Source organism: Akanthomyces muscarius, assembly GCF_028009165.1.
Source record: "Akanthomyces muscarius strain Ve6 chromosome Unknown contig_16, whole genome shotgun sequence".
Taxonomy (NCBI): Eukaryota; Fungi; Ascomycota; class Sordariomycetes; order Hypocreales; family Cordycipitaceae; genus Akanthomyces; species Akanthomyces muscarius.
The window spans coordinates 1,118,291-1,252,303 of record NW_026611617.1 but is presented as its reverse complement, the minus strand read 5'-3'; the positions used below and the strand labels follow the sequence as shown (position 1 = coordinate 1,252,303).

The 134,013-nt window shown below is 50.3% G+C and overlaps 46 protein-coding genes across 46 annotated transcripts; 17 read left to right on the top strand and 29 right to left on the bottom strand.

The window, feature by feature from the left end:
• Positions 1–11,862: 11,862 nt before the first annotated feature.
• LMH87_008466 (uncharacterized protein) lies at positions 11,863–13,359 on the bottom strand (the record flags this gene model as incomplete). Its single annotated transcript, XM_056198719.1, has 1 exon — positions 11,863–13,359. One exon carries the CDS (start codon positions 13,357–13,359, stop codon positions 11,863–11,865), a length of 1,497 nt encoding a protein of 498 aa, XP_056057567.1.
• Positions 13,360–14,562: 1,203 nt separating this feature from the next.
• Positions 14,563–15,931, top strand: LMH87_008465 (uncharacterized protein; the record flags this gene model as incomplete). The annotated part of the gene is made up of 5 exons (XM_056198708.1): positions 14,563–14,725; positions 14,799–15,105; positions 15,177–15,208; positions 15,269–15,467; positions 15,562–15,931. The coding sequence occupies 5 exons, from the start codon at positions 14,563–14,565 to the stop codon at positions 15,929–15,931; spliced, it is 1,071 nt and encodes a 356-aa protein (XP_056057566.1).
• Positions 15,932–17,069: 1,138 nt separating this feature from the next.
• On the top strand, positions 17,070–19,676 carry LMH87_008464 (uncharacterized protein; the record flags this gene model as incomplete). The annotated part of the gene is made up of 5 exons (XM_056198697.1): positions 17,070–17,088; positions 17,493–17,525; positions 17,617–18,494; positions 18,550–19,211; positions 19,283–19,676. The coding sequence occupies 5 exons, from the start codon at positions 17,070–17,072 to the stop codon at positions 19,674–19,676; spliced, it is 1,986 nt and encodes a 661-aa protein (XP_056057565.1).
• A 201-nt stretch (positions 19,677–19,877) lies between these two features.
• LMH87_008463 (uncharacterized protein) lies at positions 19,878–20,717 on the bottom strand (the record flags this gene model as incomplete). Its single annotated transcript, XM_056198685.1, has 2 exons — positions 19,878–20,515; positions 20,582–20,717. 2 exons carry the CDS (start codon positions 20,715–20,717, stop codon positions 19,878–19,880), a joined length of 774 nt encoding a protein of 257 aa, XP_056057564.1.
• Positions 20,718–21,065: 348 nt separating this feature from the next.
• LMH87_008462 (uncharacterized protein) lies at positions 21,066–21,913 on the bottom strand (the record flags this gene model as incomplete). The annotated part of the gene is made up of 2 exons (XM_056198674.1): positions 21,066–21,099; positions 21,174–21,913. 2 exons carry the CDS (start codon positions 21,911–21,913, stop codon positions 21,066–21,068), a joined length of 774 nt encoding a protein of 257 aa, XP_056057563.1.
• Positions 21,914–23,900: 1,987 nt separating this feature from the next.
• On the top strand, positions 23,901–24,901 carry LMH87_008461 (uncharacterized protein; the record flags this gene model as incomplete). Its single annotated transcript, XM_056198660.1, has 4 exons — positions 23,901–24,017; positions 24,066–24,148; positions 24,288–24,464; positions 24,535–24,901. The coding sequence occupies 4 exons, from the start codon at positions 23,901–23,903 to the stop codon at positions 24,899–24,901; spliced, it is 744 nt and encodes a 247-aa protein (XP_056057562.1).
• Positions 24,902–24,996: 95 nt separating this feature from the next.
• On the top strand, positions 24,997–26,034 carry LMH87_008460 (uncharacterized protein; the record flags this gene model as incomplete). The annotated part of the gene is made up of 4 exons (XM_056198649.1): positions 24,997–25,059; positions 25,127–25,195; positions 25,263–25,494; positions 25,664–26,034. The coding sequence occupies 4 exons, from the start codon at positions 24,997–24,999 to the stop codon at positions 26,032–26,034; spliced, it is 735 nt and encodes a 244-aa protein (XP_056057561.1).
• Positions 26,035–27,212: 1,178 nt separating this feature from the next.
• On the bottom strand, positions 27,213–29,048 carry LMH87_008459 (uncharacterized protein; the record flags this gene model as incomplete). Its single annotated transcript, XM_056198637.1, has 3 exons — positions 27,213–27,518; positions 27,635–28,623; positions 28,763–29,048. The coding sequence occupies 3 exons, from the start codon at positions 29,046–29,048 to the stop codon at positions 27,213–27,215; spliced, it is 1,581 nt and encodes a 526-aa protein (XP_056057560.1).
• Positions 29,049–32,331: 3,283 nt separating this feature from the next.
• Positions 32,332–36,123, top strand: LMH87_008458 (uncharacterized protein; the record flags this gene model as incomplete). Its single annotated transcript, XM_056198626.1, has 1 exon — positions 32,332–36,123. One exon carries the CDS (start codon positions 32,332–32,334, stop codon positions 36,121–36,123), a length of 3,792 nt encoding a protein of 1,263 aa, XP_056057559.1.
• A 1,174-nt stretch (positions 36,124–37,297) lies between these two features.
• LMH87_008457 (uncharacterized protein) lies at positions 37,298–37,663 on the top strand (the record flags this gene model as incomplete). Its single annotated transcript, XM_056198615.1, has 1 exon — positions 37,298–37,663. One exon carries the CDS (start codon positions 37,298–37,300, stop codon positions 37,661–37,663), a length of 366 nt encoding a protein of 121 aa, XP_056057558.1.
• A 1,154-nt stretch (positions 37,664–38,817) lies between these two features.
• On the bottom strand, positions 38,818–39,723 carry LMH87_008456 (uncharacterized protein; the record flags this gene model as incomplete). The annotated part of the gene is made up of 1 exon (XM_056198603.1): positions 38,818–39,723. One exon carries the CDS (start codon positions 39,721–39,723, stop codon positions 38,818–38,820), a length of 906 nt encoding a protein of 301 aa, XP_056057557.1.
• Positions 39,724–40,019: 296 nt separating this feature from the next.
• Positions 40,020–40,566, bottom strand: LMH87_008455 (uncharacterized protein; the record flags this gene model as incomplete). The annotated part of the gene is made up of 2 exons (XM_056198588.1): positions 40,020–40,435; positions 40,485–40,566. 2 exons carry the CDS (start codon positions 40,564–40,566, stop codon positions 40,020–40,022), a joined length of 498 nt encoding a protein of 165 aa, XP_056057556.1.
• Positions 40,567–41,471: 905 nt separating this feature from the next.
• LMH87_008454 (uncharacterized protein) lies at positions 41,472–42,574 on the bottom strand (the record flags this gene model as incomplete). The annotated part of the gene is made up of 4 exons (XM_056198576.1): positions 41,472–41,639; positions 41,709–41,950; positions 42,038–42,243; positions 42,312–42,574. 4 exons carry the CDS (start codon positions 42,572–42,574, stop codon positions 41,472–41,474), a joined length of 879 nt encoding a protein of 292 aa, XP_056057555.1.
• Positions 42,575–43,196: 622 nt separating this feature from the next.
• Positions 43,197–44,549, bottom strand: LMH87_008453 (uncharacterized protein; the record flags this gene model as incomplete). Its single annotated transcript, XM_056198565.1, has 3 exons — positions 43,197–43,247; positions 43,304–43,654; positions 43,704–44,549. The coding sequence occupies 3 exons, from the start codon at positions 44,547–44,549 to the stop codon at positions 43,197–43,199; spliced, it is 1,248 nt and encodes a 415-aa protein (XP_056057554.1).
• A 709-nt stretch (positions 44,550–45,258) lies between these two features.
• Positions 45,259–46,261, bottom strand: LMH87_008452 (uncharacterized protein; the record flags this gene model as incomplete). The annotated part of the gene is made up of 2 exons (XM_056198551.1): positions 45,259–45,467; positions 45,538–46,261. The coding sequence occupies 2 exons, from the start codon at positions 46,259–46,261 to the stop codon at positions 45,259–45,261; spliced, it is 933 nt and encodes a 310-aa protein (XP_056057553.1).
• A 517-nt stretch (positions 46,262–46,778) lies between these two features.
• Positions 46,779–49,537, top strand: LMH87_008451 (uncharacterized protein; the record flags this gene model as incomplete). Its single annotated transcript, XM_056198539.1, has 7 exons — positions 46,779–46,839; positions 46,907–47,721; positions 47,770–47,999; positions 48,051–48,302; positions 48,595–48,621; positions 48,678–48,749; positions 48,829–49,537. 7 exons carry the CDS (start codon positions 46,779–46,781, stop codon positions 49,535–49,537), a joined length of 2,166 nt encoding a protein of 721 aa, XP_056057552.1.
• Positions 49,538–51,349: 1,812 nt separating this feature from the next.
• Positions 51,350–51,601, bottom strand: LMH87_008450 (uncharacterized protein; the record flags this gene model as incomplete). Its single annotated transcript, XM_056198526.1, has 2 exons — positions 51,350–51,490; positions 51,539–51,601. The coding sequence occupies 2 exons, from the start codon at positions 51,599–51,601 to the stop codon at positions 51,350–51,352; spliced, it is 204 nt and encodes a 67-aa protein (XP_056057551.1).
• A 351-nt stretch (positions 51,602–51,952) lies between these two features.
• On the bottom strand, positions 51,953–52,754 carry LMH87_008449 (uncharacterized protein; the record flags this gene model as incomplete). Its single annotated transcript, XM_056198514.1, has 4 exons — positions 51,953–52,188; positions 52,240–52,375; positions 52,435–52,630; positions 52,693–52,754. The coding sequence occupies 4 exons, from the start codon at positions 52,752–52,754 to the stop codon at positions 51,953–51,955; spliced, it is 630 nt and encodes a 209-aa protein (XP_056057550.1).
• Positions 52,755–53,919: 1,165 nt separating this feature from the next.
• LMH87_008448 (uncharacterized protein) lies at positions 53,920–54,720 on the bottom strand (the record flags this gene model as incomplete). Its single annotated transcript, XM_056198503.1, has 1 exon — positions 53,920–54,720. One exon carries the CDS (start codon positions 54,718–54,720, stop codon positions 53,920–53,922), a length of 801 nt encoding a protein of 266 aa, XP_056057549.1.
• Positions 54,721–61,131: 6,411 nt separating this feature from the next.
• Positions 61,132–63,645, top strand: LMH87_008447 (uncharacterized protein; the record flags this gene model as incomplete). The annotated part of the gene is made up of 1 exon (XM_056198492.1): positions 61,132–63,645. One exon carries the CDS (start codon positions 61,132–61,134, stop codon positions 63,643–63,645), a length of 2,514 nt encoding a protein of 837 aa, XP_056057548.1.
• Positions 63,646–64,163: 518 nt separating this feature from the next.
• LMH87_008446 (uncharacterized protein) lies at positions 64,164–65,021 on the bottom strand (the record flags this gene model as incomplete). Its single annotated transcript, XM_056198481.1, has 3 exons — positions 64,164–64,745; positions 64,796–64,917; positions 64,973–65,021. The coding sequence occupies 3 exons, from the start codon at positions 65,019–65,021 to the stop codon at positions 64,164–64,166; spliced, it is 753 nt and encodes a 250-aa protein (XP_056057547.1).
• A 690-nt stretch (positions 65,022–65,711) lies between these two features.
• Positions 65,712–66,890, top strand: LMH87_008445 (uncharacterized protein; the record flags this gene model as incomplete). Its single annotated transcript, XM_056198469.1, has 2 exons — positions 65,712–65,910; positions 65,965–66,890. The coding sequence occupies 2 exons, from the start codon at positions 65,712–65,714 to the stop codon at positions 66,888–66,890; spliced, it is 1,125 nt and encodes a 374-aa protein (XP_056057546.1).
• Positions 66,891–67,817: 927 nt separating this feature from the next.
• Positions 67,818–69,590, top strand: LMH87_008444 (uncharacterized protein; the record flags this gene model as incomplete). The annotated part of the gene is made up of 3 exons (XM_056198458.1): positions 67,818–68,170; positions 68,270–69,127; positions 69,182–69,590. 3 exons carry the CDS (start codon positions 67,818–67,820, stop codon positions 69,588–69,590), a joined length of 1,620 nt encoding a protein of 539 aa, XP_056057545.1.
• Positions 69,591–70,173: 583 nt separating this feature from the next.
• On the top strand, positions 70,174–71,867 carry LMH87_008443 (uncharacterized protein; the record flags this gene model as incomplete). Its single annotated transcript, XM_056198446.1, has 5 exons — positions 70,174–70,431; positions 70,502–70,513; positions 70,569–70,623; positions 70,669–71,322; positions 71,380–71,867. The coding sequence occupies 5 exons, from the start codon at positions 70,174–70,176 to the stop codon at positions 71,865–71,867; spliced, it is 1,467 nt and encodes a 488-aa protein (XP_056057544.1).
• Positions 71,868–72,109: 242 nt separating this feature from the next.
• LMH87_008442 (uncharacterized protein) lies at positions 72,110–73,270 on the bottom strand (the record flags this gene model as incomplete). The annotated part of the gene is made up of 1 exon (XM_056198435.1): positions 72,110–73,270. One exon carries the CDS (start codon positions 73,268–73,270, stop codon positions 72,110–72,112), a length of 1,161 nt encoding a protein of 386 aa, XP_056057543.1.
• A 53-nt stretch (positions 73,271–73,323) lies between these two features.
• LMH87_008441 (uncharacterized protein) lies at positions 73,324–74,667 on the bottom strand (the record flags this gene model as incomplete). Its single annotated transcript, XM_056198423.1, has 3 exons — positions 73,324–73,362; positions 73,433–73,499; positions 73,784–74,667. 3 exons carry the CDS (start codon positions 74,665–74,667, stop codon positions 73,324–73,326), a joined length of 990 nt encoding a protein of 329 aa, XP_056057542.1.
• A 1,005-nt stretch (positions 74,668–75,672) lies between these two features.
• LMH87_008440 (uncharacterized protein) lies at positions 75,673–77,348 on the bottom strand (the record flags this gene model as incomplete). Its single annotated transcript, XM_056198412.1, has 2 exons — positions 75,673–76,816; positions 76,870–77,348. 2 exons carry the CDS (start codon positions 77,346–77,348, stop codon positions 75,673–75,675), a joined length of 1,623 nt encoding a protein of 540 aa, XP_056057541.1.
• Positions 77,349–78,324: 976 nt separating this feature from the next.
• On the bottom strand, positions 78,325–80,459 carry LMH87_008439 (uncharacterized protein; the record flags this gene model as incomplete). The annotated part of the gene is made up of 3 exons (XM_056198401.1): positions 78,325–79,217; positions 79,270–79,310; positions 79,363–80,459. The coding sequence occupies 3 exons, from the start codon at positions 80,457–80,459 to the stop codon at positions 78,325–78,327; spliced, it is 2,031 nt and encodes a 676-aa protein (XP_056057540.1).
• Positions 80,460–81,660: 1,201 nt separating this feature from the next.
• LMH87_008438 (uncharacterized protein) lies at positions 81,661–84,070 on the bottom strand (the record flags this gene model as incomplete). The annotated part of the gene is made up of 3 exons (XM_056198390.1): positions 81,661–81,856; positions 82,048–83,597; positions 83,657–84,070. The coding sequence occupies 3 exons, from the start codon at positions 84,068–84,070 to the stop codon at positions 81,661–81,663; spliced, it is 2,160 nt and encodes a 719-aa protein (XP_056057539.1).
• A 1,246-nt stretch (positions 84,071–85,316) lies between these two features.
• Positions 85,317–87,038, bottom strand: LMH87_008437 (uncharacterized protein; the record flags this gene model as incomplete). The annotated part of the gene is made up of 1 exon (XM_056198379.1): positions 85,317–87,038. One exon carries the CDS (start codon positions 87,036–87,038, stop codon positions 85,317–85,319), a length of 1,722 nt encoding a protein of 573 aa, XP_056057538.1.
• Positions 87,039–88,572: 1,534 nt separating this feature from the next.
• LMH87_008436 (uncharacterized protein) lies at positions 88,573–90,131 on the bottom strand (the record flags this gene model as incomplete). Its single annotated transcript, XM_056198368.1, has 7 exons — positions 88,573–88,715; positions 88,775–89,032; positions 89,149–89,259; positions 89,321–89,383; positions 89,685–89,794; positions 89,857–89,873; positions 90,129–90,131. The coding sequence occupies 7 exons, from the start codon at positions 90,129–90,131 to the stop codon at positions 88,573–88,575; spliced, it is 705 nt and encodes a 234-aa protein (XP_056057537.1).
• Positions 90,132–90,337: 206 nt separating this feature from the next.
• On the top strand, positions 90,338–91,544 carry LMH87_008435 (uncharacterized protein; the record flags this gene model as incomplete). Its single annotated transcript, XM_056198356.1, has 2 exons — positions 90,338–91,377; positions 91,445–91,544. 2 exons carry the CDS (start codon positions 90,338–90,340, stop codon positions 91,542–91,544), a joined length of 1,140 nt encoding a protein of 379 aa, XP_056057536.1.
• Positions 91,545–91,986: 442 nt separating this feature from the next.
• On the top strand, positions 91,987–92,431 carry LMH87_008434 (uncharacterized protein; the record flags this gene model as incomplete). The annotated part of the gene is made up of 3 exons (XM_056198345.1): positions 91,987–92,055; positions 92,193–92,292; positions 92,376–92,431. 3 exons carry the CDS (start codon positions 91,987–91,989, stop codon positions 92,429–92,431), a joined length of 225 nt encoding a protein of 74 aa, XP_056057535.1.
• An 803-nt stretch (positions 92,432–93,234) lies between these two features.
• LMH87_008433 (uncharacterized protein) lies at positions 93,235–95,177 on the bottom strand (the record flags this gene model as incomplete). Its single annotated transcript, XM_056198334.1, has 6 exons — positions 93,235–93,528; positions 93,582–93,686; positions 93,737–94,401; positions 94,458–94,735; positions 94,793–94,872; positions 94,932–95,177. 6 exons carry the CDS (start codon positions 95,175–95,177, stop codon positions 93,235–93,237), a joined length of 1,668 nt encoding a protein of 555 aa, XP_056057534.1.
• Positions 95,178–96,536: 1,359 nt separating this feature from the next.
• On the bottom strand, positions 96,537–98,147 carry LMH87_008432 (uncharacterized protein; the record flags this gene model as incomplete). Its single annotated transcript, XM_056198323.1, has 5 exons — positions 96,537–97,239; positions 97,287–97,417; positions 97,466–97,788; positions 97,839–98,023; positions 98,077–98,147. 5 exons carry the CDS (start codon positions 98,145–98,147, stop codon positions 96,537–96,539), a joined length of 1,413 nt encoding a protein of 470 aa, XP_056057533.1.
• A 1,056-nt stretch (positions 98,148–99,203) lies between these two features.
• LMH87_008431 (uncharacterized protein) lies at positions 99,204–100,895 on the top strand (the record flags this gene model as incomplete). Its single annotated transcript, XM_056198310.1, has 1 exon — positions 99,204–100,895. The coding sequence occupies one exon, from the start codon at positions 99,204–99,206 to the stop codon at positions 100,893–100,895; it is 1,692 nt and encodes a 563-aa protein (XP_056057532.1).
• Positions 100,896–101,478: 583 nt separating this feature from the next.
• LMH87_008430 (uncharacterized protein) lies at positions 101,479–104,447 on the bottom strand (the record flags this gene model as incomplete). Its single annotated transcript, XM_056198298.1, has 9 exons — positions 101,479–101,666; positions 101,721–102,298; positions 102,407–102,606; positions 102,730–103,025; positions 103,076–103,462; positions 103,521–103,526; positions 104,170–104,220; positions 104,265–104,381; positions 104,435–104,447. The coding sequence occupies 9 exons, from the start codon at positions 104,445–104,447 to the stop codon at positions 101,479–101,481; spliced, it is 1,836 nt and encodes a 611-aa protein (XP_056057531.1).
• Positions 104,448–106,191: 1,744 nt separating this feature from the next.
• Positions 106,192–106,632, bottom strand: LMH87_008429 (uncharacterized protein; the record flags this gene model as incomplete). The annotated part of the gene is made up of 1 exon (XM_056198282.1): positions 106,192–106,632. The coding sequence occupies one exon, from the start codon at positions 106,630–106,632 to the stop codon at positions 106,192–106,194; it is 441 nt and encodes a 146-aa protein (XP_056057530.1).
• A 628-nt stretch (positions 106,633–107,260) lies between these two features.
• Positions 107,261–108,811, top strand: LMH87_008428 (uncharacterized protein; the record flags this gene model as incomplete). The annotated part of the gene is made up of 1 exon (XM_056198271.1): positions 107,261–108,811. One exon carries the CDS (start codon positions 107,261–107,263, stop codon positions 108,809–108,811), a length of 1,551 nt encoding a protein of 516 aa, XP_056057529.1.
• Positions 108,812–109,180: 369 nt separating this feature from the next.
• LMH87_008427 (uncharacterized protein) lies at positions 109,181–110,486 on the top strand (the record flags this gene model as incomplete). Its single annotated transcript, XM_056198259.1, has 6 exons — positions 109,181–109,241; positions 109,296–109,417; positions 109,467–109,637; positions 109,711–110,206; positions 110,266–110,356; positions 110,408–110,486. 6 exons carry the CDS (start codon positions 109,181–109,183, stop codon positions 110,484–110,486), a joined length of 1,020 nt encoding a protein of 339 aa, XP_056057528.1.
• A 286-nt stretch (positions 110,487–110,772) lies between these two features.
• LMH87_008426 (uncharacterized protein) lies at positions 110,773–111,856 on the bottom strand (the record flags this gene model as incomplete). Its single annotated transcript, XM_056198248.1, has 3 exons — positions 110,773–111,120; positions 111,172–111,761; positions 111,814–111,856. 3 exons carry the CDS (start codon positions 111,854–111,856, stop codon positions 110,773–110,775), a joined length of 981 nt encoding a protein of 326 aa, XP_056057527.1.
• A 1,295-nt stretch (positions 111,857–113,151) lies between these two features.
• LMH87_008425 (uncharacterized protein) lies at positions 113,152–114,984 on the top strand (the record flags this gene model as incomplete). Its single annotated transcript, XM_056198237.1, has 1 exon — positions 113,152–114,984. One exon carries the CDS (start codon positions 113,152–113,154, stop codon positions 114,982–114,984), a length of 1,833 nt encoding a protein of 610 aa, XP_056057526.1.
• A 262-nt stretch (positions 114,985–115,246) lies between these two features.
• On the bottom strand, positions 115,247–116,173 carry LMH87_008424 (uncharacterized protein; the record flags this gene model as incomplete). Its single annotated transcript, XM_056198225.1, has 1 exon — positions 115,247–116,173. One exon carries the CDS (start codon positions 116,171–116,173, stop codon positions 115,247–115,249), a length of 927 nt encoding a protein of 308 aa, XP_056057525.1.
• A 1,167-nt stretch (positions 116,174–117,340) lies between these two features.
• On the bottom strand, positions 117,341–119,368 carry LMH87_008423 (uncharacterized protein; the record flags this gene model as incomplete). Its single annotated transcript, XM_056198214.1, has 1 exon — positions 117,341–119,368. The coding sequence occupies one exon, from the start codon at positions 119,366–119,368 to the stop codon at positions 117,341–117,343; it is 2,028 nt and encodes a 675-aa protein (XP_056057524.1).
• A 148-nt stretch (positions 119,369–119,516) lies between these two features.
• LMH87_008422 (uncharacterized protein) lies at positions 119,517–120,829 on the bottom strand (the record flags this gene model as incomplete). The annotated part of the gene is made up of 3 exons (XM_056198203.1): positions 119,517–119,553; positions 119,716–120,086; positions 120,821–120,829. 3 exons carry the CDS (start codon positions 120,827–120,829, stop codon positions 119,517–119,519), a joined length of 417 nt encoding a protein of 138 aa, XP_056057523.1.
• Positions 120,830–129,381: 8,552 nt separating this feature from the next.
• LMH87_008421 (uncharacterized protein) lies at positions 129,382–133,813 on the bottom strand (the record flags this gene model as incomplete). Its single annotated transcript, XM_056198191.1, has 15 exons — positions 129,382–129,387; positions 129,453–129,551; positions 129,610–129,646; positions 129,781–130,228; positions 130,296–130,483; positions 130,536–130,644; positions 130,699–131,043; positions 131,146–131,305; positions 131,365–131,679; positions 131,743–132,071; positions 132,123–132,356; positions 132,413–132,692; positions 132,746–133,299; positions 133,367–133,404; positions 133,464–133,813. 15 exons carry the CDS (start codon positions 133,811–133,813, stop codon positions 129,382–129,384), a joined length of 3,492 nt encoding a protein of 1,163 aa, XP_056057522.1.
• Between the last annotated feature and the right edge of the window lie 200 nt (positions 133,814–134,013).

Here is a 134,013-nt window from a genome sequence, read left to right as displayed (position 1 = left end):
ATAAATATAATAATAAATAAAAGCTCTTTAAAGTAAAATAAAAGAACTATAGTAATATAGAAAACTCTTAAGTTAAGTATAATAACTTTATAGATCTAATACTACCTAAAAAGTATAAGCTAAGACTATAGTTTTAACTATAAATTAAGTTTATAAAGTAAAAAAGGTAAAAGAGAAGTATAAAAAAAGTAAAGAAAAATAGTAACTTTTATTAATAAATTTATTACTATAAATATACTATAAAGATAGTTTAAACTTAAATTAAGCTTATAATATTAAAACTCTACTTTTCTTAAAAACACTTTTACTTAAAAGCTAGTAATAATATAATAAGGGTATAATACTTACTCCTCCTCCTCCTTTTTATTATCTTAACTAAAATCTAATAAAACTAGTACTAATAGGACCTTAATATTAAAATCTGCCTATATATAAGTTAGCTTTAAAGACACTATAAGAAAGTAGTAAACTTATAGCTATAATAGTAGTAATAACACTCTAATAGTAGGCTATTTTTATATAGAAAATCTATATATATATAATAGTATTAGTATAAGCGCCCTAGTTTATAGTAGTATTAGTATAGCGTTTTAGACCTTATAAGGTTATAATAACCTTATTAGTATAACCTAGTACCTTCTAAGTTTAAATTAAAAGACTCTTAAAAATAAGGCCCTAATAGTAAGTTAGTAGTAAAGATAAAGGGAGAAAAGAAACTACTTACTAAATTATTATAGTAATAGGTAGCTTAAAATAAGTTAAAAACTTACTACTTACTTATAGTAAGTATAATATAAGGTTTACTACTATCTTAATAGTAAAAACACTTTTATAACTTATCTAACTTATAGTTAAGTTATAAAGAACTAATAGAGAAAAGGGTACTTACTATTAGTTTATAGATATTAATAAGGGGTACCTTTATTAATAAGTTATTTAAAATAATAGTAATACCTAATATCCTAACTTTAATATAAGTTAGTAGTAAAAATAATATAATAAGAAAACACTTATAAGCTAATAATATATAGACTTTTCTTATTCTTACTTATATAAAGCTATATAGTACTAAATAGTAAGTTAGCTATAAACCTACTTTAAACTTATATAGACTTATATAAAAGAGAAGAAGGTTATAGTAGGAATAATAGACCTATAATAAGTTAGTAAGGACCTAATAAGGAAGTAATAAACTTATATAATAATTTCTTTTTAAAAAAAAAAGGTATTTAATTCTATATATAAGTTAACTATAACCTTACTAAACTAAATAATAAATAAATATATAAAAAAAAAAAATAATAAGGTAGCTAAACTTAGTAATCTATAAATTAAGTTCGTAATAAATAAGATAATAATATATAAAGTAAATATAAAAATAATACTAAAATATATAATTTAAAGTTATTAAAAAAAGAAAGAAAAAAGAAGTAAGAAATTAAGTCTTTAATAGCTATTTATTATTATAAAAGTTTATTAAAACTAATAAGGTAACTAAAAAGGTAAGAATAAAGGTAAAAAGTAACTAAACTTAGAAATAAAAAGGAAATAATAATATAAAAGTAAGTTACTATATATATATATAAAGTATATAGTAAAGGTATAAGCTAATACTATAATATAAGATAAATAGTATATAATATAAAAATAAAGTAAAGCTTATTATAAAAAAAGCTAAAAGGTATTAGAACTAAATTAAATAAATAATAGACTTATTATAAAAAAGCTTTAACTTTATAATATATAAGTAGTAATATATAGGTAGTAATAATATTACTAAGAGAAAAGTAAATTATAAAGTAAACCCTAGCCTTATAACTATATAAGAGGTGAACCTTTAAGATAAAAGTAGTATAAAGTAATAATATACTAGTTATATATATATAGGGAAGTAGAAAAAGAGAAGGCTTTACGCTAAAATAACATATAAGAAGGAAGGGCAGCCTATTAGGGTACCTATAAGGTATATTAGTTAGTAGGAGGTTATAAATAACTAGAGGTATTATATATGAAAAAGCTACTATATAGTTATAGACTACTAATAAGGGAGTAGTAAGGAGGTAGCGATAATTCTACTATTATTCTAAAAACCTAAGGATTATCTAGTACCTAAAGCTCTTTACTAATAGTACCTTATATAATAATAAAGTATATTAATATAACTAGTATTATTATTCCTTTATTTATTATTATTATAAGTAAAACTAATCTCTCTTTTTAATATAAAAATAGTCTTTTATTTTATAACTAAACTATTTTTATTACTAAAAATAGATAAACTATAAATAAAAAGTACTTAAAATAATTTAAATATTTTAATCTATTTATAAAAACTAAAAGAATTAGTAAATATAAACTATTAATTCTTAATAAGTATAAAAGTTATTACTTTATAAATTTTAAGTTATATTATAAGGTAAATAATATAATTATATTATATATATCTACTTATTTATTATATATACTCTAACTATTAGATATTATTTATTTTTAGCTATTAAAATATATATATAGTAATATAATTAATAATTTAATATATATTAAAGTTACCTATATAATTAAAAAAGATTTTTATTATAATTTACTTAATATATAATACTTTTATAACTAAATTAAATATTTTTAGTAGTTTTTAAGATACTAAGATTTATCCTTTTAATCTAAAATATATTATTTTATAGCTTAATATAAAGTTATAAACTTTATTACCTTTTAATACTACTAATAGTTAAGAACTTCCCTAACTTCTAAAAACCCTTAATAACCTAATAAAGGCTCTATTTTAAATAGAATATATTAAAAAAAGGATAAAAATCTATTAGAGTAGCTCTTTAAATAAAATTTTTATAAATATCTTTTAGTTATTAAAGTATATAATAAAAGTAATATAATAAATAGTACTAATATAAGAATAAATTAATAAGCTAAAAGTAGTAAATATATAACTTTTTTAATACTAATATATATAAAAAAAACACTTATAAACTAAAAGATCTTTTACTTTAAAAACTAATAAAAATTTAACTATTTAATTATAAAAGAAAAATAAAAAAGGATATAATAAGTCTAAAAGTTTAAGTCTATTAATATAGTCTAAGTTATATTATTAATACTATAATAATTATAGTAAAACTGGCTATAATTCTAAGATATATAAAAAAGTAATAAAAATTACTTTTTTAAATAACTATAATTAATTTTTATTAACTAGATTTTATTTTAGTTTATTAAAGTATATTTTTTATTATAAGGTCCTAAAAGATAGCCTACTATGAAGGATTCGGGCTTTACCCGCTCCCTAGGGACTTAATATAAGAGCTTAGTAAGCTCTCATATTAGGCGTAGATTATACTTACTCTATAGTATAGATTATAAGCTAGATTAGGGGAGAGGGAGAGGGAGAGAGCCTCCCCCTTCCTTCCTCTTTCTTCTCTCCTTAAGAGAATTAATAACTATTATAACGCTTACCTATAACAGCTATAAGGCTAGTCTATAATAATTAATTCTCTTTATAAAATAGAGAATTATAACCCCTATAGTACTATACTAGAGATATTCTTAGGCGTATAAGAATAGTATAACGCCCTTATAGAATAGAATAGGAGATAAGTTAAAGAGATGTGGCTCCTCTATAAATAAATACTACTCTTATAGAATTAGGCCGTACCGCCCCTAAGAGTAACTACCACGCCTTCTTCCGCTAAATTAACTAATACTAGTAATAATCTGATAACCTATAAAAGGAAACCACTCCTATAAGGGGATAAATTTAATAGCGACTAAAAAGCCTTTATAGGCTAGAAATAGGCGATTACCTATAAGCTTAAGATTAATACGGAATTTATTAGGCCCCTAAAGGTATAATTTATATATATTTAGTTAAATCTAAGCTTAGTAGCTTAACTTAAAGTTACTATATACTTTAAGGTAGGCGGGTATAATAGGGAGTCTAACCTTTACACTTTCCTAAGCTACCTAGAGATAGTATTTAATAACCCTTACTAATAGGAACTTATAATAATAAAGCTAAACTACTTTAAGTAAGGAGAGAGAGAACCTTTCTTATAGTTCTATATATAATTTAAATAAGAGCTAGTCTTAGCTAGTAGCTTACTTTAAAATAATAAGGTTAAACTTACTAAGCTCTATCTAGTACTTTTAGATATAATATAAGGACTTATAGTTAGCTAATAAGTATTATAGATAAGCTATAAGTCTATAATATAAGAACTATAAGAGCTCTCTATTAACTTAGAATTATATTAGATTAAAGAAAACTACTAATATAATATTTAGTAGAAGAACCTGCCTTTAAGAAAGGACTTAAAAGGGGACACTTTAATAATAGGTATATAAGGCCTGCGCGTCCTACCCTCCTCTAACCTAAGGCCCTAAAAACAAAACTCTTCGTATTAATAAGTAACCTAGGTAACTAAAGAGGTTCTCTAGGAACAAAAGGATATAGGCGCCTGCCTCTATTATAAAAAAGACAGGCACTATATTAGCAAATACTACCTCCTACTAGCGCGCTAGCTAATAATTAGGATAAATAAGATTAACACCTATACGGAGGAGGACGCTATATTAAACAACTTAGAAAATAAGGACACCTAAGGAAAAGACTCCCTCTAGGCTAATAAAATATAAATATATTACTAAAAGACTAACTAAAAAACGCATACTAGACGGAAAAAGTGTAGAAGGATATAGTAGGTAGAATAAATACGAAACTATTTCTTATACTAGCTATCCTTAAGACCTATACCCTAGTAGACATCCTTATAGATTCGGGGTGTAAGTGTTATAGAGCTATATAAGAGGACACTATAGACTCCCTATAATTAGAGCGCGTATTACTCTCTTTATAGTAGTAAATTAAACTTATTACTAGGAACTCCCTAAGGTTCTTAGTGTCCTATATAGCTAAGGTATAAGTAGATATTAATAGTTAGGTATTTTTAGTACTCCTTTATATTATACCTTCTCTCTCTTAGTTATTAATTTTAAGATTGCCTTAGCTAGCTTACTATAGATTATTAATAGACGTAGAGTGGTGTTATATTTACCTATAGGTAATAGTAGGATAGAAGATATACTCCTTAGACTAACACTAAATTATATAAGGCTCTAACCTACTAGGTAGTAGTTAGTTTTACTAATAATTAAAATAGGATTAAACTATATATAATATAGAGATAAGGGTCTTAGTTATAAGTATCTATAAAATTAATAGTATTATATAATATACCCTAAAGAGCTTAAAGAGCTTATTAAAATAGTACTAGGCCTTCTAGAGCCTATTTATAGAGAAGGACGTAGCTGCCCTCTTATTACACCGCCCTAGCTTTAATCACAAAATTAAAATCTATATAAAGCTAGATAGGAGCCCTAAATAACTTCTATATAGCAGGCTATATTATATACTACAGGACTAACTACTTAAACTACACTACTAACTAACCGCCCTCCTTAATAAAGGCTAGATCTAAGCTAGCTCCTCTCTAACTATAGTACCTATACTCCTAGTTAAAAAGACAAATAGGAGTTAGCGTTTTTATATTAATTACTAGGATCTTAACACTATATTAGAAGATAACCGCTACCTATTACTACTTATTAAGGAGACTATCTATTCCTTATTAACTATAAAGTAACTTACTAAGTTAGACGTCTACTCTGCCTTCTATAAGCTATAAATAAAGCTTAGTTCTAAGAAGTATACTATATTCTATATAAGATTTAGATTATTTAAGTGGCTTATCTATCCCTTTAGCCTCTTAGGTGTACCCGCTATATTCTAATAATATATAAACTAGGTTCTAGGTAACACTCTAGACGACTATACTACGGCCTATCTTAATAATATTCTTATTTATAATAATAGTAACCTTACTAACTATAAGTAAAAGGTTATTATAATATTATTATAGCTTAATAAGGCTAGACTTTATCTTAATCTTAATAAGTGTAAATTCTCTATTAAGATAGTAAAATACCTTAGGTTTATTATAAAGACAGGCGTGTTATTTATACCTAACCTAAAAAAGGTCCGGGCTATCTATAAATAGGAGCCCCTATAGACTATAAAAGGGGTTAGGAGTTTTCTTAGTTTCTCTAACTTCTACTAAGAGTTTATCTTAAAATTCGCTACCTTATTAGAGCTACTTACCTAACTTACTTAAAAGTATATCTAGTTCTACTAGGGGGGTAAGGAGGATACTACCTTTAAAAAGCTAAAGTTACTATTTCTCTTTAAGCCCTGCCTTATACTCTAAGATCTTACTAAAAAGGCTATAGTCGAAACTAACTACTCTAGCGTAGGGCTAAGAGGTTACTTATTATAACTTAATAATAGGAATATTCTACACCTAATTATATACTACTCTTAGAAGCTAATAATAGTAGAGCGGAACTATACTATCTATAATAAGGAACTCCTTACTATAATTAAGTGTATTTAAGTATAAGAAGTAGAACTTTAAGGGTAAGAGTACCCTTTTACTATACTTACTAACTATAAAAACTTAGAGTACTTTATAAAACTATATATTATCTTAGAATAGTAGGCCTATTAGGCTAAATTCCTCTCTATGTTTTAATACCGCCTCTACTACTAGCCTAGCCCTTTTATATAACAGCTAGACGTACTTAGCTATTAGGAGGTATATAAGGATAGACTAGACTGCCTACTAATAGGGATCCTAAGGCTAATTAATATCACTATAATAGAGGACAGTCCTTATATTAGGGTACTAACGCCCCTATTTATAGATAATAACCTTAATATACTATAGGAATTAGCGGTTTAAATAGACCTAAGCTATACGATAAAGATTATAACAGTCTAGGATAGCGCTTATATATTTCCGCCTAGAGCTAACTTAAAGGATTAAGTAGTAGACTATACTATCTCTGCCTATTACTGCCTATAGTTCTAAGGCTGTCTTTAGGTACCTAATTAGGAGCCCCTTACTACTACTCTAATTAAGAAAGTATATACTAACCCCTTTTTAGCGTATTTAGGGAAGAATAATACCTTCCTCCTCCTTATATAGTCGTACTACTAGTCTAGTATGTTATAAGATATCACACAGTATGTCCGAAACTATGCTTATTTCGGAGCCTATAAGTCTAGGAAACTATAATAAGGCCTCCTCTAACTAATACTAGTAGCTGACTACTACTAGTAATAAATATCTATTAACTTTATAACCGATTTACTAGTATAGGATAGTAACGCGCTATAATTTCTTATAGTAATTATAGACTAGCTATTTAAATTTATTTAACTAGAAGTGATAACTATAATAATAGCTAAGGCTTATACTAAATATTTTCTCTTATATTAGTGGCGTTTTTATAGCTTCCCTAGGTAAATTATTAATAATTAAGGCTCTAACTAGGTTAGGGAATTTTAGTATATACTATACTACCTAACAGGCACTAAGTAACTCCTCTCTACTATATATTACCCCTAGATAGACGGCGGTATAAAGAGGGCGAACTAAGAAGTATAAGTAGTACTATATATACTTATTTTATACTTATAGTATAACTAGATATAGTAACTACTAACTATATAATAGGCGTTAAATAATAAAGACTCCTCTATTACTAGCTATAGCCTGAACTTCTTACTTTATAACTATAATAAGGAATTAATTTAGACACTATAAGAGGTAATAATAACACTAAAATCTCTAATAGGACACGCTTAGATATTTCTTAAATAAATTTAGGATAGAGTTAAGCTTATATAGTCTACTATTATATATATATAGTAGTAATAGAAGGACTTTATAGATTAGACATATTAACTAGCTAAATAATTCTATATTAACAATAAAGTATAGTTTTCTCTTTAAAATATTACTATATTATAGCTAAATAAGAAACTTAACTAGGTCTATATAAAATATATAGTAACTAATATATTATCACTATTAACAGTTATATTAGACGTCCCTAGTAATATCTATAAAACCTTTTATATCGACCTTATTAAAAGAGCCGTAACTAATCCCTTACTATCCTAAGCTCGTAACAACTAGACCCTAGTACCTATACTAGTAGAAAACAAACTAGGTTCTAACCTAGCTAAAGAATATTTTATTAAGAAAATCCTACACACTTAGAACGCCTATAGGCGTATAAAGAAAAGAGAAGTACTAGTAAAATAGACTAGCTATCCTACTCTAATATAAAAGCCCTTAATAGTACTAATAAATAGCGTAGCCTTATAGGAATTTAAAGTGAAATAAGGAGACGCCTAGACTAATAATAGCCTATATATAGCTTATTACTATATAACAGGAGCCGCCTAATATTATAGAAAAGATATAGGCTTAAATTATAACTCTTAGAAAATTTTAATTAATAAATAGTATATTACTATAAGAGCCCCCCTAAGAGCTTATAGCTTTTTTAGCACTATACCTAGCCTTTTAGTATATATAACCTAAACCTATATAGGTATTAGGAAAATAAAAAAATAGTAAAGCTATAAGCGTATATTAGCGTAATATAAAAGACTAGGCATAAAAGGCTAGGGGTAAAAGGGAAAATAGGTAGAAGTATAGTAGCGCTATACTAGGTATATAATAAAGACATCTCACTCTTTATTAGTAGACTACTTATAATTAGGGCGGGGGGAATATAAGTAACGATAAGTACATAGTAAAGGCAACTTAAGGGAGTAAGAGCGATAATAATACCTAGAGTGGCGATAACTAGAACTATAGTAATATAAAGAGCGTAAAGAGTAGCGCTTATCTTACTTATTATTAAGATAGGTAAGAGTATAGTATTAAGAAGTAGTGAGTATAGTAATTAATATAAAGGCGGCGATTATTTACTACTATACTATAATATTACGGTTATTACGTTCTATAGTAGTAGTAGTAGTAGTACAGTTCTCTATCTATATAGATAATTAATAGTATACTAATAGAGGAAAAGCGGAGGGTATACCTAGATAGCTTAAAGGCTAGTAGCTAGTCCTTAGAAGGCTTACACAGCCTATACTATCTCCTAAAAGAAGTTATAGCCCTAACTAGAGGTAGGGGCGAAGACTATTTATAACGATATAAGAGGGGGCGGCGTAGATAAGGCCTTAGTTAGGGGGGGAGCGGCGGCGAACACATCCTAAGCGATATAAGGCTATAAGCGTATAGACTCTAAAGTACTATTATACTAATAAAAAGCCTTTCTAAAGGTAGGCGTGGTGATAGGAAACTTATACCCCTTCTAGTAAGGTATACTAGTAGCTATCTTTATAATAGCTCTCTTCTTATTAATAAGAGACTATAGACGTTTAGTAGTATAATAAAGGCACGCATTACTAGTAAAAAGTGCCTAGTTATAGACATAAAGCTTCTTCTTATACTAGTAAACTAAATAAGAGCTAGTACTTATCTAAATATAAGTAAGTGTTAGATTTTTAGCGGCAGTATAGAGGTATATAAGGTAGGGGTATTCCTCCTTATTCTCTAATATAAAAGCCTTATTATCTAAATCGCTAATAATAAGAATACTATTAATAAAGTAGCGGGGGGCTTTATACCCTAAAAGACTAGCACTACTACTACTTTATAGTAAAGGAGGGGGAGGAGGAGCTATTATAGCGGATATAGTATAGAGGTATTAGGGAATAATAAGGGAGTTATTAAGATTTAACAATTAGGAAGTTAATAGTGTATAGGTAGAGACAGAAGGCAGAATATAGTCGTAGAAGTTTGTAGGAGGTTTAGTAGGATAGAGAAAAGAGATAGGACAGGGGCGAAAAGAAATTTAGGAGAAGTAGTAATAACAGTTATAGCTATAAGACTCCTTTTATAGGACATTTACTTTAAAGAGGAGTAGCGTTATAAAAGGGCCTTAAAGGCCACGCCTAGCCTTAATTATAGTATAAAAGTAAAGTATATTATAAAAGCATTATATATAACTAGTTAGGGTAAGCGAATAAAGTAAGGCACAGCCTTTATAGCCTACACCTAGCCCCCTATTTACATATAGAGCACTAGTGTGTAAGTTTCTCCGTACTATAGTATATACGGCGGAGGTATAGCATATAGTGTACCCGCACAGTATGAGCACATAAGAACAGTTAATCCGCGCCAGGACACACCTACACTAGCACAGCGATAAAAAACTTTTTTCCAGCAGCTAACACACACACAGTGTCGACACTACTATTCTATATCCATTTTAGCCTAGCCTAGGAGGAGAGGGGTATATAAAGGATTCAGGCTTTGCCCGCTCCCTAAGGACTTAATGTAAGAGCTTAGTAAGCTCTCGTATTAGGCGTAGATTATACTTACTCTATAGTGTAGATTACGAGCTAGATTAGGGGAGAGGGAGAGGGAGAGAGCCTCCCCCTTCCTTCCTCTTTCTTCTCTCCTTAAGAGAATTAATAACTATTATAACGCTTACCTATAGCAGCTATAAGGCCAGTCCATAACACCTACTTACTTAAATAGCTTACTTATTTATAAACTATATTATAATATAATTATATTATTTACCTTATAATATAACTTAAAATTTATAAAGTAATAACTTTTATATCTATTAAGGATTAATAGCCTATATTTATTAATTCTTTTAGTCTTTATATATAAATTAAAATACTTAAACTATTTTAAATACTTCTTATTTATAGTTTATCTATTTTTAGTAATAAAAATAGCTTAGTTATAAAATAAAGGGCTATTTTTATACTAAAAGGAGAGATAAGTTTTACTTATAATAATAATAAAAAGAGGAATAATAATATTAGTTATATTAATATACTTTATTATTATTATCTAAATATAATTTCTTTATTATATTTTTTAACCTTTTTAATATCTTTTTATATTTATAATAACTATTTTAAATAATATTTAGTCTATTATAAAGTCTATCTTATTAAAGTTATAAATCTCCCTTTTTTATATATTATATTTTATAATAATATTTTTATAAGCTAAAATTAGTCTTAATATTATTTTAAATCTTTATATTAGACTTTTTAATAGTTAATTTAATATAATAAATATATAATAAGTTCTAAATATTACTTAATAAAGTTTATAAACTTATACTTCTTAATTAGAATATTATATTTAAGCTCTAATAGATAGTTAGTTATAACTTTTATATTATATAAGTAAAATAATTAAAATTATATATCTAAATTAAAAATATATTAAATAAAAAGATTTTCCTTTTTATTTATTAATTTTTAAAAGTATACTATTATATTAGCTTAACTTAGTTATTCTTATTAATAATATATTAGTATTATTTATAATATATTATAGATATAAGCTATATTCTAAAATAATAGTATAAAGTTTTTTTTTAAAGCCTTAAAGGTATTAATAATATCTTTTTTATTTAAAGTTAAAACTATTTTATCTTATTAAGTTAATAGAGTTTAAATATAGTTAATTAAAAAATAATATAAAGTGGCCTACTTACTTAGGTGGCCTACTTACTTATAAACTATATTATTTATAATTTTATAACTACTAATTAGTATTAAAATTATAAGAGATTTATATAATAGATATTATAAGGGTCTAGTAGTAGTAGTTAAAAGCTACTTAATTAGGTGAAGTGATCGCTATTTATAGTGGAAGATCTAGGCTAGCTAAAAAGTGGGTCTACTATGGATTTAGGCTAATAGGAGCCCTGTATTTGGTGACTGTAGCTGGTGACTGGAATAGTAACACTTATACCCAATGGCTATAATGTGTCTTTACTGACTCTAGAGCCTTGACAAGCCCTCTTCAAGTGCATACCTAGCGAAGGGGACCACGAAAATACTGAAGCACGTGAGTCAGTGAGTTTTATTGACTTAGCTGCAATTAACGCTAATCAAGAAAATGACCAGCCGCCTGTATACTGGGCGAAGAACCCCTCAGGGTCGTATTTGGCCTTGATGCCCTGTAAACGCTTATATGACGAAAAAGTGCTCAGTGGATTCTGGTCGTAGCTGGCATCATTGATAAACAGCGGAAGCCCTTTTGCACTGGGTACACTCGCCACCATGTCGCGGAAACTGGCCTGCACAGCATCGTAATTGGCCTTGGGCATCCCCCGGGGTGTCGTGATGAGAAAGTTGAGCCAGATCCATGGGCCCGACGGCATCTGCATGGCATTACCCCCCTGCGAGGCCGAGGCGTCGGTCAATGACCTAGGAACCGGCTGAAAGTCAAGCGATGACAGCACATAGGAGCCCTTGTGGGTATCGCACCATTTCGACCAGGCATCGTAGGCAGCCGCGTACGTCTTATCCGTCTCGCTGATGCTGTGGGCGGCCACGCGAAAGATGTTGTCGCCACGCGAAATCTCGGTGGCAATTGGCAGCGGCATGTTGACCACATCGAGGTATGTCTTTTTGCTAATTGTATTCAAGACAGCCGGAATGGATGTAAAGTTCTTGAAGACGTCGCCCGGATCCTCACCGTCGTAGACGAGAAACATGATGATGGCGGAGTCAAGGTTGAGTCCGCCCGACGGAAGAAACAGCCTCTCGTAGGTACCGATGATGCTTGCCTTAGGATCTGTGTTGTATAGTGTAAAATTGCCGATCGCCTGGAGAATAGCGTCGTTTTTCTCAAAGAGATAGACGAGATTTCCGGCCGTGAACGTACCCACAGGGCGGCTCTGTACCGTGTATTTGGTCACGACGCCGTAGGCATTGCCGCCACCGCCGCGGCACGCAAAGAAGAGGTCAGGGTTCTCCGTCGTAGATGCATTAACAATTTCGCCACTAGGCAGCACAACTTCCAGCTGTTTAAATCCATCGCACGCCATGCCATACTGCGGCGACAGGTAGCTGAGACCGCCACCCAGCGCCAGTCCAGTCCCCACGCCGCTAAGTCGAGCGCCGACGACGGTCCGGTTGTATTGGATGAAATACTCGTAAATTTCTCCAAAGTCGCCGCCGGGCTCGTATGTTGCGAGTGTCGTCTCTGCGTCGTACGACTTTGCCGTCATTCGGTTGAGATCAATTAAGACACCGGCATCGACGGATGAGAAGAATGTGTTGGGATTGTGCCCGGCTGCCTTGATAGCGAAGCGCGACCCAGCCGCTCGAACAGCTTGGATAATCTCAGAGACATCCTTCGCTGAACTTGGATAGGCGATGCACGAGGGAGTGTACTTGCTCTGCTGAGCGTTCCAGTAGTCGTATTTCGTGTACAGGTAACTTGGACTGTACTTGTCGCTTTCAACCTTGGAGTCGCCGAGACGCAATGTAAGATTGGCGCATGCTGCCGGGCCTGCTGATGCTGCTCTTGGATCCAACACCAAGGCGGTTGTGGGAGCCCAAAAGACGGCCACAACAGCTAGGATTTTATAGCAATACATCGGCTTTGTCTGGCCTTGTGACCTGGCTGTATCTGCTTGGTGCCGGTCGGGCGGAGTGATGAAGTGTGAAGGAATAACAAAAACGTTTAACTAGGAAGAGGGTCGGCACAGCATATATAATCTCGGGAAGGCTCGTACCTTGAGCCACGATTTACCATTTCACTTGTCTTCGATTATTTACCTAATCCTCGTTCAGCTTAGGGCAATGTGCCAACTCCGGGTTGCACTACGGAGGGAGGTCGCCTTCAAAATGCGTCCACGCTAGAATCTGGTTCTGAACAGGGTAGTCTGTACCTAGAGGATACACAAGGATACTTCTGATTACAGTGAGAGCCACTGGAAGTACAGCGAGGATTTAATTCCGTCAGGAAGCCTTGATCCCTGGCGACATTCAGCTGAGACGCCATCATCTTATTCTCTAGGTACGTATTACAGCGCTTGCTGTGTCCTGATGTACCTGCCCTTGTTGTATCGTTATCGAGTCCTTGTTGAAGCCCGGTTGTTATGGTTCGTGGGACACAGTTATTTTGGAGGCGACCTCGTCACAGGAGCTGGCGTCAATGACAGCTGCTGTGACCCTGGCTAACTTCGATGCGTGCGGGGTAATTGTATATGGGTGGATTGAGGAAACACTCATGATCCCCGTCGCTTAATCTTGCCGAGGCGTGTTTATGGCTTTGGGCTAGCCGCTAGAGTAGTGCCTCGGCACATAATTCGGCAGAGTCAAGCGTTATTGCGCCCTATCAGTATTATTCGCGGGCTTGACACGAGATATGATCAACAAAGCCGAGGCCCGTCTGAGGTAGGGCTACGCTAAAGTCCGTAGTCAATATGAAGTATCTGTGACGGTGCGGCATGTGAGGGGCTAGTAGTGAGTTTACTGGTAATCGCTAAACTAGCGCGGTACAGTCGCGGCTTATCCCGACTTCTAATGCTTGCTTTTCAAAGCAACTCTCTGAAACTAGTTTGATTTAATTTGACTATAGATGTCTATAGTGTGGGTAGAACTTCAGTTTACGTAAAGAGGTGTGCTAGCTGTACTTCTAGAATGGGCGGCCACCGGCGTAGGATATGTCGCCAGTTAGTATGAGGAAATGCCCGAGACAAGTCATGTGACCATTCGTCAAAGCACGTATGCAGAAAATATGAGGCGCAGCCTTATTTTCAGCTTCAGTTCCATAAACCTTAAATAATTCATTAAGTATGGGCGGCGTTGCGTCTGTCCCTGATAACTCGTCCCGGACCCTGCGGGTCGTCGGCGCGGGCTACTCCCGTACCGGCACTCTCTCCATGGCCTTGGCCCTAGAGCAGCTACTTCAAGGGCCAGTCATGCACGGCGGCTCCCAGCTCTTCGGGAGAGAAGACTGTGCGCACACCTGATCTCATCCACGAAATGTTTTGCTCTTTAGTGTAACTGACTGAAGTCTTTATTCTTCTAGCATACGTAAAGCTCTGGACCGAGGCCTTCGCCGCTCGGCACGACAAGCCTCGCCTGCTCAAGATCCTCCGCGAAGCCACCTCGGGCTTCGTCGCCATCTCCGACGCCCCGGGAAATTGCTTCGTTGAGGAGCTCCTCGAATTGTACCCGGACGCCCAGGTTATCTGTGTCTCCCGCGACCGGGAACGTTGGTGGAAGAGCTGGCAGTCCGTCACCCAGACGGCTGGGGCCGGCTTCCTCAATTGGTTTCTCGCACCTGTGCCAGGCAAACGATGGTATCCGAAGCTTGTTGCCCAGTTTTTAGATATGTAAGAACGCTCCCCTGCCGTGCTTAGGATTCTTGGTAAGGTCCACGACTGACGTGGATTTGCGCATGTAGGCAAGAAGAGCAGTTCGGCCCTATGACTGACAGTGAGTTTCCCTTCCCCATCCTGCCTCCCTCTATGACCAACCAGCGCTGAGTATTTGCAGAACGCATGGAAGAGCACAATGAATACGTCAAGCGAGTGACTCCGCCCGACAGGTTCCACATGATGGAGCTCAGCGAAGGCTGGAGTCCCTTGTGCCAAATGCTGGGGAAGCCTGTTCCCGATGAGCCGTTCCCTCGCGCCAACGACGCCGAGGCTGTTGAGGGGTTGGCCGGTCAGATCCTCAAAGAGGCCGGCTTGAGGTGGGTTATGATCTTCGCCGTCGTGGGCTCAATGGGTTATGGTGCCCGTTGGCTTTCTGGAGCAAATCTCTGAGAGAAACATGGCGTCGCATAGCTCGTTTCTCCTCTGTAGCGCGAAAGATAAGAAAGCGCCGTGCACCCACCTCACTATCGTTCCCATCTTTCCCGCGAAGAAGCATCACAGTGACTGCATGGGAATCCTCGTCTTTTCCTGTGGCTGTCTTTCGTCAGTCCCGCCGGTGTCGATCCCAATCGACCTGATCCTCATTTCCGTGACGACGATCAACGAGCACAATAATAGCGAAGTCCTCGCGACAGCACAGCCATTCTATCAAACTTACGTCGAGGCGAAGGTCGAGGCAAAAGCACACTTCTCGTCAGAGGCGTTCAGCGAGGGGATGGGCCACGAGCTTCTGTTCGGTGGAGAGCTCGGGACGACGAAGTATCGGACGAGGCCGCAGTAAAGGCACGACATGGCGAAAGATAGCATGGGATGCTATGCGCAGGTTTTAGAACACGGATCCAGAGGGGACGGCACATGTCAAGAAAGAAGTTGAGGTCATGTTGAAGAAGGAGCGACCCTGGAACGTGGCAGACAGTATATGGTATGTCGTCGTCGGTGAAGGAACCCGGAGCACAATTTGAGAGAGGTTAGATAGAGTAAAGAAGATCGGGATACAGGCGCTTCCGTTTAAGGGACATAACAAACGCTTATACTAGAAAGCTCTAGAATAAGCTATGAACGAGATGGTTAGGCACAGCAAAGGCACGAGAAGTAGGGTGCGAGGCACGTATACAGTGGGTTGAACGTAATTCCAAGCGAACTGCCACCGAATCGCCATACATTAGCGCTCGAAACTACCTGGAGGCATTGTAGGTCTCCTGAAATCCGATTGCAAACTGCCAAGTCCGCAACCTGGAGCTAGTCCATGGCATCATGTGGACAGCCTCATTTAACGCCTACAAACAACAGCCACTCATTAACACTACGCTTCCACTCCCCACTTCCGTTTTAGAGCCCCAGTAAATTTCAATGCGCTTCCATCTGTCCTACGTATGACTGCGCCGGTCCGCGGCAGCCTTCTCGTGAAGTCTTTCGGCTCGGTGCGTTGCAGCGAACGCTCTCATGGCCGCTGAGAAAGGAAGCGAACTAGGCCCGGGGCCGTCCTTGCGGTCGGAATACGTGCCTGCCTGCTGCGTCAAGAAATGCGACGAGAACTGGCAGCGGAGAAAGACATGCCGCCGCATTTACAAAAGGCGTTGTTTGTAGCCAAGCTATGGCGATTGGGCAATATCGTGTGAGAAGCTGAGAAAGAAGCTGTTGGGCCGGTTGAGGCCCTTTGTAAAGTTTCCAGTTGTTAGTTGGCATCAGACTCGTGTGTTTTGGCCGCCCATTGTCGCTCGACTGGTTTAACGTGGCCCCTAGCCTCGGCACTAAATTTGCGCCGCGAGGGTCAAATGCTATTCTGGCTGCTGTTGTACCAGCCGCGCTTTCCCACAACTTCGTGAAGCAGGTGACGCGATAACAGCCCATTCACTACACGTTCAACTCGGTGCACTGCGCATGATCGAGGGTCATGTTTCATCCGGATCAAATTACCCATGTTCCGCCAGGAGCGTAGTACGCCGGCGAGCTTGTGGTGGACCGGTCGAGAAGCCTTTCCTTTCTCCAGAAACACTGCCTAATTGAGAATTATAATAAAGACAAAGTAGAATAAAATGCCTCAATTAACACCTTTTTACTATATGAATGAAATAGTGTTTGCTTTCGCATGCGACCCGTGGCTAAAGCCTTTTGTCGGGCTGCTGTGGATAGTTCCTTGTCGGGTCATGTGACAAATAAATCGATTTCCATGACGCAGTGAGCAAACAGGCTGACACCGGATTTTCTGGCCAAACAACTTCGCTGCTCGATCCCCCACCACGGAGAACAATGGCTTGGATTACTCAAGTTTTCAACGACGAGGGGCGCTCGTGAAACGACATGCGATCTCAACAGCCCAGCAGCAACCAATGACGCGGCAGATCACGTCGTGTCTAACGTGCCGCCGTCGCAAGGTGCGCTGCGACCGGCGGACCCCGATTTGCTCTGTGTGCCAGAGAGGAAACCACGCTTGCACCTACCAATCGCCGAGTCTGACGAGGATAGTTCCGACCACCATATCCGGCGGTATGGTTGCGTGGGGCCAAGAGAATGCCTCGATTCTGCATCGTGGACCGTCCGAGACGAAGCATGGCTCGTCTGGCTCTGTTACCTCCACACCGGCGAGCTGCACCAGCCCTGCAGCCGGCATGAACACCTTGCCCGACAAGGCCAAGACTACCCAGCACAGGGGTACGCTCATCATGGAAAACGAGTGCTCCCGCTTCGTGCCGCCTTCGCATTGGGTATCCGCTGTGGAGCCGACCAGAGCGAATGATGTTGCGACCGTACGAGCCCAGTCCCTCTCGACAAACATGGACGAGGCCACGCGCGACGTTCTGATGAACCCCGAGCGTGTTGCGCAATGGCCAAAAAATGTCCGGCGATGTTGTGCCATTCCTGACCGGCCGCTGCCATACAATACACAGTCATCACGCCCATCACTAATTTACGCCTTGATGGGTTCCCGCCTCGACGAGGAGGACAAAGACATCACCACACAATACTACCCGCAGAGCGCGACTGAATGCCGCTTTCTTCTTGACGTCTTCACTTCCAACGTGGAGGCAGTCATTTCTCTTTTTCACAAGCCCACATTACGACGAGCATTCGACGCTCACTTGGCACAGCAGCAGCTATATGAACCAGCTACAGTAGCGCTTGGTCCAGATTCCGACAGAGAAAGCCACTTTGAGCCACTGCTGTTTAGCATTTTCTTTTCTGCTATATACAGCATGGAGGCCACACAAGTAGACGCCATGTTCGGTGCAAGCAAGACAGACATGCTGAAACGATTCGAAAGTGCTTTAGTGTTAGCCCTCGATAAGGAGTCTTTCATGTCTAGCCCAGCGATTGCCGTTCTTCAAGCCTTTGTGCTTTTCTTGGTATGCTCGTTATTTTGCGCAAGATTGCATGGGGCTAATAATTTGCGACACCCAGACATGCCGCTGTCGCGATGACGAGATGCAGCAAATATGGGCCCCCGTCGGATTGGCAGTACGCATGGCGCAGTCATTGGGTCTACACAAAGAACCAACGGAGTTCTCTCCTGGCACCATGGATGCGGTACAGGTCGAGATTCGCCGAAGACTGTGGTATCAAATCTTCTACCTCGATGTTCGGACGGCAGTCTCACAAGGTCTGCCGCCCATCATTACCACAGCGTCCTTTACCACGCGGCTACCATCCAATGCCGACGACAATGACATTATGCCGGGGCAACCTCCATTACCGAACCACTATGACCCGCGCAAGTTTACCGCCATGACAATTCAGCTCGTTAGGCTCCATGGAGTTACAAGCATGCAGAAGCTGCTGCACGAGCTACCCCGCGACACCCTTACGTCAGAGCCTGAACGAGGCCCCTCTCGAGCGACAAATGGCTTACTAGCGGCTGCAGAAGAACAGGACATGCGTCTGCTCATCGAGACAACGCTCGAGAAGAACCATATGCTCTACCTGCGCCACTGCGACTCGCGCTTCCCTCTGCATAGACTCATCTTGGATCTCTCCAACCACATCAAGTGGAAGTTTTGGATCTATTACTACTACAAGTTCCCCAAAGGCCAGCGCCACTCCCTGGCACCAGCCCAGAAATCATTGTATGCGAAGAGAGCTCCCAAGGGACACTGCTTGTCTCATGCGACAATCATTTACTGACCAAGCCTCAAAGGATCTTTTCGCAGTCGCTCAACTTGCTAGAATCTTATATTCACATGAAAAACGACCCGGGGCTAAACCCTTATCGCTGGATGATTGATGGCCATTCTGGCTTCCATGCGGCGTCGTATGTTATTTCCGTGCTCGAGGACACGCAAAGCATTGCAGATCTCGACCTGGAGCTTCTTGAGCGAGGCAAGCAGATGCTCCAGGGCATTTGCGATTTTAACGCGAACACGGAAAGCAAGGCTGGCTCTTTGCTCCATCACAAGGTCAAGAATCTTATGGCACGCACTCCCGCCGAAGTCGAAGCTGCGGGCGAGTCCGAGATGAACGCCGCATTCTTCAACGACATGAACATTTCCAACATTGACGACTGGGTGAATTATCTGAATGACACTATGTGACTACATAATTTTTTTTCGCAAGTGAGCTGTGGCAGAAACGGTGCTTCCGTTTGCTTTCTTTTCCCTGCTGGTACTTTTCTCAACTTGTTCTGCGCTATGAATCGAATGCAGCAAAGCTTTTGCGAAAAGAAAAAAAGCAGAGGCAAACCCAACAACCCAAAGCAAATAACAAAATAGATTCCACTCTGCTACAGTAAAGGTCTATGCTGACATGGCTCCAAGTCGACTCAGCGGCGCAGAGATAGGCAGCGTGTCCTTGGCGTCGTACACCAGCCTAGCGATGCGACCCTTTGTTTCGGCAAAACAATGCTGCCAGGCAAACATGTGCAGAGATGCACCCGCCGTCCCCACGTCGGCTGCCTCCTCGTGGGATGCAGACCAGGAATCGACCAGTCCCGGGAACGCGCGATCCATGTACCCGGCGACAGTCTTGTTGTCCGCTTCCACGCTGGCGGGCCCCTTGCAATCCTCCTTGCCGCTGCTGTCAAATGTGTAGTGCCTATGGTGGCCAAAGAAGGCGAGCGCTAGGCGGTCTGGGTCATGGGCGAGGAAGCTCTCGACGTGTGCCTCATTCTCGGCGCAGTCGCTGACCTGGTGCCGCTCGCTGGCATGCGCGACACGCATGTAATCGTTGTAGGACCCGTTAATGCTATTGCCCGTTACCACGACATATGGGCGTCCCTGGCCATGCTCGTCGAAAAGCCAGTCCTGGTCGACTTGCTCCATGGTCCAGCCGACTTGATGCCGGAGTGGACGACAGTGCACTGGCCGACCACTCTCGGTCCCGGCATCGGTGCTCTCAAGGCGAAACGTCACGAGGAAAAAGTTCGAGTGGTAGCCTGCATGCGCTGTTAGCAAAATGAATGCCCAATGCTTTGTCACAGGGGCGGGGGTGGAATGCTTACCGTTATCGCAGAAATGTCGGTCCACGTAGATGAGGGAGTAGCCGTCCCTTGCCCACAACTCTCGAATTGCAAGCCAGCCAACGTATGTCGAAACACAGCTCACGTTCTTTGAGGAAGTTTTGAATGTGTCTACCATCAAACTTGGGGTAGTGTCAGCGAGATTTATCCAGGTACTATCTTTTCAGATGCGACTAACCTTTCCATAGTGGGAGAGGCCGCCGAATACTTTGCCGTGCGGCATAACCAGGCGCAACTAAGCTCCGACATCCACGTCTGCAGTGCGGCAAACTCAAGGCTTACCCGCCGTGTCGCCTTGGAGTACTTGTAATCCGGTGTGGCCCGGTTCCACGCATCGGCCACCATGGCATCGCCGGCCCGAATGGCTTCTTCTGGGCACAGGCGCCCGCCCACGCCGGCAGCGAAGCGGCCGAACGTCTTGTACTTGGAGAGGGTGAAACAGAATACGAGGAATCGAGCGGCCATTTTAGCGTCGAGCGCGTCCCATGCGGTGCCGGGGTCTGCTCCTTCCAGCAGCGGCGACATGTACGACTTGGGAACGCTTTTTTCTGGCAAGCTCTCTATGTGCAGGTACTCTTCAAGGTGGACACTGAGAGGCGTTTCTGAGCCGGTGTCTGAAGTCCGAGATGAAGGCGTTGATTCAACATCCGAAGTCTCGGATGAGCATGATGTTTCCGAGAGGTTTTCCAAGCCCGTCCCCTCCAAACCCGAGACAGAGTCCGCTAGAGTCCCTGTTCTGTCTGATCGCGGGTCCTGTAGCGCGAAGGGTAGGCTTTTCTCAGACTCCTTCAACGGCTGCAGCTTGTATGCGTTGGTGAGTGCGGGTATGGCGCGCTGATAAAGAGCATCCACCCGTTGAGCCACGTCAGGCTCTTTCCACCCCAAGTTACTCAGGATCCCCGCTGGCGTGTCTTCTGTCGCGCCAATGCCCAATTTTGCTGGGTGGATGCGACGGATGGTCAAGTCAGCGAGAATGCCTTTAGCCCTTTCACGCACAAGGATGAGTCGCTGGATGTAGTCGTCCAGCCAGATAGCCTTGCTGCTCTCTGATGCCCATTTTCTATGTTGCCTCGTCAAGTCAAGCAGCATAGCGGCACGGACCTGGCATGAGGTATCTCCGACGTGGGCATCAAATGCGGCAAAGCCAACACTGTCTGCGTCGGGACTGCGGGAGAAGAGGAGATCACGATATAGGGACAGGGCGTCGATGGAGTCAGATGACGCCCTGACAATGTCTGTGTATACCAGGCCATAATTGTTGCGCAATCGCAAACCTTGGGATGCCGTTGTTGCTGGAAACAAAAACGAAGTCATCTTCTGGGTATGACCCGTGGGTGAATTGGCGTTATGTGTCACAAGATGAGTAGAGAGGCTTGACTGACGACTGTTGAGACCGAAAGCTGTATGCGTCCTACATGTCTCCTGTATTTATATTATTTAACTTATTTTCTGTCTTGGGTGGCATCCGCAGCTGCCAATTCTCCGATCATGCGAAAAGTCTGTTTTTGGGCGATTTATGCTTATTACCGACACAACATGGGCAACTGGCAAGCCGACACGAGCCGACCTGGTGGCGGATGCCGTAATGTCTCCAGCTGTACGGGGCACGGGGCTTACACTTTGGACCAGAGGATTCGTACCCGCAACAGCTGGAGAGAACGTTATGCGCCAACACCGTAGGCAAGAGGAATATCGTATAATGGTATGGGGCAAAGTCGCCTTGCGTAGCCCAGAATCTGAAAAGTCTTCGCAACTTCGGCCGACAAGCTGGGCTGTGTAGACATTTGATGCCGAGATTGATAAAATAAAAGTGGACCATCTGTCGTCTCCTAACTTTAGTCGACTTGGTAGTTTTCAGCTTGGCGAGATGCAGATCGCGTTAGAATTTTTTTTCAGCCGCACTACTCCGCAGTTACCAATTCGCCTGATGCCATTAGTCTCTGACAACTGGGGGCCCTTGGTGGTGGGTTGGGGTCGGTCCGTTAGCAGCTCGGAGCCGTTCGTCAATTGGCTTCTTTGGGTTAACTTGTCAGCAGTTCTGCGGAGGCCCTCGGATGAATGCGAACCAGATGATGCCGCCGAGATGCGGAAGCAACGTGTCAGAAGCAACGTATTGGAGGAAAGGGGTTGCCGAGGCTCAGGAGATCTAGGGCGTTTTTGGCTCGATGTTTCCTAGCGAAGCTTCCCAAACCTGTTCGACGACTGGTTAAGTCGGTAGACACTTGTACAACAAAAGCCAGCAAAGCGACTGCCGACGTAGGGTTAGGGTTGTGACGTCGGTCACGTTCACTTTGCCTGGGCGGATAAGACACTCTGTATCTTTTCTAGACTTGAGTTGTGTAAAGTGGTACGAATACCGTTCATAATAAAGCAAGTCTATGCTATGTGCGCTTCGAACCCGTTAGGTTTTTCGTTTGCAGTCGGTATTACTAGACACAATCAACGGCTGCTACCCGTGAATCGGAGCCACTGCGCCTTGGCACGCCACGCCGGCGTCGGGCGTTGAAGCCACCAAGCTGCAGATGCTAGGTAAGCCTACCTAGCGAAGTGGGTGGCTGAACGGCCAGAAGTTCTCAGCCGATCTTAGTGCCCATAGTGAGACATGGAGAGCCTCGATGTCTTGTTGTGTGTACGGTGGCGCGAATCATAGCCCTTGCCTAGGGAGCAACCTTCCATAATCGGCTAACGGCACGAAGAGGCTGATGAAGAAGAAGAGGCGGACGGTAAAATGACAGGGCGGCAAGGTGGGTGGCGATTGAGCTGAAGGGAGCATATCTTCCGGTAGATCAAAGGCTCGGGGATCATTAGTACTCAACGTACTCGGCGACTTCACGTGGCGTCTAGCTAGCGCCGCGCGTTGCCGTCCACGTCCTGTTCCCGAGTGAAGCGAAAAAACTTGACGTGAGGCTGAGGTGACCTACACAGCACAGGCCCGACAGTAACTTCCCTCCTGCCTATTACGAATGTGAAGCTAGCAGGGGAAGATCCAGTATTTGTGGAGATGGAAAAGAGTGCATAAAAAAAGCCGTAAGCTTAAACTTGGGGGTCCAAAAGGTTCCAGAATATGCACGTTGCCCTAGGGCTGACCGAGGCAGGGTCGCATCGCAGGCGACTACCAGATCCTGTCTCCGTATAGAAAGACGGAGAATAGGAAAAACAAAAAATTTCTCAATATATTCCATTTTCTGCGGTATGAGAAATCTGCAACTCTCTTTGTAAAAGAACAAGAACGCTCTGAACTGCAGAAGAGGAACAACATTGCCCAAGCTACCACACAAGTCTGTCATTGAGGTTTGACAATATGGATTCCATTAGCATGGATATTACTCCGATGTTGGCTCGAATGCCCTCCAACAGTGTTTTAGCTGTAGCTACAGCTCTTTTACTCGTCATCATTTCCATGCTGACGAACAAAAAGGCAAGTCTACAAACGAAGCCTAATTACTTGTAGCTAACCATAGATTAGACCCGAAAGCCTTTCACAGACACGGAGGGCCGAAAAGCTAAGATGTTAAAGAAAAACACGCGCTTTTTGCGATTCTCCCATGGGTACGTCACACCCCTGGGTGTCTGGCAGCGCAGCACCGAAAAGAAAGCAGAAAGGGATGATAGAACAGGAGAAAGAAGAGCAGAGAATCCAGACGGCGAGGAGAACGAGAAAGATACTTGGCTAACTAACAAAATTTAGACCTCAAGTCTCGTTGGCAGGCCGCGATGTTGCGGGTGACGATCCCTTTCTCGTTTGGAACGGCCCTCACCAAGAGCTGGTCATTACCCAGCCAGAACATCTCAAAGAATTCTGCCGCAAGGATGCCAAAGATCATACCAAGCCAAGCAACATGAATCTTGGGGACGGCTTCGGCCAGTATGCTCCCACCGCCCCTTCCTGTTTCTCCTCCAGTAGAACCAACCACTAACAGTGCACAATCTGATAGGCTCCTTGGCGGCGCGGTGGGCGTCCAAGCAGGTAAGAAATGGACCACCATGCGCGCGCACTTCGACCCCGAGTTCTCCCGCAATGCCAGCATGAGCATGGTGCCGCTGTACAATTGTGAGGCCATCCAGTGGCTCGCGGACCTGGCGAAACCATCTTCATCATCGGTCTCTTCAACGCCACCTGTAGCTGGGGGCTTTGTACGTAACATTGCCGAAGCGTGCCGTCTGCTGCCGTTTCGTCTTATTGGTCTGGTCACCTATGGCGAGACGTTTGATCATGAGGTACGACTGAAGCTGCAGGCTACTCATGGCGCAGTTCCGTTCTTCGCTGACAATAGCAGCTCTACCAGAAATTGGTGGACTTGAACGAAGTTCACGACAAGCTCATGTTGGATGCTTTCTTCGGGAAATGGAATGTCTCTAAGCTGTACAACATGCTGCCAACGGCATCGCGTCGCCGCATGCAGACGTTTCAGAACACTTGGGAGGCACTAAATGACAGCGTGATTGCTCGAGCAAATGCAGTAAGTAGTTGCTCCTCATGGAACTATGAAACAAGGCGAAGTGGATGTGTGCTGATTAGGGGCGTAGGAGGGGCTGCGCTGTCCGGCTGCAGTAATTCACAAAGGTGTCGAATCAGGGGACATGTCTAAACGCGAAGTGAGTCCCAAAGCGCTGAAAGTGTTCGGGAAAGTCGCATGTTCGCTAACCTTGGGAAAAAACACAGTTCTTGCAAACTGTGGATGAACTCCTTTTTACAAACATTGACGTCACTTCCACCGCCGTAGCGTCTCTTTTGCTCAACATTGCGGAAAACCCACGATTCCAGGAGACTTTGCGTCAAGAAATTGTAGAGATGAAGAGCGATCCTGCCTACGATGTGCAGCAGTACATTGCCAAGAGGGATGCTCTTCTCCACTACGCCGTTTTGGAGTCTCTTCGTATGCGCCCTGTGCTTTGTGAGTCTTTCTCTTTATATTCCTTGCCTTTTTCGCTGTTTGTTTTCCTCAATTGTTTGCTTGCTTGAAACGTTTTGCTCCCGATGGGAACGCTTGGAGGAAGAGCAGTATCTACCAACTTTGTCTTGCACTTCATCACCAACACCTCGCTAATGAGCGCACGGCATAGGGTTCTCACTGCCGGAGAAAACTGCCATCGACAAGGAGATCGGAGGCTACTTCGTCCCTTCTGGCAGCGCCGTCGTCATTGACTGGAAGCGGCTCAACACGGCGCCCTCGGTCTGGGGTGACGATAGCGAGGTATTCCGCCCAGAGCGGTTCGTCGGCATGTCGCCTACCTCCTATCGCCACGCCTTTCTTCGGTTCGGTTTCAGTCGCGAGAGGTGCCTGGGTAAGAATATTTCCGAGATCATCCTCAAGACGATCCTGATTGCCACCTTGGAGGGCTACAGCCTCAGGCCGAGCAAGCACAATGCTGTCAGAGAGGATCGCTTCACCGTGACACTGGATGATGAAGTCGAGTTTACCCCCATTAAATAAGGCTTGGACCGTAGAATAGTCATAAAATATTGATTGAAAATACAAAATTGCTGTTTGAAGTTTGAAGAAAACGTACCGCTCTCTACAGTGTGCTCAAGTTGGGAGCAATACCTACATCGTCGTTGAGAGTATGCATGGAATGAGCACTAAGCTCACTGGTGGTGGTGGCGAAGCTATTGGAGGTTGGGGTGGGGCAAAAAGCGGCAGAAAAATGATTCTCTGCTGCAGATGCTCTGCATATGCAAGGTACCCGCCTTTTCACTCAAATTAGTATATGCCTCTTTGTTACTCTGATCTGAAGTTGATCTGAGCAATAGACAATGAAAAAGATCACAATGAATTCACTTCCTTTGAGATACCTCACGTGCCCTGGCCAGTGCTTAGGAACAATTAACTCATATGCCTAGATCCTGCTCCTCGGAATAAGGTTGGTTTTTCGTGCAGCGTTCTGAGTCAAGCCAATAACACGACCCCTCAACCTTGTCCCCTTGCGGACATGGGCTAAGCAGCACACGTTGCATGGATCTAGGTCGTTGGAGGCCAAGTAGGAGTATCCACTCGTTGTTTGGCCGAGTCCATCATCTCTCGGTCGAGAACACGTAATACATATGCACGGTACTGAACCGCCTCTTCAGCCGCAATTGCAAGGCATCACTGCGAGTGTCCCAATTTAGCAACGAGGGTAATGCCCCAATTTGCCACTCATTATGTTACGAGTTGCCAGGTTGGGAAGAGAAAAGTTTATGCGGTCTGGAGTCGAGGCATATCGGCGGCGCATCAGATTACAGAGCCAGGGGTTTTTTTGTATTTACGGAATAAGCAACTGATCTCGCGGCCCATAATAACAAGTCTAGGGAGGTGAGCCCGTGTATAATAAAGCTCCACAACACGTTCTGATTTTGTTCGACCCGTTGTCATTTTTTTCTTGCCGGAACGTTTAGCTTTTGAAAATTGCACGAACAAGCCCGAAACTTCTATCGACAAACTACGCAATATTATGTGCCAGCTCCCCCTCTGTCTGCCGCTGCGGAGACGGTTCCATTTCAACGCCGGTGCCTTTATTGGCAGCATGTTGTGAAGATGCAGTAGCTCTAAAAGTGTAGAAGCCGACGATCAATATGTGCAGTGTTGATTAGCAGCCCCAATATGTCGCACCTGTAAGTGCAGACTACCCTACCCTACTTCAACTGCTCTCGAATGGCCTCCATCTCCTTCCTCCAAAGTTCCCAGTTGCGCTTCATAAAAATCATGAGAGCTCCGCTTAGTATACATATAAAAAAAGCGATGGTAAAGGTCCAACCATTGCCAATAGCTTGGATCAGCGGGTCGGCCACGATGGCGGCGACGCAGCCAAGCGTGTTGCGCACGAGATTGGTGACAGCCACGCCGGTGGTTGTGGAGCCGGGTACAAACTCGGTCATAACGGTCATGGTGACGCTGGAGATAAGCATGAAGCCAAAACCGAAGAAGAAGTTTGCGATGAGCTATAGTTTCTGGTCAATTTTCTCCTGCCGCTTTCTGTTGCATAAAGAAGGGGATCGACTTGATAGGCTTCGACAGCCATAAAGCCGGGCAACGGATGTTGGAATTAGATGCTTACCGGTACGACCCAGAATACATTCCCACGCGCCGTCCAACCGTACCAGAGCAGCGCGGCGGGGTACATGATTGCCGCCACCCAAAAGTTCTCACTTATGCGATCCTGTGGATGAAAGATGGGCTTCCCCGTTGCGACATCGACCCGGCCGGCCTTTCTCGCAGCCCGCTTCATACAGTGATCTGTCCAGCGTCCGCCGAGAATCGCGCCAGCGGCGCCTCCCACGGAGCTGGGAATGTAGGCGAGCCCAACAATCATGACAGACCACTCATACGGCGGTCGCGAGAAAACGCCTTGCACCGAAATGTTGAGCAGATAGTTGCTAGCGAAGGTGATGCTCGTATAGTAGACAACGATGAGGATCGGGACGTAGCGCAGCAGCCGAACCGATAGCATGGGACTGACAAGGACTTTGACGACGGATTTGGCCTTGTCAGCGGAACTGGTTACATGATCCTGCTGATGTTCGCTGTCGGCTGCCGCCACGGGCAGTTTGATGCCAACCTTGTACTTTGTCAACGTCTCGGGCAGCAGCACAAGCATGGCAGTCCAGACGACGAGGCCATATATGACGAGGAACCACTGGGTACTGCGCCAACCCCAGCGACTGTCAAGGGCGGCGCCGATGATGGGCGCTGTTAACGGTCCTAGCATGGGTCCCAAAGAGAATATGCCCATGGCGCGGCCACGGTCCTGCGGCTCCCACAGATCGGCGACGGTGCCTGCCCCGACGGCCTGCACCGAAGCGCACGCGCCGCCGGCCAGCAGCCGCATGGCTATAAACATGCCAATGTTCGAGCTAACGGCACAGAGGATGTTGAAGACAGCGAGCAGCAGAAATGTTACAAGGTAGACCATACGGCGGCCGTATGCCTCGGCCATACTGGACCACCACAGTGGGGTGATGGCGACGGCGAGCGCATAGAGGGCGATGGAGAGATTGACGACGGTGTGAGATGTGTCAAAGTATTCGGATATGGGCTTGAGAACAGCTATGAATAAGAAATTGGTAAATGGATTTTTTTTGGTCGGGATTCTCGTTTTGCTTGGAAGGGCAATCGGTTACTGGCTTTCGCTGCCGCTCGACACGACCCTGGCGCCAATATGAGATGAACGAAAATTTCGACTCACGAAGTATAATGTTGCTCCCTAGAGGTGCAGCAAGAGCAGCCATCGCAGCAAGTGTCGTCAGTGCCCATTTTGTCGAGCGGCCATATTTTGTGGCGTTGCGAATTGTGGGAATCACAACGAGCGAAGAGAGGCAGCCCTTCTGAAAGCCTGTGTGCACTTGTTGCTCTGATTTTTCCTGTGACCTTTGTTCTTCTGTGATGTCCTTGCTTGCACCTTCTGCGTCATGGCCACAACTGCCAAGCGCACTGTTAGGGCGCTTGGCCGTTTCGTCGCGCGACTGTGCCATGGCTCGGACAATTCAGGATCCAATTGAGACGGGTTTGGGACAAAGAGAAGGCCATTTAGCCACAAGGACACAAAAAAAGTACAGAGAATTGGCACTTAACTAGCCTAGCATGATTACATTAAGCAACTTGAATTTTCTGCTCACATTTCCTTTCTAGACTGGACAGGGGCCTCGGAATTCCATCATGTTGCATGTTATTGGACTTGTCGATATGGCCTATAAAGGTCTAGCCTCGTGCGAACCTTCGGCCGAAGTGCCTGTGGGGTCTCGTACGAAGCAATTACCTGATTAGCTGGCAACTGGCTGACAACGGACCTCGCCTTCCCGCCGCCCAACTAAGATGCTCTGACACCAGATTTGGCTTCCACCGGCTTGCTCCATTAAAGTGCATAAGAGTGGAACCAGTCTCGCTTTTCCTTTTTAGTAAAAAAAGCGAGCGGGACAGGTCCACTGCTTCCCGCCAAAAAGATGGATACTGGATCGTCGACGCCCCTGGCGAAGCTGACGAGAACGATCAGGTCTTGCTTCATGGTACATCGCCTTGATCGCCCAGTGAACGGAGCTGAAGACTGACCGGTGAAGGATTCGAACCTACGACTTTATCGGTGTAAACGATACGTGATAGCCACTACACTAACCAGCCATATGTCTTCTCTGTTGAGTAACAAGCGATTCACTTTCACTTATAACAGCTGCATTTGACGTCTAAACCGCGGCGTGGTAGACCATAGCGCTGGCCCCCAACAGGAAAACTACTGCTTTAAACTGCTACCAGAATTTCTATCGCTTTGAGCCAGCCTCTTTCACATAACATCATAGTTTGTGACGCTGCACGCACACCCAAGAGTCTGTTCTGCGACAACAGCCCATGGCAGAGCAACAAATGTGCCTTATGACAGAAAGACAAATTTGTATCGATTTAATAGCTCACAGGTCGATTGCATAGTAAAAAGGAGGTTTTCAAGGCAGTCAGGCGAGCAGCTCTCAGCCACGTAGCATTTCCCAAGTACGGGCGTTGCGGCTTGGTAATACTCAATGTTTTTGAACGTAACAACTCAGGTTTATCATGGTTTCTCGTCTTCCGCCATCATCAACCCCCCAATTCCTCTCCCTCGGCCTAACGGTGTTGACAACGAATCATGAGGGTAAGAAGGCTGCTTTGTGTGTGCTCATGAGTCTATGAGCGCCAGTTCTATGGCGCGTTTTAGTTTCCTTGGGCTCCGGATTCGAGCAGGAAGGAGTCCGCATCTGGTCAGCGGAATGAAGTGTACCCCACAGACAGATTATGAAAAAGGAAACACCGGTATTTGTTGCTATGTGAAAGCAAGAAAAATGATGGAAAGGACGAAGGATAGGAAAATAAAAAATAGCGAATGATAAAAATAGATAACAATTACAAGAGAGTGTGAGAATACGCAGCGGAATAAATGCATAAAAGGAGTAATGAGCCACTGCTTCTATTTAATTGACCGACGTCATCAAATACTTACTTGTATGTTATTAGAGATGACCGACGACGTGGCTCCTCATCCCGAGCTTCCCAAAACTCGTAAAGCCGTTCGTGAAGCCTGTTCCCCCTCGGTGTGGTTTGCAGTCACCCGCCATCACCACCGCCAAGCCTCGTGCTCAGCGATTCACATTGCCAATTTATTTTCATCATGCCAAAGACTTCAGCTTGTTGAAAATAGCGGTCAGGCGAGTTCTACGTGCTGAAATTTCAGATCCTACACTAGCATCTCCCATAGTTTACATCGTCGCCATGGAACGATTGTCATCGTGACCCGCCTCCAATGCTTGAAGCCGGGGGGGGGAGATCAATATTATATTGCTATGCCAGCATCCGTGCAGTCTGTCCTGGTGACAAGTTTAAGATGGCCGATACGGCCGTGTACAAGCTAGGCCTTGGCGCTCTTCCCCCGTCTGACTCGTGCGGGACACGCAGAACGTACGCGCGTCTTTAACTTTTCTGCTTTATTCGTCCTATTCCTTTCTTTAACCAGTAGCAGAACTGATGCGTCTGCGACTTTTGAAATTCCCAAAGCGAATGCAGTGCCATGGGCGGCCTGAGGCGCGAAATGTCGATTCACAACGCACTCCAAGACAGCCGCAATGTCCTTGTCTCAGTCTCTATGGAGAATTCCTCCATGACGGTCCCAAGGGCTGCAATTTATGTATCGTTGCCGACTTTTTGGGATTTTCGCTTCGCCAAGCCATCACAGACTACTACGACGACGGTAATCACCTCGAATCAGGCGACATTCTGAGACTGGGCGGCCGATTGATCGAAGCCTTGAAGCCGCTGCGCTCCTTCACGAGACTGGCTTCTTTGCCGATTGAGGTATGTCTCCCATTATTAAGCCACTAAAATCTTGGAAGATTTCCTCGTTCTCCCAAGACGCTTCTTGCCTGTGACCAGCACGCCTTGTACAGGGATAAAAATTCCGCGCCAGGTCTTGCTCAGTGCCCTCGTCTTGAGGCTCGCATGTTGTTGCCCTGTGTTCAAGTTCTGTCTCGCCTGACGCTAAAGTATCGCCTTGGGGTCATTGTGCCAGGCCGCTAAGAAATGAAGCTGAGACTCTGCCGTCGAGACCCTCGAAAAACATTTATGTCATTGGCCCCAAAAGATACCAGACCAGTTGCCACAGCCAGTGACTCGTCCAACGTCTTCCCACACCGTCAAACCACCCCCAGCAACTCATCCAAGAACGAAAAAAACAAGAAGTAGGACTGTTGCAGCCTGCCCACCCTCTGGTGGCAGTGACTGGCAGAGGGCCTGAACGGAGCCCTCTCATTGGCCAGAACCATGGATTGACCCACTTTTGTACGATGGCCACCACAGAGTTCTGGGTGGCTACAAACAAGTATTGTACAATAGACGAACAACACCACGAATTAACCTATTCTATCACCAACTATCGTATTAATACGTACCTATCTGTACCAACACTGATCAGTGGTTGAATAACCACAGACAGTTAGGAATCAGAGGACAGGGCTCAGCCGGATGGCGTATTGACCTGTGCCAATCAGAGAAGAACCGTTTGTTGAATCCTAAGCCACTCAGTCGCTGTGACAAACATTCATCTTATCGTCCACCCACGAGAAAACATCCCTCACGAAGAACCTTCTTGCCGAATTCTCAGCCACTTTGTCGCTGTGGTAGAAGGAGCTCTGAGTCCAGAGGAATCAGCCATCAAACAGAAAGAGCTCCCGTGAGCTAAAAACAACAACCTAGAAAAAGAAAACCCTGAACGCTTCTCCCCATCACATTCAAAAGTCTACAATGGAAGAAGCAGAAGCAGGCGCAGGCCCTTCCCTGGAGCCGGCAGGAGGTGTTGATCTCAGAGGTGCTGATCTCAGTCAACCAGCGCCGTCTGAAGTATCAGAAAGAACCGAAGATGACAACTATTCGATGACTGAAAGTGCTTGCCTCGCGGGGTATTTCAACCTCCGCAGATACGGGCAAATAATCAACGGAAGATGGTACGTCTGCCAACCAATCAACATTAAGCCGGCAAGATGTACAAGCCAAGAGATCGACAACGCGATCTTCTACATTATGAGAAGATACAATCCAGAGGACTCTGTTGAAGAACCTGAGGATATCTATGACTTCCTGCACGAGCAGTTTAGTCACTGGACGAAGGAAATGTACGAAAAAGCAAGCGCGGATATGCGCCACGACCTACGAACAATCGTGAGACGAAGAGGGATCTATGTTAAGATTGCCCGAGGAAAGAATATGGCAGAAGCCCTATGGGAAGCATTTAAGGACGAAGAAATGCCTCCCTGGGACCCAACCGACAAACGGGACACCCAGAATGTGAAGCAAAAGACAGACAAACCGAAGGTTCGGAACCTACCTGTGGGGGAAGACATCGTGGAAGAGATCCCTTCGGAAGAACAAAGTCTTCAGCCAGGAACAGGAAAAGAAAGAGCCGACATCCCAGCATTGAATAAAGGAATGACGACACCATTATCCGATCTCAACGACCAGAATACTTTTCCACAGAGTGCCCGAAAGCCGAAGACGCCTGGATGGCCCTCCCCTATTAATGATCCCAATTTTGGAAGTCATTACAGAGGCCAGCCACGAGGACTCCCCTACGGTGCACATCTCAGGAAGCATGATGCCACAAAACCCGAAATTCCTGCTGACGCAGAACTGGGGAAGCGGAGTCAGAATAACGGAAGCAGAGATGACGACGACGAAAGATACTATGGTCATGATCCCGGAAGGGAAGACTACAGGCGAGGAACCGATCAAAGAGGGCAACGACAATATCAACCGATAATTGATATCCCGAGAAAGGTGGCGGATCTCACAAAGATGTACACAGACGTTGAGAAGTACGGAGGGATGCCGGAAGAGTTCTTAATGAACAGTCTTCATCTTTTTGAAGATAAATGCAACCGCCTTGAGATACCACAGACAGCATTCATGAAGGCACTGCCAGCGATGCTAAAGGGTCAAGCATCGTTATTTTATGCCAGGAGTCTCGCCAACAGAGGGCTGGACTTTACCCAACTGGTTGGGAAACTCCATCGTCAATTCGAATCGCAGCCTCTGCAGCAGGAACGACAGATGGAATGGCGATCTTTATCCCTGAAGAAGATCATTACGCAAAACCCATCAAAGCCAATGATGGAAAACCTACAATGGCTTATCAATCGGATCCAAGAGCTGCACTCAGGTCTAGACATGGACCAAGAAAGAGGTGAAGAGGAAATGGCGGAAACACTCCTGGTCGCTGTTCGAGGCATCCCAGCTTGTGGCCGGGCCCTCCTCCGCCCAGCTGGAAGTTTTGGCAGCCTGTCAGCAGAGTTGTTGCAAGCTGTTGCTGTTTGGCAAGACGAACAGAACCAACGTGACGATACATTCTTCGTGGATCGTCAATTCCGAGGAGATGTCAAAGGAAACGGAAGCTGGCAAGGCAACGGAGGTTGGAAGGGAAGAAATTCCAATTCCAGAGGAGGTTATCGCGGGACCTCTGATGGCAATCAACGAGGTAACCACCAACAAGGACGACCAAAGAAATGCTATGTATGTGGCAAGATAGGCTGTTTCTCAACCCGCCACAGCGAGAAGGAACAAGCTGATGCAAAAGCTGCCTGGTTCAAAAACAAGCATCACAAACGACCTCCAACCGAGAAAGTCTTCCAGGCATTCCTGATGGAACTGGAAGGCACGGACAATGACATGGACATGATGGTCCAACAATTCTATAACCAGAATATTGAAGACTCTGACGACGAGTATCACGAAGAAGAAGCGGCGGAAGAAGAAGAAAGCCTCCGGAGATCGACCAGGAGAACACGGGGTCGCCCGCGAAAGCGCCTGATGGACGAGATATTCCTTCAGGAGCTATGGATGATGAATGCAGCGACCGGCGAGTCGTTGATGCCGGAAGTGTTCTTCATGGAAGCATGGATCGTCGACCAGGACACTGGCGAGAGCTTTATCTCTGCGAAAGAAAAGAACGACTTCCAACTGGCAGTTGACCTGCGGCAGCAGGGAATAATCACAACTCCAGGAGACCCATTTGAGGCGTCTGACCGAAAGGAAATTGATGATCTGCTCGCGCGAGAAGTCTTCGAGTTCATTCAATATGACGAAGAAAAACACCGAGGCATCCGGATCTTTGATCCCAGGATGGTCAGAGAGATCAAAGGGAAGGATACAGCTGTCCCATATGAGAAATCACGACTGGTTATCCGCGGCTTCAATGACGCAGGAAAGGAGACAATCCTGACAGCTAACCCAACAATCCAACGATCAAGCCAACGCCTTCTTATAGCTCTGGCACCTGTTCTCGCTGAGAGAGGTATCTTCATCTGGATCAGAGATATCAAACAAGCGTACACGCAGTCAACCACAGCGCTCAACAGAACGATTCTGGCGAAGGTTCCGAAGCATTTGAAATCCGCCTACCCTCCAGGAACGATCATGAGAGTGATTAAACCACTGTATGGAATACCAGAAGCTGGAACGCATTGGTGGGTGACATACAGCAAACACCATCGCGAGAAACTGGGAATGACGAACTCAACGTTTGATCCATGCCTTATGATATCGGAAGATGATAAATTTGGCATCGTGGGGATGCAAACAGACGATACAATCGGACTCAGTGACGAAAGATTCTTCATCCACGAACAGGAAGAATTGGAAAAGGCGGGTTTTGCAGCAAAACCAAAGGAGCGACTGACGATGGAAACTCCAATAACCTTCAATGGGTGCCGCCTGGAATTGGAAGAAGGAGGTGTGATCCATCTGATGCAAAAGTCACAAGCGAAGAAGATGAAGATCCCGACTTCAAAACAAGAATATATCGAGGAACGAGCGAGAGGCGCGTACATCGCCAGCATCTGCCAACCGGAAGCAGCCTTCGACCTGTCAGTCGCTGCCCAACAGCAAGAACCGACGGAGGATGACTTCAGAAAGTTGAGCAACCGGTTACAATGGCAGATTGATAACCAGAGACGAGGCCTCCATTATGTGCCATTTGACTTCGCTAAGGCGAAGCTCTTCGTCTTTGTTGACGGTTCCTTCGCAAACAATAAAGATTTAAGCTCCCAGCTGGGATATATAATCGTTTTCGGAACCGAAGAAGCAACAGACGATCAGAACAAGGTCACGATAAAGGGAAACATCATCACATGGGCCTCAATTAAATCGAAGAGAGTCACGAGAAGCGCCCTTGCTTCTGAACTGTACAGCATGGTGCAGGGAGCAGACATTGGATACGCAATCAACTCGACGATGGCAATGATCACGAAACAGCTCCGGACCCGAGAGATACCGATGATCCTGTGTACCGACTCCTTCTCCCTCTATGAGTGCCTCGTCAAATTGGGCACAACAAAAGAGAAGAGATTGATGATCGACATAATGGCTCTTCGACAGTCATACGAGAGACGCGAAGCACAAGAGATCCGATGGATCAACGGCGACGACAACCCGGCCGATGCGATGACGAAGACGACCCCGAACAAGGCGCTGAAAGGCCTCATCGATACGAATAAAATGACAATTCGGATGAAGGGCTGGGTGGAAAGGAAGAAAGAGGCATGACGAGGAGTTATAACAAGAGGCAGAGGCACTGGAGTGCCCTGATTGGTCAGAACAGACCGGAAGCCGGGAGAACAATAACCCGGTGTGTATGCTATCAAGCAGAATGTGTTTTTATTGTGTTTTTGGTGTTTTTGGCAGCCGGCGCGCTGCGAGAAAGAAAATACTGCCAGTGTTGCAGCCTGCCCACCCTCTGGTGGCAGTGACTGGCAGAGGGCCTGAACGGAGCCCTCTCATTGGCCAGAACCATGGATTGACCCACTTTTGTACGATGGCCACCACAGAGTTCTGGGTGGCTACAAACAAGTATTGTACAATAGACGAACAACACCACGAATTAACCTATTCTATCACCAACTATCGTATTAATACGTACCTATCTGTACCAACAAGGACAATACCCTGGTTTCCGACCATACTCCAATACATTACGGGAGAGTCCGGGAATGGGGGAAAACGACTCCCAGCCCTCGTTCTGCCATGACTTGACGTTTGAAGGCGAAGCCTTGATGGTTGAACAGGCTGAGCTCCAACCTTCTGCTACCATGGTCTTTCCCGCGGGCTGGCCTGCTGCGAGCGGTACCGGACGGTGCACATATTCCCAAAGACTACCAGTGTCCATCAGCTGTCTCTTCCAAGCAGTGGTCCGTGTAGAGAGGCCGTAATTGACATTGAGTGTCACTGTTAGTCTCCCAAGTCGACCCTCATCATTAAAGAGGGTTCATTTGAGGAGTCTATCGGCGTGGATATGTCGTCGAAGCTTCTCTGAGGTACTGGCTGCAGCTGTACGTTTAAAGCTCGCCGGCGGACAGATGGAGTCCCGAAGGGCGGAAGAGCCTGCGCCCCATCGATGCCGACCGACATATTTTTGCATATAACTGCTTAAAAGGCATAGAATTGGTAGTAAACGTGTTTTTGATGTGCTTGGTCAGGAACGCAGTGACCGTGACCTTGGGGAATACGTTCATCTTGCAAGCCAATCGACCCTGTCCTGTGCGACCCTGCACCCCCAGCACGCTTAGCCCCACCCGACGCTCCCGGTACCGTACGAGCGCTCGCCTCTCAGCTGGTAAAGAAACCACAAATTGTGTTCAAATATCGTCCTTCCAAGACTCTAGCAGTCATATGCATCATCATCCCCGCTGAGGACGACGAGCAAGTCCGGCGGCGACGCATCATGACATCCTCCCCTACGTGCGCTAGCTGCGCAAAGTCGCCCCCGGAGGTCAAGCTCAAGCACAGCGTCAGGTGCCCTACGATCAAGTACTGCGGCCGAGCCCCGAAGGGCCTGCAACAGGGCATCGCCACCCCGTTTACTCGCCTCGACAAGGGAACATGGCTCCTTAACCGTCCGCAAAAGGACGTATATGCCCTGCTTATCGACGCCTACCGCCTTCGTGTTGTAGACTTATACAACTTGAGGCGACGCCGAGAACGACAGTCTCTACGGTGGTGCCTCAAGCGGCCGTGGTGGCTTCCAACGCTTCCTTGCAAGTGTTGCGGCCCTTCCTGGCCTGTTACCACCGTGGTAGGATTCAAATAAAAAGAAGGAATGTGAAGACATGGGCATGAATATGGGGCAGTGGCATGATTTACGAGCTGCCGTGGAAAAAGGCGACATCATTAAGCACTATGGCGACTCACAATTCCCTATGCAGCTTCGCATGTTAGCCGAGGCCGTCCATGGCAAGGCCCCAGAAGGCTCGAGCGGGTCAGCAATGAGAGGAAATTTGATGGCCATGGAGCAGGGTAATGGCGAGGGTCTTCGTTCGGAATTCATCGATATGTCCAAAGTATTTAGTCGGCAGTAAGTGCCCGAGTAGTTCGGAGAACTGTCCTGTGCTTCTATCGTCGAAGAGCAAGGGTTTATCAGCTTACAAAACTACATTTTGGCGAGCCGGATGCATCAATACCAGTGCGAGGATATATTCGTCACTTACTTGATACATTTTAAGGCTCAATGTGGAATCAACGTTTCTATCTGCTCGCGTGCCTCTTTTCACAGACTTTTTTCGAAGACCCTTTTCGCCGGCCCTAGCCAGGTAAATTCTAAACACCGGAATCATCTTGTACGATGTTGTTGCTTTGCTGGAAAGATGACCAAGCGGCACAGCCCCGGTCCAGCTCATCTTGGCGCACAATTGCAGGTATCTCGTCCGTGCGCTCAACGATTTGCAGCGCGAATCGTGTTTCCACGTGGTATCCAATGTGGCAATGCATAAGCCATACACCCGGATTATCTGTAACAAAACCAATTACAAGATATCCCGAGCTCGGGAGCAAGGCGGTGTCTCGTCTTGGGGGGTTCTCCGTCTTCAGAGGTGACACGCCAGGCAGAAACGGCCCAGCACCTTGGCCTAGCAAGAAGAAATCATGCCCATGCAGATGAATGGGTTGAGCAACGAAGAAAGGATTCTTAATGACCAAATAAAATGTCTGATGCGCGTTGGGTAGCTCTATGACCGAATCGTTCTTCTGAAAGTTAGTTTCATGACGCATCAATTTGCTCAGCGTTGGATCATTCCATTCAATCAGCATGGGGGCGTCCTTCAGCGTCCAGTACCAATATCCGTCTACTTTGTTGAAAACTGCAGTTTCGGAGACCTGTAGGTCTGGTTTTTTGGACGTCCTCTTTGATATGCGGTACAGCTTTCATGGTTTGGTCGCCGCATAGTTGAGAGTGCTCGCATGGTGATGTCAATGGCTCAGTCGAATTCTCATCATAGTGCACGATGGCTCGAATGTCATTGAACTTCCAGTTCGGATCACCGCAAAGTCCAAGGGGTATAGAGCGCATCCAAAACTGCCGTGCCTTCGCACCTTGACGACGTTACACCAAATACGCTCCATAATGTCTATCATTTCCCCTGCGATCATTTCCACCGCCAGCCTTTTCTGATAATTGAGTTTCATGGCAGAGATGGCATGAGCCCGAAAGAAGTCTGCAAGGCGCTCTACAGCCTTTTGAGAGTCGTCGGCTTTCTTTGGCTTTCTTCGGGTTGCGTTTAGATCCATGGACTGAACTGTCGCCAACGGATCAAACTCAAGATAGGGACCGCTTCCATCTCCTCTTTGAAAGCCGGATTCGGCAAAATCATAGTCGATTGCTGTGTTGTTGATAGCCCGTGTAGAATTGATTTGCTCCAACAGCTTCTCGACCTTGCCCGTCTTCCTGTATTCTACTAGCGCATCGCCTAGAATTGGCTCCCACTGTCTCGCGACTGCTTCAGATGGAAATAGAGCGGTGAATGTCTTGAAGTCCTTCTTCTCCGGGGTATCCTCCTCTTTTTTTGGCCCCAAAGGGTGGCCATCAAGGGGATGGTTGGTGGGAGTGTTGAGTTTCACGAGTTTCCTTACATGTGTCGGTTTGGAAATTGCTGGCCACGGCTTCTGCCACTGTCGGAGGACTCGAATTACGGCCGCTTTATCGCCCTCGGAGAGATGGACAAATGGAAACATCTTCTCCTCGTGCTCAAGTCTCACTATCAGATCTTTAATGTTGTTCTGCAGTTTCGCATGGACAAACGGAGGGATAATCTGGCAGGCAAAGACGTAGGCCATGGCGAAGAAATAGTCTGTCGGGTGCGGTCCCTGTTCATCCATTTCCTCGTCAATCTAATACATCATGTTCAACAAGATTAGCGTTTTAGCCAGTGCCGCATGCTTCAGGTCCAGCATGGTGATGTGAAGATGCCCGAAGCTGCGAGTTTTGTCGTCTTCCCGGAAGGACATTGATGTAATTGCAGCGAAGACGTTGCGTGCATCTCCGCTCCCCGCGAAGAGCATAGACACATTATATTTATTGCCTTTCGCATCAACGCCAAGCACCTCTGTGAAATATTCAACCTGGTCGTGACCGAACGGATAACATTCCGCAACGTTCGCGCTGGCAAGTAAAATTAGTGGGCGGCTGTCGCTAGACGCGGGCAAATTGACAGCCATGATTTGTATTGCGGAACATGATCAAGGATTTGCCTCCTGAAAACGGATTGGTCGGGCGCAGATGCGCATAAAGCCAGCATCGATTTGAGCGATTCAGATAGCTCAGCACCCAGATCTTGGTCGCCGACGGCGGATATGGCATCCTTGGCGGAGCTCACGTCACGTAGATGTAGGAAGCACTTGGCGAGTCGAGCGTTAAGTTTGTCTCTTTTAGCGCTGTTCTCCGTACCGGCAGGGCTGAGTTCCAATGCCTGTCTGATTTGGATGATGGAGCCTTGGTAGTCGCCCATCTCGTACTTCACAGCGGACAGGTTGGAGACAGGTGCGGGATCTTGCGGAGCTAGATGAGCCGCTAGCTGGTAGGCTTTTTCGGCTGGCCAAGGCGTCAGAGGCGTTCACTCTCGCAAATTGCAGTACTCTACCCTGGGCGAGTTGGCCTGCTTTGTAGAGTTCATTGCCAGAGACTCTGGCCTTCTCTGCTGTGTCAGCATCGGTGGCCGCCATCGTACTCTAGAATGTCTAGAAACAAGCTTAAACGAGGTTTATCGCAGATTTGTTTGAACCTCTTGCTCATTAGAAGGGCCGCCCTGAGACTTGTGTGCGTTGTGTGGGGCAATGTCCAGTTCCAGTAGGCGGTGAGCACCGATGGCTTCACGTCCAAGGCCCGACGCGTCGCGTCCTGCAGGGTCACATCCCAATCAGTGGTGCTTTATCCGCCAATGCCTCCATGAGAGCAATACTTACTGCTCCCAGATAGTGAGAGTGAGATCATTGACGCAGTAGTGTTGCAGGAGCTGACGCTGCTGTTACTTGTTTGGCAAAACACATTTTTAGCCCTCTTCTTGTCGCAGCACGAGAACCACGCGACCGAGCATTAATTGCACTTCTGACAGTGTTCAGGCTTGAGCGCGTATTCAAGTAGAGACACATGGACAAAGTACACGAAAATCTAAAGGTCCAAGGACGGTCAGTTCTTGTCTTGCTGAGCGCCTGATTTTCTTTCGGCCAAATTAGGGGCTAGAGAGCTACCCTATAGCGCGAGTGCCCGTGCAGCGAACCGTAACACCGCGTGGGAACTGCGAGAACGAGTAAGCACCATGCACGAGCGATGCAGAAAATCCAAGAAAAGGGTTACGTAATTACGATTTGCTGCACTTGTGGCCTGCCAACTTCCGCTGTGTCCGATGATTGCGGCGCCTGCTGCCATAGCGCTCATCCATCGACGACCCATCATTGCTGGCTCTCCCTCTTGATAGTTCTCGCCGGCGAGCAATCGATTGATTTTTTTTGCGACTAAATTCCGTTTTATATGCCGTCATTACAACAAAAAAAACACACACAGGATGCATCTCGTCTTTTGTTTCCTCGGCGTCACGGCGCAACTTGATTGCCAACACATTGAGTTATCCTCACTTGTTGGCAAAAGCCTTGAGTAGTTTGAAGCTAGCGAGCTCAGTGACAGCCCGTGGCGTAGCTGTGTTGCGAATTGGCTCGAGGAGAACAAAATCGTGAATGCAACCTTCTGCTTTGAGAGTTGCAGCATCGACACCGAGTTTCTGCAGGCGTTGACCAAATGCCTGGCCTTCCCCAATCAGTGGATCAGCGCCCGAGACAAAAATAGTGGTGGGCGGGAATTTGGCCAGCACCTCGTCCGGGGCAAATTCTAGCGGCGAAGCAAGGGCGCTGGAACGATCGGCCACAGTAGGAAGAAAGGCACCGATCATCCAGTCCATGGTCTTTTCCGTCAGGTAGGGGCCGTCCTTAAATTCCTGATATGTAGCAGACTTGGTGTGCGTATTGGTGACTGGATAAAACAGAACGAGCTGGCCAATCTGGGCCGGGAGACCCCGAGTTATTGCAAGTTGCGTCATGGCAATGGCCATATTTCCTAGATTTTGGTTAGCGACCAGTGCCTCTCTGGACGGCGTCCTAGGCTAGGAAGTGCGAAAAGGAGTGTGTCAGAGTGTGTCATTACCTCCAACACTGTCCCCGGCAAGGCCAAACTTATCAGTCTTGAGCTTATACTTGTCCCCATTCTTAACGACATGTTCCAGCACTCCATATGACTGCTCGAATTGGGTCGGGTATTGCGCTTCTGGGGCAGGGGTGTAGTATGGGAAGACCACCGCGGCGCCAGTCTTTCGGACAAAGTCCTCCATCAGGGTCCCATGAACAGATGGGCTATTGCATTCGATAGTCAGTCCAATGTTTAATTCAAGCAAAACAATTTGAATCTATTATATCCTCACCTCCCCAAGATCCATCCACCACCATGTGTATAGAAAATCATATTCAGGGTTCCTGTGGCCTGGGCCGGGCGGAAAATGACCGTTTCGACAGGTGCGCCATTGGCCTCGATGGAAACCCGCTCTTGCGATACATCTGGTGCGGGTTTGAAACCCTGGATGTCTTCGAGAACCTGTCTAGCATCCACGAACGATTTCTCGTACAGAGGTTGTCCTCCGGCGAGGGACTCGACAAACTTTTGGTTAGCAGGATCAAGGTACGCCATATTGAAGCACGCAGAGAAGGCTAGGGATAATAGAATGATGGACTTCTTCGAAAGTAAGCTGGAAGTGAAATAGGTAGAGAGAGTGTTTATCGAATACTGTAGCTGCCGTACGGTATTTATTACTTGATGACCTAGCAAGCGTTCCGAGCCCCGCGCAACGTGTGCAACGCTAGTTGAAGTATAACTACGTTTGCGGAGCTGATCGCTACCCGTGGGGCAGGGTTGCTTGCTGCTCGCTCAATTCGCTGTGTGTGGGTGCACTCATTCGACATTTAAAATCGACACTACACTCTCACCGGCAACACCTATCAGAGACTTGTGAAATAATTTACACTCCTATATTCGGTAGCACATGTATGGTCAATAACTGCAAGTGCGAAGCTCTATGCAACCATGGTGCGCTTTTGTTCATCACTTTTGTCGGTAGAGAATATGCGGGCGCAGGACGCTAGTTATCAGGACGAGACATGCCAGCTAGCGGCTGAGTCCAGAACAATCCAATAATCGCAGCATGATAAGAGACTCGATCGAGCCTCTTTGGCGGCCAGATATTGATTAGTCAGTAGGAAGGAAATTCTCTAGGTCTCAGAATATATCTTTGCCGAATCTTTCTACTCCTAGCTTATAACTTGCTTCGGTTCAAGATTTTGTGAATCTCTTTGACGTACCACAACTGCATAATTATGTCAGCTTGTTCAAGGTTCACACCCAACAAATAGAGAGACTTACCGTGTCAGCCGCACCTGTAACCGCACGCATACCAAGCACACGCGTTATCCAGCTATTTTGTATTGTTCTGGCATATAGCCTGGCATCGTTATCGCTCACTTCCTTGTTGAAAATGGTGTTGTTGGGGAGCATCGGGTTGAGTACGGCTGGCCGAGCAATGCCGATGATGTCACACCCGCCCGTTTGGATCGCAGACTCCATGGCTTGGCGAGAGCGGAAACCGCCAGTAACCATCAACGGAACGTGCTTAAACTTTTCGCGAATGGCATGGGCAAACTCGAGGAAGAAGGCTTCACGGGCCACAGTTCTATCGCTCTTGTCGGAGCCGTCCTCATTCTTGCCAGTCATCATCTGATGAAGTTAGTACCACGCGCATCGCTGTAGCCTTGACAGATCTTACAGTCGGGTTCTCATAAGTTCCTCCGCTAATTTCCAGAAAGTCCAGCCCCTCTCTGCAAATGTCCTCGAGCTGCTCAATGCATTCAGCCAGCTCCTTCTGGCTTTGGTGGTCGACGCTGTTGAGCTTGATGCCAACGCAGAACGTCTTTGGAACCACATTGCGAATAGCATCGATTACCTCGACAACAATTCTGGCACGGTTCTTAGGCGACCCGCCGTACTTGTCGTTTCGCCTGTTTGTTCTAGCGCTCAAGAACTGGGCTAGGAGGTAGCCGTGTGCGCCGTGGATCTGAATGCCTGCGAAACCCGCCTCGTGCGCGAGCTTAGCACCATTGGCAAATCGCTGTACCACGCCTTGGATGTCCTCCTCTGTCATCTCTCTTGGCGTACCAAATACCAGTGCACTGAGGATTCTTGTGATGATGTTCTTTCCGAGCTGTACAGGCACAGAGCTGGGGGCCATGGTCTTGCCAAAAAATCCATGAGTGCCTGCGCCAGGCAAAGACTGTCGACCCGGATGGTTGAGTTGCATAATCGTGGGTGTGCCGCTTCTGTTGGTGACGGCAGCCCATTTTTTCCAGGAGGCGAGATGCTCTTCGTGTGAAAGCTTCTCATTGACGGCATTGTCGTCGTGAGTGCCGAGGTATGCTGCATCAATCTGCACATTTCCAGTCAAAACCATACCCCAGCCGCCATCGGCCCAGGCACCATATGTTTCAATGAGTCTCTCCTTTGGAAGTCGCTTCTTGTCACCCCAGCCCTCTGCCATTGCGGCCTTGGCTAGTCTGTTGGGAAACGCGAGGCCGCATGGCAGCGTAATTGGCTTTGCAATTTCCAAATCAGCCATTTTGAAGGATAAATTTGCTAGACTCAGGTTATGGGAAGAAGACTACAGGACCGAGGAAATGCTCTAAATTATTTGCGCCGGAGCGGAATTTACGGTCGGCACCAAATCGCCAAAGGAGCCTCGGCTCAAACCTGATGCCAGGGTCCGCCTACGGGTCACTGAGCTAGTTACGGAGAACTCCAGCGCGCGCCGGTGCGGGCCAGTGCCCCTGACGAGCCGGAGCTGTACGCAGAACATTTGTTCGATTGTGGAGTCGGCGGCGGACTTTGCTGTTGCGGAGGAGATGCCTGATCTGGTAGCACGCGGCTCACTTGGAATAAATGACGCCTCTGCTTGTGAGGGCCTCGTCAGACAGTACGGATAGTCCAAATTCTTCTCACTCTTACCTCGATTCCAGAGGGAAATGCATATCATCTGTGACATTTGGTCCGCAGTGCTACCACGTTAGTGGTCTAACGTTAGTAAAGTGGTGTAGATGGCAGATAGCGTCGTACCAGAGTACGGCGACCGCCCGCGAACACGGTAGCTCCAGTGGCGCCATTGCAGAGTCTCTTGTATTTTTCAGGCAAAGCCTGCAGATTGCAAACGCTCTAGGAACTCGGGTTGGAATTATGCGGATAACTTCCCAACTTTAAAATGAGTAAATTTGGGCTATCTAAAAAAAAACCAGAGTAAAAACTTCAACAGCCATGGAGCTGGTATTGCCACTCTATCGCGCGGCTTTCCATGGGGCCGCATAGTTGTTGCTCGCTTCAAACGGCCAGCCGACCAATGTCAAGTCAAACATTGGGCCATTACGGATCTCCTCGGCTCGTGCCTTGAGCTCATCTACATCCCAGTTTGCCCACAGGAATTTTCTGTTCAGGAAGTGCGCCTCTGGGCTTGCCAGCCAAACGCTAAAAGTCGCAGGGAGGGAGACTAACACGTTAGTTACCAAAGTCAGCTACTGTGGAATGCATCGTCCACCAAAAAATCCCTTCCCACTTACCATGGTCTTCGAAGCCAACTGCCTTGGTGCCGCCAGCTTGTTTGTTCATATCAGTATCGATGATGCCGGGTTGGATGTGAAAAACAGTCAACTCGGGGTTGGCAGCTGCTAAAGAGTCCCAGATGCGCACTGCGCCAATCTTGGCGGTATTGTATGAGGCGAAGCCTGTGCCAAAGTTCACATGTGCGGCTGACGACGACACATTAACAGCCACCGCTCCCTTTGCCGCATACTTGGCAAAAGCTTGTGCCGTGTATAGTGCACCTAATAGATTCGTGTTGACCGCCTGAATGAATTCTTGGCCATCGACGTCTTGTGCAGAGTCCAGAGGCCCAGTCACCCCAGCGCCGCTGATAACGACATCGATCTTTGAGTCTCCAAGAAACTTAGCAAAAGAAGACTCTAGCGATTTTTTGCTGGCAACATCAGTGGATGCTATAAAAACCTCGATCCCGGCGAAGCTCTTCTCTATTTCAATCTTGGTATCGAGCAGAGGTTGCTCTCGGCGACCAAAGAGCCCAATTCGGGAGGCGCCAGCAGCGGCAAATTGGCGAGCGGTTTCCGCGCCGATGCCAGTGCCACCGCCCGTAATTGCAATAGTTTTTCCCTGAGCAGATAATTCCGGACGAGTTGGCGAGAGCGAAGGATACGTGTTGTCGTGCCACTTTTGCGTAGGGGAAGGGAAGGGCGCTGCCTCTCCGGTCGTTTGGTTGATAGCACCCATGATGGCGTAGATTCTTGGATTAATTCAGACTAGTAAGTGGTTATTCGTTGTATCTGCAGAGCCATTTTGCACTTCTTCCTGGAACAGGTCGCATATTTATGCTTTCCTGTAGCATACATCACCATAGAATCGAGCGGGTCTCACTCAATCGGAGGTATTCAAATTGTGAGACTTTTAACCAGGCGTCCCGGTACAAATTGTCGGCGCCCTTGCTTTCTAATGCCATTGTCGATTGCCTCAAGACTGCAAGTTGTACAGAAGTCAGGCTGAGATCGCCTGGACCCTTCGTTGTAAATGGCCCAAGTTCGAGCGAGGCCCGGTCGGGAGAACTCCACTGTCCCACCAGTACGTTTTGTTCCGTCCGACCTGGAAATCAGGGAACAGCCTCGAATATTACAAATCGGAAATAGCTGCAGCTGCCCCCGCTTCGCCGTTTCAAAACGTCACGGCAACTTGTAATCCGCACTTTCAACATACAGTGCATATGAATATGAAGAAAGGGTTCTAACAACTTGATATGTCTGCAGAAGTTGCCCCAGTATTGCGCTGCGCCCTGTGCAACAAGCCGTTTGACAAGGGTACGTAAGCTCTTCCAGCAGCCCGCCCGCCTGGTGTGTGTGCACTAACTCTGGTCTTGGAACGCAGCGTCAACGCTGAAGCGACATGGCTACTACTGCCGATCTCGAACAGGTGGCAGCACGCCAAGGTCGCGGTCATGTATCTCCTGTGTTAGGATGAAGATAAAATGCGACAATAGGAAGCCCTCCTGTTCGAAATGCACCCTGAAAGGTACCGAGTGCCGCTATCCTGCCAAAACTGGGCCTAGACCGACTGTCTCTCGGACAAGCATTCATGGGCAGCAGACGGACCCCGTGGCTGATCTCCTTGGCCTGGGAAACATGGCCACTGCTGCCGATGCCGATGCTGGCTATGAACCAGTCTTCCCTTCGAGCAACGAGGCTCAGGGTTTTGATGTCAATAACTATCCATGGGATTACATTGACTGGACCTCGGCGGCACTAGCTTCGCAACCGTGGGACAGCCCTCAGCTTGGCCTACAGTCATTCTCGCCCGCGACTATAGAAGGCAATGCGGTCTGGCACAACAGCAGCACTTTTACTTCGCAAAAAAAGACAACAAACAGTTCCGCTTTGCATATGCTTCGATCGCCAGGCTTCACTATGCCTTCAATTTCGTACCGAGAACATACAGACGCCGGGGCCCAACGTGTCTCACTGTTGATGTTGCAAACGCTCAAATCATATCCACAGATGATGATGCGGCAAAAGACCCCACCACCATTTATACATCCGTCGCTGCTTCTTGGCGATACAAATGACGATCTGGAAGCATGGCATAACTGCATGAGCTTGGTGCATATGGCCAACAGTAAAATCCAAGGGAGCCGTAAGCTATTCTGGAGAAACGTTCGAGCCGAGTGCGAACGGTTCTGCGAACAAGTATGGAAAATATCCTTTTTGGGTTGTATCGCAACTGACAGTTTGTAGCATCTCCAGTTGAACCAGTGGGAGCTTCTTGCCGCAATGCAAGCGCTGGCGGCCTATGTCATCTTTAGGCTGGACGAGGCAATCAAGAATTATAGCGACATCGACACAGTTCTGCTGAAGGCTGTCACTTTGATCTCGATACAGCTCATGGCTGTAGATACCACTGCAGACGCATCGTCGTCTCTCGACAGCCTCTGGAAAACCTGGATTGTGGAAGAGTCCCGCCGAAGGTAAGCCTGCATGCAAACGGCCGAGTGCGTAATAATTAACCAGGCGTCCAGGCTATGCGCTGTTTTTCAAATCATTGGCATGCTGGTATATTTTGAGCCCGCCAAATTGTGTGAAGCAAACGGCGACGTGGTTCTCGCGCCGCTGCCAGCCCAGAAGCAGCTATGGGAAGCGACCGACGTGCATACGTGGAAGCTGCAGGGCGAAAGTGAGCACGATATGCAAATCGATTTTGGGCTGACCAAGAATGGCGATTTGGTCGAGCTACAAGAGTATAAAATGGGGTTGAGCGACCGAGCGACGATGTATAGTCTTACAGCATCTTCGAATAGCACGGCCAAGTGGAATGAGTGGTGCTCCGGGATGGATGGCATCGGTAGCCTCGTTATGCTCGCAGCATCGCTCATGCATTAATTGCCATTACACTACGCTTAGGCTGGAGCATCAGACCAGATTTACCAGAACTGCGAGCTTTGCTTTTATGTACAGATATTTTCCCTGAATTACCCAGCTGAAATGATGGCCACTTTGGACGGCGCTACCCAACAATGGGGCAATTCCCGGCCTAACTTAGTGCCCTGGCTCATTAAACGTTAGTCAGGGCCCATACACTCCTATCTGGGCGTAAGCAGAATATTTCAACAAATTTCTCCAGTCTTCCGCTAAACTGCAGCACCCAGATCCAAATCCTTCTCTGCAAGGCAGTTGACGGCCCAAGACGCTATCCTGCCTCATGGAACAGCCCAAGTCCAGTGCGGATGGAGAAGGCCTTCTCGTCATCCATGTCGCCCTCTATCGCATGGCAACACGGTCCTGCGCTGAAGCTTATAGAATTCTAGGCTATAAGACACACCACGGCATTGAAGACATCTTGGGCAATCCATGGGTTGGCATCGAGCGGGCTGTCGAAGGCACATGGCCCGACATCCCCGACGGGAAATCACGGTCGCGATTCACGCGCCAGGACTGGGATGCACTATGGGGGAACGAATACGACATTGTGACAGACCTGGCCTGCCCCTTCACCGACCAGTTGATCACGGCGTACCCTCAGGCCAAGATCGTCATTGTACAGAGAGACTTCGACAGCTGGTGGAAGAGCTACCAGGCCGCCGTGCTGGATAACATCTTCCCACGCCGACAGTGGCTCGCTGTGTGGCTCATCCGCAACGTGCTGCGGTCGCGGGCTGCCGACGCCATGATTAAGATCAACTACGGCCTATTTGGCGCAAGGAACCTGGCCGACATCAAAGCAAACGCGCGCAAGACATATGATGGGTATTACCGGAACATCCGGGAGAAAATTCCGGCTGAGCGACGGCTGGAGTACACAATGGGCGACGGATGGGAGCCACTGTGTTCGTTTTTGGGAAAGGAGGTACCTGACGTGCCGTTTCCGCGCCTCAACGACAGCGCATATCGCAATAAGAGTCAGCGCGATGGAGAATATATGGTTTTTCTCACCTCGGCCAAGAAGCTGGCATGGCTCGCTGTGGCGGTAGCGACGATAGGCACTGCCTTGTGGCATCTGCGGACCTAGTGGCGGGACGTATTTTTGTACGACACAATTGTTGATTTTAGATGTAAAATATAGACCAGAATAGATCAAATCGCCGGAGCCTATCATTGCTTTGATCTTTTCTTCCTCGACGCGTCTTTTTCCTGTAGGTGTGCGCGACTTGCAATGGATGATCCTGGGCTGCGACAGCGTGGACTATTACACGGCGCGAATGCTCTGTTGTCGGAGAAAATCCCACTACTGTGCATGTAAGGAAATTAGGCCAATTTTGTTTACTTCTTCATGACTTCAGATTTCCCAATAACTGTTACATGAAAGTTATCTATGCTGCCTCCCATTGCTCGTAGAGCAAAGATCCGTCACACCGAACGGCGCAGTACTTCGACTTACTCACTTGCTCGCTGTGTTATTGAGCCGTCGATAGCTTGTGACTCTTGCGAAGCCCAGAGCTGATTCCTCAACGTGTTTTGGTTTTGACATTGGACGCATTCAGTCAACGTATTCAATTACCTGTTCTCTCGTGCGCCGGGCTGCAGCGTAACAAACACAGCTGCAGCCTGGCCCTCTCGGGCGTGACGGTATGCGACGGTACACTGGGCGGTAAGCGCATCACCCACGCTGTCACCAGAAGCAATATTTCTTGATTTGTTTGAACTGCTGGCCCCTAGTTTAGTAGCTGGTCTGGCCGAACATCGATGCTGTGCATCACGACCACTACTCCGCTTCTCCAGCGCATCAGTGATGGTTGTGTAACTGGCAAGTCGCCAGCTCAACTACAAATACTGAGTCGAGTCCTGCAATGACGGCCTACATAAAGCCAAGCCAAATCCGGTCGAAACTTGATTCATCACGGAACTATGTCACCCCCCAGCCTCTGCATGCACTGTCGAGCCGATGCCCCAAACGGCTCTGTGGAGGATTGTCACGTCTGCGGCTTCCACCCATAGAACATGTGCGACAGCGACGACTGCGCAAAATTGCCTCCTGTCAAGCATACCCCGGTCAAGAAGGCAGTCACGCGAGCCCCAAGTGAGTAATCAATGTACTGGATATACTGGATCGCGACTAACAACTGTAAGACAAGCTGTCCCAGAAGGAAAAGAGGGGCGCTACGTAGGATGTGCTGCAAAGGATACGCTTGGAATATCTAGTCCTTCTTCTCTTGGGTATTCTCTTGGGTAGATAGCCAGTCTGAGAAGAACCCACTCTCACGCTCTTTAGCAGATTCGATTAGATTGTACTTTTCTTCCCGCGTTTTCTGCTTCCAAAGTTCCAGTTCCCACTCCGGTGGAAAGAATCCCGCCATTTCCCAGTCAATTATGGCAACTATCTTGTATGTTTCCGGATGGACCAAGATATTTTGACAATCGAGATCCAGGTGGCAAAACGTGTATTTTCCCGGGATTGAAGGCCACACACGGCTTTCCTTCCAGTCCCAGAACCTCCTTGGTGGTATTGTGAGCAACTCAGGATCTGGACTTCCCATGCGATTTGAGCGCAGATTGCGTAGCTGTGGAAAAACTTGAGACTCAAGCTGCGCCGACACCGCAGCTATAGCAGCGTCCATTCTCGCAGCAGGGATGTCACGAAGCTCGACAGCTTCTGAAACCCAGGCCATTTTGAGGTAAACAAGGCCATTCATTGTTTGTACATCTAGTAACTCTGGAACTGGGATGGTCGTTTTCGCCCGCAAATATCGCAGCACAGCGGCTTCATTTCTCAGTCGATTCGCACTGTAAGGGCTCACCACTGGATTCCCGTACATGTCCAGACCGAGTTCGTTTGCGTGTGGCTGTCTCTTGATAAAAGCTCTCTCAGTCACATAATATGATGTTAATGGAGATAAAATGAGGCGTCCGAAATGAGGCGTCCGTCGGATGAGGCAAAGTGTGGAGGATAATTGTCTGGAAGTGGGCAGCTGGCCTGGTACTCCGCATGCGCGGCACATATCGCTTCAATGTGGCTGCGCACCTTCTAAAAGCAGGTTAGCTTGAGCGCTCATTCGAAGTTGCTGCAACTTACCGGTTCTGCTTTTCGCGTTGCTACACATGACAGCCATTCGTAAATAGTGGACAGTAGCTCCATGGTGGTGCTGTACCGCTGGTGCTGTTTCGCAGACATGATAAGGGAACGGTCCACGAGATGCGGAATTTCATTCTTCGTTTCACGAGCACGGCTAAGGTTTTTCCGATCCGCTACGCGATGAAACTCGTAATCAAGGTAGCAGTCGGGCAGTGGTACAATAAGTCACATTCACTGCACTTGGACTGTGCAACACGACCAGCTCCACGGCTTCAGCTAGCGCCTGTAGTCAGCACATAGTAGCCACACGATGATCCCACAAAAGATCAAGTAAAATCTTAAAGATAGTATGTAAATAATATTTACGACAACTTCTCTTTAACTCTGATAAAGTATCCTTGTCCAGCTCCGGCATTATACTGTGTCGTCATAGCTGTCACTACCAGTTGGCCAAGCTGCCATCTTCATAATGACATCAGTAAGGGTGCCTTCGCCGCTGGGCCAGGTATGTTGAATGAAAGCGGAAACGACATCTAAGCCGTTTAATAGAGTACCGCTTGTCCACAGCTTTCCATCTTGCACCCATCGTTTATCTACCCATGTTGTGTTGGGAGTTACGGCCTTGAAGCCGTCCAAAGCAAAGCGGGGTGCTGTCACAGTTTTCCCTTCGAATAAGCCAGCCATCATAGGACCCAACATACCAAAGCAGACAGTTATAAACGCGCTGCTTTCCTCATAGCTCTTCTTCAAAAACTGCACCTCTGCCAGATTAGGAACAATTGCTCCAGATGCGCCAATGATGACGATATCGAGCTGCGGACATGTCTCGAACGAATCCTATTTGACTTCGTTAGCCGAATAAATGAAACAGAATTATCTCAAACAGCTTCTCATACAGTAGGGACGATTGTGACTCCACTTGTACCAGGCATTGGTAACGCTGGTCCAGCCTCAGAGACCCAGTGAAAGTCGAAATTATGAGCCTGCGGCTTGAGCTGATCCGGGACAACAGAAGATGGAAGAAAATCGACGAACTCGTGGCTCACATGTCGAAAGAGCTCAACTGGAGCAACGTCGATTAGCTCTGCAATACTAATCGTCAACAAAGAAGTTAGTAGATGTCAGCAGGCGATCTATAGCAGCTGTCAACGAACCCTTTCAAAAGAATCACGCCGACGCGGATTACACGGTCAGGGTTTGTCAGATTGAACATCATGGAACTCCTCAAAATCCAGATAAAACTTTTGGACTGAAGGGACGATGATGCCCTTTGATGTCTCATCCTAGATACCAAAGGGCGGCAATGCGCATCTTTATACTTTCGTTCATCAGCCGACCGTACCAATGGTCTAGTGATATGATGAAAACATATGGCAGTAAATTGCCGATAACCTCTTTCATGCTCATCGTATCAATTGAACGAGCGCAAATAATTATGTGCTCAGTCTGTGCGTTATTGCCGAACTTCAACGGATGTATCCCTTTGGCAGTGGAGAGTGATATCGACGTCTCACCAATCAGAAGCTAAAAATAGCTCACGCACTCGGATTCCGTAGATTTCTATATCCTACAATAAATCTAACTCTAGAATGCAACAGTTTCGTGGCATTTCTTCTGCCCCATGGCCGACCGCCATCGCCATCGGTAGCACCACACTCTCCCATGTCTTTCTCAACTTAATGGTTGGCCGTTGCGTTAACTTCACTTGGAACAAGACAGGACAACTCTCAGTGCCCTGTCCCCTGTCTACTTCCATCCGTTGACCCCCAGTATGTCTGCTCATCACAGTGTCAGAAGTCCGGCGTCGCTCGAGTTTGCGCGGCAGAAAAACATACTGCCATCGAACATTCTTAAACGTGCTCACTATTTTCGCGGTAATTAAATAAGATGCAGATCAGAGGGGCTGGGCAGATCTCCTTAGGTGTGCATTTCTGCCACTCAGAGTTGACAGCCCTGCAGCACTTTTCGGCGAGCTTCCTGTCCCTAAGATCGACGCGGCAGATTGCGCACATTCTTCCGGCAGTATATCTGAGGAAAATCCTGTGCACGTGGCCGCTGCGAATTGTTTAACGAGACAGTTCGCCTCGTTGTCACAAGGGCGCATATTAGCATCGCGGTACGTTGTAAAATCGATTCACTGGAGCGGCGGCTTAGGACTGTGTAGCAAATTTTGCATAAGGATATAAAGCAAAGGCTTTATTAACACTGGGCCAAAAGTGTAGCGCGACATAGATGCAGCGCGGCAGCCAGCAAGGTTACGCAGATGTTCAGATCTAGAGGCAAGCCCCTCTTCAGCCGACGAGGTTTCTTCTTGTATTCGCGACACTATTTCGATGCTATCTCAAATATGAACACTTTCCTCCATGCTGTCTATGCATAACTCAGAAGATTCGACCATTTACAAGCCATTTTGTCACACCGTAAACAGCCGCAGCCAATGCGAGCCACGAGATTGCACCTCGTAGGTACAGAATCCTGACGATCATTCGAACCTCAGACGCGTCATTGCGGTGAGGGAAAGGCTCGTCCTTTGGTGTGGGCTTGCCGAGAAGGGTGCACAAAGGCTCCCATCCGTCTTGAGGCTCAAATTCCAAAACGTCGCGTCCACGCTTAGCAGCCTCGGCATGAACCCAAGCATTGTGCGCATCGTAGTGCTTGGCCGTCCAGAGTTCGTCCGACTTCAGCCCCAGTTTTTTCTTGTTGACGACCTCAATCTCGTCCCACATCGCAGCTACATTGCGGTCGGTTTTCCACAGGAAGCACAGAGCGCGATATACGGGCGACGCAGCAAATGTAAGCAGCTGCATTGACGGCACCCATTTATGGCCGCCACCGGGCCGTTTGTTCAGCACAATTTTGGCATCTGGATACATATCCATAAGATCATCCGCAAAGACACACGGTGGCATGTCGGAAGCTGCTAGAAAGCCATTGAATAATGTGTACAGCAGCTTATGCCGCCGTTCTGTGTTCTCTTCCCGTAGCGCAGCCAGAACGATGTCGCCGCGCTGGGGATTTGGTGCAATGTGCGCAAAATGCATGCATGGAGCTAGGCCAAGGTGTTTTGAATCGAAGGCAGTTTGCATTGAGCTGGTTGCGCATCGTGGGAGACCTGCCGCGAGCACCCGCAGCGAAGTTCGGTCCGCCGGGTCAACGGTAACTGTATTTGAGAAGAAGCGCATCGTCGAATTGTGAAGGTGGGTAATAAAGCAAATACGGGCGATCAAACGCTCGGAGAATGTGAAATTTAAAGGAAGCGACGAGATATGAGCTCGGGATTCTCTAGGCTAAAACTGAGGCTTAGCTAGCCCCATCAGCGTCAGCGCTAATTAACTTGTTGGCAAATGAAAGGGGGCAAGTGTTGGTAGTGCGTGGTAGTCCACGGAGTAGCGGCCAATCTTATGTGCTAAACTCAGCTTTTTAGCCGAAGCCACTCTACAACATTCTGCTGGCCGATTGCTTTCCAACTATTTCATTGGTGATTGCCCGTCTTGTGAGATGTACACTACATATATGACCTGTCTACCGCCTTGAATTTCTTTCGCAGAGTGCTTAGGGAGTGGCCATGTATATGCTGGTTGACGATTTTAGTTGTTCCCTACTGTGGTGATGCTAGCTGCATGTGGCGGTCTTACACAACGCCTCTTAAGCCACAATGTACAAAGCAATGGGAGGTGTCGCGATGACACGAACTGTCAATGTTTCTAGCTTTTTTGGTAGCGGTATTTGAATTGCTTACGAGTCAACTTTTTGATCATATGAGGCAATAAGGTACCGTGTGCTGTCAATAACATGGCTGAAGTAAATGGTCTCTGACAGCCTTGCACAGTCGGCCGATCTCCCATCGACCGACAACCGCGTGACAGTTGCGCATACCAAGGGCAGTGCACAAGCGCCTGGCTTTTGGATTCCAACGTTGTTGTCAATAACCACTTACTGTTGCACAGTCACTGATGGGGTCTCATTCAAGCCACTTCTCGGGTACATCACGTGTAGACATACCAGCCAGTCACACCAACCCGCAACAGGGAGCACACTCTGCGTTTGTCGCCCATGCCAAGCCTGAAAAATTTCCTTCGTGTTCATCAATGAGCTGAAGAGTCACTGTCGATATTAAAATGTCCAGAGAAAAGTTCGAAGCGGCACAAAAGACACAAGCCATGCACCGCGCTATGCACGATTTATCACCAATGACAGACGTTGTCCCAAAGGTTCCTGACAGCAGCAGGTGAGTCGAATCTTGGGCTCTGCAAGAGTGAACGACTCGATTACGAACCATGCGTCTCAAGGAATGAACTTGAACTGCGACTGGAAGCGGCGATGTCAGCAATCGTGTCTGTCAAAGATGTATGCCGATCTCCATCTATTTCCGTTGTAGTCTTGCACAACGGGCGAATCGTGTTCCGGAAGAGCATCGGGATCAGAGATGTCGCGGCAAATCTTGAAGCAGATAGTGACACATCTTATCTAATTGGCTCGTGCTCCAAACATTCACCTCGACGGCCGTTGGTATACTTGTTGGCGAGGAGCTTTCGTGGGATGACTGCATATCCAAGCACCTCCCAGACTTTGACCCCAAGAGTGATCCTGAAATTCGAAGCAAAGCCACAATAATTGATGCTTGCAGACACTCAACTGGAATAGCGAACCCCAATGCCGTTTTTAGCGGGCCTGGGGGCGTGTTAAACATAAAAGGAGAGGATCACCTAGCGCTCGTGAACGCGCTGCCTACTGCAAATGGTTCCGGACAACGATTCAATAGGTGGTGGTATTATAGCAATACCGCATTTGGGCTTTTGGCTGACATAGTCGCTTCCTCAACCAAAATGTCATTCGCCAGCTTCCTCCGAGAACGGCTTTGTGGTCCCCTGGGACTGAGCCAAACGCTGCTCACAGAATCAGACGTTAGAGGCAATGCAAACATTGCCCATCCATATGTTCGGCGAGACGATGGCAATTGGTCTCAGATCAATAACAGTTACACGACAGATACCTACGGGGCGGTTCTCGCGTCCATGGGAATACGCACCTCCGTCAATGATATGCTTGCTTTCCTAGCTGCTGTCATGAACCGTCACGACGAAGAGAACAACGAGCCCACTCGGATGGAATTACTTGTACAGTCAAAAAAATCCACTCAAAAATATCTCATCCATGTGGAACTAGTGGTAGTCCCGTCCGTGTCGATGACGGTTTCAATAATGACACGGCATACACGCTCGGGTGGTATCGGACGACAATACCAACCTCCGCTTTAGGTATGTTGTCATACAACCCAGTACACAAGTGCGAAGATATCATTGGTAGAGAGAGTAACCCTAACCATATACGGGCACAATGGTGTCTTGAGTGGTTCTGTTGCTACGGCTTATCTTATTCCTGAGTCTCACTCAGCCGTGGTTGCATTCAGCAACGCTACAGACGGAGACGCTGCCGAAACGGCATCTCAGATATTACTTCAAGCTCTCTTTGATCTGCAGCCTGCCGTGGATCTCCTGCCGTCTGTGGAAGCATACGTGACAAAGCGTCGGCAGATGCACGACGATATGGTCAAAGAGTGGCGAGAGCACAGGAATGTAGCCTTGTTCGATGCTTCTCCAGAGGAGTTGGAGGGAACTTATCTCGGCCTTGGTGTTTCTCGCATTCATATTATACCCGCCGAGAGTGCAGTGTCTGGCCTTGCCGTCACTTTCACCGATGCGGCAGAGGTCCAGTGTGACTTGGAGCCATATAACCAAGACAGTCTAAGTTTTCATCCCATCGAATACTGCGATAGGTTTGAGAAGGCTATGATCGACTGGGATTCCTGGGTTGTAGGCATATTTAATTTGTACGAGAAGCCGAGCGAGAGACAGGTGACCCCGCAAGTGGAAAGAGACCTATTGTTGGGCTTATATGGCAGTATGATGAGTATGATGAGCCGGGTTTTTGGGTGAAACTATCCGAGGGCATTTCTCACCCCGAAGCTGTGGCAAGCTACAATGCAGATGTGTAGCATGACTAGCTCTGAAAATGTTAAATAGCAAATTGAACTCCTTGAGGCTTTACTTTAAGGTGTGAGTGTCGTGACTCCTAGTTATATTGACGGGAAGAACCGACAAGATGCAGGCCACAGTTTTGTCCAACAACTTTTGCGACCCGAATTGAAGCCATTAAATGAGTGGCGAGATTTTAAAAACCTGTAAAAACCTTTAATGTGTGAATAGTGTTTTGAGCAAGAAGTCACCGCGAATATCGGCCCGTTTGCGACGTTGCTACTACCCTGTACCAGCCATCTTAAATCTGGGGGAGTGTGGCTGGTGAGATAACATTGCTGGATAGAGGAAGCGTCGGGTTTAAATTAACAGTTATCTGACCCCAGGACTGCACGTCTAGAATAGGGTGAACATGTTGCTGGCGTAACATGCTCGCTGTAGTGCAGCAGGCCAGCGTCGATGCAGCGTACGGTGAAACGTCACAGGTATCAGCATAATGTTACGAGGGCTGAAATGTGGTGGCAACCAAACTGTTGTCGTAGGGCGAATTAATGATTATATACGACGCGCATGAAAACAATACGGAGAAGGGACCTTTCACGATGTCGGATTTGCTGAGAGAAGTGCTGCAAACAAGGCAGTGCAGTCTAATAATGGCCCATTGTTGGGGCCAACTTTAACTTTAAAAAAAGAGCGACAATTGAGTGTCCAGGAGTAATTCCAGACTTCTGTCGCTGCGTCAGGGGGTGGAGGGGCCGGTGGAGCTGGGGCTTGTTGTCGGTCACGAAAAAGGGCACGCGATAAAAACACAAAGCTACTGGCTATGTCCGTCATGAAGTTGTCAACGCGGAAAAAAAAACCCCTGAGAACGATGATGTGCTTGAAAACGTAGGAGGTCCGCACAGTCAATATTGACAAAAGGGATGAAATGGATAGAAGCGTAATGGACTGAGTGCGCGTGGTGGTAGGATTGAAGCGGGCGAGACTAGAGCGGGCGATCTGGCCGAAGGGGGTGTGGCAGGGCGGCATGATTTATGGGGGAAGATGACGTCGAAACAACAGCTGGGCATGGCTGTGCAGGCTTCAAACACGAAATAGAAAGAACAAGAGTCAGCTGTTGTGTATGAGTTGGGCAAGATATTCATGAGCAGGACGAAGAGCAGGTTTCGAGGCTGTTTTGTGGCAGGATGGGCAGAGGAAAAATGGATAGCGATGAGCAAAAGAGTGGACAAGTCACGTCACAATTTGCTACAGAGCACGGAGTACGGAGTGCGGATACTGAGGGACTGACAAACAAAATAAAGATGGCCAGGACTCGATGATCTCCTTTCGCCCTTGCCCGACCGGCGACAACGCACGCCCAAGAACGCCCGTCCTTGGGACGGGGCGTGGAGAATGCAGCAAGGGAACAAAAGAACAGACGAGGGGGCAAAAGGAAGCTAATGCTGGCGTCGTCGAGCGATTGCCTAGTTGGGCCAGGGCTGATGGGAGGAGCGGAGCAGGACGGTGAGACGGGCGCGGGCCTGAAGGCCAGAGGCATGAAGTAGCCGCGCTGAGAGAGTCGAGACAGGTCCAGCGCAGCGTCGGAGCCAGGGTGTCTGATATTAAGCATGAGAGTGCGAGATGAGTGCGACGTGACGGTTTTGACAAGGAGCAGGTCTCGGCTGCGCGCAGAGGGAAAAAGGCGGCGAATAGGCAAAGTGACAGCTCGAGAGAACAAAGAAGCCACGGCATGGAACAGCGTAAGCCAAGGAAGACGAGGCTGAATGTAGGATGAGGGTGCATAAAAGGTGGCTGCGGGTAGTTGCTGAGCGTCTGTGTCTGTGGTGCGGGCGACGGAAATGAACGAGCGTGTCGGCAAGGACTAGTATCAGTACGGAGTAATCTGTAGCTTTAGGTAATTACGACAAGCCCCGGCAGCCGGTTGGGGAGAGGCTACCAGTCTACCAGTACCTAGGGAGGCACGAGAGGCTGCAGATTACTGGTAGAGCAGTTGAGTAGCAAGCTCAAAGCCAAGCTTTGGGGAGCCCTGGGTGGTTCGGCAGCGGCGCATCTACCAAGTTAGCCCGCTCACTAATAGAGGAGGTTCTTTTGTTCACGAGTCCAGAATGTCCAGCGAAATGTATGTGGGTGCAGCCTGGCCAGCGTGGGTGCGTGGGTGCGTGGGTGCGTGGGAGCTGCCTGTCGTGGAAACCATCTCCACAAGGCTGCCCGTGGCTGCAGAGAGCACGCGACACGGAGGAGACGACTGGCATGGTTTGTACTGGCAGCCTGTGACGACACGAGTTTTTGACTGCTATGCCAGATGAATTACCAGAGTACCAGACAGTATGAGCACAGATTGGCGGTCGCTGTGGCCTGGTAAGGGGCGAGTAAAGAAAAATTTGACTGCAGATTGTTGCCAACCAAAGAGTGTGCACACCCACTTGCTGGGTGGCGCCGCTCTCCACTTTCAGGCCAGTCCAGAAGAGGAATCGAGTCACGCAACCAGAAATAAGCACGATGACCGGTTTCAGCGACCCGAGACGGGAAAAAAACCAACCAAACAACATAGAAAAAAGAAAAAAGAAAAAGAGATTTTACTGGCAAGCATTAGATGTGCGCGAGACTGCTGAACAGGGCTGCTTCTGCTATCCGTACATATGCCAAAGTTGAGTGCCCGGAGCTGGATGCACAGGGCTCAAGCATTCAACGTTGGGTAGTACCTCAAGTGTCTGTACCAGGTACCGGCCGATGCGACAGCCGTTTTGCGTAGCTCAGCGCCACCTGCACGACAGGTTTGGCCGCCAGTGTCGCCCCCATCCGCCCGTACGGGCCAACTAACTAGGTAGGTAGGTAGGTACTGGTACAGCGCGCCAACCCACCAACGTACCAAGAACCCCTTTGTGCGCGGTCCCGCCTCGGCATTTTCGCCGTCACGCGACACCTTTGACTGGTTGACTGGTTGACTGGTCCTCGTCGAGATGGGACGGACCCTGTCCAGTGCACAGGTCTCTGCCAACGTACTGAGTACCTCCGGATTTACTGCTACGCTACTGCTCCTCAATTTTACCACCACCTTGCCCCGGGTGAGATTTGCCAGGGCAAGGCCGTCTTCACACTAGTTAGGTACGGATACCACCAGCCGTAGCGCCCTCGTGTTAAACCCCGTATGGTCCCCCCCGTACTGAATAGCTGTACTCAGTCGCCAGTATTCTCCTTGTCCCCTTGCCCTCCAATATCATGCCCATCGAATTTATTATGGAGTCTATAGTTAATTAGCGGCTAGTTTAATCCTGGAATGCCAGTCTTACCAGCCTTGTTGCACATTAAAACTCTGGGCATGACCGTTCTCCATCTTTAACCCCCATCTACCACTCTCTTTTGGACCCCCCTCCTCCTCCCCCATCGCGACTGGCCGCACGTCGTCTTCTCTCTTTTCTTCTTCTTCCGCTTCAACAGCGGCCTGGCTGGAGTCTTCCCTTTTGTTTCTTCTTGTTGATTTTCTTTGCTGGTTCGCGTATTCTCTCGTTGCCACCGCCCGGACGCCACATCTACGCAGGCACGTCAGCTCGGGGTGCAAACGCCCGTTCGCTGCTCTACTCCTTTTTGCTCTCGACAACTTCACACCTCTCCAGCATGGACCACTTCCGCCGTCTACTCGGCACCGTCGCCGCTCGATTCGCCAACCGCCGCTATGTATTTGCCCTCGCTGCCGTCAGCGTCGGTGCTGCCAAGGCTGTCCACATCGACGCTCATCTCGACGCACTCTCCCCAGCCGACATGTTCCAATGGGGCCCGTCCTTCTTCTTCCAGGACAGCATCCTCCTCATGCTGATCCGCGTCATGCTGTTCGCACAGGGCCCCTGGGCTGCCGTCATCGGCACGACGCTTTCCTCTATTCTTGTTCTCGTCTGCCTCGCCCTCGCCTCCATCAACATATCATTCTTCGCCGTCGCCGGCAACGAGCTCCACTGGCGCAACGTTGCCCTCGCTGGCGACTCGTCCTCCTGGAGCACACTTCTCACCGGCCTGTTCTCTCTTGGTGTCACACTCAGCGCGATCCTCCTTGCGAGCTGGCTCTTGCAGGATGTCTGCTACATCATCGCCACCATCGCCCTCGACGTCCTCAAGTTTCCCTTCGTCTTTGTGTACTCGCGAGTGACGGGCAACCGACGCCGCTCCTCCGCCGCCAACTACACCAACGTGCCCCAAAACGACGCCGAGGCCGGTCTCGAGCACCGCTACACTGACGACGAAATGGATATGACGTCCGAGCCCAAGATGTCGCAGCCTCCCCTACGCCGCAGCACCCTTTTTGGCCTGGCCCTCAATCTGTGTGTCGGTCTGGGCCTGCTCGCCCAGACCATCTCCTACGCAACTCGCCCCGACCAGACCTCTGTCACCTTCATGTCCTGGACTTTGCCTCTGGTTCCCTTCATGGACTTTGCTCACGCCGCACCTAACCTGGCCAATCTGCTCACCTACCACGGCCAAGACTTCAACTACGACAATTTGACTGCTCTCACCGAACCCATTCCTCTCAGCTGGCTCCCCAAAGATGTCAAGCTGCCCGGCTTCGAGGACTGGCACGACGAGAAGGAGCACTACAACGCCGAAGCCGACCCCATCAAGATCTCCAATCTCAGGGAGCCTCTGCTTCAACCCCTGCGCGGCATGCTCAAGGATGTTCCCATTCGCAATGTCATACTAGTCAAGCTCGAGAGCACCCGCAAGGATGTGTTCCCCATCAAGAAGGGCGGCTTAATCTGGAACAAGCTTGAGAAATCTTTCGAAAATGGCACGCTGCCCGAAGCGGCCCAGGAGCGCCTGGCTACCCTGACCCCCAACGCCAACTACATCACTGGCGACTACGATGACGGCTTTGACCATGAGGAGCGACCCCGCCGCGGCGGCATCAACGCCAACAACTGCCACACCACTGGCACATATACCCTCAAGAGTCTGCCTGGCACCCTCTGCGGCATCACTCCTCTGGTCGCCGACATGAACCAAGAGTACTACAGTCACATCTACCAGCCCTGCCTCGCCCAGATTTTCGACGCCTTCAACGCTATCGACCATTCGTCCGACCGCAAAAAAGATGGCTTCAAGGCGTACAAGTGGAAGTCCATGTTCATGCAGTCCGTCACTCACAGCTTCGACAAGCAGGACTTGCTTATGCCTGCCATGGGCTACACTCCTGAGCGCTTCGTGGACTCCGAGTATCTCCGGTCCGACAAGGCCAAGTTTGGCAAGACGGACATCGAAGACATCAACTACTATGGCATGCCCGAAAATGCCATTGCAGAGTATGTCAAGGACGCGTTTGCCTCGGCCAAGAAAAATGACGAGCGCGTCTTCCTCACGCATCTTACGTCCACCGCCCACCACCCCTTCGCGCTGCCCAAAGGCGAGCCCACTGTTAGCCTCAGCGAAGAGTCTGGCCTGTCGGACCTCTCTGGCTATACCAATGCCGTGGGCTTCGTTGACCGTTGGCTGGGCCAAATTTTTGACATTCTTGAAGAGACTGGCGCTGCCAACGAGACTCTCATTGTCTACGTTGGTGACCACGGCTTGTCAATTGCCGAAAACGCTGCCGTCACACCCTACTACCAGGCCAACGTCGGCAACTTTCACGTGCCCCTTGTGCTCTCGCACCCGGCCATGCCGCCCGTCGATGTCAACGACGTCGTCAACTCCAACATGATCCTGCCCACGATCCTCGACTTGCTCATCGAAACTGGCTCTCTGGGCGACACCGATACCCACGCCGCTCGCGATCTGGTCAAGAACTACGAAGGCCAGTCGTTGATTCGTCCGCTGCACAGCCACGGCGACATCCCCGATGTAGGTGGCTGGCAGTTTACCGTCATGAACCCCGGCCGCGCGACACTTTCTGTCCGGGACGCCCGCCACCCAGACTGGCGCGTCGTCATCCCTATCGTCTCGGATATCGAGTGGCGCTTCACCAACACCAAGGATGACAAGCATGAGGACACGCCCATTGTCGACTTTGGCTATCCGGAATTCTTGAAAAAGATTCAGGAGGCATTTGGCGAAGATACGGCCATGTGGGTAGAGGAAGCGGCCTTTGTGTCCCGGTGGTGGGTGGACGACAATGCTCGGCGCTGGCGCTACGTGTCGTCTTAATCACGCGTACCTTTATCGCAAACAACACACAAAAAGCGGCATTTCTTTCTTAATGTTAATCATTGCATTTGTATAATACTGGGGTCAAGGCGTTTGATGGCGTGCATATACTTGCATGGTTTGGCTGCCACAGCCTTTCCTTCTTCTATTTTTTTGCCTTTCTTTTTTTCTTTTCCGTTTACTGTTTTGAGTACGAGTTGGTGGTCATTCCAGGAACAAAACAGGGCGTTCTTCAACTTGGGGCATTTTTTTGTAAAAAACTCACATAGACTTGGCTCTCTAAGGGGGCCAATTCCACATCAAATATTCTCCGGCATGCTGGCTCTCTCACATGCACGTTGTGCCATTGCTTACCTGCCGTAATGGTGCCTTGCCCAGATGCTGTGGTAGTACTGTATCACCTTGCACAGCCAAGAAAATATTTTAATCCGAGCTGTTGATAATTTATGCTTCGACATTACTGCATTGCCCATACTGAAGCCCAGATGACCAACTTGTCAATCCTGTAGTCTCTTCACTTACGCCATAATGTTTCTGACCAGCGCCACCAGCTTCTCCCCCAGCAAGTCCACATCGCCGGGAAATCTCGCGCTCACATAATTATACCCATCGTCCTCGACCACAAACGGCGCCGGCGCCAAGCTATTCCTAAAGTCCTCTGGCTTCTCCAGGACTCTTGTCACGCTCTCCTCCACATTCTCGCTGCACGCACCATACGTCTTGTAGTAGTCGCCCAGGAACAGCCGCGTGCCCCAAAACGCGAGCTGCTCGAACCGCGTCGGCAGCGCCGTCGTCTTGACGCCATGGAGCACACTCTTGCCATCTGGCAGCTTCGTCTCGGAAAGGACCATGACGCCGTGACAAACGGCCCCGACGGCCTTTTTGGAGGGTTTCTTGGTTTGGGGGAAGTAAGACGCCAGCAGGCTGTGAACGATGGGGGAGTCGATGACCTGGCGCACACCTTTCTCGTGCCCGCCCGGGAGGAACACAAGGTCGTACTCGTCGACGCTGAAGCTGGGCGTAGACCAGGACACGGGCAAGTTCCATTCTGTGCTCTCCGCCATGGTCTTGTACTGCGCAACAACAGCTTTTTTGGCGCCCTATATTTTGTCAATACTGCGATGCGATTAGGAATGTAAGGGGGACGTACGAGGATCATCTGGGTGATGCCCTCGAGCATCTTGGCATCGCATTGGGGTACCTTGCCATTTTCCGTGGCAAAGGTGATTTGAAGGCCTGCTTCCTTGAATGCAGTAAAGGGCACGGCGGTCTCTGTGACATCACTCTTAGCGCGACGGCCGTTCATCTGGTTTTTACAAGAACATACCTGACGGGTCGTGCCCGTAGTCTGCCATGAGGAAAATTACCTTTGCCATTGTTTCTTTACACTATGCTATTTGATTTCCAGTCGTGAAAAAATTCCCGAGTCGTGATTGATGGCGCTTCAACCTCGACCGGCGCAGAGGTGACCCAAGCGCCAGATCGGACAGCGCGAGATTGTTGCTTACTACACGTGATAATTAGGCCGTCGGACATTAGCAATTTTCCTGCACGCCGGGTTTTCCATCACGAGAAAATGCATGTAGTTGAAACTGCCACTCTGAATGGGGGTCGCAGTCTCAATTGAGCGCTGAAGATATGGAGGTGTCCCTGATAGCATGCAGGACCTACAGGACACGCTGAGCGACAATCTCGGGCTCTTTTCGCGAGTGAGATAAGCCGCAAAGCAATTCTCCCAAATGATTGCTACGATCGTGAACCACTTTTCCTCCAATCGTGACAGTAGCACGCAGGTATGAATACGAAGAAACTGCGCTACTAACTAAAAGAGGTTCACACCCCCCACGGTGACACGAGCGTGGACAGCCGCTAGGCCACGCACTTGAATACCTTGTTTGGCGACCGCGGCACTAGATGGAGACAATAGCAATCCCCGTGCGGCTCCCTCAAGCTGTTCGAGGTCGATACCTCGTTTCGGTCTGCAGTTTACTTGGTATATAATCGACGCGATCCCGCGTCACCAAACCTTGTAACCCAATTCTTACGCGTGCGGCTGTTATACGAATATGCGCGGCTCAATCACTCATACGTTGATCGCGGGCCTGCCGCTCGCCAATGCGGTCATGGACGGCGTCTTTGTGCTACCGCTCACACGCATCAAGGGGCATAGCGCCTACGGCATCCAAGTCGACGTGGGCACGCCGCCGCAGCGAAATGTCATGTTTATCGACACGGGCTCTGCCACCACGGGCGTGGAAGATCCCAGTATATCTCCCAAGACAAGTCGCGCAGAAATAGTCAAGTTCTGACATGTCGCAGATAGCAGAGCATGCAAAATGGGATCTTGCCGAGACTACAGCTTCTATGACAACACCACTTCGTCCACCTCCGTCTGGATCAACGACAAGTACTCTGACCAGGTCGGCGACCACGGCTACGGCTCCTACATCAACGACACAGTGACCTTGGGTGGGCACACCGTCTCCAACATCACCTTTGGCACACTGTCGTCTTTTGACGGCTTTGACCAGTCGCAACCGCAAGCTGGCATTTTCGGCCTCGGCGCCGTGTGCCGTGAGCCTGACTGTCGCCAATACCCGACGACGCTGCAGCAGATCGCAGACCGCGGGCTTATCTCGCATCGCGTTTTTAGCATGTACCTAGGCCCGAACGTACTCAACGCTACCGGGGAACTTCTTTTTGGTGGGGTGGACAGGGCAAAGCAGGACGGCGTGGTACATACCCTCCCGATGAGGCCGAATCTGAGCGGGCAGCCGAACAATGTGCAGATCACCGCCGTGACACTGCGCAGAGCAGACAGCAGCAATGTGACTGCGAATATCCCAGAGAGCCAGCAGATGGAGTCGGTGTGGGACTCGGGCAACCCGGGGTGGGAGATTCCAGCGCCCGTCTTCGAGGCTGCCCTCGCGGCCCTGGGCAATCCCGATAAGAGGACGCTCGCGTATGGTTATGAAGTCGACTGCAAGTACCGCGCGGTCGAGTCCGAGGATGTACTGGAGGTGACATTCACGGATGGCGTTGAGGTGGAAATTTCCCTGGACAGGGTGGTGGGCGAGTATGATGGGACGCGCTGCATCACGTACCTGGAGACGGGCGGCACGGGGGCCGGATCCCTGGGAGATGAATTTCTGCGGAATGTGTACACGACATTTGACTATGACGCAAAGACGATTTCTTTCAGCAAGGTCAGGTACACAGCAATGACCGACATTCAGACGCTGTAGTTTACCATCTTGCCTGGCAAGTGGCTTTTTGCAACCTCAATTGGTTACTTGAAGGAGTAGCAAACCCGTGGTGATAGTAATGAGAACGGACAGACTTGAGCAAGGACCAGTTGTTCCACCACAATGAACAGATCGTCTGCAAATATGAACGTAGCATGACACGCCATGGGATTATAAAGCACGGGCAGGGGCCGACGGGTAATTGTGGAGAGCTGCGGCGCTGGCCACCGAATTCGGGGCAAGACTTCGGCGCTTCTTGGCGCAGGCAACAATACACGAATTAATAACAGCCAGTTGTTGCCATTAGTGACTTGAATCGATGCCAATCACGTCAATTGCTTTCTCCGCGTTCCCTGTCATTGCTGCTCTGGTTGGCATTGACAATGTCCCAGACAGAAATAAGCTTAAGCGGAGGACGACCCGGGCACGTTCCGCGGTTCCGCCTCGCCAATGTTACCATACCTGCATGAAATGACATGTCTAGCGTAGCTGACATCAGTGGCATGGTAACGAGGCTCGAAATAAACATGTCGAAAAACTAGGTCCCGCTGTAGAAACCCTATTTTTCGGGCAAGAAGCATTGTGCCCTGCAATCTCTGCGAGCACGCCATCGTCTAGCCTTTCCACTCTGCCCCCGCTTGAGCTGCCGGCCCTCCGCATGGGTCGCGGCCGAGTGGCCTGCCATTTGCCGTCAGCGCATTCTCAGCCCCAGCTGGAGGCAACCCTTTTTCTTCCAAGCTGGCGCATGTGCTTCTTTCTTCTTCAACCTGTAAATACTCTTCGTTTTGCTTGCGCGACCGTCTTTTTTTTTGCTCCTGTGCCGGCTTGCGACGCTCTTCTCTGCGGGCTGCGCACGCGACATCATCCCACGCCCCCGCGCTCTGCCTCCACCATCGCCATCGCAACGCCACACGGGCGCAACACACGATGAAGTCCACCAACGGAGGCGACTCGCCGCCCGAAAAGGACAGTACCAAATATGGTCCCGACGCCGACATTGAGCGCCTCCAGCACGAGGGCTCCTCCATTGCCGAGGGTCACGTCCAGCAGGACCGGCTCAAGCGCGCCCTCTCTGCCCGCCAGGTGCAGATGATTGCCATTGGCGGCACCATTGGCACGGGTCTGTTCCTGGGCACGGGCAAGTCGCTGGCCACCGGCGGGCCGGCGTCGATGCTCATTTGCTACGCCATTGTCGGCGCCATCGTGTTCATCACCATGCTCTCCTTGGGCGAGATGTCGGCGTTTATCCCCGTCGCGGGCAGCTTCTGCACGTTTGCGAGGTAAGAGAACAACGGCGGCGCCTCCCGGCTTGGCAGACGCCGAGCAGCCAAGAGCCAAGCAGCATCGCGAGAAACTCCAAACTAATGCAACCCGTACAGCCGCTTTGTCGACGACGCTTTCGGATTCGCCCTCACCTGGAACTACTGGTTCAACGACGCCGTTTCCACCGCCTCCGACCTCGTGGCCCTACAGCTGCTCCTCGACTACTGGCACACGAATTTCCCGGGTCTCGCCTTCAGCCTGATCTTCTGGGTCGTCCTCATCGCCGCCAACATCATAACCGTGCGCGCCTATGGCGAGCTAGAATATTGGCTGTCGTTGCTCAAGATCCTGACCATCATCGCCTTCATCTTTGTCGGCATCGCCGTCAATGCTGGCGGCAACACTGAGCACCACTATATCGGTGGCGAAAACTGGCACCTTCCTGGCGCGCCCTTTGTTGGCGGCATCGGCGGTTTTGCGTCTGTGTTTGTGACGGCGAGCTTTGCGTATGGCGGTACCGAGTCCATTGCCATTACGGCGGGCGAGACCAAGAACCCCAGCAAAAACATGCCGCGGGTCGTCAAGAATGTTTTCTGGCGCATATTGCTCTTCTACATCCTCTCGATTCTCCTCATCGGTCTCAACGTGCCCTACACCAGCGACGGCCTCAAGAACAAGGACTCGCGCACGTCGCCTTTTACCCTCGTCTTCCAGATGGCGGGTGCAGAAGTCGCGGGCAGTGTCATCAATGCGGTTGTGATTACCAGTGTGTTGTCGGCCGGAAACCACGCCTTGTTTGCGGGGTCCCGTCTGTTGTACACGCTGGCGATGCAGGGCCATGCGCCGCGGGTCTTTGCGCGTCTCAACAAGGGCCAGGTGCCGTGGGTCGCAGTTCTCGCCACCAGCTTCATTGCCGGTCTGTGCTTCGGCTCTAGCTTTATCGGGGCAGGCCAGCTCTGGGCATGGCTACAAAAGTAAGTTGTCCATCAAGGCGCCTGAATCGCCAGGACCCCGACTAACGTTTGCAGCATCGTCGGAGTATCCAATCAGCTCAGCTGGATCTCCATTGGCATCGCCTCCATCCGTTTCCGCAGCGGCCTCGAAGCCCAGGGCAAAACACATTTACTGCCTTTTAAAAACTGGACATATCCGTGGGGACCCTGGTGCTCCGTGATCCTCAACAGCTTTCTTGTGCTGGTGCAGGGCTGGACCTCCTTCAAGGACGGCTTCCACGCTGTCGACTTTGTCAGTCTGTACGTTGAGCTACCCGTCATGCTCATCATGTTTTTGGTATGGAAATTCCTCAAGAAGACCAAATTCGTCAAGGCGGAAGAGATGGACCTCGAGACGGACGTTTACAAGCCCGAAGTGGAGGAGGAAGACTTTTCGCCCGCGTGGCGGTCGAGAGGGAGAAAGGTGCTCAATTGGCTGTTTTAGCTTGTTTGCTCTTCATCATAGGCATTGCATAGCATGAATATTTATTTGACATTTTGACTAAATGACTCTGCACAACAAACTGTGACAATACGCACAGTCAAGACGGCGCAAGGGATCAGAAGCCAAGTAAGAAGAATGAAGAATGCGAGTGATGATATAAATAAAAGAATTAAACCAAGCCAGGTAGGTCGACGAGACTGCCATGATTTTCGGCAGTGGCTTGATGACTAAGACCCCGCCATTCAGTCAAAGTACCCCGCGGTGAAGGACAAAAAAAAATAGAAACTTCATCCGCGCAATTTATTACGTAGCTGCTAAAATTAATAATGAATGCTCAATTTCAGCCTGTACCTAGTGTAAACGCGTCTCGTAGTGGTATCAGCTCACATTCTTCGAGCTTTCGGGAGATCACGGTTAAGAAACAGCTCCACATCTGTCCGCAAACCTTTACTCACGCCATGCCCAAAAAAAATATAAAACTTCATTGAGTCACAGCAACTTGCCAGCTTCAGTCTCGTCAATTCGTGCAAAATCGCCATTTCATAGAGAAATAGACAGACGATATCTCGACCAAACATCCAAGATGGCTTCCACATCGCCGTACGATAGCTACCAGACGTCACTGACGACGCGGTACTGCAGCCCCGCCATGTCGCAGCTCTTCAGCCAGCGATCGCGCCACTCGACATGGCGCAAGCTCTGGCTAGGCCTCGCCGAAAGCGAGAAGGAACTCGGCATCGATACCATCACTCCGGAGGCTCTCGAGCAGATGAAGGCCAACCTCACCGTCACCGACGAGGGTTTCGAGGTAGCCCGTGTGGAGGAAAAGATCCGCAGACATGTATGTAAATATTCCATAGTCTTCCTATTTTTATCATTCGTCACGTTGTTCTTATACTAATAGGCCACAGGATGTTATGGCTGTAAGATGCCCCTGGTGAATGGACAGTCGATATTTTGGAGACTAACATAAAATAGCACGTCCACGCTTTTGGTGTTGCGGCTCCCGCCGCCGCTGGCATCATTCACTATGGTAGGTTCATTTTCCGCTGCTCATGAGCATTGCTGATTGAAATAGGCGCCACTAGCTGCTACGTAACTGACAATGCCGAGCTGATCCTGATGAAGGAGGCCCTGGACCTTCTCACCAAGAAGCTCGCCAAGGTCATTTCCAACTTGTCCGCTTTTGCCCTCAGGTGGAAGGCCGAACCTACCCTCGCCTACACCCACCTGCAGGCCGCCCAGCTCATCACCGTCGGCAAGCGTGCTGCCCAGTGGGCGCAGGACCTGATGCTCGATTTGCACAGCATCGAGCAGGCCCGCGACGAGCTCAAGTTCCGTGGCGCACAGGGCACCACCGGCACCCAGGCCTCGTTCCTCGAGGTCTTCCAGGGCGACTCGGCCAAGTGCGACGAGCTCAACGAGCTTCTCTGCAAGAAATTTGGCTTCCCTAGCTGCTACGATGTCTCCACGCAGACCTACACGCGCAAGGTCGATCTGCTTGTGGCCAACGCCGTCGCCGGCCTCGGCTCTTCTGCGCAGAAAATCACCGGCGACATCCGCCACCTGGCTCACTGGAAGGAGATTGAAGAGCCTTTCGAGAGCTCCCAGATTGGCTCCTCCGCCATGGCCTACAAGCGCAACCCCATGCGCTCTGAGCGCGTGTACTCGTTGGCCCGTGAGATCCTCAGCAAGCCCGCCACTTTCCAGGCTACTCACGCCGACCAGTGGAGCAAGTTCTTCCCATTTCAGCTTACTTTGCCGAAACAGAGCTAACCGTCCGTTGCAGTGGAGCGTACACTAGATGATTCTGCCGTGCGCCGCATCGACATCCCCGAGACCTTCCTGCTGGCCGATGCCATCCTTATTGGCCTCGACAACATCACCGACGGTCTCATTGTGTACCCCAAGCGTATTGCCGCCCACATCCAGGCGGAGCTGCCCTTCATGGTCACCGAGAGCATCATCATGCGCCTGTGCGCCCTCGGCGAATCGCGACAGGAGGCCCATGAGCAGATCCGCGTCCTCTCCCACCAGGCCAGTGCCGTAGTCAAGAACGAGGGCAAGCCCAACGACCTCGTCGACCGTATCAAGAGCAACGAGTTCTTCAAGCCCATTTGGGGCGAGCTGGACGGCATGCTCAAGGCTGAGCTGTATACTGGCCGCAGCGCCGATATTGTCGACAAGTACTGTGGCCCGGGTGGGCCCGTGGACCAGGCCTTGGCCCCGTATCGCGAGTACATCAAGGGCGCTGCCACTACCGAACTTAGCGTCTAAATAGTTGATTTTGCTCAAATCCCAAGTATTTCTCACTGTCAAGACTTCCATAATTCTCTATTCTTATTGGTTCTTCAATTTTGCTGTCGCTTACTTACTAAAATTCGCTTCATCTCACATGAAAGAAAAAACGGCTTCTGATTTCATTTGTACTCCTATATGTCACGACCTTCTCCAACTAAAGAAGTGAATTGTATGTACTTTTAGTTTTTTTTTCAGTGACGTGCTTCCATCTCTAACAATCAAGGTACAGCCTTGAACCCACCCTCGACAGGGTACGAAGGAAATCCCCACGAAACACTGCGATTGAGCAGTTCGTACTCGAGACCGTGCGGGCCTGCATTCAGGTACAGAAACTTGGTAAAGGGCACTGTCGCATGGTAGCTGAACGGGGTACCGGCGGGAATAAACGCAACGTCACCAGCCAGGAGATGCTCCGACCTGTAGCCCTCAACGGAGAGGACGAGCTGGCCGTCGTCCATCTGAATTCCGAGATGGTTGGGCAGCGTCACCTGCGACTGAGTCTCATTGTCTCGCTTCTTTGACAAGATGATGGTGCCCATGGTAAAGTTGTGCGTGTGAGAGTTGTCGACCGTCGAAATGGGCTGAATGACTTTGTAGCCGTTGTCGGTGTTCAGAAATTTGGGGCCGTAGTTGTTGGCGACAAAGTAAGGCTTGGTGGGGTCCGTCGGCAGCTCGTTGGTGCCATTGTGCCAGTTCAAGCCCTCATCGCTGGCGGTGCCGTTGACAAAGTCACGACGCGGGATATACTCGTCCTCGGGCACGGCAAAGAGGTCCAGCGGCTCGAACAGTTCGACCAGCTCCGGCGTCATCGGCCCATACGGCTGCTCGTCCACAGGGTCCGGCACATACGGCGCGTGCACTTCCGATTCGAATTCACCGCCCGATACACCGTCAAATAGCTTTTCGAAGCCGGCCGGGTGGAAAGCGTGCGTGAGCTGCGAGTCCGGGTCGACGAGCTGGAACGTGTGGATGGTGCCGGGAGGGACATTGCCGTAGTCGCCGTGGCTGGCGACACGGGCCTCGTGAGCGGCATCAGTAGCATTACCCTTGGTCCAAAGCTCGACACGACCGCGAGAGCAGTAAAAGTGCTCGTGATACGTCTTGTGCGTATGAGGGCGCGCATTGAGCCAGGTGGTCACCTTGCCGTTATGCTGCACAAGGGAGAAGGCGCCGCCAGAGGAATTGGCAGTGATGGAAAATGTAATGGTTTGTGTCTTGGTGAGCATGACGGAGTGTCCGTGGAAGCGTGGCAGCACGTATGGACGCACAAAGTCCGGTGCACGCTCAACTGCGAGCGTCTTGCTGGTAGAGTTGGCCGCGCTCTCGGCGCCAGGCGCGAGTGAGGCCAGTGCGGCCAATGCGGCTCCGGAAAACTTCATGATGCCGATATTTGAAGAGGCACAGTACAGCAAAGATTAGTGGCTAATTCACCTCAACCAGAAAAAGTTCTGCACAGCTTCATTTTATATTTCTACGCAAATCCTGTCAGCGAAGCTTTGCCTCAACGGGGGCTGGCCGATGTCACTATAACTATAACTTACAAGGCCATCCCACACGGCGGGCGGGTTTTCCAAGTCTAAGCCGCCGCGAGTTTGCGTAATGGCACCACTAGCACAGCAGTGAATTTTCTTAGCTGCCACGACGTAATTCGGAATTATGGAAATGTTCCGTGTTTGTTTTGTCGGTCATCCCTCAACGTTACATGGGCGGGAACCCTTAAATCTGCACGGGACGCGGCATAAGTTCCTTGTCATGAATGTTGGCATTTGACGTATATAACTAAGCTACACAATTCATTTACACTATTAATATATACGCTGCGTGTATCCGTAATTACTCCACAGCGCAATACATTAAACTCTAAACTTGAACCCGGACCAGCTGCTTATTACCTGACTGGGGGACCAGCCAGACATAAAAACTTGCGACCCACTTGATCCTCCAGCGAGTTAAGAACCAGGTTCCAGACATTGGTATCGTAAGCCTCGCCAATGTGGCCGGCAGGGTCCGACTTGCAGTAGTCTTGGATGTAGATATTGTTGACGCCGTCTTCCTGGATAAAGGAAGTGGTTGTGGGTGTAACGAGCTCGTCGTGCTTGGAGGTGATGACGGTGACCTTGTTGCCGGGTTGCACAATGGGCTTGCCGTCGTTGAGCTTGGCAATGCTGGGCCCGCCGGTTGAGATCTCGTTGCATGGTGCACATCCCACCTTTTCAAGAATCTCGCCAAGATTCTCGCGGGCGTCTTTGCCAAACAGCGGCAAAAGGTTCAACAAGTTGGCAAATGTGGTGCCATGCGTCGGCGGCGCAATGGCAACAATATGGTCGACGAGCGACGAGATGCCCTCGCGGAACTTCGGTACGTAGAGCGACTGGAAGCCGCCTTCGGAGTGGCCAACAATGTCAATCTTGTTGGCGCCCGTCTTGGCATGCACCTCATTGATCAGGTCGGCGATCTGGTGCGAGGACTCGTCAATGGGCTTGAGGCCGCCGACTAAAGGGAAGCCGTCGTAAGCGCCGTAAGTCAGAGAATAGGTGCAGAAGCCTTTGCTCTGGAGAAACGCCTCGAGGAAGTTGATGTCCTCATAGTAGGTGGCGCCGAGTCCGTGAAGCAGCACAACCGGGTTTGGGTGGTCGGCGCTAGGCTTGCACGAAAAGTCATTGTGTTTGGTCGCGCGGCTTTGGAGAGCCAGGAGCTCCACCGGAGCTGCAGGGCTGGCTGAGACGATAAAGGCAAGCCCGCTAAGGGCGGCAGCAACCTTGATGAAGTGCATCATGCTGAGAATAAATAAGGAAAGGGGGGTTAATGACAAGCTGCAGGATCGGCAGTCTACGAAGTCGAGGGAGCCGGCCCCTTTATAGCCATTCAAGTCTCTGTTACTCACCATGTATCCCTTGAGTATTTACAACCGGCTATTTGGCCGAGCAGAATTGGTGCTTTGCTACCAGTGATTGAGACACGGCTAGCAATGCCGCCACTGACTAAGTTGCGTGTTAGCTTATTGAGGGTTAGGGGACTCTGCTTCCCCTCATCACAATAGAGATCTTCGATTGGCCCTATGCTCGGACGGTGCTAGGCGTGCCTGCCCCTCAGCTCGTGGCTCCGACACTAGTACAGAATAGACGAAGCTTGCGAGTTGCTAGGGTAGTTTCTCGAATCTTTGCCTCGGCTGCTTTCATAGACAATTCCTAGAACTGGAATGTAAGACATAATTCAGCTGTCAATGCGGAAAGCAAAGCACCTTGAACTTTATTCTGTTCATTGGAGCATTTGCCAATACACCTAAGCAAGCAGCGAAGTTGCAGTTCGGCGCTTTGGCAGCTAGCTCGATGAACTTCAGCTAAATCGCGTCGTTCTTTCAATCGAGAAATTCGCCCTTCAGCGGCGAGCGAGAAAACATGGCATTCGCATGTGGCCAAGCGTTTCGTTCTCGCCGAACTGTCTTAGAAACACATTACAGGAAAGAAGAAAAACTTTTCACTGTTGCGGCACTGCCTAGCTTCTCCGCACGGCCGCCGTTGCAAGTAGATCTCAGCCCAATTTCCGGGGTTACCAACTCACAGACACGACGTCGACACACCTCATCTTGCGGGGAACTACAGATGAGCAATCTGCCGTCCAAACTCAAACACACCCACAACATCGGTTCATCAGTTTGCGAAGAACTGCAGAAAAGACGTGCTCTAACGTTGCATGTCAATTCGCAAGCTTCTACATTTCTGTACTAGTTCAATAATGCGGCGCTAAAGTCATTCAACGTTTAATCCCATTCTTTTCCCGACTACTCGCACGCTAGAGTACTATACATGTTGCTATGGCCCTTGAGATACTCCTCCATGGCAGGGCTGTCGCTCTCCGCCTCTGGCTGCGATCGGCGTAGTATATCCTCAATGGCCCACGACACTCGCTCGGCGCCGACCATGGCACCACCAATATTCGCCGCTCCTGGGCCGAGGCGCAACGCGGCCAGCCTGCCCACCATGAACAGCGGCACGTCGTCGCTCCACATCAAGTCGTCGTTCAGGCATGGGAATCCTCCAAACCCCTGGACGGGATGCTTGCGCAGAATTGTCTGCATATACGGTAGAGACGTAAAGTCTGTCTGAATACCGGTCGCAAAGTACATAAAGTCCATCGGTGGCAGCTCCACGGGCGGGTTCGTGGTAATGTGCCACTGGCCGCCGTCCTGGCCCGCCCGCGGCTCGAAACGGGCATCGACAATGCTCGTGTTAGTGATGAGCTCGACTTTGCCCGCAGCAATATGCTTCTTCAAAATTTTGTTGTAGAGTGGGGTAATGCTACCGCCCCCGCGCGCCGTCTTGATGATGTCCAAGCGCTCCTCGTCTGAGTCAGCCAGCCAGAAGCGGGCTTGCTCCGTGTTCTTATACTTGCCCATCCACTCTAGGCTCAAGTCAAACAGCTTCACGCGACATGGTCCCCTCATAATGTGCCAGACTCGGGCGACGCCGCGGCGGATGGCGAGGTCCGCGAGCTGAGCAGACGTCAGACCACCACCGACGACAACAACATTCGTTGCCTGCTTGGCTTTGATTCGGCTTTTCAGATAGGGATCCGGGAATTCCTTGATCTGGAGGCTGTGGCAGGCTTGCGGGTATTGGCCGTTGGCGTTGGGCATGGATGGGATGACGGGCACTTTGGGGGCGTTGGCAGCGCCGACTGCCATGACAACAGTACGTGCATAGCGTACACCCTTGTCTGTGGTGACTGTGAACAGCTTCTCTGGCTCGTCTGGAAAAGCTTCCACGTATCCAAAGTCCAAGTTTTGCACAGCCTCTTTCTGCAACACACCGGCTTCCAGATCGTAGCGCTGGGTCACTGAGGCGCAGTGGTCTCTGAACACTCCACAAGATGGCGTGAAATAGTCGTTTTTGTCTCGCACATTTATAGCGACACGCGATGTTTGTCTTTTTTTTTCTTAGCAGGAGTACATGTGCATATGGGTAAGGCATTCACTTACTTCCCACCACAGTGCCGACCAGCTGCTTTCTTGTGGCCGTGCTTGCTGACTTCCTTTCCAACACAGTTTCGGATCTCGACTAGCTCGTCCTCGCGTTTGTTTTCGTATGTGTAGGCAAGTAGGGAGTCGCGGTCGAAAGGATCGGCGTGCCAGAGCATCGGGCTTCGAAGATGAGAAATTTCGTACGTGTGGAAAAGGTAGTGCCATCGCGCCAGCCACTGGTCATCAGTGGAATCCAGCACTGACATGTTGTATCCAGGGCCAGTGCTAGGACGACGAGTCTTAATCTTTCCACTCTTGGTCTGCTTCAGAGATACCTTGTTGCCGTGTTTCCCAATCCAGCGGAACCGGCGATGCTCTTCATCGGTGAAGAGTGCCGACGGAGTCTGCTCCCGCAATCTGGCTGCCATTGCGAGGCCACAGACGCCACCACCGATTATTATAACGTCGTGGATATCTTGATTATTCATTTTGAGCATATAAACAGCAATTTATGAGCTAGCTGTGATGCTGGACAAGTTCCAATGATGCTCGTCTCCCGTAAGAGTAGAGGGTACAGCTACCCCGCGCCTTGACAGGCTTATCATTTTTATATAACATGTTTCTTTGACAACCCTGATGGTCATACTAACTGTTAAAGCTTATTATCTACTGTCTGCCTCATTACTCCGGCCATGCTCTCGACGGCTACCCTGATGGCACCTGGCCATCCGGGTACTTCCCAAGACAGACGTCATCTAGCCGGTATTGGGTTCCACGAAGCAAACAATTACCACGCTTATTTTTGAAATGATTACAGGAGACGTGTTCAATGTTATTATTTTTTTTTATTTTTTTTTGAACAAGCGACTTATGCCGTTTGGCTGCGCGGCCTTCACTCAACAATCACATAATGAATGGCCTATACGACTATTGGGACCAACACGGCACGATCATACTGCACAACTCCACCGCCAGTATTTTGGCAGAAGTCAGTCAGCCAATCTCAAGTGACCATTTAATCGTATGAATCAAATTATTCTGGAAGCGTGATAATTGGCCGCGCTAACTTTGATCTTCTGATCGCATGCGCTGCTAGTGGCATACCCTGTAGCCAGCTCTTTAGCGATCGTAGAAAGTAGATCGCAGTGCGCAATATTTTCTTTTAGTATTACGATATCTTGCGCGATGACAGATTCAACTCATTAAGTTACCAAAAAAGCGGCATCCGTCTAATGTCATTGGTGCTTGATTCTAAACGATCAGCTCACAACAGCCGGGGTTCTTTTTAAAGCAAACTGTCGTGCGGTCCAACTTTGAAGCATTTGCAGCAACGTTCAAGTCTGATCTCAAAAGTCAGTCGCATTCTCCCCAGTAGCGCTCTCCTTAAATACCGTGTTGACAAAAGTCTAATAACGAGGCGCATCTGCCTTCCGCGGTTCAGTAAAGATACACCACGATCTTTGACTGACTAGGCTACTCCATCTGTGGTACCATGAAGGCAGAGAAGAACTGCGTCACGGCGGCGGGCTCACTCAATGATCCAATGTAGGAGACATGCTGATCCGGACGCACCACCACAATGCAGCCGTGTTCGGCAATACCAAATTCTTCGTAGATTTTCCCGTGCCCTTCATGATACGAGATATCGTCCACGTAGATCTTGTCATAGTCATAGCCGTCAGTCTCAGAGAATCTCCTGAAGATCGAAGGAAAGTCGAAAATGGTGACAGCAGTGCGTGGCGCCCTGTGTATGGCAAAAATCTCGAACACCGCGTCGATAGGGCCGCCAGCGGGTGTAAAGCAATACACAAAAGAGTTGCTAGCGTCAAAACTATTAGCCACATCGATGAGCTGAGCCGCTTGCGCCTGACTCTGCACGTCGCCTGGAAACACGAGCACGCGCCAGCGGCCGTTGCTTGGAAGAAGTTCCTGCAGATGCCACGGGCGGGCGTCGGCCTGGCTCAGGATCTTGACACTCGGAATGCGCTTGCCAACCACGAGACCGGGAGCCAATTCCTGATTTGAGATGAGGCGATTTTTTTCATCGCCTACCAAGACATCTGTGCCATCGCCCTGGACTGACGCATCACCAGCCTTGGCGACAATGGTGCTGGCACCATAGTCCACATTGGTTCCGCTGACGAACAGGTTTCCCTTTGTAAAAGCGTCCTTAAAATCTGTCATCTTGACTCCTTCAGCATCTGCATCGCCCTTGGCGGGACGGCCAGAGAAGAGACGAGAGAATTTGTGGTCGAACGCGATGAGGTCTTGTGCCACCTTTCTTCTTTCAGACTGGTACGTTTTGAGAATAGACCGATTTGCCTGACCCTTGAGTACACTTGCAATCTTCCATCCGAGATTGAATGCTGTGATAGCGTTAGAGAAACGCCGCACAAGGAACGAGACCCTATCACTTACTGTCCTGCATGCTCACATTCATACCTTGGCCAGCTTTGGGGCTGAGACTCGTTAGCGTTCCGCACACTCGTTCCTCAACCGAGATTCACTAACCTATGCGTATGTACAGCATCGCCGGCGAGAAAGACTCGTTCATGGACTGAAAATTCTGTACCCACGCGCTGGCCAATCTGATAAGCTGTCCACCAATCTAGCTTCTTGTACGAAATTTTGTATGGCGCCAAAATCTTTTGCGCCTCACCGATGATGACTTCTGGGCTGACTTTTGAGCGGTCCGCGCGGCCTCCCGCCTCATCGCCAATCTTTTGCGTCGTTGTCAGCTGCACATATACGCGCACCAGCTTATTCTCTCGAGGAATGATCATGACGCTACCCGAGTTGGCCGAATGAATGGCGCAGCGCATTCGGATGTCAGGAAAGTCGGTGATCGGCACAATGTCTAGCACGCCCCAGATGTAGTCTGTGGACTCTCCTTCAAGGGAAAGGCCTATCTGCTTTCGCGTCCAAGAGTGCGCTCCATCCGCGCCTAGCATATATTTCGCATGCACGATTTCTTCCGTGTTGGCCTTTTCGTTCAACTTGGACGTGGCGAGGAGGTCATCCGTGTCGTCCTTTGCCAGGTTGCTTCGATATATACCATTTCGAACTGATTGTCCGTCAGCGACCGTAGCTGTTTGATTGGGCGTAGCTTCTTCCTCTGTTAGGTGCCGCAGTATAACCGTTATTGGGTATGCATGTTGGTCCTCAACAGCCTCTTCGTCGATATTGAGGCTGGTGGGCATGACGCCGCGCTCAACACGAATACCGCTGCAATCCTCGATCTCGTCTAGGAAAAATCTTTCGATCCGCCCTTGATGCAGAACTGCCTGCTGGAAACGGCTGAGACCGGGCAACGTGTCTGCGATCCGGTCGCTGCGGCGGAGTATGCCAGCCTCGTCTGGATTCCACATGCAGACCTCGAGCATGTGGTTGGACTCGCGCCATGCGCGGTGGCCGAAACCCAGAGATTCCATAATTTCCAGCGTGCGACACTGTAGGCCATCGGCCTGGCCGTTGAAGACCTTGGTGCCGCGCTTGTCGATGATGCGCGTGTTGATACCACACTTGGCCATCCAAGCGGCCATCATTAGACCGGCTGGGCCAGCACCAATGATGAGCACATCAACGCAGCTTTCTTTGATGGGTACCATGTCTGCAAGATCGTAGTATTGTTGCCTGATAATAACAAAAGAGAAAGTGGGTAAGTGAGGCTACGTATACACTGGCCAAAGATGGGATATATATTCGCAGTTCCGGTCGCACGGTCGGCAAACCGGCGTCGGCCATTTTGCTATAGAAGTCTTGGTAAGAATCAGTCAGGATTTACAGAACCAATTCTGCGATGGTAATTGGTCAATTGGGCACGATATGGACCATCACTAAGGACTTATGAATAAGGGCGGACAAGCTTCGATCAGTCAGAACTTAGAAAGCGCTGTGACGGTGGCAGCGCGCTAGCACCCCGCAATCAACACAAGTCCATCTCTGGAGCCACCGGGAATCTTGCTCTAATAGGTAGAGCGAGGTGCTGCGATTTTTCTCAGCGCAGCAGCCTCATTTTACTCATGCAATAATCAACATATCGCAGTGATGTCACCTGCGATCAAAAGAGAACGCGGGGAAGTCAAGTTATGCTAGCGAGAGATACACAGTTGCACTCAACCCGCCGCGCGTTAACGTCACAAGCGAGTTAGACAAGGTTTGGCCAATATTGGAATGGTCCAAACCGGGACGACCCAGTGCCTAAAAAGTCAAGGGTGTTCGCAACATGGCTGTGTAAGACCTGCCATTGCGCCTTAATAAAAGTATATCGCCTTTCACTTATACGTATCCATTATGAGCTCAGTAATTAACTCGACCCGTTGGAATCATTGATGTTTAACTTCGGGTCTTTCGCCTTTCACTTATACGTATCCATTATGAGCTCAGTAATTAACTCGACCCGTTGGAATCATTGATGTTTAACTTCGGGTCTTTCGCGGATTCGCGTCAATCAGATGCTAAAGAAGGGAAACTGGAGACGCTTCCACTCTGGGATTTGAGCCTGGAGAGCGGTTTACCTCCGAGACAGCTTAAAGAAAGCGAAAACTGCACTGAGATATGCGAAACAAATGTGGCCCGATACTGGACCATCCACACCACAGCCTGTACACAATGCCAGGAGTTAAAGTGGTTGTGGGCCGGTTTTGAAACAGGTTGACTCGTGCGGCCACGCAATTCTACAGCACCGTCACGGAAATTGTCGAAAAAGTTCCGCGACAAGGGTATATATTTTATATTTTATACTTTATATAACTGGGCTCCTGCCCTCTTCATCCATTCTCTCTGATCAGGTGAAATTTCTCGCAAGTTTCAGTCCTTGCCTCCTGATCTTGGCCGTGTTTTCATTTCGGGCTCCCACACTTGTCCTTTGTAGTGTTGTTTCTGGACTCTGGACCCTGATTCTGGCACTTGCAGGATGGAGATGGAGAAAGTGTCGCCGTGCGAGACGCTGTCGCTGTGCGCGACGGCTTCGCGGCGCCACTTTCCAGGGTTGGCCGCGGTATTCCTACGGCTGTGCCGCGCACGCTGCTGTCAAATGGAAGAACTTCACTCCCTATTCTCCCATCTTTATTGACCGTTGAACCCGAAACGCAAGTGCCGTTACCCCAGGCAATCTTGGCCGCTTGTCGCCACGATTCCGCTGGATCCAGAACCATTTTCTGTGTATAAAACAGTCGACAGTTAGCCGCCTCGTACTTAAAATGCAAAGGGAATCCGTCAACATCGTCCCCACTGTACGCATTGCGTGAATTGACACTGCCACCATTGGCAGGATCTTCCATAAACGGCAAGACGGGCGGGTCCTGGATCTTGGGGATTGGCCGTTCCACCTGACTTAAAACGTCTTGGCCATCTCTGTTGCGCGAGGCCGCTTGCACGAAATCCGTGATAAGCCCTTTATTTTCCGCATTGGTACTCAATTGCGATCCCCTGACACCCCCGATCGCCTGCATGGGTTTGTTCAAGGGTCGTCCACCCAGCGCAATTGTGCGAATGCCAAAGTTTCGCACCATCAGCCCTGTGAAGATGGTACAAGCCGATGCGCATTGTCCGTCCGTCAGTATGACAATGTCCTCTGGGCTCCATGGCGCCTCGCGCTTCTTGTCGCCCATCTTTTGTTCTGATTCATACCCACGTAGGAAAACATCTGGTCGGTCAAGGTAAGGAACAGATGTATCTCTATGAAATGCCGCCGTCAATTTCTGGTTTTTCACAGGCGGAGCTTCGAAAAAGGCATTCGGATCATCAATGGTCTGGTTGTCAGCACCAAAGGGGAGACCCGCGGGTCCGACAAGCACTTGCAATGACTCATTAAAACTCAGGAACTTTCCTGTCAATTCGAGACCACCATTCAAGCGATAGCGATCAAAAGCGTCGAATGGCGCTCCTGGGAAAAAGGCAGTGTAGGCAAAGTCGGCAAGGTCCAATGAGCCGCCACCGTTGGCAGACATGTCGATGATAAGCTTGCCTCGGCCCTGATCCTTGGCAGCTTTGGCAGTGCGATCCATGACATCGCCAAACTCGCGCACGAAGGAATTGAGATCAAAATCCTGACTGAGTGGATCCTCAACGTTGAGAGCGACAAAGCTCAGAAAGGAAATGACGGTAGTGTTGCTTAGCTCGGTATCGTTCAGAGCGTAGCTAGCGACGTTGCTGTTGGAGTGCTTGACCAGCGGTACCGGGTATCCAGGAAGAGTCGGTTCAGGAGGAGGGGAACTCTGTGGCCTTTTCTTTTCCGGTGGCTGTGAAGGTGTCGGCTGTTTCCGAGGAGGGACTTCAAATCTCTGTTGAAAGTCTTCCCCAGATCGAATCTCACAGAGATCAATCGTGGGAAGCGTGATAATAGATGTTTTCACCATTCGCGACGTGCCGTTCTTATGCACAATAGTGTAGTTGTCTGGGATCTCGAAAACCGTAGTCTGGGCGCCACTGGGAATTCCGGCAGCCGCGGCAGGAACAGAACGAAACACACTATTCAGTCTTGCGTCCGGATCTTGGGCGCCCTGAGGATTTCGCAGAGCATCATTCTCCAAAAACTCGAACACGTCCTGGCCATCAATGGTGTCAATGGGAGATGGAGTGTAGCTCAGATTTCCAGCGGTAAAGATGTCCTGGCTTGCGTAAACCTGCGGCATCTCGAGTCCATCTTTAGAAATGGAGACAAAGTCAAACGCTTCTCGAGCTTGGCGAAAGGCACTGAGCAGTCCTGGGGTATATCCAAAGTGGTTATCGTTGGCTGCGACAAACTATTTGGAGTTTTGTTAGTAGTGCACAACATGCCGAGAATTTTGCCTGGTTTACATACAAGACTCTGAAGATCCATCATAAAATCATACTGCGTCTCATATCCATTGCTCTTCAGCTTTTGCTTCATAGCCTTCATTCCTCCTATGATGTCCACTCCTGGGAGCAGATATTCCTCCGGTGGATCTTGAAGGAGCTCAAGTGTGCTCTGGTATTCAATGTAGGGGCCGAGATAGTCGAGGAGGTCCACGTCTGGCCCCGGTGCGACTGGAACAGACTTGAGGCATGCAGTGCCTACTGATGGCGGCAGGTCGAGGATGATAGGCCCCGTTGCGTTTTTCTGTCTCGGTGCAGCTTCGAACGCTTTACTGATCATCGCGCACGGGTCAGCATCCGCAGCGGCTTGGAAATCCGACGCAGAGAAATAGGGCGGTGCCTTGACGGCCTGCTTCATCAATTTGGGGTGCGGCGCCATGGCCGCGACCGAACCGGTCATAAGCAACAAGTTCAGTATCATGATGACCGTATGCAATAGTTAGGTCGAGCGTTGAAGTGGCAATGTAATTAGCAGTGAAACAGTAGAATTCCACGATCTGCAATGATCCGATGATTGGCATGGCAATCCATCAATCTTATTTATATCACTAATAGCCGCAAACATATTTATGGTTATCAAAATCTTCAACGGCTTTCGGTGTTGAAACGCGGGAGGCAGAAGCCCGGTTTCAACCTAGCTTTCGGGGTATGCGCGGCGCTGTTCTGCGGGCGCGAGTCATGAAACTCTGCTAAGAGCAAGCCTAGGGAAATCTCGCACACAGCAATCACTGAGAAGAAAGCTTCTAGAAGAAAAATTTAAGGTTATTCTGTGCTGGTGCATAAACGTGAATGCGTTTCAGTTGCACCTGTGTCTCTCAATGCATTCTGGAATTTTGCTTGGCAGCCGGTTGGTCACTGAATGGATTATCACGGGCTTGCACAGCTTACAAGCAGACGAAAGCCTATTCCTCTCACAGCAGAATATTTTTACTTGTTCATATTTATCGGATACTCCGCATAAATTGAATTGCGTGCTATCAACGAACTTGTTCGTGGCATTAGTTGACGGGCGCGCCGGAGCTAACAGCAAGCTGTTTTCTTGGAATTTTCAGTCACCAAGAATGCGGGGAAGATTTCCGTTGCAGTAGATCGTCACAATATTTCCCTTCCTTCCGGCATTTGGGGAGGGAAAGCAGAGCTTGACAACGCTGTGCGGATTCTTTGACGTTGATGTTCACTTTACTGGCTTAGACTGCCGTAGCATATGCACATTCCGACAACTATTTCTGCGGGTGGGGGAATTCGCCTGCTTCACTTCTACTGAGAGAACAATTCAATTTAGATCGATTATAATTTTAAAACATACCTCTGCAGTAATTAAAAATTGTATCAGTATACACTATTGGAAGCACGGTGCGCTTTCAGGCGCTGACACCCGCAACTAGTACGCCTGCGCTTCGGATTCTGACTTTGGCGAGTGTTTGTCCACTGGAGCATCACTACGCTGTAGCAAGGCGTAAAGCCAGGCCGAACATCACGAATCATGTTTCAAGACTGATAGGTTGGCAAGAAAAGAAGTAAATTGAAATCGTAAAAGAATTTTACTCTGCGTGTTGTTGTTTTTTTGCGCATGCTGCAGCCTGCCTTAAAATACTCCACGACGCTACCTGGTTAGATAGTGCGGCCTAGTAGCGTAGACTGGCGATATTCTGATTAAAGAAATCAGATCGATCTTTCCGGAAGTCGTCGCCAAGAAGGTCATTGTTATATGGCGTCTTGAGCCACATGAGCTTTTCGCTTTCCGTCCAACGCGGCCAGTTGTCGTAATTTTCAACCCCCTTGTTCGGGTCCAGGTTATGAATGAAGTTCAAGTAGTATGTCCTTGAGCTCTTTTCAGCATGGTTTGGGGGTAAGCCGTAAAATGTTTGCAAAATGTCGGAGCCGTGGAAAGTTCCCACAAATGGCAGCCCATAGTCATACGAGGCAAGATAAGACCACATTGGGGTATCAGGTTTGACGCGACTGACAGTCTCCAGAACATAACGTCGGGGAAAATGGAGAATTGCATCCCCTATAAGTGCTGACATTCTCTTGAAGCCAGGATACAGCTCGTTGAGGAACCCGGTTCGAAATGGGCTACCAGCAGCAGGGCTTGTGGGGTACATGTCAACAAACTGCTGTATCATCTCGCGAGAAGTGTTGTGCAACACATACTCGGACAGGTAATTGACAATGCGATCTGTGGATGTGAGGTTTGGCGTGATGATAGCAAACACAGAACCTTCGTCTTCTTGATTGCCGATAATCAAGGGTACAGCATGAAGGTTGCCCTTCGCGGCCATGACGTCCGGGCTCTCCACGAGCACCTTGCCATCGGGCCTCGGAATGTGGCTCCATTGAAGGTGGTTTATGGATGCAATGCCAGGTACGGAAGTCACCGCGTTGTAGAACTTTTCGTACGGAAGCTGACGTAGGCAATGAAGCGTGTCTGCAGCTCCAGAACAACCGGCCGAGCGAACAGTCTCGTCAAATAACTCTTGTTCTTGTTGACAGTCCACTGGATCCGTTGGCAGCACACTTCCGGAATCCATGATGGCACCTCGAAATAGTGGCTTGCCTTTGTATGTCGCGTTACCTCCGAAAAGCAACATCTGATCGAAGACAGAGATGGAGCCTGCTGATTCACCCCAGATGGTCACTTTGTCTGGGTCACCGCCAAAGTCGGCGATGTTGTCTGCGACCCATTGTAGACCCAGGCGTTGATCCAGGAGGCCCAAATTCGAGACGCCAGCCTCGAGTACCTCTCTCCCTCCCATGAAACCAAAGCCATTCAGACGATAATTGACAGAAACCATGATAAAGGGTTGGCCTTGATCGACAGCTCTAGCCAGAAAGCTAGTAGCATCGTAAGTGTTCGTGCCACCAAGGACAAATGCGCCTCCATATATCCAGAAGAGAATGGGCAGACCATCTCCTGGCTTGGTTCCGGCAGGTCGCTGAACCGTAAGGGTGAGACAGTCTTCTTGGCCAGTCAGTCTGTCAAAGAATGGAAGCTTAAGAATGCCAGAAGCGACGGAGCTGATCAGATCCATTGCATCAGTGTCGACATAGTGCTGCGGGCAGGATGGGGAGAGTCCAGTTCCATCGTGATCTTTCAGTGTGCCCGTGAATTGCTGTGGCGGCCGAAGTCTGAAGTCGCCGACCGGCGGTTCAGCATAAGGGATGGCAGTAAATGCTTCAGTGCCGAGACGAGACCTTCCAATAACGCTTCCACCTCGAAAGGTTACTTTGACAGTATTGGAACGTTCTTCAGTGGCTGCGCGATCATCCTTTGTTGCGCCAGGCAAGGCACAGGACAGTTGACAGCCATAGAGCAAGATGCAAAGAAAAGATACAGCTGGCTTCATTTTGAAAGATAGCTCTTCGTGAGCTGGATGAGTATCATGGATCTAATCGATACGTCCGAGATAAGAGAACAACTTAGACATCGAGCTTTATAGAAACGGAACTGCCTGCTCCCATACGCAAAACTACAAAAACCATGTTATAGGCTACACGAGGACTGCTTCATCGGCTATATGCTTGATTCACTGGCGTGTCACTTTTTATATTGCACGCATAAGCGTCGGTCACAATAAATGAGATGTGCAGTGTAGGATTGTGGCTGATCTTTAGATCGGTGGTACTTCGTAAGAGGAACAAAGGCGGGGTAAGACAGTCATGGCTCGGTGTGGGATGGCGGTGATAATCTTGCGCATCCAATAGCAATTGGTGTACTTGCACTGTTGCTTGTGCTAATGGACAACGGCCTATTTCTGCGGCAAACTAGTGCGTAACTACTGTACAAGTAATCTATTTAGATTAGCGGCGTGCTCTCGACGTCGACGATGGTGACGGAGAAGCTTCGTATTAAGTAGAGGAACGGGAGTAGACACCGGCAATTCCAACAGGTTGCACTCGCTACATCCGCTTTGTGATTCAAATCATTGAGAGTAACGCATTCCTTGAGAAAGTAGCTAGTTTTCGGTAGCTTGGCGCACCCACGTGAAATGCTGCAACGCGCTCGCTGGCGCCGGAGGGGTAGCCTAGGTGGTGTTAGTTGGGCTCTCGGGACAATCCGAGCGTTCTGGGGTAAGATTTGAGCCAATTTTCCAGAAACAAACAAGGCTCACTAAGCTGCACATTTTACTCCCCAACGTAATTTAGGGAGACTAGTACGGCTTCCCGCCCCTCAAACAAGCACCGCATTGTGCTGCTCATAACAATTGTTGAAATTTGTCTGGAACTTAAATGGAGAGGATCGTGGGACTTGGTAAATGAGCCAGGTTCGCGGCCTTCCGCGAGTACTTTTCGGTACTTACATTACGAAACCCGCAAAGCGCGCATGAGGGCTTGAATAATTGTTGCTCGTTTCACTATTTTGTGCCTTCACAACGCAGACATCACTTCCGGATTAGGTAGGCAGTGCGAGTGAGTGCGACCTACCGAGGTCCCTCGTACGGAGAACCTAAACAGGCGAAGGCGGACAACGTTGTATGCGGGGTAAGCAATGAGGTTTCTTTCACTGCGACCCTCCCGTATGCAATGTAACTGCTTTTGCGATATTCGGTGGCATAGCCGAGAAAGACCTGGGCATGAGCGATGAGCTAGCCATTCATCGTTCAGTTTTGTTGTTGTTTGCAGGTGCTCTGAAGGGTGTTGCAACTCTTACCCTCAGAGAACGCGAGGAAGCAAACGCAATTTTAGATTCGAATGCTCTACTGTATAGTGCCATTTCTGGTATCACAATAGACGCGGATATGATGAGGAGATCTAGGGTGTATTTCTCAATAGCTACCGTCTAGTTTCGCGACAATCTCAACTCGAACCAATGGTAGAATGCGAGATTGTGTCACGCAAAGCCTCAAGCAATGAACTGGTTTTGGGACATGTGAAAACTGACTAGGGAAAAAGACTGACAAGTGCTGCAATAGCTCTCAGTAATGGTTCGATGCCTGGGATTCCAACTAATAATCCACCGACAACGTTCACCAATGCAAGCAAAGCGCTAAATACGACATGAAGTATATCTTCGAAGGATCCAGCTAGGAAGACTACCATTAGCAAGGTAGTATAACTTTTTGACTGTTGATGATACACTCACGGGCAGTAGAGATGCCAGATACCGTGGTAGACATCGAGCCAAGCTCGACAACCATGTTGCGAAGAGCTACACCGACGTCAAATGCTGTAGTGGGCGACTTCAGGAAAGTACTGCCGTTTTCGGCAACAGTCGACTCGAGAGACTTGGTGGTTTCAAGGATCGAAGCTATGATGCCGTTGAGCGCATCGCGCGTTGCATTTATCGAGTCACTATTTCCGTCCTCGGGTGACAGCGCATTCTGTGCCACAGCGTTCGTCTCTGAGTCATGTTAGATGAAGATACCACCGGATGGGATTTTCGAATTCTCCTGAACTGGCCAACTAGAACCGGTACACAGAGGATGTCGGCAGAAAGCACAAGAGACTAAAGCTTACTAATAACTGCAGAGTATCGCTGAACATCTTGGCCAAGGTCCTTAAGCATCTTCAAGATTTGATTCTCGGCCAAGACGGATGCAGTTGGAACAGCAGATGCCAAGGGGCACGCTGGAACTCCGTAAGTATGAAACGATGGAGTTTTATGAGGCCCAGGCAAGCGTGGACTGACCTAGTGCGATTGCAAGCAGGAAGCAGCGTACAATCAACATGATGTCTGCGGTTCCCAGAGTAGCTGTAAGAAAAGAATTGATTGGGCATACTGCGTTGTTTTGATGACAAGTAGTCGAGGGAGAGGCAGTAGCCGGCTATTTATGCGGAACCTGGCATGCATCATCATCTGTGGGCATGTAAGCCCGCAACAGTGGGATTTGCAGGACAGCGGATGCCTCAACGCAATGGATGTTCTGGCAAATCCCGACTCTCTAATATTCAAAGTAGGCTCTACTGAGAAAATCAAGAATCTTACTGCCCAAGTCTCGCGCCAAGGTTAGTTCGTTTGAACCATGGGGCCACATACGGCTGCATCTCATTACAGCCCGATTCATCTTGTACTACTGATTTAAAGCTTAACTTTTTGCGCTGCGCTCGAGCCCTCCCAGGTGGGTCACGGCTGAAAGAGACGTTGCGGGGTGATGCGGGGTGCCTGTCTACTGCAATTAGTACACATAGTTGATCGCCTGTTTCGGTCGATTTGTTTATTATTACTTGTTAAATCCTACGTCCTATCACCGCGAGAGGGTCTGAGCTCGCTTCTTGTGCGGGGAACCCTTTCAAAAAATGGTAAGGCTCCGGGGAGATTCTGCCTCGGTTGTCGCCGATTGCTTCTTGCCTCGGCCCTCTACCCGACTGGCCCGCTTCGGGACGCTGGGTTGTGGTTGTTCTGAGAGCAGGATCTAGGCGGCATTATGGTTGAAACTTTCCAGCATTTTATGTTGTCGACGCCGAACAATAAATCAAAGTCTGTATTCGGCAGATACCATAGAAAAGTGTTGCGAGTGGACCGTGCTGATGCCTCGGTATCGCTGTCTTTGTGTTCTTAGCGTTTTATGAGGAGCACCAAAGTTGGCATTTGGGATGATGGTATTTATACCTGGGGTTTTTTATATCAATTTTCTATACTTATTTCAGCAACACTTCGCTTCTGTCTTCCAGAGTATATATTCTTATCTTCAACATTCTCGCAACAATGCGCGGGACAAAATTTATTCTGGCTTTTGCCCATTTCGTCGCGTCATTGACCCTGCCAACGACGCCAGGCGCACAAGTAGAACGTGGTATAACGCCCGTTCCACCCTCTGACGACCCATTCTATAGCCCGCCTGCCAGCTACGAAAATTCTAAGCCTGGAACGATTTTGCGATCGAGGAGTGTCCCCAACCCTCTCGCAATACTGAACCTTCTTCCTATCAAGGTCCATGGCGCATACCAGCTTCTCTATCGGACCACCGACAGCCAAGGCAAACCTCAAGCGACAGTCACAACTATCATTGTGCCAGAGAATGCTGATCCATCAAAGCTCTTGTCATACCAAATCGCGGAGGATGCTTCCTGGATCAACTGCGCCCCTTCCTATGCCCTCCAAAGCATAAAAAATCCGCTAAATGGCATTACCGCCAATGTCGAGATCATTTTGATCATAGCTGCTCTGAAGCAGGGGTGGATTGTCAATACCCCGGACTACGAAGGACCGGGCGCCGCTTTTTCATCCGGTATTCAAGCTGGCCAAGCGACGCTCGACTCGATCCGTGCTGCTCTAGCTTCCGAAAATATCACAGGCGTTTCGTCTTCTGCGAAATATCAAATGTGGGGATACTCTGGCGGTTCAATAGCTTCAGAATGGGCAGCCGAGCTGCAGCCGTCATATGCACCTGAGCTTAGCTTTGCGGGTGTTGCAATTGGGGGCACCATTGCCAACCTCACTGCTTCGGCTCTCGCTATGAACAAAGGTCCTGCCACCGGTTTAATCCCAGCGGCTATCCTCGGTCTCGCCGCAGCATACCCAAACTTGACATACTTGTTTGATGAAGTCCTTGTTCCATCAAAAGCCTCCGCATTCAAGCAAGCTGGGACTCAATGCATTCCCGCCAACATTGCTCAATTTGCTTTCCAAGACATGTTTAGCTATTCAAAATACGCCCTCGATGACCTCTTCCGATTCCCCGAAGTACAAGCCGTCCTTGAGACAACTGGCCTCATGGGTGTGCATGGTGTTCCGCAAATGCCAATGTACGTCTACAACGGAGTGTTGGATGAGTTGTCCCCCATTGCTGGTAGTGACGCTGTGATGAAAAAGCTATGTGCGCAGGGTGCGGATATTAAATACGTCAGACATCTTCTATCTGAGCACGGCGCAGAAGCGGTCACGGGGCTGGGCGATGCCTTTCTATTTCTAAAAGATAGGTTCGATGGCGTTCCTCTGCAAAGCGGGTGTAAGATTGAAACGAAGCTTCAAGGTATCTTTGCTCCAAGAGCAGTTGAGGTACTGGGGTCGATTGTAGTGGATGCTTTGTTAGCAGTCCTAGGCCAATTAGGTTAGCAGAACGACGATACATATTTTACAGTATATCCACTTACGCATATGATTTTATTACTTGCTCGTTTCATAATCTGCTGAGTACCTGCTACACTTCTTTTCAGCACATTGGCTGTATTACCGCAAATTGCTTGTACATAATTTCAACTAGAAAGTGTAGCTGTACACCATTATAAACAAATCACAATTATTGCCTTTGCCGATGATTGAGCCATTGGGCTGCCTTTGTGGCTATGCACGCTGCAGCCTGACCTTGACCTGCATATCAGCTGCAACTGCTGGATAGTTTTGAGGGCGGGGTCATGGACTACCTCATCTACGCTTCTCCCAAACCCAGAGAAATTCATTATGACAAAGCATTTCCACAATCTGTTCAAGCGTGACAAAGCCCGGATTAAAAAAAGCGATTGTTTCGCGAGAATCTCCTTTGGCGCCGGCCCCGGTCAAGGATCGCGACACCAGCACGCCAGACTGTTCTGGGGGCGGGTCTCCGGCTCTGGCCACGTAGGTCGTCAACGATGGCATCACAGAAGACTTGTGGGGTCGAGCCTACAAGGAACTCGCAGTGCGAGAGCCGGATCTCGTAAACGACTACCGGCGACACATAGGTCGGCATGGAATGGAGAAGAGATGAGCTCGCCATACACGCTTCTGCGGCCGTTCGTCGCCTTACTAATCCCCTGATATCCAGAACAAACGTGGCATTCTACTTTTCAGACTGTTGTCCATTTTCCTGGTTTCAACTGACAGAAGAAACGATTTTGGATTTGCTAGAGGATTCAGCGGAGCGGAGTACCTCTTACTGGTGATCGGAAAGTTTGGCGACAATTCGTCATCACAGATCGAATCCTAGCTGCTGTTGCGTCGCTGCCCTTGCATAGCGAAGAGTGCCTGCAATCCTTGAGGTACCTTAGGCCGCAAGATTTTGTATCTACGCCGTGGATTCTGGAGAAAGTGGCAGCTGGTGGCAATGTTCATCAGGTCAAGCAGCTAATGCAGCAAAGCCAGGGGACATTTGCTATGAACGAGAAATGGGAGAGGCTCTCGCATTTTTGTTCTTCTGCGGTCTTTGAGTCTACGAAAGAGCTGAGGACGGTTTGGGCTGCAGATCACGCCGAAGACGTACCTGATGCGCATGAACACACCATTTTGCATGCGGTGGTCAAAGAATATGCCTTCATTACGCCATCAGATATTGCAGGCTTGAAATAATACTGATACTCTTGGCGGCTGGTGCTGATCCGCACAAGGCGGCTTTGAATGGGGAGACGGCAATATCTTGCGTTGAGGCAGAATGGGGCTCTCACACGGTGGAAGATCAAAAATTTGCTATTCCCTCTGCTACAAGACGAATGGTTTGCAGGGTTTTGGTGCATTTTCTTAAAAACTGGTGAAGATGATACTGATAACGAGGACGGCTCCTATAAAAGGCACCGAGTACCGCGTCATTCGCTCATTGTTGCATCTCATTTCCTTTGTTTTATCAACCTTAGGGACAATATGCTTGCTCTATTAGAAAGACTTGATTCAATATATACCACACTACTTTCTTAGGCACGTTCCACATCCCCCGCCACGGCGCTGACATCCGCAAGGTGGCCATCTTTCTGCTTTACCATGACGGCCTTTTGCAGAGCCGCTCTGGGCGGAAACTTGGCATTGAACACCTCCTCCATCTCTTCCAAGGTACGACCACGAGTCTCGACACCCAGGAAATACCAGATGGCGGAATAGATAATGTTGAGGCCGACAAAAACAAAGTAGTAGCGAAAGTCAATGGCCTCGAGAGCGACGGCAGTAACGTAGGTGTTGTAGAGATTGGCGCAGTTGGACAGAATGACGTGCTGAAAAAATTAGAACATTTCTTTTCCGGGAGAGCAACAGCGAGACAACTTACGATTCCCATGCCCTTGGCTCGCATGGGAGTGGACAACACTTCAGCGCAGTACGTAGCCGTGAGGGGTGTGTAGATGAAGGAGTACGCACATCCAAACAGGAAGATCTGCACAGGTTAGCACTGGAGCAAAAGCAAGATGTACAAATTATACGTACAAAAGCAATACCACCGTTGGTAATGGTCGAGCTGACATCAGTCTTGCCTCCCTCAAAATAGCTGGAGAAGCCCGTGACGCCACCAAACAGACCAGCAAGCACAATGCTACCAACCCAAAGCTTCGTGCGGCGTCCAACAGCATCGTTTAGCGCCGAACCGGCTACCGCGCCCGCGCCCGAGACGATCGTGTTCGCAAACGTCAGCAGCAGCTTCCGCTCTGGCGTCTTGACACCGAGCAGCTTATACATGGATGGCAGGTAGTACGTCAGGACAGAGTTGCCGCTGAGCTGCGCAAAGACGGACATAAAGGCCATCATGGTGAAGCGCCAGCGGGCATTGTGGGAGTTGAGCAGGCCCAGGTAGTTCCAGACGCTGGAGCTCTTTTGCAGCTCGATGCCAGCCTCGAACTCGCGCAGCTCGAGCTGCACCACGGGGTGGTTCATGTCGCCGCCGCCGTGGTACTTGGCCAGGATAGCAGCCGCCTTTTCCTTTTGTCCCCACATGGTCAGCCAGCGCGGCGACTCGGGTACGAAGAGCGCGCCGATGAAAATAAACATTGGCGGGATGAGCTGCAGGCCGAGGGGCAGACGGAATGCCGTTTCGCCCGGGGATTTGATGGAGGCGTAAGCGACGCCAGTGGCGAGGATGGCACCAGTGTAGAAGACTGCGACGTGTCAGCGAGTCAATTCATTAATAAATGGTTTAGCGCAGTCGACTCACAAGTATTGTAGTAGCCGACGACTCGGGCACGCCATTGAGGAGGGGCGATTTCCAAAGCATATGTCGGCGCGGACGACGTGCCGATGGACACACCGAAGCCGAGTACGAACCGCCCGCCGAGGAGGTAGGCGTCGGACTGGGCAGCGGTCTGGACGGCGGCGCCGACCATGATGAGAACGGCGCCGGTCATCATGCCGGCGCGACGACCGAAGCGATCGCAGATGGGGCCGGTGAAGAGGGAGCCAATCATGTTGCCAATGGTGTAAATCATAAAGATGCTGGTTCAGTTAGAACACAAACCTGCAAGATATTCTCTTCCAATTTGGGTTACTTACATGCCAGTGGCAGATCCGAGCTCAGTGTGGTGAAAGTATTTCTGATACTGCGGCATCGCGTTGATGGAGCTGAAAATGGACTGTGAGCCTGTTAGCCTCTTTTCAACATCAAAGTCGTGACCGCGAATTCCCAACGTACGCCATCGAAACCAGAGGCCGTCGCATTGAGGGCCGCAACCAGCAGGATAAAGTACAGCTGAATGCTCGTCTTGCTCCACGGATTCAGCGGCGCCGCGCTGACCGTCTCGTAAAAGTTGGCGTTGCCCTGCATCTCGCGAATGTCGGCGCCATTGTCCTTCTTGTCAAAGGAGGCCGGGCGGTCGTCCTGCGCTGTGGAAACATGGTGCAGCTCAGGCTGAGCATCGTCGACAGGTTGTTTGCCCATGGCTGCGGGGGAGCCAAGGATAAAGAAAGATGTCGAGATGGAATGTTTCGTAGAGAAAGTGGAGGGTTTAGGGGAAAAGGAAGAATTAAAAAAGAAAGAGGAACTGGTCCAACTTTAAAAAGGTAATGCAACTCTACGTTAGTCAATTAGTTCCAAAGGGTGTTTCGACAGAGCTAGTTACTGGATGGGTTCGTCCCCCCACAGTGCAAGCTTGACCCCCACTTGGAGAAAAGGCACTAGAAGGACTGGGGGAGTGTGGGGAAGCTGGGGGTTCGGTTTGCAAGGCGAATGTTGTTTGTGCCAGATGAGTATAATTATGGTCGATTGAGTCTTGGCTGCTGCTGTTTATATCTCCAGGTAACACAGCTTGTTCCCGTCTCTCCACGCGTCGTTGCTGTTGGACACTCGCACCACCGTCTGTGGGGGTCAGGCGCAGGCCAGTCCAGCGCTGAAGCGACGGCCTGCCAACCCCGCATTGGCGCACAAGCCCACTGTAATGACTACTGAGGCGTCGCCCTTTACAGGCGGTGGTGGGCTCGTGGCGGCCGGCAGTTCGCCGATGTATGCCGCGCCCATTTGCTCAAACCTCTACAGCATAAACATTGTTCCTGAAAGTAAGCACACACTGATACGACGCAGTCAAAAGACATTGTTCTTATCAAGGGGAGTCTGCCGCGTCTGCTTCGTGTTCTATTTACAGTAGCCGGTGTCCCCCACAACTTCCCCAAAGTGCCCTCAGTCCCCCCACCCATCCACCCGATAGCGCTGTACCCAGGGGCGCGATAGCGGTCATTCGAGGGTGGCTTCAGCGGTTGCTGCACCCGCGCCAACAGCTCCATACGCAGCGGACAGGACGGAGGGTGGGAGGACTCCCTGGGCCACGCGATAAAGAAAAGAGCCTCTTCCCCACGTACTGGAAAAGCACACTCTTTAATCCCAATTCTATCCCACGTTCACCCCATATCCATCATCTGCTGTGCTGCATATTGCATGCAGCATACCCCAGATCCTTGGGGTAACGCTCCCCGCACACCGCTGTAACGTTCTCCGTTCCCCCACCCAGCCTCGCTGGGGTGCCTCGGGCTGCCTCAGCGCGCGACAGCTGAATGATTCAAGTGGACAACTCACCGAGCTGGATCTAGATGCAACCGTCACAATCAATCGGCCCATGTTGCATTTGGCGAGAATGCTGGATCTACTGGGCATCCAAAGGACCCTGGCAACTGGGTCCTCGGATCGTTTGCTAACCGGCAGCGACGTAGTCATCAACAGCAATCAGCTCTACAAATTACAGCAAACACTGCATTGCATAGTCAAAAATATTCATCCATAGCTTTTGGCAAATTTGCACGGGTATCATCAGCACATGACCTGGCACGGCGTATAGTAACAGTCCTCCCACCTCGTCTTTCCTGACGCCCAGAAATTCGGAAACACCTGCAGCATCGTCGTCGCGCCGCACTCGACATTCTCCATCCCCTGCATCGCATTGAGATGATTCAATATCCTCGTCTTGCCTTCTTCCGGCCCATCTGCGTACGCTGCCCCCAGCACCGCAAACGCCCAGCTGAGGACGCTCGTTTTGATGTAGGGTTCTGTCTGGTCGATGAGTTCGAACAGTATTATTCGATAGTAGACGCGCGGGTTGGCCGGTGGCTCCCTCTTTTCAGTCAAACCGACGAAACTCTGTGCAAGATCTGGCGGTAGGGAGAGCACAGCGTACAGAATCGTCGCCACCTTGAACATGCGCGCCAGCAGTCGCCGCAGGGGATCGTGCGGGACCGGATATATCTCGCTCCACTCGTCCGGCACGAATGCGTGCAAGTCTTCCGCAATCTCTTTTGCTATACTGCTCAACGGATCCGGTGCAGCAAGGCTGCTCGTAGCGGCGAGGACACGCAGGCGTGTTATTCGGATAATCGCCAGAGCGACCTGGCTTGGGCATCCAAACTCAAAGTAAAACGTGAATTGATACACTGTAAGTATCTCCTCCTCGCTCCACGAGTCGAGCCCGGCAATCTGGTCAGTAGCCGGGGCGCACGCATTTCCGACAACCGCATACCTGGCCGCGTAAGTAGCATTCTCCGGCGAAGCGCACGGGAAACTTACATGAGACAATAATGAAGTGCAAAAATGACTCGTGGCCACGTCTTCAACATGCGAGAAACACCACCGTATAAGCTAACCACCGCAAAGAAGCCTTGTAGATGCGCCCGCCAAGGCGAGCCCATAATAGCCAGCTGAAACGTGTTAGCTTGCTGATACACCGTACAAGAATCAGAACTCACTTCGACGCTCAGCAAGTCAATAATCCTGGAGATTATATAGCCCGGCCGACTTCTCGCGCTAATGTGCTTATTGAGATGGCCCATGGTCTCCGCCATTTGCTCGTAGAATGCGTCCCACAGGTGCTCGATGCCCAAGCCCTGGCCGCGCTTGACGGGCACGTTGCGACTGAGCGACGCCAACTTGATGCGCTGGCACGTCATCATCATGATGAACCCGGGCTGGTAGGGAAAGACGGAGATGTGAGAGCCCGGGACAAACTGCGCGTCGTAGGCGTTTTCGACGACCTGAAACTTGGAGTACATTGGTATCGACACATCCACAACTACGCACGTCAGCATACATTCCAGAAGCCGTGGTCCGGGGGAAGCCAACAGAATCGCATCGCTTGTGCCGCATCCCAACCTGGAGGCTCAGCCTGGTAGAACGGCGCCCTGCTCAACGCCTGCGTAGTCTCGGCTGGCCTCGACAGTGTCACCAATGTATAACGGCAGGCTCGATTTCCAACAGCGCATCGCTTGCAGACAGGATGGGTCTCATCGCATTTGATGCGGCGCGCTCTGTGCCTCCACGTCAGTACGTGGGTGAACGAGGCTCGCGTTTGTGGACATACCGGCAGATCTCGCAGCCTGTGCGGACCCTAGGCGCCCATACCTTTTTGCGTTCCGCATCTGTGGGCGCCATGGTTCGATTCCGCTCGCAATCGATTAAACACCCGGTCGATTATTAGGGGCCTCAGCCTCACATGATTCCCGGCGATGCAGATAGGCTAGTGATGCGAAAGTGAGATGTCGTGAGGAGATGACGGCGGTGGGGCCGGCCCTGCAGAACTGGCTAGCCACGGGCGCTCGGCTGCTACCGAAACGGAACACTCAGCAGACACGTCAGATTCCTGGAATAGCACTGCAGGATACTTTCAGAGTAATTTGAGATGTCGTAAGGTAGTTCGGCTGGGCGTAGTTCAACAAGTAATTCGACGAATCACTCAGGCTACTTGTCGATGTTTGGCGAGAAGACAGGCCAGTAGACTGCACGCAGGTTCATCTCCGCAGCTGCACGCATATATTCATAAATGAAAAGAAAACCCCTTTCAATGTTATGACTGATCCAAAAAAATTCAATGCAGTCACTCTCGCTTTCGTGTCTTTGAACAAGACGGTCGCCCGCAGTAGCCACTTCTGAAGTTGGCGGGATACCCTACACTTGTCAAAGTATCGTGGCTACCACGTCTATCTCCTTTAACGGCACGCTCTGCTATATTTATATTTATTTTTTTCATTTTCAGCCTCTTTCGAAAGCGTGTTTAGCCTCTCGAGCATCCTCAAAACACCACTTTTCACAGTTCTGTCGATTGAGGAATGCTTGCGAGGTTTCCAGTGCTTTGGTATGTACTCGTCGTAGATACATGACTCTCCGAAAGCGAGCTTCTAGCGCTACCTGTAGCTCTGAATATGCTTTAAATTGGTTTTCTCTTCAAGTAGGCTTCATTATTTTCGAATTTCTTTTTCATTTCCTAGGCCCTCTCGTGATGTCGCTGTACAAGTGGCTTAAAAAGGAAACGCACGGCGCGGGCCCGATTGACGCCTCCACACGCGTAAAGTCGCGATCGGCCACCGGCACCGCGACCTATGAGAGGCACGGAATTTGCAATTACCCCAAAATAAATCTACCCCAATACACATCCTCTCTTCAATCCTCACCATTCAACCCTTAATCAACCTCAACAAGGTCCTTTCCACCATGCGCGGCCAGACGAGGACCGTCACGCGTCGGCCCGCAGCACGCGCCAGCCCTCCCCCATCGCCCAGCGCAAGCGACTCCGAAAGCGCATCCCCCGCGCGGCCTGCCAAGCGGCGCAAGACAGCCTCTTCAACCAGCAGCAAGATCGACGCCTACCGAAAGATCCTCCACCAGTCCACCGCAGACCTCAAGCCGAGCCTGCCGCCGACGCGATGCCACACGCTCGCGTACCACAAGCCGCTGCTCCTCGACGGGGGGCGCGGCGCCGACGGCCGCGCCGCCTTCCTGTCCTGGTTCGACTCTGTGAGCGCGACGCGCGCCATGCCGTGGCGCAAGCCGTGGGTGAACCCCGCCGACTTTTCCTCCGATGACGACGCTGCGCTGCGGAGGACCCTCGAGAAGCGCGCGTACGAGGTCTGGATCAGCGAGATTATGCTGCAGCAGACGCGCGTCGCCGTCGTGATTGAGTACTGGAACCGGTGGATGGAGAGGTGGCCGACGATCCAGGACCTGGCGGCCGCCACCGCCGACGACGTGCTGGCCGCGTGGCGCGGCCTGGGCTACTACAGCCGCGCGACGCGCATCCACGAGGCCGCCAAGCTGGCCGTCGGCGACTCGTCCATGCGCGGGCTGCTGCCATCGTCCGCAAAGGACCTCGCCGACAGGATCCCCGGCGTGGGGCGGTACACGGCGGGCGCGATTTCGTGCATCGCGTTTGGCCGGCCGGCGCCCATGGTGGACGGCAACGTGCTGCGCGTGCTGAGCCGGCAGCTCGGCCTGTACGGGAACATCAAGACGGACAAGGCGGTGATTGACATGATCTGGGTCGCTGCGGAGGAGCTTGTGAATGCGGTGGCTCTCGACGGCCAAGACGACAAAACAGTCACGCCAGACGACACGAGGAGCGACGGACCAGGGCGCTGGGGACAGGCGCTCATGGAGCTGGGCAGCACGGTGTGCGCGCCCAGGCCCAACTGCGGCGAGTGCCCCATCACCGCGACCTGCCGCGCCTACAGCGAAGGGCTTGCCCTGAGCAACAAGTCAAAGAATACCGAGGACATCATCACAGACATGGAAGACATGTGCGGCGTATGCGAACCCTTTGACGAAACCGACGACATTGAGAACCAGCCTCCCGCGGCCGCCAAAAAGGGCGGCAAGCAAGCCACGCTCTCTGCCTTTTTCACAAAGCCCGCCTCGACCAAACCACCCGCCAAAGCAGCAAAAGTCGACGTCGAGGCCATTGCCAACCACGCGCGCAAGTTTCCCGTCAAAGTCGCCAAGAAGGCGGTCCGCGAGGAACAAACGCTCGTGTGCGCCGTCGTGCGCGGCGACGGCAGGCACCTGATCCACAAGCGGCCGGCCAAGGGCCTCCTGGCCGGGCTGTGGGAGTTTCCGAGCTCGATGCTCGAGAGGGACGTCACGGCGAGCCAGCGCCAGAAGCTGGCCAAGGAGTTTATCGCGGGCGTGCTGGACGAGGAGGAGGTTGAACATGTGGGAGAGCTGGGGAGCGTGCCGTGGCTGTTTTCGCATATTAAGCTGACGATGCATGTGCATCTGTTCAGGCTCGAGGGGACAAAGGACGTGGGTGTGGGAGGGACGGCGAGTGGACGGTGGTCGGAGGAGGTGGACACGGAGTCCATGGGCACGGGGATGCGGAAATGCTGGGATTTGGTCAAGGAGGCCGCATAATGGCAGTTGAAAGCTGCATGGTATGCACTGTAAACGTATAGTAGGCCGCGCTTAAGTATATAATGTAAATTTGTACATTGAAAGTCAAGGAAGCCGCATAATGGCAGTTGAAAGCTGCAAGATATCTACTATAAAGGTATAGTAGGCCGCACTTGAGCATATAATGTAAATTTGTACATTGAAAGGCACCACAAAAGAGAGCTCCTTGATTAATGGACCCCTAGTTTGGCCGAGCGATGGGGATGTTTTTGCTAGTGAACAAGGACTTGCGGAGTGTTTCTGATGCACCATAATAGCCTTGCGTTTCTGGATCAGACGCAGTGGTCTTTCACAGCCAGTCCCGATTGACAATGCCCCCCCCCCCCCGGAAGCTTGGCCCTGTCGCTCCTGGGTTCCGTCGAGGTTGCCGTGCCGTTCATCAGCTATCGTTTCAGCACGCTCGGGTCTACCAGTTGTTTTGAAATAGATCAATTATCGGGTATAATATATATCGGTCACGCATCCACATTTATGCAAAACACCGCGTTGGACCGGGCTATAAAAAAAAATACACACATGCACATGATATCGAATCACGCCTAGTTTATAGCGTGTGCTGGTGCTCCTGCACGGGGGGACCGGCGTAGTTGCGGTGGCCCCAGACAATGTACCACAGAGCAGAGATGGCCATGGCGGCGGCGAAGACGACCGAGGCAAAGTTGACGTTTTCGACCTTGGTGACGGGATAGTTGGTGGGCATGCAGAAGAGAGGGAGGGCGAGGAGGGACCAAGCTACATTTGTCAGTAAAACGTCCGCTTTTCGAGTGTAGGGAGGGGAGAACATACCGACGGCAACAAAGTTGGCAAAGTAGCCAAACTTGCCGAGGCGGAAGGGAGCATCGGCTACGTGGCGACGGCCCGTGAGCATGTTGATGGCAATGGGAGTCGCGTACGACGCAGTCAGGCAAATGACACCGACACCGGAGAAGGCATTAAAGGCAACGGCGGAGCCAAAGTTGATGAGGCCGAGCACAATCTGGACAACCATGCTGAGCATCATGGCGTTCAGGGGCACGTCGAGCTTCTTGTTGACCGTGACCCACCACTTGGAGCCGGGAATGGCACCGTCGCGAGCAAAGGCCCAGACGCAGCGGGAGGCAGCAGTGGTGCAGCCGATGCCACAGATGAGGGCGAGGACCATGAGGGGAACCAGGAGGCCGATGGCACCGCCAGGGGAGCCGACGGCGGACTTGATGATGTAAGGGACGGGCTGGCCCGAGTCGATGATGGCGGCGATTTCGCCGGCGGGCATGACGAACATGAGGGGAACGAGGAAGAGCAGGCCGGCAAAGGTGTTGATGAAGATGGTGGCGACCATGGCCTTGGGGACCTGGGTGGCGGGTTCCTGGACTTCTTCGCACATGCTATAACCAGTTAGCACCATGTCTCCCAGGGGGGTAGATAACAGGCGGGTCGCAAGGAGGGTCATTTCAATGCGAAGGGGCAATTATCCAATGATGGAGGAGACGTACGAGATAATCATGCCGGTTGATGAAGTGGCGTAGCCGGCGTGCAGGAGGCCGACCATGAAGGACCAGCCCTTGGGCCAGCCGGAGGAAGTCTCAAAGTTACCAAAGACGTAAGCGCCAGAGTTGCGGCCGTTCTTGGCCATGACAAGAATGGTAATGGTAATGGCAATGACGCCGGCAAATGTCCAGAAGATGGCGGCAGTCTGGGGCGCAAGTCAGTCAGCATGGTTTAGGACACGGGGGACGGAGGACGGAGGTCGGAGCCGTGTGCCGGGTTCGGTGATAGTTCGGTGTGGGGAAGCAAGTCATCTTGCAGGTAGACTTACGTCGATCCAGGGCAGCCACTTGTTTCCAAGAGAGGAAATAAGGTTGCACAGCACGGTGATGGCGAGGAAGATGAGGAACTGCTGCCAGCTGTTGCCCGCAATCATGGGAATGGGGGCGCCCTCGGCATCGAGACCCTTGTCAAAGACGTTGATACAGCCAATGAAGAAGAGGGCAGTACCGAAGTTGACGGCGAGGGTAATGGTAATGTTTCCGACAACGTAGAGCCAGCCGCAGACCCAACTGGCGATACGACGCCAGTTGGGCGGGGAGAGCATAAAGGCTTGATAGTAGACACCTGAAGAGAAATGAGCGAGGAGAATTCATCGAGGGACCGCAGAAACGCACCTCCAGCAGTGGGGTAGACGCTGGTGATTTCACCAAGAGAGGCAGCGACGCAGACGATGATGAGAGAGACGAGAACCCAGCCCCAGATGACGACGACGGAGCCGCCGCCAATCATGGGGTAGATGAGGGTGGTGGCGAGACCGTAGGGGATCGAGGCGAGGACAAAGGACATGAAGGCGACCTGGGCGGTCGAGCGGTTGCGCGACAGCTCGGGCTTGTAGCCCAGCGACTCGAGGAAGTGGTCGGCATTGTCCTCGGTGGACATGCGCGGAGCGGCGTAGTCGGTCTTGAGATCCATCTTGCCGGAGCCGTTGGAGGAGTCGACACCAGTTGCCATGGTTTGGGGAGGAGGAGGAAGTGGTGATGTGCAAGAGACGAAAGACGAGGCTGCGGGCGTTGGTCAGTAAATAGGCAAGGAAGCGCAAAAGCGAACGAGGGTGCGCACGTGAGGCTATGCCCAGAGCGGGCAGGCGACCGAGGGGGGCGTGTGTGTGTGGAAGTGCGCCACAAGAAATGGAGAAGAGGGGGCGGCCCTATCTATGCAGAAAAAAAAGAGATTGGAGTTGAGACAGAAGAGTTATTTATAAACAAGCTGCAGTGTGTGGTTCGGGTCGGCCGCGCGCTGTCTCGGTGGTGTTGTCGCTTGTTGACACCCAGCGACAGAAATAAAATAGAAATAGTGTTGCAGTTTGGAGAAAGGGTGCAACGTGGTGGCACGCGGGGGAGGAGCCGAGATATAAGACGAAGGAGAGACACAGCGCAGGAAAAAAAAAAAAAAGGCTAAAATAATATGGACAGGTACAAGATACAATATTACGGATTGGTACGAAAGCAGAGAGGTGCCGGAATGGGATGGGCCAATGTCGAGGTGCGAGGCTGAAAAGAAGATTTGGACAGCGGGCGCCAGTGGGGTGTGTACAGGGCTTGGTGCGCTATAAAAGACGCGGGCGCAGGGTCGATGAACAAAGGGCATCAATCAGTTAAATGGAGTGAATGAAAAAAATCAGCATGCTTCTAGAAGCCACAATTTTAGTCGCAAACCAGTTTCATTACGAGAAACCCATGGCGCCGCGTCGCAGAAAAAAAAATGCTACCTTGTCGCGCTGGCTGATGGCTGCTGTCGATCCAACAGGCGTTTGCAACCACTGGCAGCTCAGCTCAGGCCACAGGAGGGGTGGGTGTTGCTTACTGGTTACAGGGGCGAGCGGGCACTGTAGCGGATGGATCCCCTCTCCCCGTGGAGAGCCCGAGGGCAGCGATGCAGAGGAGAAGGCTCGCTCACACCGAAGGGGGCCAAACGACGTCACTCTGGGGCGGTCATGCCGCAGAGCTGCAGCGAACCTGTGGAAGACATCTCACCAGACGGGGCCATGGAGAGTCTTGGCTCGACGCCAAGCGCGATATAAGGGGACGGACGGGGCGGGCGTGGGCAGTGGATTTGCGTGTGTCGCTGGCAACCAGCCGTCAGTCAGTGGTGGTCAGAGTTGGCTGCACCGGAACATCAGAACAGAACGATACAAGGAAACAAAGAAATAGAGAAACATCGGGCCTTTTAGACGCTGCATGCATGCATATATTCCTACAGCTGGAAAATCGCAACACGCGACGCACACCATCAAGCACGGCACGCCACGGACAAGCGCTAGCTTTTCACTAGCGGGCAAGCCACCAGCCGCGCTGCACGTTTTAGCTGGGAGGGGACGGTGATTTGGCTAGGTGCAAGTTGCAAGGTCAGGCAAACAAGACGCGGAAAAGAAGAAGTTTTGCATGATTCAATGTCGTGGCTTGGAGGCAAAACAGCCAACCAGCGTCGTCGCCGTCTCGGACGGTCCCCAAAGTGGCTTACTGGTTGGTACTGGCACACACTGTCGAACTGACTAGCGACATTTTTACAGGGGACGGAGGGAGTGGATACCCCCTGTAACGTGGCCGGGCTGGTTGGTCGCTACTGAGTAAGGGCAAGTTGCCGTTTTTCCAAAGCAGCGCCGTCGGTGCACTATTCCGGCCAGCCCGCTCTACCTTGGCCTTGCCATTCGCTGAGGCGACACACTCTAAAAGAGAAATCCACTCTGGACTGAATTCCAGTGCTCTTGTTACCAAATGGAAAGCATAAAATGGTCTAGCTTTGCATTGGTTCTGCCACTGGTTCAATGGCCCGCAGTGGGCTGAAGCCTGACTTTTGCCCGTCCCCCCCCTGTGGACCGTTTTTTTGGCAGCGTAATTTAACGGACGTTCAACTGTTAAACACGCGCAGAGAATTTTAATTGCCGCAAAAAGAAACGACTCGGTGGACACGACGTCTGCAACGGACCGGTTTATCACGGCAAAGTGGAGGACTGACTGACTGACTGGAAGTCTGTCTGTTGCTGTTGCTGGTCTGCATACGGATTAGGGAGATGGGTGCTGCTAGGGAAATTGCAGCTTCGTGGTGACAGCTGAGGCTTAAGGGATAATAAACAGCGGCCGCTCCCAATGTCGCCGCCACCACAAAGTCCCTGCTGATCCTCAACAGGCCAAGTCTCGCTAGGGCTGTCCTTTTTTGCGCCTTCATTACCAGTATTACCAGTACTACTGGTAGCCCTTGTAAGCCCTTCGTATGGACGACGCTACCGCAAGCCACGAGGAAAAGGCCATGCAGCTGTGGACAGTGGTGGAGTGGTTGCAATCTGCATCAAGGGCATGTGAAAAAGTCCAAGTTCACTTGATGAAATTGCCAGCGTACAGGGCAAGATGGCGTTGTTGTACACCCCCAGCATACTTCTTTATTAGCCCAGTAGCTTGACATCCTGACGGCGCGATGCAGGTTCACCCATCGGATGTCTTGCCGTAAAGCCAGCATCAGTACTCAGGCCAAGACCTGCATGTTCTTGCAGGGATTAATGCATCTCGCGTGCCGCAGCAGCTGTCATCAGTCATATTGCTCCCATTTCCAAAATGCCATGCTTCTAGATGTGCTTTTCAACTCCATAAACATGGCAGTCCGCCATTCCCAAGTAGCCTCAGACACCGCCCTGCCGACACCAACTTGATCCCGAGCAGCAGCAACGACAGCCTGTCCCATCCACAGACACATTCTATTCCAAGAAATCTACAATATATCGTCTGTCCTGCGAGGTTCATCCCCGTCCACCGTTGTAGTCCGCCCCGCCGGCCTTGCGCAGCCTGGCCACAATGTCCTTCTCCTCCAGCTCCGACTTGTCGCTCGCCGTCACCGCAATGCTGTGATGCGCCAGCACGCGCTTCACGTCGCCGCTCTCGACGCTGACGCGCGCCTTGCGCATCACCTTGGTGCCCTCGCCGATCCAAATCACCAGCACAAACTTGACCCGCGTGCTCTCCGCGTCGTTGGCGTACTCGATGCGCACGTACCCGTACTGCACCTCGGCGTCGTCCAGCGACGCGGCCATCTCGGAGAGGCCGCCCGTGCCGGTGCTCGTCAGGGCCAGCTTGCTGCCCGTCGCGCCGGCGTACGAGATGAGGAGCCAGTTGGTCGGCTCCTTGTCGCTGCGCACGGCATCGTACGCGGCGGAGATGTCGGCGGCCTCGAGACCAGACATGGTGTGCAGCTGAGCGATTCTGCAACGCCAATCAGAACCGCTGCAGTATGCTTTGCGTCGCGTGCGCTGTTCGGTCGGTCGTCGGTGTGGCCTCGATCGGGGGCCTCGGAGCACAAAGCGGCCGAGGTCGATGGCGGCCGGAGCGGGCAGGCAACGATGAGTCTTGCTCGGGAATTCTTTTGGGCTGGACTGGCTTCTAACAAAAAAATCCACCAAGCGGATAAGAACTGGCTAGAGATCAAGTTGTGGTCGTAGATGGTGCATCGTGAAAGAGGCGGTAAACTGCCCTCGTAAGCTCCAGCCCGCCCGCTCAGTCGCCGCCAGGGAGGGGCACGCTCGGCCGGCCCTCGCGCCCATCACCTACCTTTTGGGAGAATAATGCCTTGGCATATGTAAATCGCTCCAAACCTCGATATTCTCTTAACATCTGCCGTCAACCACCCCTTGTAGATCATGTCCACTGATTATAACTCCCGCTGCAGGTGGAAGACGCCGGGGAGGGGCAGCTCCCGGAGCACGCCGCGGCCTCCGAGTCCGGACGGCGTAGGCATTTAAACCTGCCCGATTCCCCAGCTTCAATCACACGTCATTCAAAGTGAAGTGTTTTACAATCATGCGTTACTAGACCATGCTTCCACTACTGCACACCCTTTGCCTGGCTGCACCCGCCGCCGCCAGCTACGCCTTCTACGTCGGCAAGGACCTCACTGCCGACAATGCCGTCCTCGTCGGCGGCACTGGCGAGGAGGTCTCGTCACACTGGCTGCAGCTCTTCCCGGCCCGCGACCATCCACCCAACGCCACCGTCACCGTGGGCGTCACCGCGGCCGCCGTCATCCCCGGCGAGCTCATCACCATCCCCCAGGTCCGCCACACCTACCGGTACATGAGCATGGAGTACTCCGACTACGAGGGCTTCCCCGCGCCTCTGACCAACGGCGGGCTGAATGAAAAGGGCGTCGCGGTGCGCGACGTCTGGGCCAGCAACAGAGACGAGCTGGTGGACATGACGCCGACGCCGCAGAGGGGTGTCCAGTATGCGGACCTGGCGCGACTGGTCATGGAGAGGGCGGACACGGCGAGGCACGGAGTGCAGATTATTGGTGATTTGATCAAGAAACACGGGTACGCGACGTATGGAGGCAACACGCATCTAATTGCGGACAAGGGCGAGGGATGGGTGGTATGGGAGTTTGCGGGAGGCAAGGGGCTGTGGGCGGCAGAACGCCTAAAGACGGATGAAGTGCGTGTGCTGTATCCGGGATATATTGAAAACTTCCCAACCAATTATACAAGCAGCAGCGACTACATGGGTTCGGACAATCTGGTGTCCTTTGCTGTAGAGCAGGGCTGGTGGAACGCATCCTCTGGTCAGCCATTCAACATCTTCAACGTCTACGGCATGCAGGGCAACGTCACCGCCCGCAACGGCGGCTTCAAGTACATGTCGCAAGCCAACCTCGAAGAGGCCACCCTCGCCATGGTGCCCCTCACAGAGACCAAGCTCATGGAGCGGGTGCGCGACCACCGAATCTCCGACGACGAGGCGGGCTACGGGCAGGTCGTGCGTCTGCACGTCGACATCGAACCCAATCTGCTCCGGATCTGGAATGCGCCTACCGGCTCCGTCGCTGCGCCATTCATCCCTTGGTGGCTGGGCGTCGACTCCATCCCTCCCGAGTACAGCGAGCACAGGTATCTGACCACCGGCGCGTCGAGCAGCTTCCTCCACCCCGACTTCCAGCTCCAGGAGGCGTCTGGCTTCGCGGGACGCATGTTCAAGCGCGTGCTGTACTACATGTGCTCCGCGCCAGACACGTTCCTGCCGCTCGTCACCGAGATGCTGACGGCCTTTGAGGCGCAGTCGATGCAGGACGTGTCGTGGGTGGAAAAGGCGGCCCAGGCGTTGCTTGACGGTGGCGACGGGCCGGCGGCGACGAGGCTGTTGACGCATTACGCGCACACGAGGGCGGACAAGGCGATGCAGCTGGGCAGGACCATGACGGATGCGCTGGATGGCTGGGTCAAACTATCGGGGGGTTGGAAGGGGCCGACGGGGAGCGAGATTAATGATGCGGGAGAAGGGGCGGAGACGGTCAACTGTCTCGTGGGCTTTGACCCGGATCAGCCGCGGCCGAAGCAGACGAGGCATAGGCTGCGAAAGCAGGTGCGTTTTTAGGTGGATGTGTGTGTATACTTGCAAATTCCCAGCGTACGGAGGATATATCCTCCATTGCTTTCAATTCAGCAAATATATCCACAAATGGTCACCGCCGCCAGAAGCAGATACAGCCAACCAGCAGGTATGGGTAGCTAGCAGCGGCGATAAATGACATTTCTGATCAAGAATCATGGCTCACTCTTATAAAAGACTCCAATACTTAAACAAGTCATAGTGGCTAAATGCAGCAGGGTCGTTGTCGCGTGACCTTTGTTCCCTGCAGTGTAACCTGTAGGATGACTGGTGAGGGGTACTATATAAAATCGATTAACAGAGTCACCCAACATTGTACTGCCACCTAAATATTTCCAGCTTAAACCGAAAAACATGTCAAGTACTATTGCTGAGAGCGGCAAGCTCGTTTACGTCGATAAGAACGTCGTTAAGGGTAAATAAATACTTCGTTTTGGTTATCTTGTGTGATCCGTTGCTCATCCAACAGTGTTTCCCGACAAAGGCGCGCAGCTCCTGTCTGTGCTAGACTATGGCAAGTCACATTGGGGAAAGACAGCGCAGGTCAGGGTCAAACTGAAGTCTGGAGAGGAGAAGAGCTATTTTCTCAAAGTACGTCTCAGCCATCTTTGCTCATAGCGTTGGCGCTGACAAAAGATAGGTCATTCGGCTAGGAGACACTGGCTGCGAAATGTGCGAGGGTGAGTATGAGTCTCTCAAGGCGATCGACGCCGTTGTACCCGGCTTTGTCCCAAAGCCGTACGCATGGGGCCCGTATGAGGATGGGGAAGCGTACTTTCTGCTGGCCGAGTTTCGGGAATTCCGCTCCCAGGTAAGTAACGCTGCGCGTGTGCAATGCAAGCGAACGCCGAAGACTAATCACAGCCAAACATTACTTGGTGCAGCCCGCCAAACCGGAATCTCTTGCAAAAGGCCTCGCAAAACTGCACGCGCAGTCCGTCTCGCCAACTGGCAGGTTTGGCTTCCATACCCGCACCAACCACGGGCGTATCCGGCAGAACGTGGGCTTCTGGGACGACTCATGGTGCGCGGTACTCCAGGCGCATCTCGGCCACATTATCGACTTGGCTGGGCCGATCCTGGTTGATCTTCCCAACTTTGACGCCGTGGCGCAGCTGGTGCTCAAGCACGTCGTCCCGCGGCTGCTGCTCCCGCTCCAGCAAGACGGACGGACCCTGAAGCCTAGTCTGCTGCATGGGGACTGCTGGGATGGCAATACGGCAACGGACGCATGCACGGGCGAGGCCTTTGTGTTTGACCCGTGCTCGTTCTACGGACATAGCGAGTATGACGTGGGCAATTGGCGCGCGCCGCGACACGAGCTGAGTGATGGGTCGTACATGGCGAGCTACAAAAAGCACATGGAGCCATCGGAACCAAGTAAGACGTCGCGATTTCGGAAATGGATGTGCCTGTTGACTAACGCGTGTGGCTGAAAGAAGAAGACTGGGACGCGAGAAATCTGTTGTACTCGTTGCCGTTCAATCTCGGCAATGCCATGTATATGCCGGCTTCTGATCAGGGGCCAGTGTAAGTACTTTCTCCCGTCATGACGAATCGCATAGCTAAGAACTACGCCAGCGTTTATAAGGACATGGTGAAGCTCTGTGAGTTGTTTTGCAAGGATGAGTTGGCGGGGCTCGACATGGTGGGCGCATGAACGATCCACGTTAGCACCACCAAGCAGTTCAAACATGCCGCGCATAGATCTGAGGTTCAATTTGATGCTTCAAAATAAATGAAGCGTTTTTTTTTTTAAAATTCATATGTAAGTTGGGACTTGCCAAGTATCCCAGACAGCTTTTGTCCTTGGTTTCTTGACGGTCGGAAACAATCACCGGCCACAACATAGCCTTGATGGTCTCAGCAGAAAGCACCTCGTGATTCGATAAAATCTCCAATACTAGTTTCTTCTCACACTAAATAGGTCTACCCTTTCTAGTAAGTTAGATGGGAACGCTCTTGAGATCCTCATGTATCTGCGCCAGAATGCTGGGATGCTGGGGCTTGAAACCCAATGCGCGGGCCCTATCACCTTGCATAAGCATGTTCGCTGCCACGAGATGCTTGACCTCTCCTTCGCCAGCTTGCTCAAACGGTACATTCTTGGGCTCCGGACTGGCAAAGATGCCTCTCGCGTGCATGACTTTGGCGACCTCGGTCGCAAGATCTTTCCAGGACACTCGAGAAGTCTCCAGCATGTAGTAGCGGCTAAACGCGGACCCCTGAGCTGGTCCCTGAGCTGCAACGCCAGAGATTTTAACGAGAAAATCGACCAGGTCGAGGATATGACACTATTAGTTTCGTTAGTAGCACGAAAAGCTCTGAGTATATAAACCACATACTGTGCTCAGAACAGCGGTGCCATCACCAACAAATGGAACGTAGCCGAGAGGCTTGGCATTGCCAGTGATGAGACTATAGCCAATTCCCATCGTGGGCGATGAGACGCTAGACCCTCCATATACGACAGACGGACAAATGATGTAGGTATCAATGTCCTTGGCAGCTCCAGCCTCAAGAACCAGGGTATCGGACTGGCCATTGAACATGTCTTTGTGCACAGCCTTGATGTCGTCTTCATTGGCGTCATTCCATACCTTGCTGTCTGCATTAAAGTTTCCAGATGTGCCAAAGTCGATGAAATTTCCGCCACCGCTAATGTGCAGGACGATGCCTCTGGACCCGTCGCTCTTTTCCTTTTGGCCGGCGATGATCGCGGCGACTGGGTCGGCGGTGAAGGAGTTGCCGGCGTTCACTGCAATGTCATGCTCACTGCTCGACTTCTTGACCTTTTCAAAGTCGCCAAAGTCGCCGAAAATGACGCGATTGACCCCGAGGGTATCCTTGGAATGCTTCTCGGGCACAGTGGCACGCACGTATGCAGTCACAGGCCAGTCTGGGTGTGCCTCCTTGACGGCCTTGATATACGGAGCTGGAACAATCGAGTCAGTAGCGGCCCTCGGTGAAGGTGCCTTTTGACTTACCACCGACGAAGCCAGAGGCTCCGAATACAATAATGGAGGGCATGGTGATGGAGGTCGTAGTTGATGATTTTGAGATGGATGTAGTGAATAGAGTTATAGTTGAAGACTGTGTTTTGAATTTCTGGTTCCGAGTCTCTTGCTTTTTCGTTTTTGAACTGAAGCTGTGATTGAATTGTTGTTATTTCTCGCTTGCTTTATATCCTTACATTACAGTGAAATGCGTATAATCTGACTTGGGCAGATAGAGCTGATTAATTTGGCTACAGTGATTTCGAAGCATAAACCATTTCAAATACAGAATGCTGGACACAGCTCTAAGCAGCACTTTATCTTTTAACACTCATTGGTAATTCATCGCATTGAGAATCGACGACTGGGGGCGTCGTCCCCGATCCACTAGTCTGAGTCGCTAGAGCCTGGTTAGTGCTGCTTATTTCCAAGCATTCCGAGTTCGACCGAATTCGACCACGGAATAGAACTGTCAACTTGTCCAGGCCAATTCATTTCTTCCCCTTCTAAAAATGCCTCAAAACTGTGTTATCTTCAGTTGTCAGTTTCTGGTCATCGGCCGGCACCAATTACCACCCCGACAGGAGCACTACGTCTCAGCGTCAATTACAAATGAACTTGCTGATGATGCAAGGCAGACACAGAAAAGAAGAGAAAAAAAAGCATCACATTCCACGCTCTGATAACTCAAAGCTATGCAGAGTGATGATGAAATCCCAGAAATGTCACTGGTGCGTCGAAGCCAAATGTTGTCGGCGCTGCGGCAGCTTTGTTTACAAGTGGTGTTAAGACTTTTGCAGCGCAGCCCAGGCCGACGCATCCAAGTCTTTCAGAACCAGCCAACACTGAGCTTCACCACCGACCAGCTGCTTGCGGTGGATGGCAGTAGCCGGATTTCTTGGGTTGATTATCGATCTCAATTGCTATTCAATACCAGTATTGCTCATTATCACATCATATATTGTGAGAATAAGATGTATATTGCGACTGGATTTCAAGTACTTGTATGCACTCGTTAAAAGGAGCATGTTCAGGAAAGATTCCCGTGTAGACGCCGCGAGGCAACTTAAGCATACCACGCGCAGATTTAAACGCTAGATAGACATTTGTTGTAAATTTCATAGGAATACTTATAGCAATAAATTATATGCTTCACTTTTTACGGCATTAATGTGCAACTTGCGAGTTTGTGATTGTCCCTGGTGGCTGCCGTCCAGGGGTTGTCTTGGCGGGGACTGCCTCCTGTAAACGAAATGAGACTCCCTTTTCCAGAGACAACAATACTTCTACGGTATCAACCACGAAAATACACTCAAGCTGTAGGCAGCAATGGACTCGAGATATAGCGCTTTTAGTATCCCGCGCCGTCCAGTCACCAGCGCCGCGTTGCCCGCGGACCCTCCGCCGCCGTACTCTGCCCTCCCTGGGCGCCCGCCGTTGCCGCCTCGCCTCCGCTCCAGCAAGTCGGCCACGCGATTACACGAGCGGCAGAAGCATCAACCGCCAGAACTGCCGCCTCCGTTTCCTTTGTCCAAGAACAAGTCGGCCGCGACGCTGCCTCCTGGTTTCGTGTTTGACGATGCAGCGGCGTCGCACTCGCTGTCACCGCCGCCCCCCCTGCCAGTCCGCAGGGCCAAGAGCTCGGTAGATTTACGTCGGCCGCAGACTTCGGCAGAGTCCACAGTCAAGACGGAATCGTCGTGGAAGAAGGCGCTGGACGAAGCGCAGTACTTCGCCGGCGGACTCATCAGCAGTCCGGTGGAATCAACCAGGCACCACAGCATCATCCGCCACTCGGGCGCGTTAGTGTGGTACCGCGGGCCGGACACGTCAGTCACCATCACGGTATTGTCGGATGAGCCGCTCCCGCAGACGCGCACGCTGTGGCTCCAGCAAAAGGGGTACTCGGGCAGCATGGGCATGTCCCTGAAAGCGATGGTCGGCACCACCAGCAGCTGGCTGGACGTGACGCCCAGCACACGGGCTGAAGCGGCACACATTCCCGTCAACGAAGAGCGTGGCATCCAGCGTGATCTCAAACGGTTCATCAAGAAAGCCACAGGAAGGATGAAGGGCCATGTTCCGCGCGAAACGCACATTGTGAGGATCCCTGCCGCCGCGCAGGACGGCTACTTTCGGATCGTGGTCTGCCAAACGAGCGACGGCAAAAAGGTGCTCGGCGGCAGCCCCGTGTTCCGACTCGCCAGCACGTCGGCCGACGTCAGCGTGCTGCGCGGCGCCGGGCTGCGGAGCATGCCGCTGGAAGTGGGCGCCAAGATGGCGAGCGTCGTGGGCAGCGCCATGGTGACCACGTATGCGGGCGCGGCGACGGGCGCGGCCAAGGCGGGCGTCGGCAAGGTGGCGAGCGTGACGGTGAAGAAGGTCGGGCAGCAGGCGTATCGGGGGTACGAGAGGACGGGAGTGGGGGAGATGGTGAAAGGGAGCTGGCAGACTAGTACGATGGGCAGATATGAGCGTGCAGTGTCGTCGGCAATGATGGAGCCGACGGTAGGAATCGTTGGCAGAGACGAGGGCCCGGAAATGCCGTTTCCGATCAAGTTCTCGGGACGAGTGGTCAAAGGCAGCGGGTACACGGCGGCGAGATATGGCTTTCCAACAGCGAATCTGGTGGATGTGCCGGAGGAGCTGACAATGCGCATGACGGGTACCTTTGCCGCATGGGTACGCATCAAAGGCGCCGACGAGGGCGATTTAGCATGGAACGAAGCGGTAGTCGGTATTGCACCAGCAGAAAACGCTCCTCCGCGTATTGTATCCAAGAACCTTGTTGCGGTGCATATTTTGCACGAGTTTGACGAGGTTGAGCTGTGCGGCGAATCCCTGCAGGTTCTCCTGATGGGGTTTCTACGGCCGGTGCATGGAGCCGTGGAGGACGTGGATGCTGCGATGCAGCGGCATGCTGATGACCTCCTGACCACACTGGCGACGCTGGCCCGGCCGAGGTGGCAGCCGCAGGAGACGAGGGAGAGGTTGAGGACGCGCAGGAGCGAGCGTGGTTGGAGCGAGAGACTGGGTGGCGTGACGGGGATGCTGGTGGCGAGGGTGGATAGAGTGCCGATGCACAAGGCGGGGATACGCAGCGAGGCGGGGGCGTTGCGGGATGCGAGTTACGGGAACGGAGGACTATGGATACGGCAGTAGGGGGTGTATGGTTCTGTTGTTGAGGGTGTTGGCTTGATAATGGTGGTCTGTATGCGTATAGGCGACAGCTGACGAGTGCGGTGGCGACAGGGTTCCCCTTCAGAGTCTGTTGAGTTGTATGTGATAATGATATCTTAATGTGTAATATAGTGGTCATTCATCTTCATGGAATCAGCGCTTCTATCTTTAATGCTAATATCACAACGAGAATAACCTCTCTTAAAAATCCACGTAAACATCGCCGAAGAAGCCATGCCCAACTTTACGCCAACGTCGCCCGAATCGCATCTTCCAGCGTCTCCTCCCCGAGCCCCAGCGTCTTCAGTTTTTCCTGGAGCTCCCTATCAATCTTGTGCTCAAAATCCGCCCCCTTGCCCTCCGTCGAATGCGTTACAAAAAACTTGGCATGCCCTGCATCTTCATCGCCCCTGGCCAGGCCCTCCTCATACTCCTTCACCACATCCTTCACATCTTGCTCTTCCACCGTCCAGTTCCCGCCCGTGACCTTTTGCGCCGCAGCCAGCAGCTCCCGTTGAGTAAACCGCAACGAGGGCGTGTAAATCGCGCCATTCTTCACCTTGGTCAGAGCCGCCTCTGGCAGGCTCAGCGCCGCGGCGAGCGCCTCACCGGCATGCTTGGCGCTGGCGCTGTTGGCTTTCCCTTCCGCACCCTTCCAGAGCGTCGCCTTCCTGGCCTTGGCATCCACGCCCCAGAGGCCAAAGCCGACGCCGTACTCTGTCCACGGGCCGACGACGACGGAGACCCAGCTGCCCACGCCCAGCTCCTCAACAAGGTCCCGAATCTGCTTCTTCTTCTGCAAAAGCGCATTCTCCGCAATCAGCCCCGTCGCAAACGGATCGGGCCCGAATTCCGCAGGAAACACATACGGCACGCCGGCCAGCGCCGCGGCCCGCACGGCGGGTTCTTGCAGCGAGATGATGTGTGGCAGGGGCGGCATTAGCACAACCACATCCTGGCCGGCAAAGGCAGACGCGAGAAAGGACTCGGAAAAGAGGTCGCCGCGGAGGACGCGCACGGCAGGGTGAAAGGTGGATGTGGCGTCGGCGCGCTGGACGGCGGTGATGGTGTGCCCGGCGGAGGAGGCGAGGAGCGAAGAGAGGAGAGGCTTGCCGAGGGTACCGCTGGCGCCGATAATGGCAATTTTGCGACCTTGAGGGGTGACGGACATGATGGTCGTGGGAAGTTGAACGAGGTCAAGGTATGAGCTGTAAAGGAGGTGGTGTTATTGCCGTGGATAATGCAGTGCGATTCTTGAGGATGCTGAGATGTCAGCCCCGAAAGAAGAAAGAGGGACTTATATAGGATGTTCCTGAGCAAAGGAAGGCGTCTTCGAAGAAGAGATGTTGGCGGTACGAGGTTGATGCTGGGTTTGTCATCGCGGAGTCCGTCGATAGCGTCATCGCCAGGTTAGCCTGATGTTAGCTGCGCTCGTGGGCTAGAGATCAACTCGCGGCATCGATCAGCCGTGCAGCCTAAACCAGCGACCGCAGACCAAGCTCGGAATATAAGCCGCGAGAATCCCGACACCCTACCATATGTGGCAGCTGCCGGGATGCTAATTTAAAATACCTTGGATCGGCCACGTTTTCTTCGCCCGCGGACGGAGCTAGACGCCGGTTTCCGACGAATTCGATCGCACTGTGGTGCCTGAAATCGGGCTGCTTACACTCACAGAGACTTCATTTCGGTGATATCTCGAGTCTCAGCATCAACCATGCCAATTGACGCACGCGGCCGCGGATGACGCCTGCACAGGATGCCGTGTAGTCACCTCACTGGCGGATTACTGTTCGCATCGCCATTCGTCACATCATTCACAGTATCACACGCTTCACTCAAAATGTACGCAGTTGTAATGAATGTCATGATTATCATTCAATTCTCATGTCCACCTGCCGCCACGCCAGACGGATTTTCCGGCCATAACGTTGCTTTTGTGCTGTGCCAACCAAAAATCATGCTATACTCTGAAACAAGCCCGCAAACCATGTACTCTTTGCGGGAGAGGATGAAGTGTTCCACAAACTGTACTCCTTGAAAGAAAAGAGTCCAACTAACTATACTCTTGTACGAGTTGAAAATCAATAAACCGTAATAATACCACGCTCGAAAGCAGAATGCAACGAAACCATGCGCATAACCATGCGAAGCCGTAGCGCAAGAACCAAACCGGGCCTTGCGGGCCAATCATTAAAACATCATTATCGACAGTAGGAAATAAACAAGCACCAAACTCCATAGTGTGTCAATCTTAACAGACGGCTGAGCCGTTTTGAAAGGCCCGCGTAAATGCGAGCTGTGATGCAACGGACCAAGTGAAACGGTCGTTTTTTAATTATCCCCGAATGGCAGTCGCCGGAACGAATCGATCAGGCGTCTGCTGGGCGTGAAGAGCAACGTCGGCCGGCGATGTGCCCGTGGCAGGCGTAAAGCTCGGCGACATGGACCTCATCGTAGGTCTGGGGGGTGCGTACTCGACATTGCTGGTCGTAGGCACGCTTTCCTTGCCAGGAGAGGTGGGCGGCGACACCTCGTAGCTGGCGAGGATATTGGCGTCGCCCGTGTCCACGGTGGGCCTCAGTGGCGTCTCCTGTGGCGAGGATTTGACGCCAAAGAAGCAGTACTTGTTGACCAGCTCCTCGTAGGAAGAACTGGCAATAGCGGTGCCTGGAGCTGCGACAACAACCGTTTGCGACGCGCCAAAGTTGTTGGTTAGTGCACTCTTGGTGTTGCCCTTCATGTACAAAGTGTCGGCCTCTTTAGGGGAAGAGTCTTTGCGAGCTTTGACGGCGGCGTCCAAAGAAGCGCCAAAGTCGTAGCGATTGGCAAAAGCCGCCCCGCTGGGGGTAGTAAGCGACTTGATAATGTTGTCGCTGGCCAGGTCGTTAAACGACTTGGACTTGAGACGGAGACCAGCGCCGCATTCGCCGAGATACTCGTGCAGGGGCTGGTCGAAGCAGAAGCCAGTCTCGTCGGCAAAGTCGTCGAGTGACGAGGGCATCGAGATAGGCCGTGGGCCAGTCGTGTGGCTCTGTCGACGGTTGCTGCGAGGCAGACTACCCGGGGCCTTGTTAGCGCCCAGGAATTGGCCCTTGCCGCGCTGGGGCAGGTATTTCTTGTGGAAGTCGACCTGGAAGTTGGAGCCGTTGTTGTTGTCCCAGTACTCTTGGCCATTAACCGAGTAGCGGATGCAGAAGAAGAGCGTCTTGCACTCGAGATTGGCTGTGTCAGCCAACTGGATGGACACAGTGAAGCGGTCGTGGCCGACAGCGTCTTCGCGAGCATCAATGGAGGATGCATACTCGCCCGTCACCTCCGAAGTCGTCTTCCACCCATCAAGGGTGAAACGGCAGGTAATGAGTTTCTGGAAGGCGAGGTTGGCAACACTGATGGAGGCCTGCAGAGACTTTTGATCCTTGGCCAGCCATACCTTTTCCAGACGAGCAGGCAGGGAACGGCGGATCAGGTTGTTGTCGTGGGGAAAGTTGGTGGTGGCGAGCTCCCACTCAAATGGAGGAGTCCGGGTCTTGGGGCCACCAGGGAAGGGATACTCGTTGTCGCTCTCGTAGGCGTCGACCGGGGACGAGCCGGCACTAACAGCGAGAGGCCGGTCTACCTGGAGGAAATGCCGGACGTGCTCAAGGTGAGAGTCGAAATGAACAGCCTTGGAAAAGACGGGCGTGCCAGGCATGCTCAGGGGCCGACGACGTGAGGAGCCGCGCAGAGCAGGGCGGACAAGTTCGCCCGACTTTTTCCTAACCATTTGTGGCTTGCTGCGGACGTCCTCATCAGATTCTGATGAGATTGTGGCCGAGTTGTCGGTGGATGTGAAGCTGGCATGAGGCTCAGTGGCAGAGCGGCTATGGCTAATACTGCGGCCGGAGCTAGCGGTATATGACGGCAGCGCGGTGGTGCTGAAGCTGATTTGCATGTTCCCGGGCGATTGAGCAGTGGCCTCTCTGGACGCACCGGCCAGGTTCTCGTCCGAGGACAGAGGCGTGCCCTGTGATATCTGACCGACGGCCTCGCGGAGGTTCTTTAAGCTGTCCTCCGAGGGTTTAAACTCGTCATCGCTCCCAGAGGCGGACTCGGGAGGCGAGATGATGGCACCGGCGGGCATGGGGCGGACATCTGTGATGGGAGGAGGAGACTGTCGCACGCTGGCGCTTGTAAGTGGCTGGACGGCTGTTGGCTGGTCGGGGTTGACAATTGTGATGGAAGGTGTGCGACGGTGCTTATTTAGGTAGGATGCCGAGTGCGGCAAGGAGGGGCGAGAGCCATTTTGGATGGAGGAACGTCGGCTGACGTCCGGGGAAGCAGATACCGAAGAAGCCGGCGATCGAGATGGCGGCGTATAAGGCATTGCGAGAGGCGGGCAGCGCCCTCCCTCGAGAGCGATGGACAATGTGTTGCGGAAGAGGGTCGATGACGAGGCTGGCGTTGATCGACTAGCAGTGCCTATATGAGAAGCACTGTAGGATGAAGCGAATGATTCAGAGAAGATTCGGCGATTAATACATGAGAGGGAGACGTCCAAATGGCTCTAGGCTGGTTAAGTTAGTATGTTGATTTCAGGTAGATATGAATAATTATCAAAGGAAAAAAGGCGAGACGAGAAAAGAAAGCCGGCGACAAAACAAAAGCAGGGCGAAGAACAATATTGCGCAGGTTGGGCGTTGTGGTGGGTTAGAGGCAGCGGGTTGAACCTACATCGGAGAGATCGGTAGTACCACAGAGAGAGAGAGCCGCAGGAGAAACAAAGTTTGGGCAATATTCCAGCAACCAAACCAGGCAAAATTGCAGCAATCAGACACGCTCGTCGAGGCGAAGGGGTATCTAGCGACGGCAGACGACGGGGAGTGGTCGTGAAGGGTATATGAAGGAGGAAATGATGTTGGTCGGTTCGTAGGTGGCGAAGCAAACTGTGCAGCGACTGTACAGTGAGGCGAGCCGGAAGCGACGAGCGGGTCAAAGACGATGGAGCGAGGCGGGAGAATACACAGGCGACCCGAAAACCAACCCCAAAATGAAGAATGACGAATTGAAAGGGCGATGTATTCAAACAAAAACAACCCCTCGACCTGGACGAGAAGAGAAAAAAATTGGCCCGGAGTGGGAGTGACGAAGAGGAGGAACGGGAGCAAAGGAAAACGAGGTGGGGGAGGCGTGTTTTTGATGTTTTGGGCGTGGTGCCGCTGGCAGGAGAGCACTAGAGGAGCCTGGAGGAGCGCTGAAGGAGGCCAAGGGGGGCCGAGAGGACGCTAGCCAAGAAGGCGGGCCTGGGGGGCTTTTAGCGGCTTTTAGTGCTTGCAGCTGGAGAAATTTGGTGGGATATGTGCTGGAGCTGGTGCGTGCCAGCATTGCCAGTTGGTGCGCTGAGACTTGAGGATGGTGCCGCTGGGGGACGCCGCTGGAAGGTACCGCAAGGTGCTAAACGGTGCCAAGTGGTGGTGTGATTTGCGGGTGTACAGTTTTTCAGATTACCCCAACCAAAATACACAGAGTCGAGAGCACGAGACAGAGCCGAGTGATTGCTGCCTACCTACCTACCTGCCTGCAGACGCGCAACGGCTATCCGTACATGGACGACTACCTTGATGCTCAGTAATTCTTCGCAGTCAGAATCCAACTAATAAAACAGCCCACTCCATCGCACATCACATCACGCAGTGGAGGCACAGGCCTGCATGCCATCCACGCCCACGGTGATGGCGCGCAGCATGTTGGGGCGCTTGCAGTCTTAGCGGGCCAGCAGGTGGGACGATAACTACTGGTACAGCCAGGCAGGCCGAAGAAAAATTAGAAGACAATTTACCACGGACATGGGTGTTGCGCCTCTGAAGCTGCATGCCGTCATCGTCATCCTCGCCGTGAAAGCTGTGCATCGCCTCGCATCGGATTTCAACCGTGGCAGTGTCACCAGCTTCCAAACGAACAACACATCTATCCCTCTGCCCTTTCTGCAATCTCCTTTGCCCACGCACACGGCACACATTTCCTGGCACACCCAGAAAACCCATCACCGCCTCCCCGTAGCGGCCGCTAGCCATCCCACCACCCAACGCCATTGCCACTGAGCCCGCAAAAGCTACACACCATCACCAGCAAAGACACCACTGGCGCACCAGAACACGCAACACGCCACGCCAGAATGCGGCACCATCTGAAGCCAATGCAGGCTGGACCCTGCACGGTGGCAAAAGTAAAACGACTGGACATGGCATTATTTTAGCCATTTTTCGCACAACCAGGAATTCTGCGGGAATTAGCTAGATGTCCATGCGGGTGCCGCGCCCTCCAAGGAAACACCAGACACCGCATCTCCGGCTCCTCCAATACTGGGAACTTGGCACGCCACGCCTACTTATCAGCTATTAGTACCAACTACTAGTAAGCCGGTGGCCGGCCAGCTTGAAATATCTGCACCATCTACTATCTAATCAACTACTCTGGGGATCGTCTGGACCCTGATTTGACATGCTTTACAAAAAGCAAGCGTGCTTGCACATTGCCGTGCCTTGGAATGGCCATCCAGGATGGCCATGCACCGTCCCTATCTACCGTCACACAGCCTTCCCGTCTGCCGACCACAACAGGACGGGCTTTGAGTTTGGCACGACTTTGCGCTGCAACGGCGCGCGCAAATGACCCCGGAGACGGTAGAGATGGGCCGAATGGCTGCAACTCAAGCCTCCAACGGGTCCAGCCTGCATGGAGGGTAAGGTATTCAACCTTTTCCTTCTCGATTAAAAAAAAAACTCTCGTCGCGTTGCCGTCTCTGGCGAATTCTCGCCGTGGCGCCGGGCTGGCACCGCCGGCTCCGGCACCGGTGGGGAACTGTCCAAGAATTAGACTGCGACACCGAGTGGTCTAGATTAGGCGAGGCGAGCACATAACCAATCTCGAGCACGGTCAGTCCACTCTCAAGCCTGCCGAGCACTGATATGTAAGTTTGCCGTACAGCGATCAGCGGCAGTTGTCCCCCAACGATTCGCACCATCATCCGTCAGCCCTAGCAGAGCAACCGATGAGTGAATAAACTGCTGACGAGGAATTCGCTCTTCGCAAGAGGATAAACCTCAGAAGGACCAGCTGGGTTAGTCGACTGCTGGGACGCTAATCTGAGAGCGGCCTGGCCTGTCCATCCCCCTGCCACTACTGATAATACGCTGATACTGGTACGTGTGGTAGCCAAGATGCGGGCTGCTAATAATATCAGTGCTAGCGAGCCTGCATATATTAGCTCGCACCTCGCAATGGCAACTCGGTTTGCGAAAGCAGCCCTGCTGTTGATCTGCTTATCAAGACGCCGCGCTGTGGCGCAAAGCTGTCGTTTTTAGGACAACGCCTGGCAGGTTGGCCCCTCTAGCTGAGACGCAAGGAGGCGGCAGACCTAACCCATGGAAAAGAACCAGTAGCGTACTCGGAGGAGCTTGGACGTTGGTGTCGCCATGGCCATGCATGGGGCGTAGCTGTCGTGACTTTGTTTACTCGGTGTGCTGCAAGGAGTAGGCGTTGGTTAGCCTCATTTGACGGCGGCCGACAGAGACACATACTTTGAGACGGAAGCTCCTCTTCTCCAGGAATTGTATGCCGCGGGGAAACAAGAATTGGTCGACATTCGCCCCATCTCCATATGCCAAGATGCTCTGCTCCAGCATCCGCATCCAAATGCAACTCTCGGTAGGTAGGTGCAAATTGAGTCGGTCGACGACAGAATTTTCAGCAATTCCATCGCCGAAAGTCTCGAGATAAGGCTGCACAGGCCATGTTTGGTGGGGCGCCATCCAAGCCTGCCTGCCAACTGCCTGTCTTGCCTGCAAAACGCTGCGAGCCAGTGGGGCACCTCTCCCCCCAGCGCCACCTTTGCCCGCCACTATCAGACTCTATCAGTCGGAGTTCAGCGACTAAAAATTTTCCTTTTTTATCCTGTCCTCCTCCAGCCAACCATCGCCCATCCTGCCCGCCTCAACGGCCTGCAAGCGTCGTGCATCTCCACGGATCCAGGAATCCTCCCTGCCAATGATGCCAGAATGCTAATTATCATGTCCGGCAGCCTCGCCACCACCCCCAACAAGGGATGAATATCCGTCGAAATAAGCCAGTGCGCCGCATGGCCCTGTTATTTCCCCAAGCAATGTCAATATCAATATCAACACATTCAAACAACCCAGTCATAAACGGCCACCACTCCCATCACCACCATCACCATCACCACCACCACTGTAGCCGCCATGCACCAAATCAAGCCTCGCACCTATTACTCGCCGCTCACTGCTTGAGCCACACCAACTAGTGGCTACCACTGCATCTAGGCACATGAACCAAGACGCCACGCCTCCAGCCGTCTGTCTCACTGCCCGCCTTCCCAACAAGCCCACGAGCCACCACATTCCTGCTGCTTCAGGCCTCACACAGCCGTTGCGGGCCATGCCATGCCGCTGTTCGTCCAATTTTGCCAGTGCAGCAGCACCCGCCCGTACCTACGGACCCGTCGGCATGGAGCGGGGGGCTCCAGCACGACGACGCTGGCATCGCGATCACACAAACATTTACAGTCAGCCTACTTCTGATCGCCCTCCAATTCTACCGCATTGGCATCTTCCGACAAATCTCTCACGACTCGTCGGGCATAATACGAACCGACAAAGACAACAAACCCATGTAAGAAAAAGTTAAATGAGACAAAGCCCCATCCTCGACGCGGCCAAAGAGGAAAAAGACATCGACGATGCCGCCATGTGGGTTTACTGTCACCTAGCAAAAAAAAAAGCGGACACGGCCAAAAATGGACCTCGCCAACTTGCCAACTCGCTGCTTCGCACTGCCGTCACAACTGTGGTCTGCTGCCCAGGAATCCACAAAGCGGCCTCGACGGAGGATGGCGTCCGGACGCCGCCTCTACTGGTACAGACCATCTCGGTGACTGTTGCAACTCAACCTCTGTAACTTCGAAACATGAGCAAGTCAAGAATTCTGTAACCACACTGGTACACACATCGACAGTGGCAATCTCTTACCGCCTGGGCCATGTAACCCATCCTCTTTGTCCTTGCTCACCACTCATCTTCCCCTCGTTGCCATGATTGGCTCGTCGATTCGATCGCGAGCACCACAGCCTGCGACGTTGATGCTCGCCTGTAGCACACTAGCAGGGGCGTCAGTACTGAGTATTTTTGCTCCTCTCCACCGTCGTGCATGCTGCTAACAACCTGGCGGCTTGCCAACTTGCAAGGGCGCTCGCTCATTGCTGTCGATCGCGAAAGCTTTTCATCTCGCTCTGCGCCGCGCCCGTTGCACCTCCTGGCACGCGCACTGAGCCACGGCTGCACCAAGGCCAAGATCCGCGGCGGCCACGACAGGCGGCGCAGAATTGTTGCCCAGATGCCCGGCAAGCACCATTATGAAGCGACGCGTGTTTCGCATCGGACATCGCCCATCACATTATCTAGCACCAGATTTGCAGACACCATCCATCGCCCATCACATTATCTCGCACCAGATGTGCAGATGTGCTCCGACAACGGCTGTATATTTGCCACTAAATCAGTTTGTCAATCATCTCTGCACCGCCGCTCGGAGAAAAAGTACACACTACCAGCGCCCCATTCCAAAGAAAGTATACACCACCAAGCCTCGTCTTCTAGTAGAACGAAAATACACCATCGTCCGTCTCATTTACTCAGAGGCTGCCCGCATGCATTCCCTCAAGCTCCATTTCCAGAGGATCGTTGCCGTACCCACCGCAACGCATGCCCCACCTCACGATGCTGTTATCTGCTGCAAGGAGAATCCATGTTGCGGCTCAACGGTACTGACGACACAGCATGACCTGTCCTGGCAGTCAATGCAGCCGATATGCGGCATCATCAAAAGGTCGTCCCTACGAGCCCAGCGACTCCAAAAGTGCGTAGAGGCTATACAGGCCAGGGTATTTTATTATCAACTCGCCCTTACTGCCAATGCCAGCCATCGTCAGTTGCATCAGTAAGCTCAGGGCTTTGACGGGCTACACAGGACTTTTGTCCATGCCACTGTCGCAATGCATCAGACACGCCAAATACCACGCAGCCCAGGCAGCCAAGCCGTCAAGCTAGTAGTCCGCCCACTCACCGGCCGCAGCCTGCTCTTGGCGTCCGTGATATGCCTCGCGTTATTTGCCATCTGTCTGACGCCTCCCAAATCAGAGACAGTCCACACCGACTGGCAGCCTGCGGTGCATGGCCAGGCATGAGCATGTAAAGAGTACGAGCAGCATGCACGTCTGCATTGGCTCGACGCCGTCTCCACCCACGGTCCCTCTGGCGCGCCTCTACTAACTAGTGGTGGCGTTTCTTGCCGTTTTGCTCTCAAGGGGGAGTTATTTTATGCAAGACTTTTAGCATGTCTGGGGAGCTATGATATGAGATTCTGACGAGGACCGCAGTTCGGCCAGTCTGAATCATCTGGTCTTGACTACGATCAATCGCCCCGTTACAGTCTGCTATATCCTTACGAACAGCTCTGACTCGTCTGGAACTGGCCCGGAATAAACGGTCCTGATATAATGTCGTGTAGCCTCAGGGGCAGACTGTACCAGTGGACAACCCCCACCCATCGCGGCGACTTATACCATGCCGCACCGCATTCAAACACTCTCGACATGCCGCACCGCATTCAAACACTCTCGATTAGTACCTACAGCCGCAACTAACACATTGGCGGGAGACTAGTCATGTGGGCAGATTGTTCGCATCGCCCGGTTGTATGCCTGGTTATCAAGACAGCCGTGCAGAAGAGGTAGCGCTTGCGTCCGCGTCGTACCAATACACCATTCCCCGCATTCAACAACGTTTTTGCGCACAGAGGCGTTCTGTGCCACAAAGAATGAGGGGAAGAGATGCCGTGGCGGCCGCGAAGCCGCAAAAGGTCGGGGTAAGTTGCGTGTTGATTTGCTTTTGCGACCTGCCAGGCGGTCAAGCTCCCACGTCAGCCTCGTTTTGTTCGGGTGTCGAGGTGGTGTAGTCCAGGAAAAGGTGGCTGTGGAAAGTATAGAACGGACGTCCTGGTATAGGGTGGTTGGCCACTAATGGCTAAACGGTCTAGACTCGGAGCCGTCGTGGGTGATCGACGGTGGTGGGATGGCTAGAACGTCTGTAACTCTGGCTCGCGCTCGGCTGCTCACGCTGGGCAATATGCTGGCTGGCTGGCACGGCTTGGCTAGAGAGGGAGAGAGGATTGATGCTACGCTGTGGCTAAAAGCCAGAGGGGGATTGATATTGGGAGGGGTGATCGGCGGGAGGGAAAGGTAAGGCGGGCGGGCTAGCTGTGGCTGCACCAAGGAAGCTAGCGATATACGATGGCTGTGGTGATGACTGCTGGTCTAGTATGTCAACAGCTACGAATCGGCAAGGGTGCTTGCATAGACTGGGCCGATACTTAAAGGGTCCTGGGGTTGTTTTTCTGGGGTCATTTGATGATAACGAGCCAAATCGATGGTCTGTGAGCGCGGCAGTAGCTTGATGTGGCTGCTGTGCACGTCATGTCGGCCCGGGAAGAGCGTAGTGAAGCATGGACCTGGCCAAAGAGGCCCAGTAGAGACCAATCGACTCACCATGTAATATGCATGCAGAATGATGCAGAGAGATGGAATGCAGGTGGCAAATGCATCGTTTTAATGCTAGCACGGTCCCTATGTGCTTTCGGAGGCAGAACGCGGCCTGATATACCTGCCGACTAGCGAGCGGGCAGCATGCAAAGTCCTCTGGCTTTTTTTAAGGGGAGTAACAGCACTTTGGGCAAGGAATAGCAGATGGAATAAAATGTATTGTGAGACGAATTTTCCTTTTTACAAGAAGGCGTTCTCGTCTGCATTGCCAAGGCCTAGAAAAACGTCAGTAAGACGTATGTGCTGATGCTGGCGCCTCGTCGGCGACTTGATTCCTGGTGAGACCCAAATATGTGCATGGGTAAGGGGACATTCTCTCCGCATTTTGTTCTGTGTGTTGCGATGGGAGAAAAACAGGATAATCTGGGGGAAAATTGTGTGTGGTGGTTGGTGGTGGCAGGAGACGAGACGACTAAGGAGCGCTCCCCTGCCACGAGGGCGTGCATGTCTGAATGGCTGTGGGCGTTTCTTCTTCTTGTGCGACCTTTGTCTGTGTGTTTTCCCTCAAGGAGGGGCGCGGGGACTATGCCCCGCGGATTTTGTCTTTTGAATGAAGAAAACGTAAGGGGGAAAGTTTGTGTGTGCGACGTGAGCTGAGATATACCCGTGTCTTTTTTGTCTCGACCTGAGTTTTGAGCTGGTGGTGAGTATTTCGGGCGAAGAAAGGGGTCTCGGTGAGGACTCTTTGATTGGCACCTCGGCATTCATTCTAGAGATGCGGCCGACGCATTGGATTACAGACGGCCTGTCCTTTTCGAGCAGCTTCCCGTACGGCGAGACGGGCTGTAGGGTGTGTCTCGTAGCGGCACCTGGGCCAGTTCAAGGTGCGTTCGTGTCGGCAGACGGGCCCAACGACGCCAAGGCCTGTCGGTACTTGAGAGTCTTGGACCTCGAATACAATGCAAGTATCCGCGTGTGGCTCGGTGTGACTAAATGGGCATGGATAATCACCGTTTGGTCAGGTTTGGCGGCATTGCTGTATTGGCAGTGTGTATATCACTAGGATTCAGGGAGAAAGAAACATTGAGCAGCAAATAACAAGTACAGAGTCAAGACGCAGACCCAGTCTCTTGCATGATACTCTGTTGCGGATTTCAGAATATCAGTGGTCTTCCTGTCTTTTGGACAGGAGAAGAATGGCGCGGCAGTGTCGCATACCTGCATCGCCGGCTCGCATTATGATTTTGCGACGACCAAGAGGAGGCTAATAAAGGCGCAGTATTGGATCGGCCTCTAGCAAGTATCGCCAATACATAGTAGCCGTGGCGAATAGGATCAAGATAGCCTTGATGTCTGCGAATATTTAACCCCAATATCTGGCGATGCTGCTCGCCGATGCAGACTCAGATCAATCGGCTTTCGTATCCTACTCAACCAGGCAATTAACCACTCATCCTCCTGGTAGAACCGCTCTAGATCCTCGTCGCTATGTTTCCGCAGCCACTCCAGTCTTTCCACCCATTCCCAGCCGCCGCCAAAACTTGTCCTGGAAAGCTGCCGGTATGCCCTCGTGCTCGCCGGGCCACGCACGGGAGACGTCCTCCGCTATCGTGCCGTGTCTGTGCTCAATGAGGCAAAAGCAGCAACCTGCTGGGCTATTCTCGTCCAGACTGTACCCATACACCACTGGGACCGGAATTGCTGTCCTCTGCCTATACAACACCGGTCAGATCGAGGGCTCTATTCCTGGCGCCGGGGCTAAAGTATTTGCTTGTTTCGAAAAGAAAAACTTAGACGCCACGGTACACATTGTCAACTCCAGCAAATTTTCATTGTTTTCATTCCTGCTTTATACTGCTCCTTGTCCTTTATTTGTGCGTGCTAGCCAGCGTGCACCGAGGTACTCTCGCGACATCGAGCACTCGCTCTTCAGTCTCTCGCCAAGAACGATCTGTCTTTCAAGTCATATTCATCATTCGTTCATTAGAAAGACTTCATCCTCTCATCGTTCGTTTTCATCTCGAAGCGTAATGTGGCCATCAACGCAAACAGTGTCCGACAGAGTCCGTAAAATTCATCCGTCGAGCGCCTACCAGTATACGCCTGCCGAGCTCGCCTCACTTTGCAAGATTCATAGCCCAACAAGAAAAATAATGTTTACATCTATCAACCAAAATATACCACTAGTAGCGTTCTTTTATCTACTCCCCTCACCTGGTTGGCCTGATACCTGTCTGACGAGGTGCGCCCGGCCCGCGTTGAGCCTTATGATGGAATGCGAACTACTCAAAGCAGCTTCCCGGTGCGAAATTACTATCCTCGTGCACCCGGCGAACGCATTGTCGATGACGTTGATGACGCGCGCCTCTGTATCTTCATCTAGGCTCGACGTTGCCTCGTCCATCAGAACAATCTTTGTCCGCATCGTTTCATGATGCAACATGGCTCGCGCAAACTGAAACAGTTGACGCTGACCTTCTGAAAGCTTCAAGTCTTTCATTCGAGCTGTCAATCCTCCACGCGCGTTGATAATTTCCCAGAGCCCAACCTTCTGCAGCATAGACTCGCACATAGCATCGGTTACAATGCATGTAGACGGGCGCAAGGAATCGTGAAATGGGTCGAGGTTGAATCTCACAGAACCTAGCAAGTAAATTCCACCCTGCGTAATAGTAGTAATAACTCGTGAGCGCAACAAGTCAGGACAGATTGTGCGAATTTCGCGGTTGTCAATGCTAATCGTTCCCTTGTAGTTGAGCAGATTGAGAATGCTAAGCAATATCGTCGTCTTACCACTAGAGAAAATGGTAAGCAAAGGATACAATGTGAGTAGAGTAGCCGCAAAGAATAATTAACGTACCTTCCAGTTCTGCCAATAATTCCAAGTGACCCATTCGGGCCGGGGCGAATAGTAACAGTAAGATTGTTGATCTGGGAAGCATGAGCTTGCTCTTGGCTTCTAGAGGAGATAAAGTTGTTAGCAGTAGGTAGTGTCTAACTTTGGCGTGAAAACTTACCCATAAACTGCGGACACACAGTTTAATTCCAAAACACCTGTAACAGGCCAATGTTTAGAAACCGGCCCGTTGTCATCCTTATACGTCTCCTTGGGAGTTGCTTCGGAGAAGGCTCGAATGCGTGCAACAGCCCCGAAGGTTGTCTCCATAGCCACAGATGACTTGACCCACATTGTTACAGTGTTGCTGAATCCAATGAGACTGAGAAATGCCAGACCCATAGAGTTAGCAGAGGCGGTGTTAGAGAACTTCACCGCGAATGTGACCACAAGAACCGCGGCGCCGGAACTGGAAAGGTCAAGTACACACTCAAGCCATTGCTGGACGCAAAACAGTAGGTAGAAGGGACGCTGTGCGATATCTAGCATCGTGTAGAAGTCATCCATCACCTCCTCCTGCCAGCAAAAGGCGCGGACGTGCACAATACCAGCAGCTGTCTCGACGAGGTGCCGAATCAATGATTTGGATGTGTCAAGTTCGAGGGCACGAAGCTGTCTTGATGTGCGCAAATAGAATCTCTGGATTCCAATGATGAAAAAAACGAAGAACGGAATAATCGCTGCGGCGTAAGCAGCTCCAGCGCTGATAATGGCAATGTCAATCAGAATTGCGTAAGTGCCTAATTGATCATCACATGTCAATGACGCCTTTTTCTTATTTAGTTTCAAGACAACAACAAAACTTACGCCATATAGTAGGTACGATGAGAGCTGGGATCCTCTGCGTTGCCAAATTCATGTCGGAGCTGAATCTATTCAGAATAGATCCAGTGTCTTCTTCTGCGAGGAACGAGAAGGTCGCGCCGAGTGTGGCATCCACAAGGCTGTCATGCAGCTTGGTGACAGTGGGCGCATTAACAAACCAAAAAAAGTACCTGCCCTCTTTATGAGCGAAAAAAATCTGGGGAAATGGGTATTGATACTCACGCTGCAGTCGAACCGTTGAGAATCGGGTGCGCAAGGCAGAATAGTGCATAACCAATATAGTACAGATAGTTGCTGGCATCTTCTTCAAGCCATATCCGAATATAGACGTCTGTACGTATTATTAGCGAAATTTTGCAGGGTAAACAACGGATATGTGGCTTACTCGGCAGTCTTTCGGAGGCCGCCGCGATGCCCTCGAGTATCAACCAAATTATAACAGTTGCAATGCCAGCAGGCCTGAGAAAATACTTATACACCGAAAAGCTGCTGTAATTTTCAGCTGTGACGTCTCGCTTATTGTCAAGATCGTCCTCAATGGCTGGCTGGACTGAAGGCGGCTCAAGAGAGACCACTGAATTCGCATTGGCTGAAATTGTGGTGGCCATGCTAGCTCGGTGGTTTCTCGCAAGCTCGTCCAGCTCTGCGTCTACCTGCTCCTGTGTCAACTGCACAACATAGCCGTCGGTTTGAACCCGATAGACAGTGTTGGCGTCGACTAGGTGCTGCTCTATAGATTTTGAGTCCACGTTAGGCACTTCCACTACCAGTTGGACGGACACCTCGCCATGTAATTTTGGACAGCTTCAGCCTTAGATGCCGATTTACTTACTCATGCTTGTGGTCATAACCAACGCCCTTCCATTCGGGGCAGCGTGTCCGTCCGAAATCAGTCTTATGCGAATCAACGCCGACGTAGCAACATCTAGCGAGCTAAAGGGGTCGTCCAATATTGTCACGGTTGCTTCGACATATAAAGCACGGGCAATGGACTGCGAGAGAGTTAGTAAATAAATAAGTATACCCAGAAACATCAAATCGCTCTACTGACAATCCTTTGTTTCTGTCCACCACTGAGCTGACAGCCTCCACTGCCAACCACAGTTTGGTCTCCGTCGGGCAGCTGCTGGAAATCAGTGGTAAGATCGCAGATGAATATGACACGTTCATATAGAACTTGATTATAGGCTTTACGCCCAATGATGTTGAGGCGGATGGTGGTGTTAAGTAGCCAAGGCTTTTGCCCCGCGAAAGAAATCGATCGTGTATATAACGTGACGCGACCATTTCTCAACGGCATCTCGCCTAACATCACATTCAACAACGTCGACTTGCCACAGCCAACTGAGCCATGAATCATGGTGACCTCACCAGACTTTATGACAATTGAGGCATTGCGCAAGATAGTGCCAGTGAGGTCCATGGTGACATTAATACCTTGAAGCTGAATGAGCAGCGCCGGTGGGCGTGCCGGTCTGGAACTCGAGGCACGGCTCGAGCTTCGGCGAGAGGGTGATTGAATGCGACGAGGGTCTTGTGGCTCCTCTTGAGTGAGGTAGTTTTGAATACGAGAAAGACAAGCAAAACCGCTTGCCCAGCCGGGAAGGCTGACGATAAGGTTCGAGAGGGGGTCGGTAAGCAGCGTCACCACGGCAAGGACAGTGTAAAAGCGCGCCGTTGCCGTAGGGTCCAGTGTCTTGGTCCAAAATAACGCAGCAGCCACAACAGCAGCCGGCGTCATAGCATCCGCAAATGAACCTTTCAGTCGTCAGCGTCTTTCCACTTGATGAGAACACAACTTTGACCTACCAAGAGCAAACGAAAGACAGTTTAATCGTCTGGTGCGCAAAGACGCTTCTATTTCTTTGGCTCTCAGCTCCTTCAGATACCTCCCCATAGAGTTTGCAAGCCCGGTCATTTTTATGTCCTTCGTTTGCGCTAGTACATTAGAGGTAGCAGCGACGCGGTCTTGGATATGTCCATTCCATATCTTTCGCGTGATATTTATTTGCTTGGAAATATGTTGGGACAATATAGTCGCCACTGTATTATGCATTTAGTATCTTGAGTTAATTGCAGTAGAGGTTCTGAAAACGTACAAATGGTGCATATAACGGCGACAGCACTGGCGGCACCGACAAACCGAGTAAGAACTGTGATGCCGAAAGCAACCTCCAGGACCATAGCAAAAAGATCATACCACAGGGATATGAGTGCTTCAATGCCGGGAATATCCGCCGTTACCAGCGTGATCGCGGCAGAATCTTCGGCTTCTGCTCCTCCTAAGCGTAAAGACTTATCGTATACCACTGAGGCCAGACCTCCTCGAATGCACACCATAATTTGGTTTCGTATGTGGCTGAACCACGTTCTCGATAGCTTATCAGGGTTAGAATCAACACTGAGTAGGATGAAGCCTTGATGTCACTCACTGCTTTGCCGCAAAAGATAAGTGCGGTTGCTAGGATAAGCGAGGTAGCTTCCTCTTCTATTGATATGTAATCAGGCTGATTCGTAGCACCACCCGAGAAACTGACTACATCTTGTAAGAGAAAGGGCTGTCCGAAGGTAAATCCGACCAAAAATAGACGTGGGAGAAGAACAAAGACTAATGGCCATGGCGTAGAGAAAACAAGAGCTCGGAGAAGCGCATTCTTCGATTTCTGGTCTTGCTTCCCCCATGATACTTTCAGATTCTCATATAGTCGTCTGGAGTCGAATTGCTCTCCGATATCAGGCAAGTCACCATTATGGATGATACGGCGAAAGCCGAAGAGAAGAAGCGGATTTATCCATAAAAATGTAGCTCTATTCCAGAAGCCGGCCGTTGTTTCATCGCTGAGCTGGTTTCGGTTCTCAGCAATGATAAGTGATCGTTTTGAGATTTCTTCGAGGACTATGAGGGCAAGTTTGAAGGCCGGCAGAGAGCAAGTGAGACGAGCAATCGTATCCAAACCTGTCCTATGATAGTACGTGTAGATAGTCACTAAATTGAGTAGTAGTGTCACATTTAGGTATGAGGCCAGGAAGATAACCGGTTCAAGGGAATATACATGAGATGCGTAGGTGATTATAATCACCCCAATAGCGCCTAGGAAGTAAAGAATCGCAGCTGCTTCTGCCACTCTCGAGTCCAAGGGGGATTTGAACCAAAATACCACGCCGGCTAGTTGAACAGCAGCTATGCTAACAGCAACTGCAACCTTGGCCCATAGAAGCCAGCCCGGCCGCACAAGGGGCTGACAAGTAATGATCTTATGCAGGTAGAAGGGCAAAGTGAAGATGAGAATTGAAGAGGGCCCGATTTGAAACATAGCATGCTCAAAGAGCAGCGTGAAATCAAAATGACCCAACAGCCTCGGACCGAATGTGCTGTCCATGTTGGCCCACTCTGGCGGGCTGTTGTGAACGAAGAAAATAGCGACAAGAGGATGGGGAGAGGAGCGACAGGAGCAGAGAGGGGTGGTAGGTGTATATGTAGGTGTGGAGAGAGCCAGCATATGTATACTCGCGGGAATGGCCCCAGACTCGGGACAGGGGCCGCTGGCTGCCAGTTGTCTATCTATCTATCATGCTAGGGGTTAATAATCGTTGCCGTTAGGGGGGGAAAGAGCATGAACATGTCCTCTGTCTACAATTGTTGCACTGCTCCTCGCGAAAACAACTTCGCGACCCAGGGTCTCCGGCGAGCAGGAGGCTA